The sequence below is a fragment of the Rhododendron vialii genome, chromosome 2a, assembly GCF_030253575.1.
Source record: "Rhododendron vialii isolate Sample 1 chromosome 2a, ASM3025357v1".
NCBI lineage: Eukaryota > Viridiplantae > Streptophyta > Magnoliopsida > Ericales > Ericaceae > Rhododendron > Rhododendron vialii.
This window is the reverse complement of record NC_080558.1, coordinates 17,267,185-17,402,012: the sequence shown is the minus strand read 5'-3', so window position 1 is coordinate 17,402,012 and position 134,828 is coordinate 17,267,185. Positions and strand designations below refer to the sequence as shown.

The window sequence follows — 134,828 nt, the reverse complement described above, 5'->3', positions numbered from 1 at the left end:
AAATGGTGTTGATACATGTTATCATCGAATTCGCCATCTAGCTTGATTCATCGTATCCATGTATATCATCTCATTACATATAGATTTAGTAGAGATTTTTCTACTGGGCTAGTATAACTCAACAAAATCCTTCTTTTTAGGTTCGAATGCCGGTCAATAGCGTGTCTGCATCAAGTGTTGAGATGTGAAGACTTTTTGAAAGTTAACTACATTTTAGTTACTCATTCATCTTTGTAGTTAACATTCTTTTGATAAAGATGGGTTTGTAACTATGTATTCGAGAATTTCCTTTTGATTAAATAGTTTATAAGTTATCAACTTGTTCGTATTCGTACTTAAGCTTATTTTGTGGCTGGTGTGCCAATGTTGTAATTTATGAAACTTGGGGACTCGATTTGTAAATTAAACAGGTGAGAATTTCTTTTGGGTATTATTTATCCTATGTGAGAATCTTTCTTTGAATTGGTTTATTTATTTATGTTAAAAATCGAGAGCGTGACAACCTATCAGGCTCTCATTCTCACACATTCAAGTAACCATTTCACATTCTGTTTTTTCATTTCTTTTTGTAAGTTAATTCTCATTTTTCATGTCTCGTAAACATGCATCATTTCCTCGCGTTCACATTATTCTTTCAAAGCTTGCTAAAATCATGCAGATAAAATAAATCCTAATTTTCATGCTTTCTATATCACCAAATCTAAGATTACATCAGCATGTAGTATAAGAACAACATTCCTAACACGCTATTTGTAACACATGCACTTGGCATCTTACCACTAAATTTTTGTCACGTAACAACAGTTGGATTCCAATTTTTCATTTACTAAATTCTAAGTCATGTTTTTCTTACTAAAAAAAATAGTAATAATAATAAATAGCAGTGAACCAAAGTTTTAGTAAAATTCCTTCGCTCCAACCATGATACCATTTCCAAGGGCCCAGCTAACCATTATGTTTTTTTTTTTTTTTTACTTACAGTTAACGTAGCCCAATTTCAGTTAATCATAAAACTCTTTTTTCTTTTATCGATAAATACTTTTTAAAATTAAGCAAACACATAACACTATTATATTTAGGGGAGTAGATAAGAGATTTCTACCGTTCTTCTTGGTGGTAGGGTGGCTACGGAGTATGTTGGATGAAAATGCGGGCGGAGTAACACAAGGTTTTCAAAGGTGTTTTTGAGGCACGCCTGGGGCGTCGGTGCGAGGCGAGGAGCAGGCAAAATGCCCTAAGGCGTTAAAATTTGGGCTATGTACCAAGTAGGCGTACGCCTAATTTTTTGAGGCCCACAGAGGCGTACGTCTTGAGCGCCTCGACTAAAAAGGCGTATGCCTTAGGGGTAAAAGTTTCGTAATCTAATTTCTGTAATTTTTCTTAATTAAAATTTCATCGAACCCTATAAATACTTGGCAAGAAAGGAGGGGTTTATAACTTCTGTGCAATACAAAGCAGCCGACATCAGACGATTCAGACCTAAGGTTTCTAGGTTCTTCATTCTTCCTCAATCTTCAGCGGCAGCCTTCAGGTCTCTCTCTCTCTCTCTCTCTCTCTCTCTCTCTCTCTCTCTCTCGGCTATGCTGTTGTAGTCGATATCTTCTACCTTCTACCATACGGTGATCTTTTTGCTAAATAACAGTTGCCTCTTATATTCATGGCAATGTGAGCTCTTTGAGGAACATTAGGAAGTCTAATGTGAATAGGTTGCTCTGCCTGAATTGAAACTTTTCAAGCAGGGTCTTTGTAAACTCTTAATACCTGTTTGTTTGTTTTTTCCTCTTTCTAGCTCTGATTAGGTAAGTGGTTGGCCTTGTGCTGTGTTGCCTTTTCTTGGGAATGCCCCTTAGTTTTGTTGGAGTGGGGTATGCCCCTGATTTGTGTAATGTGGATTTCTAATAAAATTTTACCTTCCTCAAAAAAAAAAAAAACCACACTAGGCATAACCTATAATTACCACATGATGGTGTGTAATATTGTCACAACAATGATGTATAATACTTTTAAAATGGACGATTATTGCCAAAATCTATTATACCACGTCCCCCAAACAATGGGGACACTTTAGAATCTTGCATCGTAACATCTTCACGAGTCCAACTCTTTTGTTGAGATCTATCTACAAATTGGCAGTGAAAGTTGTTTAAGCAAAGACCAAAAAGAAAGGCACATTATCTCTACTTGTATACTAAGATCATTATTCACACTCAAGAACAAGAAAGAGGGACTTTATCTCTTGGGTCATTACTGTCAAATCAATATAATCGTATACAAGTCAGCAGAGAGTCCATTACAACTTAATTTTTCATTACAAGAAAATGGGTTTATAGAGACGAAAATATCCAAAACTACAAATTTCATTGCTAAGGTCATTGGCGACGAAAAACTTCGCTGAAAGTTTCACGCAAAAGATCCTAGTGAAAGAAAAAGAAAATCGTCACCAAACTTTCCTTTTTGCGAAAAAAAATTCCTCGCTTATTTTGCTAATTGTCACCATTTTTTACGCTACAATTAATTAAGCATTATCAGAGAAAATCTCATACTCACGATCGAGGCAAAACCCAACCACCACAGCACAACACACTTCAAGTACATGTATCAAAAGTTTAATATATATACCTTTTGTAATTCTTTTTCCCAAAAAAAGTACATCGGCCTTTTGTTTTGTTCTTTTATAAGAGTCTTATTAACTTTCCGTTTCCCCCTCCCCCAAAAAAAGAAGCATATGATGCAAATTAGATTGTTTATTCTTTTACAATTCTGTTTCCAAACTTTCCTACCTATTCTGGGTCAGGCAACTAGGTAAAGTTTGTTTCCATATTTGAAGCTCCCCCAACAATTGTAATGAAATTCCATGTGGATTTTTTGATTTGTTATTCGCATTCTTGTTTTTGCTTTCAAACCATACGATTGTACCAAGACCTAGAGTGTTATATTTTTTTTGTCAATCGGTAGAAATATTATTAATCACTTCAATGTTTGAACATCATCAAAGGAGGCCTCACTACAAGCCCAGATCGAAATATTACCTTGCCAAGTCATAGGAGTCTCAATAGACAGGGCAAATAATAACTAGTACATAAGACACCCTTTTTCAAAAAAACGAGAACAAATTGACTTGTTAAAAGTTGATTGCTGTATCTCTATTGTTCTTTTCTTTTCATTTTGTTTGGCGAGTACATGCAAGACTTGGTATAGGGGATCCTAGTGTATACCCCATTGGATTATATCTTGTTCATCGGTGTAGGTTGGCTTGACCCTCTTGTCCATGAATGTGTGGAAAGAAATCTTTGAATTTTCTCATTGTTGTCCAAGTCCTCGGTCTATGGAGATCATTGTAGAAATTACGTGTGGTCTTTAGGCTTTGCAAATACTAAGTTAAAGCTAATAACACTCTCAATGGTCCACGAAATTGGCGACGGAAAAATGGCAAAAAATAGTGACGAAATTACTTTTTCGTTGCCAATGTTCAGTATTTGCGACGAAATTTTTTTCATTGCCAATTTTGGAGTTGAAATTACTTTTTTGTCGCCAATGTTTAATATTTGCGATGAAATTTTTTTGTTTCCAATTTTGGAGACGAAATTACTTTTTCGTTGCCAACATGTACTACTTTGACCACAAAAAAAAAAAATTTATCACCAAAATACTTTTTCATCGCGAATGTGTACTATTTGCGACAAAAACCAATTTCATTGGCGATGAAATTTCATTTTCATCGTCAATGTGTACTATTTGCGACGAAAATCAATTTCATCACTATTAATTTTTCGTTGCCTCTTACTTGATTTCTTGTAGTATTTGTTAGTCACAAGATTAGGAAAATATTGACGTACAAAACGATGGCAAAAACAAATATTGCCTTTTGCTCATGCCTCCCCCTTATTAGGCCTTGTTCCGCTAAGGTTTTTATTTGTTAAATACTTATTTTTCTCTTTACGTGACACATTAGCCTCTCACAATACATCACCTTTAATTTAAAAAATAAGTATCTTTATTTTTGGTAGTGGAACACACTCTAACTACTTCGGGCCTGCAGCTGCCTCACACTTATATACTCAATAATGGGGTGTGCTTTATTTATTTTTATTTATTTTTACAACATGTAAGATATATATTGATGTAAGCCTAAAGATACCTACAAATTATAATAATTGAATACACAAGCATCACGCATTACGCACATTCCATTGAAGGCCTATATCTTCCTATGGCTTTCTCAAAGGGGAATTGGTGCTGGCCAAAGGCAAAAATCAACAGATTACCCAGACAAACGGATGTCCAAACCCAACACGAAAAATTTATACGTAGTGCCTGCTAATTGAATCACACTAGTTTAAACATGATTCTTATGATTAGCCCCACTAATAAATTAAAACATAATTAAACATTTGGAAACAGAACTCCCTCTAATATGTTTCTAGATTTTTGCTTGACCACATCCTTAAAATAAAGGTACTAAAACCTAAGTTGTTGGCCATGCAGTCAAGGCTAAGAACTCAGGAGTTGCTCTCTCTTATGCCTAAGGTTCGGAATTTATAGTTGCCATCAATGCTAATGAGACAAGTTCAATTCATACAAAACGATGCTTTGGTTTAATTGGGCCTTGGGCTACTACTTCTGCATGGCAGGACCGGTCCCCCAAAAATTACTTGAGGTGTGCACAAGCTAACCTTGATATTATGCATCGTTAGGAAAAAAAAAAGCAACTAAAACCAACTGTCTAAAGCTTTTGAATTGCCTAAGTTTTTGTATGTCATTTGAGTACTTACAAAGAATTGACACTAAATAATACAAACATTTATTGACCCTTCCCATGATCCAGAAAACCCACGAAATAAAAGGACTCAAGCATAATATACAAAATTCACTCTTTAAGTTTAAAGCAAGGTATTTGTCAAATCCCTTACAAATTTCCTATCGACCAGACAGAACTGTAAAAGTCATCTCGTTTGAAGTAGTAATTTGATTTCTGGATGATGGAGGCGCCGCCTCATTGCTGCTCCTCTGCGTATAGAAACCCGGTTCCTTCGGTTGGGGTAGCGTTGCGCTCTCACTATCCAACGCCAAGAGCACAGAGCACATTGTCGGCCTGTCTTCGGGGTGTTGCTGGACACACAAGAGACCAACTTGTATGCATTTTAATGCTTCCGGTATTGGAAAATCATCAATCTGTTCGTTTAGTAGCTCCAAGGCTTTTCCTTCAATCCATAGTTTCCACACCTGAAAGAGTGCATAAAACGTGCATTAAGGGCTAGCACGAGATGGATGTTCTGAAGGTACTATGATCCTCTCATGTGATCCCTCGTCGATAAGGAGAAATGGAAACCCATGGTCTAGTTTCGAGGATTGGAGCCTCTTTAATTTTTTAATTTGCATGAATTCAAAAGAAATCGATCAGCTTATATATCAAAACAGAGTCGTGATGGGCCCAATTTTCCTCATGCGAGGAGGAACACATGACAGACATTCTGAAGCGGATGATATCAATCTTATTTAGGAAATTACATGTCCGAGAAGGGTAAGACCGTGGTCATGATGATAGAACTCTCTGATCCTTTTTCCGCTCACTATTTCCAAAACTAGCACTCCAAAACTATAGACATCTGATTTCATTGAAAAGAGCCCGTCCATTACATACTCGGGAGACATATAACCACTGCATGGCCATGTCGAACAATTTAGAACATCAAGAAGATCGAACATGTATTGGTACCGATTTAGCAAGTCAGGAAGATTGAACTTATATAGACAGGTAGTCAGGTACTCGGAAGAATTCTTAATTCTTTTGAGTACTTACTAAGTTCCAACCACCGTTTCTGTTTTTTCTAGTTGTTGATCTCCTCTGAAAGCTCTAGCAATGCCAAAGTCTGCAATTTTTGGATTCATCTCATTGTCAAGTAGCACATTGCTTGCTTTGAGATCCCTATAAACAATTCTAAGTCTTGAATCTCGATGAAGATAAAGAAGGCCACGAGCAATCCCCACAATAATATCGAACCGCCTACTCCATGTGAGAGAGTTACTTCTACTATCTGGGAAGTTCAGATCAGATCAACTTAGGGTCTTACTCAATTGTACTAGTTTTGCAACATGAAGTGCTATTATGAAAAGAGAGAACAATTCTCAGAACTTCAATTAAGCTATAAGAATGATTGAGAGGTCAAACCAAAAATAAATGAGTTCAAGCTTCCACTAGGCATGTACTCGTAAATCAACATCCTCTCTTCTCCTTCAATACAACATCCCAAAAGCTTAACAAGATTCTGGTGTTGAAGTTTGGCGATCAAGATAACCTCATTTTTAAATTCACGAAGCCCTTGATTGGATTTCTTTGAGTTCCTCTTGATTGCTATCAGTTGTCCAGTTGATAGCTGACCCTACAGTTTCTCAAACAACATCTTTTCAGATTGTCATGTTTAAGATTTGAGTTTAGTTTCTTTTGGATTTACATACAAAATAACAAGGTATTATATGTTCTCCATGAATGTATGAGTATGTGCAACGGAAATTACCTTGAAAACAGGTCCAAACCCACCTTCTCCAATCTTATTTGAAAGGGAGAAGTTGCTTGTAGCTTCAGCAATTGTGACTACATTGAAAAAAGGTAAACCCAGTGTTTCCATCACCTTTGGATGGAAGAATATCTGTCAATGAACCTGTTGACCATAACAAAACGGCAATATTAGGAAATAATCATCAAATAAAGTTTATTCGGCCCTTTCAAGAGTTTCAAGCTCTTAGGCTCCAACTTTGGAAACGAGTTCAAAAATAAATTTCAACCTATTTCCAATAGATTATGAAACACATCCTACATACCGACACGACTCGTGCTGGCAACCTGTTTGTCGGATGGATAAGATTTTGGGTTGATAAGGAGGAAGAAGGATGGATAAGAGATGAATATGTTATATGGGAGAATAGTTAAGAATGGAGGATTCGTTTATACTTGGTTTCAGGGCCGGCCTTGAGGTAAAGCCGGAGGTGCGACCGCTTTAAACCTCCAAAATTAAACAAAACTATGGTCCCGTTTTCCATACAAGACATTTATATATTAAAAATATAACTTATAGCGTTTTTTTATATTATGTTGGGTTCTAGCATCGGTGGTTGGTGCGTCTTGCTTAAATCAAGATGTACTTGGTTCGACCATAAGGATCGTCTTCTGCAAATTAATTTTTATAATTTTTTTTGTTGGATCTATGTGTAGACAATACATAACTTTTGTATATCTTGTATTATAAATCTTTTGCACACCATAAAGGTTTTAATAAGTTTTTTATGTTCTTTCGTTTGTTTTAATTTAATTTAATTTTAATTTATTTTATTTTAACTTTTCATATCAAATTCACAAATGAAACACTTTGGACTATATAAAACCAAATAATTTTTTTTCACTTAACAAACTTTAATAAAAAAAGTTTCAGATGAACAATTCGCTTATTCTCAAAAATAATATTATTACAATTAATAACATGATTAATTAGTTAGAGCAAATACAGTTTATGAGCGGTATGTCGTTACATTTGATTCATTTATTATTCTGATGGTATAAATATTTTAAAAGTTTATCTTGGTTAAATTACGAAACTTCATTTTACCTAATATTAGCCACCTATATTAAACTTTTGTTTAAAAAACCTATAAGGCCTCATTTTATAATTTGCTTCAGGCCTCCAAAATACCAAGGCCGGTCCTGCTTGGGTTGAGTAGTTCTTCCGTTGATATGGATGGATAAGAGTACGTGGATAAAACTGGATAATGTGAAAACCCTCATCAAAACATTGGATTGAAAATACAAAAAAGGTTTGAGGGGTAATAAATTTTTTCATCTAGCCGGATAAGCTAATCCTGGGTTGGAGTGTGGTAACCTAAGACCCTTGGAGGGGGGGTAAGCTCTCCCCCCTCTCTTCTCCCTCTCCCTCTCCCACTAACAAGCCCCTTCTTCATTCTCCCACTCCTCCCTCATCCCCCCAGCAAACAGGCTGTTATTTGTTTAAGGATGCATGTGGTAGGGTCTGTGTGTGTGGGAGTTGAGACTTGAGACTTGAGAGGAGCAAGTAAGAAGTGAATGATGGGGGGCCAAGCCAGAGCTAGAATTCGGTAGGTTAATGTGGGGGTTGAGATGTATGGTGCTTATTTGTTTTTGTCTTGTATAAATCTGCAGACCTGTTTCACACACACACACACCCCACCCCCACCCCCCCCCCCTTCTTTCTTTCTTTCTTTCTTTCCTCAGTTTGGTTCTCTCTCTTTTTTTTCTCTTTTTTTCTTTTTTTTTTTTTCAGTTTGAATTATTTTTTCCTTTTTAATTTTCAATTATTTTCTTTATTTGTTTCTTTTCCCATTTATATCCCTTCTTTTTTTTTGATTAACTGAAATTCTATTTTCAATTAAAATTGACTTTATACTTAATAAATTTATATTATTTTAATTAGTTAATTAATTTGTCTTAACAATGAATTCTGGTTGGTGGTAATTCCGGTGTATAATCGCGACTATTTATGGGAGATGCTCTCCCCACTACGAACATCATTCTCAAATAACCAACTATCTGAAATTGAAAAGTTGTAGTCATCCATTGTTCCGCCCCGAATTTTTCACTGTGGCGTTCCTAAAAAATTTTGTGTACACAGTCTGTGAGGAAAGCCTAAGTAACCATGCTACTGATCAAACTATTATTTCTTACATTTAAAAAATTTGTTCTTTCTTTCTTACACAATAGGTTCAAGTCTAATTCTAGGTTTTGTAAAGTAATGGAGAGAAGAAAAAAAAGTATTTCAATTGATCATGTTTATCCAACTATTTTTTCCCCTTTTTTTTTGTCCTTTATAGATTAAAAAATATAGTTACAAAAATAAGTATTCCGATTTTCAATCCGTTTGAATCGGTGCAAAGTTGTTATTTTTCTAATCATTTCATTCTGAATGGTCATAATAAATTTTTGGCTCCAAGACCTTTCAATGGACACCCTAAGAGAGTCTTGAAACTAAATAATGAGTCTTAGAGTGTTTGTTGAAAGGCCTTAAACCAAAAAATTCATTATGACCATTTAAAATAAAATAATAAAAAAACGATCTTTACTCTGATTTAACTGAATTGAAAATTAAAGCACTTAATTCTTGAATTATATTTTTAAATATACAAAAGGCGTATTTATAGAAATTAAAAAAATAAGATATAAGTAATTAAATAAAGAAATAAATTAAAAAGTAAGGGACCCGGGGGCTCTGCTGCCCCCATGGCACAGTAGCCCCTACGAAGCCCCAAAAACTTTGTCGTTTTAGTTAAAAAAAATCAAAACCAGCCATTTGCAATCCTATGGAGTAGAAATGTGATTATGAGAGCCCTAGAGACAAAATTTGATTATGTCTCTTTAGAATAATATAATTAAAATAATAAGATCTTCACATTCATTCAAATAGATTAAAAATTAAAGCACTTAATTTTTTAACCATATTTTTGAATATATAAACAGTCTCAAAAAATTAAGTGCTCAAATTTTCACTCCATTTGAATCAGTGCAAAAATCTTGTCAATATAATCAGAATAATAAGATATTTGCACTGATTTAAACGGAGTGAAAATTTGAGCACTTAATTTTTTGCAACCGTTTATATGTTAAAAATATGATTAAAAAATTAAATGCCTCAATTTTTAATCTATTTGAACGGGTGTGCAGATATTTTTATTTTGATCATATTATTCTAAAGAGATATAATTAAACTTTGTCTTTAAGGCTCTTATAATTACGTTTCTGCTCCATATGATTGCAAATTGATGGTTTTTATTTTTTAAACTAAAACGGGCAACGTTTTATGGGGTTGGGGTTGGGGTTGGGGTTGGGCGGGGGGGGGGGGGGGGGAGCGGGGGTTTGTAATCCGGGGGGTAATTTGGGAAAAGTGTGAAAAAAAAAGTGCTGGGGGAGGGGGGAGGGCGGGAAATAGCAATTTACATAAATCTGTGTGTGTTGATGTGGAAAAGTGTGGGAGTTAATATAGGGCGCTGCTATTCGCAGTTCTTTATTTTTTCTCATAGTCCACTATATTTCGGTAAATGGTTATTGAAAATCTTACATAATATTTCGGTAAATAGCTGTTGAAAATAAGATTATATTTCGGTAATTACATGTCGAAAATATGTTCAACTTTCGGTAAACAACTGCCGAACTTATATTTTTGGTAAATAGCTGTTGAAAAAAATATTATATTTTGGTAATTGGATGCTGAAAATATATATCAATTTTGGTAACTAACTGTTGAGCATAATTGAAAATTTTTAACGAGTTATGAGAGAAAATAAAGGGCTGCGAATAGCAGCGCCCTTAATATAATATTGGACAGAGAGAGATACAGAGGTGTGAGAGAAGTGTGTGTGTGTGTGTGTGTGAGAGAGAGAGAGAGAGAGAGAGAGAGAGAGAGAATATATATATATATATATATATATATATATATATATATATATATATATATATATATATATATATATATATACGGGACGGTTTAAGGGACACCCAAAAAAATACCTAAAAAAACACCTAAAATCTCAATCTCATATTTTTCGATCAAATTTTTATGATCCGAACCGTTCAATGTATGCAAAATGTGATTTTAAGGGTGCCCACGAGAAATTAGCAAAAAAAACTAACCGAGAAAGGCTTGATTTGAGCAGTTTTTATTTAAACCGTTTGATAAAAAGCTGTTCGAAACTGTTCGGATCAAGCCCTTTCCGGTCATTTTTTTTGCTGATTTCTCGCGGGTACCCATAAAATCACGTTCTGATCACATTGAGCGGCTCGGATCATCAAAATTTGATCGGAAACTATGAGGTGTTTTTTTTATGTGTTTTTTTGGGTGTCTCCGGAACCGCCCCGATATATATATAGGAATTTTCAAATGAAGGATCCCTCATTTTGTTCAAATGAGGGACTTTCATTTTTCGATCAAATTTTAAAAATCCGAACCGTTCAATGTGTGTAGAACGTAATTTTAAGGGTCCCCGCGAAAAATCAGCAAAAAAAATGACAAGGAAGGGCGTCATTCGAGCAGTTTTTTTTTGAACCGTTCAATGAAAACTGCTCGAATGAAGCCCTTTCCGGTCATTTTTTTTACTGATTTCTCATGGGGGTGAATCAACTTGAATCTTGCTAAAAAAAATGATAATTGTCGAACCGCAAATCACAGCTGGGTGTAAAAATCCTCCTGCCTTCGCTTCCAGGAATGTAGCTCGGAATATCAGCCAAAATTGTCTCAAGGCAATTGCTACAATCCTGTTCAGATAAATCAGGCGTGCACTGCATAAGTCCATATACAGTTAGGAAGTCCAGACCGGTCTCAATTCCCGTTGCAAACTTTTTACGTGTCCCCCCGGAAGCCGCTTCACTAGTGAGTCTCTCAAACAAGGTGCTCAAAGCTTGATTGTATTGAGTCACGTTCGGAGCTTGACGGGCGCTTCCGAAACACTCTACGGGATCAATTGATGCCGTGCCATTAATGGACTCATTTGAGTATCGTACCATACATACGTCATACCATCCGACGGCCATCTTGCTGTTAGGACAAACTTGTGTGATATAACTAGTGGAGTTATTGATACAACCACGACAAGTGTCGAGGTCAACATCTCCTCTGCAAAGCACAATTGCGCCGCTAACTCTGTCAGGATTTTCGCCCAAGGAAGAATTGTAAAACCCGTAGCTATCGGTGTTCGAGGAAAGAGAGGATAGGAGGGTGTTGAGGTTTGTCTGATATATATAAACTGTTCGTTGTGTAGTTACGGAATCTCGCAAAACAGTTGACGTACAGGAAATCAGGCTGGGAAATGCTGAGACCAACAACGTTTATGAGAATATGAGAGAGGAAGACGAGGTTTCTCCATGAAACCATTTTAGTTAAGTTTTGAAAAGGTTTATGAAGAAGTGTTGAATGACAAGGAAGCCATATGGACAGATTGTCACAATAAAGAAAACCTAAGAAATAAAAAAGATGCTTAGAATCAAATTATGTAGTATAAGATTACGATTAATGGAATTAGATTAGGAAGCATTCAAAGTAAAAACTGGCCGTCGGAGGAAAAATGAATCTCAACACCTATGGTCTATAGTTTCTAAAATTCAATAATAGTGGTGGGTGTTTTCTGCAACTTTAAATTAATATGCAACAAAAGCTAATTTATAACTTCTTACCAAAAATGAAATCCTGCATCATTGTTTGTCGACATTTTTAATCCAAAATGTCCGGCCTTTTCAAATTTTGCAAAAATAAATGAAAACCCATACCACCAAAGCATGTTATTTTAGTGGATTCATTTCCACGTGATAGGGGACCCTCCCGCGGGTCGGCTGCCGCACCTCGACAAGTCCTCTGTCACAAGTCATTTGATGACGCGCGATTGTTATAAATCCTCTAACATATTTGAAATTTTGCCAATGTTCTAAAACTCACTAGGTGATAGTCGGGCGGCCAGCCATCTTCCACCTTCCAGGCCAAGTACTCAGCGAGTAGCCATTACTCGGTTTTTTTTAATGTTCTCTAAATGATATCTATAATCCATAATGAGAAGATCAAAGTTTAACGTTCAACGTTCAAACCAAATGAAACCAAGTACGAAATTACTAGTCAATTACAAAGTTCAACGATCAACTAAATGAAATCCATTACAAAATAATAACTAGTCAATACAAGTTCAACGTTCAAACTAAATGACACCAAGTATGAAATTAATAGTCATTTACTCCTCTTCTTCTTCTCCATATTCCTCCAAACTTAGTCTCCATCAGACTCAAACTCAAAATCGTCATCTACCTCATAAAACTAACCTAAAATTACACTAAAGCTCCCTAAAAGTTTTGTCCGGATCAACCAGCAATCCATATTTTTCAGGATAGCAAATGGGGAAGCGCCGCGTCATAAAATCTCCTGGCTGTTGTACTTTTGTTCTCTCCAAGCAACAAATGATATGGGTTGCCGGTTCATCCAGACAACTTTTTCTCAAGAACTAATGCTTTTTTTCGGGACTTGTGGACAGTGAGAGAAAGAATGGAAAATAATTAAGAAAGAAAATGTGAGAAAAGAAAGGAGAAAATTTTACTATTCAAGGCCCACAGTAACTGCCAAACTGGATTTAAGGCAGAGACTTCTCTTTGCCCACGGTAAGGCAGAGAAAATTTTACTATTCAAAGGCCACAGTAACTGCCATTTTCTCTTTTCTCCCTCAAACCAAACAGGGAATAGAAAAAACTTAAACTTTCTCTTTGTTTCCCTTCGTTCTCCCAAAAGATCCTGCAATTTCTTTCTCTACAAAGCCCACAGTAACTGCCAAACTGGATTTAAGGCAGAGACTTCTCAAGCCTTTGCCCCTTCACATTAGTGCAGTACCAGTCAATCACATCCTCCAGATTAGAAGGCATACCCTGAACCATATTCTTTCTTACAAAGTGCTGCCACACAACAGAAGAATACAAGCAATTCAATTTGCATTCGCACTCGAAATAATATATTATATCTTATAATATTTTCCTACATAAACAAGAAACTTTATGACGCACTATTTGGATAAAAGCAAATACGAATTTACAGAGCTGAAATTTATGACACCTGAAACCAAGATACAAAACTGCAATATACTGCATAGATTTACGTCATTATGCTTACAAAGCATAATATATGTACATGTTTGATATATAAAAAGATTCACTATCTTTCTACAATTCTACTCACCTTTCCTAGCCTTTGGTGCAATTCAAGAATTGTCACATAAAAACAGCTAGGTTGGCATACCTGTTCATCCATTAGAATGAGCTTCCACATGTTGCCGGATCCTTGCGAGGTAGAATACGGTTCCACAACTATTATCATGAATATAAAAAGGAATGTGTACTAGCATTACCACTTCGTTCATTTTTTAAAATATCATCCACAGATGCAAAATTGGGCAGAGTTCAATCCTCATGCACACACCCATTTCTATGATGAAGTTTTTTTTCATAAAATTCTTATGCCAACCACTTTCACCCCTCAGAAATAATGCAGGATATCCTAATGGGTCATAGCAACCATAATAGTGTTTTTTTGACCGGAAAGAAAACGCAAGTTATATTGATATAAATCAAATACAAATTGCGCGGCCCATAGGCATCAAACAACAAATACAGCAAAACAAGAACAAAAAACAAAAACAACAAGAACAAAAAAACAAAAAGAAAAGGCCGTTCAGCTCTAATGTTGGACCCAACACTCCACTCGTGGAGGTGGGTGGAGGATCACCATTGGATCTAATCCCGCCATTGGATCTGCACAGGGTCTGCAACTTGACGCCTTTATCATCGCCGCTGGAGAGCCCAAGAACATCGTCTCCCAGATCGATTCAAGAGCCAGCACCCAGATCTAGAACTCCAGATTTGGGTCTCCGTGTCCAAATATAATGGGGAGAGTGGGAGAACTACTGTCCCGAAAGAGAGAGCTTCAACCATCTCACAACCATGGAGGGAGGAGAGGAGGAGGAGGAGGGAAGAAGATGGGAGGGTAAGAGATGGGGGAGTGGCTTGGGGGGAGGGGAACAAGAAGGGGGATGGCGACAGGAGAAAAAGAAAAAAATGGGGAAGAGAGCTTTCTTTCTATTCCTAGAGAGAGAAGCTCTTCAGAACCTCGTCCTCTCTCAATAGTATATTGTTTTCATAATAGTGTTGTTCTCGGTGTCTTCTACCAGAATGTGCATGAATAATAATATCTCGTTCAAATGGCTCATTGGCGTTGTTCCCTTCAATCCAAATGTCGGCAACTTGATCAGCTGATGGAGAATTGTACACTCTCGTCCAATTTTACACTACTTTGGATAAGAATCCTTTCAAAATCCATTGGCCTATTTTCTAGTGTTCATAGAACTTGAGCATATGGATTCTCCAAAAGCACCTCCATAAGTTTTCTAACAAATAGACTAGCTAAGATGTGCGTCTTTTAAAATTTGCAAGAAACATGGATTGTCCATTGAGGGAATAAGAGAAGGGATCGAGGTCATGGTAGATTTGGCCTTGTGCACGGAATGAAACACCTTGTTGTGAGGTTCCCAGCCGCTTATCCATTCTCGCCCCAAATGAAGTAAAATAGAAGATGCTATTATACAATCGGATATTTTTGCATAATTATTTTCCTTCCACACATTGTGACTTGTATAATTTACGTAATGGCTATAGAACGCAAGGAATTGTCAGGACTACTTTTACCACCATAGCAACAAAAATCGGGAGTTTCGTACTAGAACTAGTGCATGCCCGTGCCTGAAGGCACGGCACAATATGTTTCGGTCATACGCTTGGTGATAGGGGAGAGAGCGAGGGAAATGAATGTGTTGGTCCTGTAATGATTTGATCACATTGTTACCCAAGGAAAAGGATGTGCTGGTTCTAACATGATTTGATTTGATCAAACAATACCATTAAAACGAAAAAGGAACAAAATCCACAACAAATAAACTCTCAATTGGAATTATTTTTAAAAAGTGTTAAATTCACTTTGCCGTGTCCCCGGTATTTCCCCAGACATGTCTTCACATGTTGTTATTGTCATGTCGCCTGTCCTCGCAATATCGGACCACAAAGTCTATCCAAAAATTAAGAGAGCTACACAAAGTGGGCATAAAGAATTAATTCACTCTCCACTATTTTCACTCTGTCAAGCATGCATTTTAACAAATACAAAGTGAGTATCTTTGAAAGACAAATAACAAATTATATAGATAAAAAAATTCTCATCCTAAACAACAATTTTTTTCCCCGTAAGACTTCCATCAAAAAAATCCTCATCCTAAATAGCAATTTAGGCCACATTATTTTTTCTGCAAGAAGACCTAAGGATGATGGGAATCGTACCGAAAAAGGAGAACTAAATCGATTTTGTGGATGGCTGATTGGTGGAGGAGATTTGTGGGCGCTGTTTTTTTTTTTTTTCCTGAAGCACCGAGGAGTGGATTCTGCGGAGAGAGAGAGAGAGAGAGAGAGTAACTATGGAGGAAGAGAGAAGAGAAGAGAGGAAACACGATGGAGAAGAGGAGGAGACACGATGGAGAAGAGGAAAACTGCTGGGACAGGTGCGGGAAATAAGTTGGAATCAATGATTCAATCCAACGGTCATAACCTATTGAAATTGAGATCCAATGGTTAGAAGGATGCTCATGTTTATATGAGTAGACAAAAAGCCGCTCTATTTTGAATTCTATTGTAATACAAGTATCCCTCCCTCCATCATTGTCTTAAACATTTCTTCATCTTCCAGATACTAAAAACCTCCTCTTCTTCCAACACAACAAAAGTACCCCTCCCTCCATCGGTCTTAAACATTTCTTCATCTTCCAAATAGTAAAAGTTAGCGTTTAACCCGTTCTATACACGGGTAAAACTAACACATTATAGCATTGTGCCTGTTCAAACCTATTTTTATTAATTGTCCCGTGTATCGAACGGGCACAACGCTAGAACGGGTTAGTTTTGCCAGTGCATAAAACGGGTTAAACGCTAGTTTTTACTATTTGGAAGATGAAGAAATGTTCAAGACTGATGGAGGGAGGGGTACTTTTGTTGTGTTGGAAGAAGAGGAGGTTTTTAGTATTTGGAAGATGAAGAAATGTTTAAGACAATGATGGAGGGAGGGATACTTGTATTACAATAGAATTCAAATGTTTTTGACTTGGTACAAAAATGACTAAACTCACCTCTATTTAATATTTATACTACTATATGGATGATTCTAGTCTGAAGATATTTCTTACAAAATATTTCTACACAGAAAATTCTAGATTTATACATGTGCTCTAACAAATTTAGATATTTTGACAAAGAACTTCTAGTATCTAGAAGCTCGATATTAAGACTCCTCCAAAAATATCATTTATATTTGAGCTTATTTCTTGGGCTCGACTTGGGCTTCCAGAATATTTCAAAAAAATATCAATGTGAATTTTTTTGTGTTGCTAAGTTTCAGTTCACATGACACAATCTTAGATTGTTCTCACTTTATCTTCTTACCCAAGATTGTTCTCACTTCTGCTCCTTGATGGCTGGTGCTTTATTTTTATGGTACTTTCTGCTATTGTATGAAGATAAAAAATAAAAAAAAAAGGGGAGGTCAGAATTAAGTTTCATCATTTGTGGTTTCTTCATTTCTCTCTCTCAAGCTAGAACCAAAATTAACAAAGGGATTTTACACTTTTCCCATCTGCCAGGGGCAGTCGATACGCTAAAGCCACAGCACAATACGCTGATATAAAAAAAAAAAAACACTACACAACACTTTTTTATTACAACTTAAAAAAAATTATCCTTCCCTTCTAGTAATCTTAAAAAACCCAAATGAAAAATTTTATAATTTATTTTTTAAAATTCTCTTCAAATAGACAAATGGTATAAATTGAACTAATTTCTTCTAAGAATAGTTTCACAACAAATAATACCACACTCGTTGAAAAAGTAGGAGCACATACCCAAATGAAATTTGTAATTAACTTATGCACAATCATTTGTTAACAGCTATCACGATCAACCAATACTTATATCACACCCGTATCTCATATAGTTCAACCAACAACTAATCCAAAAAAAAAATGAATAGTTTTAAAACTCTACTTCCTGTAAGTTAATGAATGCTGTTTTTTTTTTACATTGAAAATAATTCTTGCAACAGAATGCCACAACTTGAGTTTTTTCCCCCTGCCACAACTTGAGTTTTTTCCCCCTTCAAATCAAAGGAATGCTACAGGCCTATAACTGAGACAAATTATTAAGCACTACTATTTTCAATCATGCGTCCAAGAAATAGGTGAAACAACTTGTTACCAAAAAACAAAAAATTTAAGTTTATTCTTTTGTATGAGTAAAGTTTTTATAATATTTTTCTATTGTTACCTCAGTTGATGGAAGAAAGAAATTAAATAGGGTTTTCTAACAGATGAGTGAACAATGCACAACATCCCAATAATAGAGTTAAAGATTGACAATAGGGAAAAGAAAACGTTTTGATAATAAAAGGCTCATTGTTAAATAAAGAAAAAAATATATGTTTGTCCCTAGAAATGACAACATTGCCAAAGAAGTAAGGAAAGAGGGAGGGAGGGAGAGGATAAATTTATTAAAGAAGTTGATTGGATGGCTATAACCTATTGAAAATTTGATCTGACGGCTGAAAAGGTACTCTTATTTGTATGTATACATAAAAACCGCTCTGTTTTATAATATAGATTTCTTTGCAGCACAGAAAGAGCAATGTCTACTCCATCAAACTTCAAATTCAGAGTGACAAAGATCTGTAGGCGACAAAAAAAACATAAGTATTGATAATTTATGCAAAATTTGTGAAAAAAAATACTTTTCTATAATAACAATATTTACCTAGCACTGAAAAGTTCGAGTAAACCATTGTCCATTGCGGATCAAAAAAAAAAAAAAAACCATTGTCCATTACTATCTATGCACGTTGTTATGTTTAGGCTAGTAGATTTCTTCTTTTTTATCCTCTTTAGGCTAGTAGATTTCAATGCTCTTTTATCGGACATTTTTATATATGTGTATTATTGGTTCATCTAGACGAGAGAAATTAAAAAATTAAAAAATAATGACCATTGCCCTAATATTATGAAAAATATCCAAGAAAAAGCTCCAAAAATCTCTTTTTTGGATTTTTTCTTGGATTTTTAAAAATTAATTGTGTAAAAGTCTTAATTTTTTTACTTTTCCGATTCTTCTCGTTGAGACAAACCTATAATACATTGAAATCTGGCGCAAACCTAACTAAAGAAAAAAATATATATGAATAAAGAGAACCAAAATATTGTAGTCTACAACTTTTTGGTTAGCAAAAACAAGGGAAGGAAGAGAAAAGGACACGTGTAGAGATCTTAAATATCTTCGAGATGTCGCTTTTGTTGTATATGCCGAGTAAAGGAGGTTCGCAATGACATCTTCAGATGGAGAAGCGACCTAAAGGAGGTTCGCAATGACATCTTCAGATGGAGAAGTGACCTGGTTTCAACAAAATCCAACATTTCTCAAAACGCCACTAAACAAACTGCAGTGTTTGCCGCGCTTCTTGAAATAATGCATGCGGTGGTAACTTTTGCCAGCATTTGTCAGACTCATTACGGTGATTTTGAAACGCCGGGAAAGGGCTTTTCCCTAGTAGTGTGAGAATGGAAATATTCAGTACCGTCAACAGAGAATTTCTCACTAGTCACTGGGTAGATTACCCTCATCGTTAATAACAAAAATACACGGTGATTTTCATGAGATTCCAAATGACAAGCATAGAGTTAACAATACATATCACATTATGGAAGACTGCAATAATCTGGAATTTAAAATTTGTAGTTTACAACATTGACACAAACACGCAGTATGTTGGGACCGGAGGGGCACCACGCGCACAACTCCCACACTGATTTCTGAGGAAAAACTCCATTTATGTATATCTAGATACCCACACAATATATACAAACTCGAAAAAACCTCACCGGGAAGAGCCACAACCGGCTCCCCCTCTCAAGCCTCACATCTCTCAGCTACACCACACTTGTGGAGGAGCTCAGTCAACAACAGGGGCTGCACGCAACACAGTAAACTGGGTATTAGTGTAGTGACAAACAATACGACGACAGGCTCAATTGGTGAAACCAAATAGGTCAAAAGATGGATGTATCGTTTAGAACCAAACAAAAATGAAAGTTATGGAAATTTGAGTGCCCCCACTGGGCTAAGGGTGGCTCCACCAGTGGCCAAAACGACGCTCATTGCCATTATCCTCCACGCCTGAATCATTAGAACTCAAATCCAGCAAACGAAGACACGCTACTTGGGGGCTGCATACATAGAGAGAGCGCATAAATGCATAACGATTAAGAGAGTAAATCAGGAAAAGAAATTTGAGATGACCTTGCAGTTGAGACCCTTCACGGGCCCACTTTGGTAAAAACTTCCATTAGAAATACTTGTCGAGAACATCAATTATACCAAAAGTCATGCCAAACAGGAATCCTAATAAACACATAATAGTTGCAGATTCAAATATAGAGACTCGGAATAAAATTAGAGATGGGTCTCTGCTAATAGGTATAACTCATGATATGTTGTAGATCCAATGTGTATATCCTACTGAAAACATATCGGCAATAACTCAAAAATAAGACCATTATTGAAAAGATCATGTTACCAACTATAAAACCCTACTAAATTTAAGATTTTGGAGGAAAAGTTAGTTTGGAACTAGGGGATTGAGCTTCTGAGAAGTTCAGATATAAATAGCAAATAGATGGTATGCTCTTAGATGTCTATCAGTCTTCACTTCCTCATTTATATTTATGAAGGGACAGAATTAATTAATAAGAAGAGGGCTTCAGCCAAACAGCATCAACGGTGCACTCAATCTAAGGTTTAAATTCTTAAAGCATTCAACTCAAAATCAATTGGCAATGAATGGATAGGCCGTCCAAGCTCATATACTAGTTTTTTAGGAGATAATTAACTGATGTTCCCCCTCACATGCAACCCCCAACTTGCACGTGAAGAGGTTAATAAAGGATCCGGATCATAGGAATCACAACGAAACAAAGTGCAACTATGGCACAAACAACGGGGAAAAGCCACCGAAAACCTAGGTTTGATACCATGTTAAAGCATCCAACTCAAAACCAATTGGCAATGAGTCGAAAGGCCGCCCAGACTCATACTAGTTTTGGAGGAGATAATTAACTGATGTGGGACAATTTTCAATATTAATCTAACAATTCTAACTAGGCAAACATTCGCCGATAAAAATAAAAAAAAAGAATATCAAAAATGTTTAATCCATGACCCAATTAGCATAATGAGGAGAGAAAGCAACAAATAGAACTCACCAAATTTAAAATTCCTCAGAATAGCAGACAGGGCAGCCTGTGGTAATCCAGCTCTATTGGCTTCAAATACAAATAAAGAAAAGTATTACAGAAAACGAAATGAGAGAGAGAGAGAGAGACCACTTAAATATGATGAATAGAAATAGGCAACTAATTGAGTTTTACATATGCCAACTATGACACTCCTTTGGAGAACATTACATCACCAGGCTGCCAGCCAAAAGATATGAAAGCCTATACATATAGATACATACAAAGAAGTGTCCCAGCAGCCCCAGAGTATCGAGACTCGGGAACAAATTTAGCGATGGGTCTCTGCAAATTGATATAACTCTTTATATGTTGATCCGATGTGTATATCCTATTGAAAACTTATCTACAAAAACTCCAAAATGTGACCATTATTGAATAGATCTTAGCAAATATACAACCAAACTAAATTTAGGGTGTTGGAAGATAAGTTAGTGTGGAAATAGAGAAATGAATTTCTGAGAAGTTGAGCTATAAAAAGCAAAAACTGATTGGATTGTATGTGAATGTGAATAGATAGATAGATATGCTTAATGCAACTTTTGGGCAATTAGTTTTGTGAGTCTCTGAAATAGAGATGTTGATTGGAGATGCTCTTAGATATCTATTGGTCTTCACTTCTTCATTTACATTTCCGAAGAGAAAGAATTAATTACTATGTTTCATCCATGACCCTGTAGACATAATTAGGAGAGAAAGCAACAAATAGAACTCACCAGCTATTAAAGCCCTAGCAAGACCATCGAGAGCAGCTTTTGTTAAATCAGGTCTATTGTCTTCGAATGCAAAAAAGAAAGGGATAACCGAAAATGAAATGAGAGAAAATAGACCACTTAAATATGATGAATAGAAATAGGCAGTTCATTTTGGTATGTGACAACTATGACACTCCTTTGGAGAACAATACAAAGGGAGTGGCAGGCTGCCAGCCAAAAGATAAGAAAGCATATACATAGGGATGCATACACAAAAGTGCCCCAGCGGCCCCAGCAGCCCCAAGGCTCCCAACCAGGCCCCCAACCAGGCATCCGCCTACAAAACCTTTTAACCCGTTTTCCCACTCCTGAAAAGTAAAGGAGAGAATGAAAATGATCAAAGGTCATCAAAAAATGCTGAAATATCACAAACTACACCAAGTTATATTTGTGCATATGTTTTACGATGCTGACACCAATTGATTTGCACTCAAGCTCAATTAGATTCAATTTGTATGTTTGATGATAACAATTAAAGAGAAAAGGAAACGAAATGGGAACTACACCAAGTTTAGTCCCTATTAATAGGCCATAGGAGCCTGGGATTTTGTACAATAAGGCTTGTACTAAAATAGCAACTACAATAAATTAATTATCTAAAACAATGGAGTCCACCAAGTTTTTGATCAAAATTAAGTACTTATTTGAGTTTGTGGAACACACCCTGAATAGTTTTCGCTAGCAAGATTGATTATCATTAAGGATGGAGAGTGTGGGGTGGTGTTCACTCTTCTAGATTGGGCCTCTCCTCCTCAGATCTGCTTCGTATATTTTGTGGTTTGGTTGGCTAGCCCTCCTCTCTTCTCCCAGGCACTGCACAAGAAGCCACCTGTTAGTCCCTACCGGCTAAAGGTAGCCGGCAGGCACTCCGATGACTAATTTAGTTTCAACTCAAGGAGAGGAAACACAAACTTAGTATGAGAGAAGACATGCCTACTAGAGTTTATCACTGTAGTATCTATAGGAATGCATTGCCTTAGAGGCCAAGATGCGCGCATGTCATCCTCGTACTGGGTGATGTCACCGACCACCACTAACTTGCTTGGACACTGGCCAGATCATGGAACACCGCTGAGCTAGTTGGCCGACATATTGTTGCGCCACGTGGCAGCACCGGGTTGGCCCCGTGCACCCGTACCAACAACTGATGAATACCTTGCTACAGCCCAGTTGGGGATCGCACCTCGTGGAGGCACCCAATGGTGCCATGTGGCCAGACTATACGTTTACTGTGCACCGAGATTGTCGTTTATTATTCGGCCACGCCAAATGGCAAAACCAGAACGGTGCCATGTGGCCAAACCAACTCGTTCCATACTGCAGCACCTGATATTCTTTGTAGCGCCTGATTGTGATCTGGACCATTGACCCGAAGCAGTTGTTCCCTAATCTGGCGGGGCAGCCCATGATGCCCCCTTCCCATTAAAAGGATGGGCAGTCAATCTGGGGGCCCAATCAGGGGATTGGTCTGTAAATTATATTCCAGCCCACTACAATAGCCCCTCAATCCCTTGGTCCGGTCTGGTTGACGAGGAGCGCAGGATTGACCTGAGTTTGAGCCGGAGGACTATGACATAACATATTGGGAGAGAACTGATCTGTATTACGGAATATTTAGAGTGAATTGTTACAATGCTAACACAAGTTTAAAGAGAGAACCGAGAAATTTATAGCTAAAATAGAAAATTACAAAGAGATATGATTATGATATTATCATGATACGATTCTATGCCTAAAATAGAAGATACGACGAGATCCCTACATATACATTCACACACCCCCTCAAACTCATGATGTGAGTCCAGAGAGCATCAAGAGTTTGCCAAGTAGGAAACAAAACCGAGCAGTGGTGTGCGTTGAAGAAGTCAGCCAACTCAAAACCAAATAGTGCAAAGGAGAGCATCGAAAGTTTGCCAAGGAGGAAACGAAATTGAGCAGTGGTGTGCGTTGAAGAAGTCAGCCAACTCCAAACCAAATAGAGCAAATAGGAGCTAAAACTTTTGTAAACGGTGCTGAAGCGAACCATATAAATCAACTACTGCACTGATTCTCAAATAGCAAGCCAACCAACCAGTGTTGCAAAAACAAACCGAGACTTGAGGAAAGATGCCATATCAAACAAAATAGAGGTCGAGATAACGTCAGAGGGATAAAACGAGATTGTTTGAGAGAGAGAGAGAGAGAGAGAGAGAGAGAGAGAGAGAGAGCGAAACTTAAGGCTGCAAACGAGCCGAGTCGAGCCGAGCTTCACCAAGTTCAAGCTTGGCTCACCTTAATTTTCCTCGGCTCAAACTCGAATTGAGCTAAGATAAGTTGGCTCGCTTGGCTCGCCAAATCTGGAGAAACTCTCGTGAACACGTGAAAAAGAAAGAGAGCTAGACTCTTTCTTTATACTGGTACAGTGGGTGTGAGTTCTCAAGAACTTCCAATGTGGAACTCATTTTTTTCCCCTCACAACAAAAACCATACCTCAGACTTGTCCCACATCGGTAAAAGATGTGCAAGGGTATGCACTCCTCCCCTATAAAAATAAGCAATAGACATACATACGTGTGTGGTTGCCCACGCTAGGTATGGTTGCATAACAAGTGGAAAGTAAAACACAAAGTTGTATATATTCAAAATTTTCAAAATATATATATATTCATATAATATAATGATATATATTTATATATATGTGTGTATGTATATATACCGGCTCGTGAGAGAATAGTAAAGCTCAAACCAATCTAAAAAGATGCAAGGGATTTAGATGGACTAAGAGAACTATCGATTGAGAGGGAAGAGATGTGCAATTTGGGGAGAGAGAGATATGCAATCTGTACTACTTAAGGTTTCGATTGGAGAGAGGAACAGAGATGCTATATAGTTCTGAGAGAGAGAGGAGATGCTGCAATAGAGATCGAGTGAGGGAGATGCTGAGACTGAAACAAAGATCGAAGAGAGAATGAGAAGAACTGAAGAACAATTGATTGAGGTACACGACAGAGATGCAAAATAGGTTTAACAAAGGTTTTGTAAACAGTGAGATGAATAGTACCAATGAACAGGTATTGAGAACAGTTGCGATGAATAGTGCTGTAGATGAGAGAAGACAGAAGAGAGGAGACTGATTACAGATGGGTTGCAGATCTGAGCAGAGATGAGGGCAACAAGTATTAGCGAGTGCAGATGGGAGTCGTTGATGGTAGGAAAATAGAGAGTGTGGTCATCCGTGGTTGCAAAGGGGTTGGGAGAGATCGGCTGATGCAAAGGTGGTTGCAAAACCAGCGATGACCTGGTGCGATTACTTCATACCTGCTACAGACAGAAATTTGAGGGCCCAGCGGAAGGCGGCGAGGCTTAGGCCGCCCGCTGGAGAGCGAATATCCAATAGGCCTAGATCTTATGCTATCATACCACGTGACATAACATATGGGGATAGAACTAATCTGTATTACTGAATATTTAGAGTGAATTGTTACAATGCTAGAAAACCTAGAAATCTATAGCTAAAATAGAAAATTACAAAGACATATGATTACGCTATTATCACGATATGATTCTATACCTAAAATAGAAGATACGAAGAGATCACGATACAAATACATTCACAACCTCGATCCTTCAGTTCGAGAATACATTCATTGTGTGCACAGAAAGCCCCATTTTTTGGCAGTGTGGGTGCCACGTGACGATCATTGGAGGCCTAAGATGAAAAGATGGGACGTTTTGCATACGCCGGTTGAGGCCATACATTCCTTTCGTTACCCCTGTTAGGGGCACGTGAAATCGTTCTATTGGCCTGTCCCTGAATCGGCACTGGCGCTGTTTCATAACGGTGACCCAATGCTCATGTAAGCACCTCTTGGATGTCCTTTTGTGACACGTGGCATTGCGCAACTGGGGTGATTTGAACAGTCAATTCGTTTCCTGCATTTGAGGAAGATCTAGCCCCATTCGAGAATGAAATCTCCTTGAACTTTCCTTTTCTTGGTAAGTTTTCCCTCGTTTGTGTTTTGCTTTAGTTTCAGGCTTGATTTCCACAGGTTTCAACAAGTACAGAAAAACCTCTATGGGTGGCTATTGAGCCGTCCCGTTTGGATTTTTCTCCCCGTCCTGCCTGATCTTTGGTTTGCCACCCCATTGGTGGTTGTTATCAGATCCGAGTTGCTCGCGCAAACCTCGTCAAACATAGACTTCATATACGTTTGGCAGAAGAGATGGTTAGATTGACCAACAAATACTGGAGGCTTTTGGATACTAAGGCAAAGATGGCGGCCTACAGGAGTTATTAAGGTGTTTGGCGGGAACTTCTAGATGAGGGGGCCAGGCCGGATTGAAACACGCGAGACAGCAACTACATCTCTGTCATGGCGATTGTCGAGGGAGGGGTTTGGTTCCCCTTGAACCCTTTTTTCGGCCTTGTGATGCACATCCTTGGTATCACAACCGCGCAGGTGTCGGGGAACTTCTTCCGCATAGTGAACGGCATCGCTGAGCTTATCTGTCGGCACAACTGTCCAGGATTTTTTCCACTGCTACACTGTCAGCAACACTAGGTCATCTGAAGATACAACCTCTCTACCCAGTATAGGCAAGAGGATCCGGAGGGTGGGCTGACTCCGTCGATCATTTGATTATCAATCTTCCCGAAAAGGACAAGTATATGGATGGGATGTTCATTGTGCTCGGGGAGTATGACTTCGATATGTATGGCTACAATCATCTTGAACATCTGATAGTCAGGGCGTAGGGCGGCGTTGGCAAGTTCGATTCTATTTCTCTGTATCAAATCTTTTCTTGTTCGTTTTTCATCTAATGCTCGACCCAATTTTGCTCTTTTGGCAGCTGTATTGAGGAACGCTCCTTTTTAGCTTGGCTACATCCTTACGATGATCAATAGCCACTCTCGGTCAACTCGATCAGCACATTCCACGACCGAGGGAACGGTAGAGACTTTGATGGATCAACCAGGGGGCGTCATTCGGGAGGAGAGGAGTGGTCCAATGCCCTATCCTTCTCATGACTCTCAGCATGAGGAGGGGTCTGGACCGGCAGGGAGGTTAGAGGATGAGGTTGCAAGCGGCAAAGAGAAGGGGGTGATGAAGGTGATGGGTTGAGTTCTGCTTGATCTTGGCCACCTTGTGGACTCTGACGATGACGATGAGGAGATCCCTAGAATGCCCCCAGTGGAAGATGCAATTCTTGAGGTCTTGTAGGGTATAAAAAGGAAGCAGGGGCAAAAAGGGGAGGTTGGCGATGGATCCAATGGCCCTGCGAGGAGATGAAGGTGGCTGCAGGAGGAGGATTGGAGAAGGGGTCCGCAGGAGTTAAGACAAGCTGTGAGGGTTCTGCCACGCAACGAACCCCTACCAAGACGATCGTGGTTGGGTAGATTGGCAAGCCCTGGGAGGAGGACTTTGTTTTTGACAGTTCGAAGCGAGTAACAACTGGGTTGAGTGTGGCCACTGGTGGAGCTAGGATTTTCGATAAATGGGGTCAAAATTTTGAACTATGTATGATTCACTTTTTCTAGTTGCTAATTGAGAGAAACAATTAGATTAACAAGTTAATAAAAATATATATATATATATATATGGGACGGTTCGAGGGACACCCAAAAAAACACCTAAAAAAACACCCCAAATCTCAATCTCATAGTTCCCGATCAAATTTTTATGATCCGAACCGTTCAATGTGTGCAGAATGTGATTTTAAGGGTGCCCGCGAGAAATTAGCAAAAAAAATGACCGGGAAAGACTTGATTTGAGCAGTTTTTATTTGAACCGTTCAATAAAAAACTGTTTGAAATTGTTCAGATCAAGCCCTTCCCGGTCTTTTTTTTTTCCGATTTGCCACGGTTATCCTTAAAATCACGTTCTGATCACATTGAGCGGCTTGGATCATAAAAATTTAATCGGGAACTATGAGGTATTTTTTTAGGTGTTTTTTTTTGTCCCTGGAACCGCCCCGATATATATATATATATATAAAACAAAATGTAGCTTTGATTCATAATTGACCTCAACAATTTTTCATACTTTGAAAATGATCGATGATAGCCTCGTTTGTAATGGTTTCAAAAATATCTTTTTCTATATACACAACCAAAATATCTTTGTACGTCTGTGTGGTTGTAGCTAGATTATGCATTTTAGTGCATTTTTAATGATTCAATGTAGATTTCAATTTGTATAAGAGGTTAAATGGATAGAATGTGTTATTGGTTATCTTAATAATGGATAAAATGTGAAGGAAAGCAGAAAGACCCTTCTCTCTATAAACTTTTCCCCTCCCCCTCCTCTCTAAACACACCACCAAGGGTTCTTAGTTGAGGGGCAATGCCCCGCCAACCGACCCACCCCCGCCAACCCCACCCCACCCCCGCCAACCCCACCCCACCCCACCCCACCCAATTCTCCTCCTCTTCTCTCCTCTTCTCTCCTCCCATCTCTATCCCTATTTCTCCTCCTCTCCTTTCCTCCCCTTCTTCCGCATTCTCTTCTTTCTTTCTTTCTGCCTTCTCTTTTTTTCGTTTTCTGATCTGCTTTCGAGGGTGTTTGGAGGCATTGGTTGAGGTGGATCAAGCTGTCGTCGATTATGGGGTCTGAAGCGGCAGTTTCTCTAAAGCTGTTCATGGGGTTCTGAGCGCAGGGTTCTACAGTTTTGTAAGGTTTTCTCTGTCCATGACATTTTTGTCTCCTCTTTTTTCCCCCCCCCCCCCCCCCCCCGCTTTTCTGTGCTCTTCCCTCTCCATCATTTTCTCAATCACCATCCCTTTCTTGACCTCGTTTCCCTCTCCATTTTGTTGATTCACCGTCGATTTTCTCCTAGGTTGACCAGTTTCCAGCCTAACGGCATGGTGGATTTGGCGGTTGTTGGCAACAAGGTTGGGGTGGCCTCCCGCCGAGTTCCCACTATTGGGTGTCTTAGTTCTTGCTTAACGGCATGGTTGAGCTTACGCGGCAAGTTTTGGTTGTTTCGCGTCACCGTCCATCACTCCAATGGGGTTGGCTAGTGGTGGCTTTATGGTGTATGGAGGTGACGGCTCGATGGTGTTCATGGGGGTTGGCTATTTGTCTGAAAGTGTTGTTCAGTGGCCGTTGGTGGCAGTGTTAGAAATTCGGCAAAAGAGTAGGGATAGGTTTTGGGTTTTCTTGGGTTGGACTTGGCCCACTTCGTTAGGTTAGGCCTTTTAGGTGTTTAGGGCTTGACCCTTCAGGTGTTTTGGGGCTTTGTTCCCATCAAGTGTATTTTCAAACCTTTGGTTGGAATCCCATCCTCTCTCCCCCCTACTTGATGTATCCTATCAACTTTCTTAATAAAATATTACTTTTGTCGATCAAAAAAAATAATGGATAAAATGTGACAAAATAAGTCAATGACAAGTGTCTAGCTAGATGTCCTAGCTTTGTTTTAGTTGTTTTCTTTATTGCAAGGCTTTGTCCTAGTTGTGTAGGCTTAGCTGATGCCTTCTTTGCTTCTTTGTACTGTTTCAAGGGTATACCCTGGTGAGTTGTTCCCCCTTTTTGGTTTCTAATAAAATCTTACTTAACAAAAAAAAGTAATGTGTACCATTGAGATTTATAGTTGTTGTTGATGATTTTAGCAAATTCACAACCATTACACCCGATTCCTGTAACATAACGTCGATGTATATATACTACCGAAACCGTTACACCACACAACCGTTACCGTTGCGCGTCACAAAACCGTTATTTAAACCTTGGTCAACAATGCATTGATCCCATCCAATATTCAAGTAAACCTTTTAAAAAGATAGGTTACTCTACTTTTGACACACTGTGTGACACAGTGAAGAGTTTAGCGACCTATTCTTGGTTTTAATGTCTCCCACTACCATCATCAGAAGTTACAACTTATCGCCAGGCAATTTTAAAAGCTATGAGTCAGGAATACTCAACTGGAGTAGCAACTGAAGGTTTTTTGTCCAAATGAACTTGAAGAGTATGCAAAATTATCTCACGCTGTAGCTTCTCCTGCACTTCGAATGTGTTGCAGTTGGCTTGTTCAACAATGACATCTGAAAAGAAAGTGAGCATAAGAAGGTGCACCATCTGGGATTTTGAGCCCTGATTCTGGATTTTTGTTTAAATCACAAAAGTAGCTCCTAATTGCTGGTTTTAGATTATGAACTTTTGATGACCATTCTATTCTTTACGTTTAATTATTTACCAACCTATCCAACACTTATTCCACTACCTTGTATAAATATCCTTATCAACTATTAAAAAGAAATCCTATTGGCTAATGTACTGGAGCTGCACTCATGGACTAATTTTTTACGGAGTATTTTTTATTTGATAATGCACTGATGCAAAAAATAAAAAATAAAAAAAATTTGGTTATCATACTAAAGCTAAGAGTCTGTGATATTTGATTGAATGTTGATAAAGAAAATGGTATTATAACAACTGGTCAATTCAAACATTCAATACTCTAATTATTTCTTTTCAATAGTTTCAAAGAAAATAATGTTGCATAGGTTTATACATGGAGTCATAGTAGCAAGGGCATTATGGTCATTCCAAACACTTCACAGATGAATAAACTATTTTTTACACTTCTACAGTTTTACAGATTTTTTTTTATGAAACACTTTTACAGATTCTGATTGTGTGTTTCTACTAATTCCCTTGCTTGGACCACAACTCAAAAAAATTTCTAACTCAAAAAACACTCATTACCCCTACTTTCAATCATTACTCTCATTTCTCTCCCCACTCTCCAATCAGTATTCTCATTTCTCTCTCCACTCATTACCCATATCTCCAATCATTACCCTATTTCTCTCTCCACTCATTACCCTAAAAACCAAACTCAAAAATTCTCAAAAACCCATCCAAACACAGCATGACTCTAGAGTCAATCTACAATCCAGAACCTATAATTCACTAAAATAATTTGTGCCAAACACCTACTAAGACCTATAAATAGAATGGTTTTGACTTTCTGTTTCACAACCACTATTGGCATCATAACATTTGTTAATTTACCTGCACATCTATCATCAAAAGACTTCATGCAAGCCTGTTGGCATTCATTAGCAGCCACTGTAAAATCTTTCCCATTGTTTAAAGCATTATCAAATGCTTTCTTGAATTCCTTGAGAGTTCTTGACCCTATATTTGCTAAAATGAATTGGAAGGCCGATTGAACAAGCTGCAAAATCAGGAGAATGCATACAGATAAAAAATGAGGATATATCATATAACATCAACCATACATATACAATAATATATAACACCAGTGACCTGGTAGAATCAAGAGTCACCAGAGATGAGAAACTCAAATGATAAAAGTCCTCTCCCACTGTGAGCTTAATAGGGGAGGATGTCTTCGATAAAATGACAATACAAAAATGTGGTGTAAGTAGGGCATGTCACATGCACCATGGGACCAAAAGCAGCATCTAGTTAGCCTTCTTAACATGCAATCTCTCTTATTCATGCTATTGTGCAAGTTCTAGGTGTCATGTTACTAGATGCTAAGTAACTCAAAATGGGCGACCGTTAAAATTAACGCCTTGTTATTTCCAATCAGACCTATGTTTGTAGTTGGGCTAAGTTAGTTGGTTTTGTTGTTGGGCTAAGTTAGGTGGTTTTGCTGTTGGGCCCAAATGTTAAAAGTTAAAGCCCAAGTTCCTATTTTGTTTAAGACTAGATTTAGCCCTGTGTTAGAAAGTGAATGAGATACAGAGAGCATCTCCTTTCCCCTGTTTTTTCTTGCAGATAAAATGACTGCTTTGAGTAGTTCATTTTTTTTCCATTCTCTTGCTTCACTTCCACTAAAATCAACAATAGTTTTAGGGAAAAGCCAACAGCGACGCCGGTCACGCCACCATGTTTCGTACTTTGTTCCACACAGCAACTCGGGAAATGATTCTCTTTTGATCCTAAGACTGCTTATACATGGTTTGCTAAGTGAATTGAAACTTAGCTGGCTTTTACCAGCAATGTTAGACTCGGATACCAATACTTGAAAGCTCAATAAGGCAATTCATTGATCTCAGTTTTGTGTACCCTTTGATTGGATATTGAGCACAGATTATAAGTTCCTAATATCGTTTAGCTGTCATTGTTATGAATGTGATACTTCCATCGCCTGTAGCACAATAAATGGTACAAAAATCGAAAATTTTAAACAGCCATCAGGAGGCCTTACTGGCATCAATTTCTCTTCCAAGTGCTTTCTCTTTTCAGACCTAACACCTTCATCAAAATATGCAGTCTCCACATCGTACCTGCAAAAAGGAATGCATTCAGCAATGGAATCACATAGAAGAAAAATTAAAAGTGGTAAAATTAAAACGAATAGTTCTAAGGTTCTGTAGATTCTAAGAATACTAAGAATATAGATCACAAAGAAGACATAACTCTCCAATTTCATAAGACTACAGAATTCTGGATATGCCTTTAGATGTATCATGAGATTTGTAAATTAGGATAGAGTTTCCTAATCAGAACAAGAGACAGAAACAGGAATATTTAAGGAAAATTGGTAGAAGATAAAAATATTCAAATAGTTCCATTTGAGTTAGCTTGGATATTGTAAATTACATTCATGTCAAAATAAACTACCCCAAAGTAAGCAAATTTTCTAAACACAATTCCAGCAAAAATAAATATATGCCGTCGGATAATGGTGTTTTACATAAGAGTGTTTGATGTTATCATATCCATGATAACATAAAAAAAGAAGTTATAAAATAGGTGCTTCACTCCATTTGTCATTAAAGCATGAAAAATTACACAATTATATGATTAGCGTCCGAGGGAAAGTATCTGGACACGCATAGCACAGGACTCACACCTTTGTCACAATGTCGAGCATCCTTGTTTTGTTTTAACAAAACATGTAACACAGAACTGACAGATCACCATGCAGGAATGCAAACAAGGACAAATGAGGTCTAGATTTCGTAAGCTCTCCAAACTTTTAGAGTTGTGATAAAAGCTGACGTAACATGAACACCAATCACAATTCTGCTGCTGAGACACTGGAAGTGATTACTGAATGAGAGGTTAGGTACTTACTCGTGCAAACAAGATTTGATAATTGAACTATACTTCTTCCCAAACCCTGGCGTTGGATTGGTTTGTGCACGCTCTTCTAATTGGCGCCTCTCCTATAATATTTTGGATCCAGCTTGGTAATTACAATTGGGGACCATTAAAAGGGTATCTCTACAAACACAGCTCAAAAGCAAAAGTTGATACCTCATTTGCAACAAAGGCCTTAAGCTTTTTGTCAACAATTTCCCCACAGCGTATAGTAGCAACCATAACCTACACGATAAAACAGTACATGACATCAACCTCTAAAGGTATACAAAGAGTAGTACCCGTTCAACAGACTTTCAGATATTACCATGTGCTTAGGAAGGTCAAGCGTCCTGTCATCCTTAATAGTTTTCCAGATCTCTTGGGCACTAAGAGAAAAGTCTGAACCACGAATTGTGTCCCGCCTATCTCCAGCTAGCCCACCAGGTGCTATGGAATGAATGAATCGCTGCCTTAAATTATACACCTTCAACATACAAAACAGCAACTTATATTCCACAGTTCGTTCCACCAACTAAAACAACAGGTAAGAAAAAACATATTGCCCTAGGTGCTATGAACATACATAAAAGTAGGTGTAATTTAAGACAGTACAGCATTTTACACGTGTACCTGCTCTTTAAATGGCTCTTCCCTCTCCAAATAATTAGGAAGGCCAACAACTTCAACCTGGAAATAAAATTAGTAATCAGACATGAATTCATGTACATGCCAAATCATCCATTATGAACTCTGCATGGACAAGCTTAAGCTAATCTTGAGAGGAACTGTGACATCTTACATTAAAAAAGGTACTCAAGGGAGTTCTGTTGTGACCTTCTGGCTTAGGGATGGAGTCCCATATCTGCAACAAACAAATAATTTGAGAGCCAACCACATAAAGATTTAAAAGGAAAACCAAGTACATCACCTTCTGAATATCTTTCCTCAAACAAAGTTCTAAGACTTCCAAGGGTGTCTACACACACAAATTAGAAAAACACAAAGGGGAAGAAAGGTTAAGCCCTATTCAGATCCAATTAAACTAAACAAATGTTAGATCAATTAAGAGAACAGCAAACACTAACTAAAACAATTTTCAAAGTTGAGGTTCAAGATAAATGACAAGACAAAACATACCCGTACAAAATCACGTATTACAAACATCAAAGTTGTTTTACGTGGACTAAACAATCGCAATACGCCCTGTACAAATACCATCATAACGTTATACAAATATTGCGGGGTGCATGTAATTCAAAGTAACTGCCTCTAGAAAGGAGATGCATGAGAGATACCTCTAATACATTTTTCCAAAGCGGCTTACTTGCACCATTCTCAAGACCGATACATGTTTGAAACCTAAATAACAAAAAAAAGGTAATCAATGGTATAAATTGTAGGTGTCAATATGAATTATATAATGCATCTTGGTAGATTTCCGTAAATCAAACTTACATATTTATCAGCACTACATGGGAAACAGCAAGTGCAAAAAGGCCACTTCGCTTTTCAAATGCAGTATCATCCTAAAAAAGGAAATAAAAGGAAAAGAAACAAAATGGATGAAGACCAATTAGGGAAAAAAATCTGTTTCTAGTTAGTTTCAACAAAATCAAAATCAATGCTAACAAGTTGTTGCATTCTCTGAATGAAATCCATATGCAACATTGTCAATCCAAGTCAACGATTATGCTCAAATGAGCTTCTTAAAACATGAATCCATATCACGTCATGTCATCTTTTTATGATTGCTTCAATAGCAACAATCTTTTCTTAAAACATGAATCCATATCACGTCATGCCTTCTTTTTATGATTGCTCCAATAGCAACAATCTTTTATACCCCTGAATGTTTATAGACAAAACACCCAACCCAATTGAATTCATCGAAATCGACGACTTAGCTTTTGAACCAAATTCTCAATCGAGATGCTGAAGATATTATTTAGTCTATGTGAGAGAGGAACTCTATATTCAATCCATGTACACAAATTGAACAACCGACAAAGCGACTACTCGCGCAACTCAAAGTGCCATGACCTTCAACAAAATAGAAACAAATAGCAATGAAACAAGCATTGCATTTGTGTTAATAACGGTAAATGAACTTGTAACAGTCGTAAGTATAAATAATACATTGTTTTAACTTTTACGTATATGACATATGCAAGCATCTGCATGAGAAGTCCAACAAACAAGCAACGTATAATGGTAAATGGTTAATAGGAAACCAAAGAGGGCGATACAAATCATCAGTTCATTTAATTATCAGCTCTAAGTTCCATAAATGCACCTCTCCTCGTTCTCCTCCATCACTACCCTCCACATCCATTACAAGAGTGCAGGGCTCAATGCCAGCACATCTTGCCAGCCAAATACCTTGAGTTGTTTTAGACCTGGACCAAGAAAAGGGATCTCATTACCTTATGATGACTGCTCAAAAACAAATGTGTCTCTATATCAAAGCTTAACAAAAACATGCCTTTGATTAAGTCCATCCATCTCCTTAAACTTGGTCCCAAACAGATGATTTAATAGAGTGCTCTTCCCTGTGGGGTAATAGATGTAATCATCAGGGACGAACCAACCAGGATTTCATATACGAGGGGGCCGACAACATGAACAAGAAGATTTTGAAATTTCAAGGTTCAAGAATATCAAACATTTAAATGACCAAATAATACCCAATACAAAACATGATATCTAGGAACAAACCATAAACAACTAAAAGGTGAAAAAATAAAAGTTTCTCCATGCGTTATACCAAGCATGTATCAAAATGGGATTCCTTAGATCATGAAAGTCATCTATGATTGAGAAGGAACTAATTTTTGCAGCAATTTCCTTCTCAATGAATATAACTAAAGTATTTGTGAAAACTCATTCTCCATTTTTCTGCGAAGCCTGATTTTGACAATATTCATAGCTGGAAATGCCATTTATGAGCCAACATTCTTTATTTGATTGGAGCCCACAATGTATTGTTTAAATATTTAAACAAACAAAAACTTAGATAATTATATAAATTTCAAACTGTAGGGAGGCCTGGCTCCCATAAGGACACCCTTGGTTCCGTCTTAGGTAATCATCAGCATTAGAAAAGTAAACCATATCTAACCCAACATAAATAAAAAGCAACGTATTTCATAAACAAAAATGCTGGAGCAACAAAGAAACAAACACGCTGCCCTTCTTTAGGAGCGTAGGGATCGTGGAAGAGTAAATTAACCATTTTTTTTATAATTCAGCTGTCCGGACCAGCTTAAGCGCACCTCGACTAATCCTAAGGGCTCACTACTGACTTACGGGGGGAGCCCAATTAAAGTCGGAGCAAAGCTCCTTAAAGACTGGCCCCAAAAGAGTTGATTAGGGAGAGTAAATCAATCTTGAACATGTCTGTAATTCTGCACATAAGTTAATTCATTTTGCCCTACATGAGACGACATGGTAGGCCTGGATTTACCTAAAGACATCTTCAAGATTATAGTGATAGCAACACTATTACGATAGTGAGAACTACCATCATCTTGCTTAGGAGAGCACCAATATTTTTAAACTGCACATAATGAACAAAGAGGACTTATTTACCAAAAAAAAAAATATTACTAGTAAAAGTCAAAATGCATGACCAGAGAAACACCCATTTAATAGCAACACTATTACGATAGTGAGAACTATCATCATCTTGCTTAGGAGAGCACCAATATTTTTAAACTGCACATAATGAACAAAGAGGACTTATTTACCAAAAAAAAATATTACTAGTAAAAGTCAAAATGCATGAACAGAGAAACACCCATTTAATAACTGAAGGAGAGTAGTTGATCATACCACTACTTTGTGGCCCCATGATGGAGACTACAGCATAGTTAAGCCCACATGCAGCCAGATTCACCTTCTGCAGAAACTTGTCAAATTCGACACCATTCAATGTGCCATCTTGTTCAATGAGGTGAGTCTCAGAACATTCATTGCCTTTTTCTGAAAAAAATATACCCGTGAATCAAAAAGAAACCATAAAATCACAGATCCTGAAATTTCAGATTCAGGATCCAGATCGCATACAATGCTAAGTCTTCTTTAACCATTATCTTAGAGAGATAGCACTTAAATGCACCAGCATGTCTCTGTTGCCATTGTTTCTGCAGTTGCCGAAGGAAGCGGCAGCAGGAATGGCAACGGGGTGGGGAGGGGCAGGTTTCGATGTACCCTGACCCGCCCCTAAAATTCCCAAACTCCGAAACCCGACCAGGCAATGAAAATTTCCCCCATTCCTGTCCTTGTCGGGTAACAGGTTTACCCGCCCCGTTCTTTTTTTCTCAATTCTCAATCAGAAGAATGCAACAATTCCTGGGAGAAAAAAAAATCTTGCAACAAGTTCAATCCCAAATTTTCTCAGCATAATAACAAACAACTAAACAAGTTCATCCATTTGCCAGAAAAAAAAAGAAACAAAAAAACAAGTCCGTCCATAAGCAAGTAGCTACTCCAAAGTATTTGAGCATAATAACAAACAACAACTCAAGTACTATTATATAAAGCTGATCCCAAAGTCTTTCACTCTTTCTTCCCTCTTTTTTCTTTTTACAAACTACTAGTGCATGCACGGCTCGAAATCGGTATTCAACAAATTATCCAGTTTTGTACCTCTAACCTCTTGAAGGCCAAGGCACCATTTGTAGAATTCCAACTACACAAAAAACATTAGCTCAAGTATATCCACCGATTAACTTGAATCCGCACAAAAACAAACAGTTGTATTGCCCGTGCCTGAAGGCACTTATCACCAGCCATTTAAATTCACAATATGTTGACCACGCTACCAACTACAGATCAGAACTGGCAAAACCCAATTGTTATCACAAAATTCACTTTATGAGCTTAAAAATAAATCAAGCTTCAAAATGTAAGAATACAAAACCAATAACTAAACTTTGATAATATAACATCTAGCTTTTCTTCATCAAGTTTAGTAAAATCAAGAGGAAAAGGCAAAATATAGTGCAATGTAATTTCATTTGAATATAAAATGTAATTTCACTTATGCTGAATCTCATTGATAACAAAGTTGTTACTGGTTCGCCAATGCAACCTATAAAAAACAGATGTCATCCAAAGACAAAATTCATAATGTCATCCATGATAAAGAGATCTCTTCAAATTAGCAAGTCCGAAATAAAAGACATGAAAGTATAACCAACCAAGGTTACAACACATAAATCCAATAGTATTGGATTCCATCAAGTTGAAATGTACCCTTAAAGAATGAGTGATTATAGTCCAACCCATAACCTATATAACCACCAATCGTAATTGAAAAAAGAATGACTCGTCTATATCGGTTTCACTATATCAGACTACAAAATGCTCATGGTGATATGGGAGGGAAGCAAATGAGTTTATGAGCAGCAATTTTTTCTAAATGTGTCCTTACCGGTTACCCTTTGCATTTTATAAATGCTTTGACATGAGGATAGTTCCAAGAATCCTCCCCGAAAATCCCTGAAGCCACTATTAAACCAAAATAATTTTGCGCAGCTAAATCACTTAAGCCACTATTAAATATTAAACATCTCAAAACTTTAAAACCAGTAAAAATCCATTGGTCTTGGCAGATCCAACCCTATTGTTTCTAATACCACACTTCTATTCTAAGAGTCCCAATAAACCACAAAAGATGAGTTCAAATCAAAACTGTGAAATGTAATTAATGAAGATGGGTACGATAAGGTCACCAAGAGGTTCGTTTTCTATTCTTGCTCAAGATTTTGTAAACACGGAAAGGTAAGAGAGTAATTCCACTTACCACCTCCACTACTTTGCTACATAAACTTAACACATGCGAACCACTTAAACAAAACAATAACTCAAGATCAGTCACACCTCGAAAAAAACTTAAAGTTACGAGAATGCAACAAACTACATCACGTACAATTTTCCGAAGTTGATTTTAGAAAAGATTAATGCTAGGGACAAAGAAAACTTGCCCCGAAAAGCGCAACTAGTGGTTGAGATTCACTTTGATGTGTGGGACCCAATCATTAAAATGAATCTCAACCACGAATTGATTTTTTCTGGATACTTTCAGGGTAAGTTTTCTTTGTACCTAGCATTACTCTTTAGAAAAGGACCAAACTAAAACCATACCTATCTTGGACATGCATATTCAATCGCCCCGCAAGTGAAAAAGGTGTAAAGAAAATTATATTTAACTTACCCCTATGAATAGATACTATTTAGGCAGTGATTTTTGGACTACAAAGTAATCTCAGAGATCCTCTAGCGTATTTGGGATATTGATCATATCTAACAAGAGAAATACTTATTTACGAGCAACTGCAAACAGCTTGTTTGCAATAGCAACCAATCATGACCGTCCAAAAGTGTTCTGGACGGCCTAGATTTGAACTCTTCCCCGGAAAACTCTCATTAAAATCTGGACGGCGGAGATTGAGTGTTGTAAACAGAGTTTACAGCTGCTCTGTAAATGAGTATTTCTCATTTAACAAATCCGTAAACCCACGCCTATCTTTATCTGGTACTCCTACTACTTTTCTCAATATCCTAGTACGGGAGAAACCCCTCTCCATTATTCGAGGTCCAACGCCATCCCACCCGTCCACCACCGCCATTCCTCCCGTCGCGCATCACGTCGGCCATGCACCGTCCATTCCGCCCATCACGTACTCCATCCTGCCGCCCGCTGCTGCTCATCCCGTCCCATTCGATCCGTGCCCAATCCCCCTCGTTCATCCCACTCGCCGTCCTCCCCAATCTCAAATTGCTGATGCAGGAAGGACGGCCGTCGAACAGATCTGCATGTTGTCGTGCCAAAACGGCTGTAAAACCCAATTCCCAATCACTATGCTTCTCCCTTAATTCCATCTAACGTTTCAAAATCACCAAACAAAGAATACAATCATACAAACACAGGTTCCATTCCATACATAAATGAGAAGCGAAATAAAATCGATCTATTAGCAGAAAGAGATGTACCAGGAAGAGCTCGAGGCTGAGATTGAGTAGTACCTTGAGTATGAAGACCGTAGGAGTCCCTTCCGCTGCCATGCCCACCGCTTCGATTTACTTCAACTGCCTCCCCCCTCGTGGGACCCACGCCTCGACCACCATTCTGCTGCTGTCGCCGCGGCTTCCACTCCACAACCCACGCCTCTCCTCCTCCTCCTCCTCTGCCAAACCCATCACTTCCGTCAACTTCAACGGGCTCCACGTTCAGGGGACGCACACCACGACCCATCTGAACACCAGTCTGCTGCTGTTGTGGCATGTACGACCCACCAACCTGACCCATCTGGCCACCACTCTGTTGTTGTGGCCTGTAGGACCCACCGTTCTGACGCAACCGACCACGGGACCTATTGGCCAATCTGGCCCAGTGCCGCCCGCCGAACTGGGTCTGACCACCCGAACCCGCTCCTCTTCCGCCGCCGCAGCTGTAGCCGTTGCGGCCACGGCCTCGTTCGGAATTTCCGGTTCCACGGTGGTGGTGGTGGTGGTGGTTGTCCATTTTCGGAAATCTGATCAAAGACGACTTGCTTCTCTCTGTCTCTCTCTCTCTCTCTCTCTCTCTCTCTCTCTCAGTGGTATACACTAGTGATGGTAGGAATCTCAGTGAATGGACGAAGTGGACGGAATTCGAAAAGTTCGGGGTGGAATGACGAAAATGGGCTTTCCGTGGGGGCTAAGCATTGAACAAAATGAACAGTTAAAGGTGGGAGGAATCTGGTGGGACCTAGAATGACCGATCGCAACTAGGAAAGTGGGACCAATCAAAGAAAAAGGGAAAGGAGAGCGGTAACAACGTCCACATTTGCGGATCAAAAAACGGCCACATTTCTATTAACAAATTAAGCCCTCGTTCGGCTAAATAAGTTAATTGACTTATTTTTTTATTTATTAATTTTTCGTCAATTTTTTTAAAATTATAGTATCGTCATAACAAAAAGAATTTAAAAAGTAAAAAATTTCGATCAAAACCTATTTTTTTAAATAAAGACAAAGATAAGCCAATAAGTCTATTTTTTATCTTTATTCAAAAAAAATTAGATTTCGATCATGATTTTTTACTTTTTAGATTTCTCTCGTTATGACGACGCAATAATCCTCAAAAAAATTGACCATAAACTAAAAAATACGAAAAAAAATTAAATAAAAATAAATAAAAATAAACCAATTGATTTTTTTAGCCGAATGAGACCTAACTTTTAGACTAAAGGTGAGAGCTAAACCCACCAAAAACCCCTTCATCAGCCTCTCTTTTGCTTGCCTTCAAAGTAACATTGCTACAGATGCTCTTTTTCTTCCACGAGGAACTATTCACGGGTTAAACACTAATTTAATGTTTTCATTTTAAACTTTGTTCAAAAATTGAGCTGCCACACCTCCAAAGAAAGGGCCGGCTTGGTACTGGCAAAAAAAGCTTGAATTTTTTTTATTGTTGCCGGGCCCATTACGAGTCCTTTAAAGATAATTCGAACCGCAAATTATTTTTAAAATATTTTTCTATGGATTCCTAAAAAAAATTTAACTCAAACTGATATCAGTAAGGATTGTTTTAGCATTCGTAGAGCACTCTACGAATTTTGAAGTAGTCTTTACCGTTATGGGATTGAACTTTTTTTTTCTAGAACCCATAAAATGCTATTTTATAAGAATGACTTACAGTTTAAATAATCTTTGTTGGACCCGTAATGGATCCCGCAAAAATCATCAATTTGTTGCTTATTTGCTGTGCCCCAAACAAGGCTCTTGGCAAAAAAAAATTAATTAAGAGAAGAGTGAGAGTAAACAATATTTTTACTGAAAGAGTTTTAATATAGAGAGCCTGATGCAATAGACATTTTAAAAATGAGTAGTTAAAGTAATAAAATAGGTTTTTAAGGTGTAATTTGGTCCAAATTTTGAAAAGCATGATGCGGATGCTCTAAATGAAGTTAAAGATGAAGAAGGGATGTAGAGCAACTATCATAAGATCATCTGGCATTATTTAGGGGTCTATACAAGCCGGGTCGAACCAAGTGATAGGTGCGTAAATAAGTTTATTTGTGTTCCCTAACTTTTAAACTTGTTATGTCTATTTAAAGTACTACTTGAGATTTGATACTTGCTAAAAACCTTAGCATAACGGAACCTAAAAAATCAAGTTAAATTACCCAACAAAATCAAAAGCTTTTCTTAAAGAAAGCAAATTGGACAAGTCGTATCAAAAAAAACTGACTATTTGAGCTTTTTCTTGGATATTTTTTGAAATGTTTGTATAAAAGAATTTTACTTTTCTAATTACTTTCGTCGAGACAAACCAATAGTACATAAAAATTTTGCACAAAACTTATAAAATTGAAAAAATTGAATAAAGATAAAACCAAAAAAAAAATGTGATCCACAACTTATTAGTATATAGAAACACCCCAGCTTTTTTTTTTTTTTTTGTATCACACGGTATAATTAGTGAGAGTTAGCGGGGTGTTGATGGAGTCATTACTTCAATATTTGGGTTGTGGGTTCAATTTTTATGCTAATGGACACACCTGGAAAGTTGCTCATTAAGGTAAGAAAACTCTCTTCCTCTCCCTCTTCACGATCTTCTCATGTTATGCTTCCTCATGTGACGTCAAAATTAATTTTTTGACGATTCAAACTGCTCCTTTTGTAAGTTTCTAGTATTTGTTTAAGGTCCATGCAAAAAAACCAAGTTCATCATATATCGATGTCATTTTAACAACTCATATTTGTCACAAGAGATATAAATAGTCAGACTTGGCCGTTTATTTCGCTTCAAGAAAATCATAATTCAACAAAGTTTTTATCATTCTTTGATCAATTTGATTGATCTTTTGGCATAAACGTTAAATATATAAGGCTGCGCTCTCTTGGACATAATTTAAACTTAACTTAAATATTTCAAATTGTCCTTATTTGAAATTTTTTTCACATTTTTTAGTCTTTCGCCAAACTTTTGTGGATTATTGATTCGTCTCAATGAGAGAAATCGGAAAAGTAAATTTTTTTTTTTACTTTTATCCAAGTATTTTGAGAAATAACCACTTTTTATTTAACGCCCCGATTTTTGGGAAAGTTAAAAAAATTTAAAGCAAAGTTTAACATTTATTAAATAGAATATAAAGTCATTACAAGCCAGATTATTTCCAAATTTATGTTACATTTATTTAAATAGATAGAGGAAGGGTACTAGGGTAAATTCTATCCCCGATCTGAAAGTCTATCTGCTTCTGCGCTATCCTGCTCAGCACCAAACTCCTTCAAATTATAAAATTCTCCATGTTAGTCTCTAAATTCTGGCATAAGATGTCAGGGTCACAAAAGTAACACCGTGAGCAATTAAGCCAAATAGTTAACTCCTACCCCTATATCCCATATACTAACAAAAATAGTATATAACAATTTTTCTATTAAAAAAATTTAGCATCACAGAAAATAATCGAAGGTGTCAGTGTCTTTCAGAGTTATCGTAACGTATCGTAAACCATGTTATCATTTTTCAAGTATCAATTCTACTTTCCATTTTACTTTCTCGAGCACTAGTTCCGCTGACCATCTTTCAGGACCTACCGGGCTCCTAGGCTAAATTCAGATTTTGTCACCCAAAAATACTGATTCCATTGACCGTCTCTTTCAGAACCTACTGAGCTCTTAGTTTTTAATCATTTCCCATTTCACAACGCATACACAGTATTAGTTCCGCTAACCATCCTCTCAGGACCTACCGGGTTCCTGGGCCACACATGCACACCCGAGCCATGTTTCGCCGACCATTCTCTTAGGACTTACCGGGCTCTCATGGTCACATATTCAAGTAACCATTTCACATTCTATTTTCTCATTTCTTTTTGTAAGTTAATTCTCGTTTCTCGTGTCTTGTAAACATGCATCATTTCCTCGCGTTCACATTATTCTTTTAAATCTTGCTAAAATCATGCGGATAAAATAAATTCTAATTTCATGCTTTTCTATATCACCAATTCTAAGATTATATCAATATATAGTATAACAACAACATTCCTAACAAGTTATCTGTAACACATGCACTTGGCATCTTACCACTTAATTTTTGTCACGTAAAAACAGTTGGATTCAAATTTTCCATTTACTAAATTCTAAGTCATGTTTTTCTTACTACAAAAAAAAAATAGTAATAATAATAAATAGCAGTGAACCAAAGTTTTAGTAAAATTCCTTTGTTCCAACCATGATACCATTTCCAAGGGCCCAGCTAACCATTATGTTTTTGTTTTTGTTTTTTTACTTACATGCAGTTAACGTAACCCGATTTTCGATAATCATAAAACTCTATTTTCTTTTATCGATCAATACTTTTTAAAATTAAGCAAACACATAGCACTACTTGATGAGCACCCAACATTGTAGATATTTGGTGCTCCTAGTCCTGTTTTATGTCTCTTGTCTTATGTTTTTCTGTCGTTTCTAGTGATTTTGCGCATAAGGTTTTCTGTTGAGCGTTTCAGGCATTACGCAATAAAGGGGCAAGTTTTGATGCGTTGAACAAACCTCAAAGGTATCCTAGTGGCGAGACCCTATGAGTGCAGCCATCGGGCTCTGAGAATGAACAAACAGAAGGCTGGAAAGTGCCAAGGGCCGTCGGGTGCCAAATCGGGGCACGAGGGACTTGATCTGCCAAAAATCATTTCGGTATCCATACGCTTATCAGTGAATCGATACGGTTCCAAAACAGTGGGAATCTCAAGCTTCAGCGTATCGATACGGTTAATTTTGTATCGATACAGGCCCTCTATGGGAAATTCTTGGAATGCAAGGCAAGACAGCTCAGTATCGATACAGTTATATGCTTATCGATACGGGAGACTTATCGACTTACTTTTTGACAATTTTTAACTTTCCATAAATGGCAAGTTTCTACTTTTGGTTGTATTCTGGATATTTTGGAGGAGAGAGAGAATCATTTTGTATAAATAGATACCTCTCTTTACCTGCTTTACCATCTAGTACATTATATCACTTTTAGTCTTTTTAGCTTTAGAACTCAATAAATGGCTTTAAGCTTTTCATGTTAATTTCTTCAAGAACATTAGTAAGTCTTTGTCGTTTATTGTTTTCTTGTTTATTAAAGTTATAGCTACGGACTAGATCCTTTATAATATCAAGTTTATTTTTGATTTCTTCGGTTAAAAGTAATGCCTCGTTTTTATGTTTTGGTCTATGCTTTAGCTATGTGTGAGTAGTTACTTGGTTAAGTCTGGTAATCTTCCTCGAGAACTTAGATGGTTATTTGGTTCTCAAACATTCGGGCTTAAAAGCATTATTTTCGGAATAGGGCTTAACTTGCATTTTTGGTCTAAACAAGGGGTGTTAACTCCTTGGTAAGGTGCTTAGTCAAGCGGTCTGGGCAAGCTCACCGAGGGCTCGTGGCCTCTTATGTGTTCGATTAATTTGTCAAACAAGTTGGTTCGCCTTCGTTTAATCACATCTTTCGATAAACATAGTCGTTAAAGTTAAATCTTCCGGGCTTGAGCACGCGGTCGTGTCTGTCGTTTGAGTTATAATTGAGAACTGGTAATGGCCTTTGTCAAGGGATAGAAGATCCCTAGACTTGCCTCTTTTAGTTTATAAAACTCGTTTCTAGTCTTTTTCTATTATTACTTCCACCGATTAAAGCAAAACCAAGTTGATCGACTTAAACGCCGAAATCCTCCATATAAAACCTACAATCCAAACTAGCTGTATTAGATTCCCTGTGGTATGATCCCGGACTTCCGGATATTATGCTACCGACGATCTAGCCCTACGCTTGGGGTTTTCTCAACCTTATATTTGAAGGCGATGTTTGGTGCTAAGCATTTTTGGCGCCGTTGTCGGGGAATTCTTTATATAGTTTATTTGGAGGATCGACAAACTACTGTAAGTACTCCATTTATTTTTCATTTTGTGTATATTGTACTCCACTTAGCGGATACCTCCAACTGAGCGACCAATTCGACTTGAGGTTTAACGAAGCTAACTTGAGCATCAATTGCCTTTTTACTATTTTTAGTATATAGCCATGGAGGGGGCATAACCCCATGAGACTGTTGCGAGAACGAGGTGGCGGCATAGCCTCTCTAGTCTGCCTAACTAACTTGTGCAGGTTGTATGCTCAACGTCTCCAATCGGCTGCATAGGTCCGTTTCTCCTCCACAGGTTCGTAGTATCATTCAAGCATATTCTCCACCGCACGAGTGATAAGCCCTAAATAGTGTAAATAATGGGGCTTATCTATCCCGTTTTTCTACTCTTGCAAGCGCTTTTTACTTATTTCTATTTGATTTTGCGCGCAAGTTGTGTTTTTGTTGAAAAGTAGGTAATCGGAGCGAAAAGGACGTTTCCAAGGCTCCCAATAATCCCCGAAGTAATCCGGAAGCATTCGAGTACGTGTGGCACATTAGGAATCGCTCCCCGAGTCTCAAACGAAGTGATCAAAGCATGAAAGGAAGGTTCGGGGCTCTCAAAGACCGGAAGAAAGAAGAAAATAGCAAAAAACCAGCCACAGAAACATGGGGTATCAATACCCCCAACACTGGGTATCAATACCAAGAAGCATGCTGTCCAGAGAGGACAGAGGTATCGATACCTCTTTTAGGGGCATCAATACCCGGTGTCTGCGCGCGAACTTTTTAATGGCATTTTTGTAATTATTTTGTAAAGGGGATATATATACCAACTTAAGCCCGATTTCAGGGCATTCAAGACCTGCATTTTCTCTCTCTACCTCCATTAAAGCTTTTGCTCCCACCTCTCTCCTCATTCATGCTTTGAGGAGGGATTTTAGGTACGATCCGTTCAATTTCGAAGCATTTCACCTTCATTAAAGTTGTAAGCAATCTTCTCCTCTTCGAGGATTTTGTGTTTATTTCGCATTTAATCCATGTTTAGTATTTTCCTTATCTTTACCCTTGCTCATTACATGTCTCCTTTCATTATGTGTGAGTAGTGTAGCAAGGCTAGGTTGTGGGATGGTTAGCATCCCGTAACCATGGGTATTTCTTGTTCTTCTTTTGTAAATCTTCATTTTCTAGCTTAAGCATGTATTAGGGTTCATTTTATGTATCAAAACTTAGAGGTGTTAATCTCTTTGATCAAATGTAGGCAATGGTTACACTTTTTGTCACATTTGATGCTTGGAGCTATGTCCCTCCATGTGTTTGTTTAAATGTCTCAAAAGAACCTTAGACATGCTTAGCACCGTTGTAAAAAGAGAAGAATAAGATTACCTTTGTGTTATGGGTGTTGATTATCCCTAAACCTAGCCTTTAGTTTAAATCTCCAGTTAAAAAGCCGTAGTTAGGTTAAGTAGTCATTCACCTAAAATTCTCAATTGGCCGTCTCAACGCCAAAGTTTGGTTGGCGGTCCTAACGCCAAAATTCTCTACGCAAGCTAATCTCTGAACCAAGTTATGGATGCGCTCCCTGTGGATTCGACCCCGGACTTCCGGGTATTATTATGCTTTCAACCGACCTAGCCCTACGCTTGGGGCATTCTTATTGGAACACACTTTAAGGTCGCAAGCAACGAGTTATCACCTCTGTTAAGGCCAATGGCAGATCAACCGGCAGCCCATACTTTGCGTGACTACTTAACTCCGGAAAGAGGTCTGCATGTGTCACTAATAGTCGTTCCAAATTGCACTACCACCACTGCATTTGCTTTCAAGCCAGAATATCATCGGGTTATACCAGAGTTTCGGGGGCGTGAACTTAAGGATCCTTATGCTCACATTTGGGAATTTGAGACCATTGTTAGCACTTTTGTGACAAGGCCAGGCCAGTTAGACCAAGCTCGCCTGAAATTATTCCCTTTCTCACTCAAAGGCAAAGCCAAGCAGTGGTTCCACTCTTTGAAGCCCTGATCTTTGCTCACGTGGGGGGAAGTTCAGGATGTGTTCACCACAAAGTTCTTCCCGGTTAGCCGAACCAAGCTTCTCATGGACCAAATTCAGAATTTTAAGCAGAAAGATGGGGAGGTCTTTTACAAATATATTGGAAACGGTATAAAGATTTACTTGCAGCCGTCCCACACCATAATTTTCCCATGTACCTGCTGATTAATTATTTATATTTAGGTTGTGATCAGGAGTCCAAGCAGCTTCTCGATACTATGGGGAGTGGCGACTTAATGGGAAAGGATCCTGATGCCGCTTGGGAGTTTTTAGATGCTTTGGCGAAAAGGGCTCAGACTTGGCAATACATTGATCCGGGTGAGCAGGCGATGAGAAATCAAGGTCCGGGAGGCTCCAGAAAGTTTTCGGTGAGCGAGCATAATGGCCTCGAGACGAGGTTGGACGAGTTATAGACAAAGTTGGACAAAATGAAGTTGAACACGATCCAAGTGAAAGAGGTGAAGGAGGTTCGACAAGTGGAGGAATAGTGCGTCATTTGTGAGACCGTGGGACACTTTATCGATAATTGCCATACTATTCCCGCCCTTCGACACCATTTCAGTCAACTGCCTACTGAAGAAGTTTGTGCGTTGAATCAATGATGGGATCCATATTCCAATACGAATATGTGCCTACTGAAGAAGTTTGCCATACTATTCCCGCCCTTCCTTGACTTCGCAAGTTCCTCCTCCCCCTCAAAATCAAACTTGGCAACAACCTCAACTTCAAGGCCCTCCACGGTTTCCTGCAATTCAAGGACCTCTAGGATTTATACCATCTAGTCAATTCCAAGAGCAAAATCAGTTTCAGTAACCACCAGCACCACCTCCGTGACGATCTTTGGAGGATACCATGAATGCGTTTTGTCAGATGCAAACGACCACCAATGAGCAGACTACTCAAGCTATGAATGACATAAGGAATCAAATGGGTAAATTGATGACGGCTATTGGTGTGTTACAACAAGAGAGAGGGAAGCTTCCTACTCAACCTTTGGCAAATCCATAGGGTCAACATTTGATTGGTAGCTCTTCGGTGTCTTTCCCCGAGCAAGCCAAGGCCATTATTTCTTTGAGAAGTGGGAAGATGGTGGATAATGCTCAAGTGGAGCCGTCGGTTACGCCACTCTTGCTACCTTTTCCGGTATAGTCAAAGCCGATTACATCAAATGGGGAATCTCCTAAGCCAGTTTCTACGGAAGAGGAGAAAGTGAAGGCAAAAGAGAATGATGTCCCACAAGCCTTCACTGTTCCCGCACCTTACCCCAATCGGCTAAGGACACCGGCCAAGCCAAATCTAAATAACGACATCTATGACGTGCTCAAGTAAGTGACGGTCAGCCTCCCTTTGATCGATGCTATTAAACAAATTCCGTCGTATGCTAAATTTTTGAAGGACTTGTGTACTCATAAATGCAAGCTCCAAGTGCAAAAGAAAGTGTTCTTAACCGAGTAAGTGAGCTTGCTCTTTCAGTCAACCCTTCTGCCCAAGTATAATGATCTGGGGTATCCTACGATCCATCACCATTGGGGGCAAGGTAGTAGAGAAAGCTCTCCTTGACTTGGGTGCAAGTGTTAATCTCTTACCGTTCTCGGTGTACAAACAACTTGGGTTGGGGGAAATGAAGCCAACTCGGGTGACTTTACAATTGCCGGATAGGAGTATTTGAGTTCCTAAGGGGATGGTCAAAGATGTTCTAGTTCAAGTTGACCAATTTGTTTACCCGGTTGACTTCGTGGTTCTAGATACATGTCCAATGCCGGCGGCTCAGGCCTCCGTTCCAATTATTCTCAGACAGCCTTTCTTAGCAACATCTGATGTTGTGATTCATTGCTGGGATGGCCGACTTAACATGAGTTTTGGTAACATGAATATGCAAGTCAACATGTTCCATATCGGAAGTCAAATGGGAGATGATAAGGATGTTTGCGGAGTGAGCATGATCAATTCCCTTGTTCAAGATCATGTCGATGAGTTCATTTGCAAGGATGAGTTGGAATTAGCACTTACTTCCGACGAGGCCGATTTTCTTAATGCCTCCGAGGGAGCGTACTTGTGTTCTTTGCTAGATGAGGAAGAGGCGTATGGTATTAACCCATGGATTCTGAAATTTGAGGAACTACCCCCGTTTGAAAAGTGAGTCGTTCTGTCTTGTGTGGAACCCCCGCCGCTCAAGCTAAAGCCGCTCCTGGATACCCTTAAGTATGCCTATCTTGACGATGGCCAAACATACCCAGTGGTAATCTCCTCCGCTTTAAACAAACTTCAAGAGTTTAAATTGCTAGCGTTGTTGAGGAAGCATTCCAAAGCTATCGAGTGGTCCATAGCCAACATCAAGGGCATCAATGCATCCCTTTGTTCTCACCATATCTACCTTGAAGATGATGTTAAGTCGTCTCGCCAACCTCAACGGCGATTGAACCCGATTATGAAGGACGTCGTGCGAGCTGAGGTGCTCAAGTTATTGGACGTCGGTATCATTTACCCGATAGCGGATTCTAAGTGGGTGAGCCCGATTCAAGTGGTACCTAAGAAGTCCGGGGTGACGGTGGTACGAAATGACAAGGACGAACTCATTCCGACACGTGTTCAAGCCAGTTGGAGGGTGTGTATTGACTACCGGAAGTTGAATGCAAGCACGAGAAAGGACCAATTTCCTCTTCCCTTCATAGATCAAATCTTGGAGAGGGTGGCCAGCCACCAGTTTTATTGTTTCCTCGACGGGTACTCCGGTTACAACCAAATCGACGTGGCTTTGTAGGACCAAGAAAAGACAACGTTCACATGCCCATTCGGGACCTTTGCTTATCCTCGTATGCCATTCAGGCTTTGCAACGCCCCCAGTACCTTCTCAAGGTGTATTATGGGTCTTTTTAGTGATATGGTGGAGAAAATTATGGAAGTATTCATGGACGACTTATCTGTTTTTGGTGATTCTTTTGAGGCTTGTCTCACCCACCTGGGGTTAGTGCTAGCCCGGTGCGAGGAAAAGAACCTAGTGTTAAATTGGGAAAAGTGTCACTTCATGGTGACAGAGGGTATCATGCTCGGCCACATAGTTTCCTCTAAGAGTATCGAGGTGGATTGAGCGGAAATCGACTTAATTGGTAATCTCCCCACTCTAAAGTGCTTGAAGGACATCCATTCTTTCTTAGGGCATGTCGGTTTCTATCGGCGGTTCATTAAAGACTTCAGTGCCATCGCCTGACCTTTATGCCATTTGCTATCCAAAGATGTCCCTTTTGAGTGGACACCGGCTTGTGAGGCCGCGTTCACCAAGCTAAAGTCAAGTCTTACTTCTCCACCTATTGTGCGGTCTCCGGATTGGGATTTGCCCTTCGAGCTTATGTGTGATGCGAGTGACTACATTGTCGGGGCTATTTTGGGCCAACACAAAGGAAAAGAGCTGAATGTTATTTATTATGCGAGCAAGACACTCAATGAGGCCCAAATGAACTATTCGACTACTGAAAAAGAGTTACTTGCCATAGTCTTTGCATTGGACAAGTTTCGGTCTTACTTAGTGGGAGCTCCAATCATCGTTTATACCGATCATTCCGCACTCAAATACATTTTCACTAAACAAGATGCCAAGGCGCAGCTGATCCGGTGGATTCTCCTCTTACAAGAGTTTGACCTTACCATCAAAGATAAGAAGGGCATAGAAAATGTGGTGGCCGACCACTTGTCTAGATTGGAATTTGAAGGCCACACGACACATATCTCTATCGGTGACTTCTTTCCTGATGAACAACTATTTGGCATCTCCACGGCTCCATGGTATGCAGACATTGTGAACTACTTAGTTACCGGTTTGATGCCTGCCTATTGGAATTTGCAAGAGAAGCGTCGGTTTTTGGCAGAGGTGAAACGGTTCTCTTTTGACGACCCGTACCTTTTCAAGTATTGTGCCGACCAACTCGTCCGACGTTGTGTACCCGACTCCGAGCAACAATGCGTGGTCAAGTGTTTGCCATACGGAGGCTTGTGGCGGCCATTTCTCGTTCAAGAAAACCGCCGCCAAGATTTTGCAATGCGGGTTCTACTTGCCACACTTGTACAAGGATACCTTTGCCTATTGCCAGAGTTGTCCTCGTTGTCAACTTTTGGGGTGTGTGACGCAACGCATTGAGATGTCGCTTACTCCTACCTTGATCATTGAAGTTTTCAATTATTGGGGCATCGACTTCATGGGGCCGTCGTCCTTCAGGTACCTCTACATTTTGTTGGCGGTCGACTACGTCTCCAAATGGGTAGAGGTAATTCCTACGCTCATAAACGACCATTCAGCTGTGGTAGAAGTTTTTAGGGACAACATTTTGTCAAGATTTGGGATGCCGATGGCTATAATCAGTGTTCAAAGGTCTCACTTTTGCAACCGGTCCATTGCTGCTCTTATGAGAAAGTACTCCATCGTTCACAAAGTTTCAACAGCTTACCATCCTTAAACAAATGCCCAGGCGGAGTTAGCAAATCAGGAAATCAAGAATATCTTGGAGAAGACGGTTAATCCTACCCGTAAGGATTGGTCAACTCATTTGGTTGATGCCTTGTGGGCTTACCATACTGCGTACAAGACCATTTTGGGCATGTCTTCCTATCAACTCGTCTATGGAAAAGCGTGCCACTTGCCGGTGGAATTTGAGCACAAGGCGTATTGGGCAATCAAGAAGCTAAATTTCAATATGGCTAAAGTCGATGCCCATCGCAAGCTCCAATTGACGAAACTAGAGGAGATGAGGTATGATGCGTAAGACCATTCTAGTGCTTAAAAATCTAAAATCAAAGCAAGGCATGATACAAAAAATTGTGGTTAAAAACTTTGAACCAGGGCAACAAGTATTATTGTATAACTCTCGTTTGCATCTTCACCCCGGTAAATTGCGCTCACGTTGGGTCGGTCCTCATGTTGTCAAAATTGTTTTGCCTTACAGGGTGATAGAGATAGAAAGTATGAGTAATGGTTCCGTTTTTAAGGTGAATGGACAACGGCTTATGCATTTCCTTGGTGGTTTCGAAATTGGAGAGCCTGATGAAGTTTTGGCCGATCTAGTTTACACGGATGGCCCGTCAGTATAGTTTTGTGTTACTTTCATTTGCACGGAAAGCGAAAGCGTAACCGCTAAACTTAACTGTTTGTCGGACCCAGCTCCCAGGTAGGGCGTACCCACCATTGACTTGGGTATATGTAGCTTCGCACGCCGCTACTAAAAAAAGGATCGTATGCCCAGCTCCGGTTAGTAAGGGCAATTTTAATACCAGTGACATAGGGCTTTCATTAGCTTTTCTGATAAGAGTAATTCACGGTGTACCACTCACGTCTTCCAGATTAGCCCCAACGTGGGCGGTATAGATCTTAGGTTTGGCCTTGGTATTCCCGTGTTCCACTACTGCACTTGGCTCTATCTTGTGCCTGCCTCGTTACGATCTTAGATGCCGCTGGACTTAATTGTTTGGCAGAGTCCAGCTGTGACTTGGACGCTCCGAGTTTTGATATTAAATCTTTTTACATTTGTAAATATTGTTTTTCCGTTTTATGCATGTTTATTATGTTTCGGGATTCTCTCATTAGAAGATTTCACCAATGCATCATTGTATCGGGCTTTAATTAGTCCTTCTTTGTAGTAGTTTGTCGTTAATGATCCATGCTTTCTAAATATGTCCCTATCGGGGGTAATTTAGGTCTTTGGGTGAGACTTGGTATTCCCATGCTTTGGCACTAGGCTTTGTCTCATCTCACTTTGTTTCGATCGTAGGAAACGCTGGGCTTAATTGCTTGGCGAGGTCAAGCGGTGAATTTTACTTCGGGCATGATGTAACAAATTTGACAGTCTAGTATAGCCACCTGTGTCTTATCTCACCGGTGAGACTCGGGAAGAAAAGTATGACTCGTAAGATTGTGTGAAAATCTAGAGGTGTTCCTTGATGTTTTTCTTTGTATATATGTTTGTTGACGCCTGGATAACACAAGTCGGACGGTTCTAATGTCATTTGGCTCTTAGTAGGTAGTTTGAGCTTAAGTCTTTTGCAGGGTGTACGTGCTACCACACTAGCCTAGGTGGATTGGATCTAAAGTCGGAGTAAAAGAGGCATTTAGGAGCCCTAAGCATGAGCGCAATTACGTGTCGCGGTTGTTAGTCCAACAAAACTTTGGCCATAATCCTGTGTGACTAGATGTGGTTCCATTGGAAGAGCCGAAGGAGTGGGAAATTCTTGGAATGCAAGGCAAGACAGCTCAGCATCCATACAGTTATATGCTTATTGATACGGGATACTTATCGACTTACTTTTTGACAATTTTTAACTTCCCATAAATGGCAAGTTTCTACTTTTGGTTGTATTCTGGATATTTTGGAGGAGAGAGAGAATCATTTTGTATAAATAGATACCTCTCTTTACCTGCTTTACCATCTAGTACATTATATCACTTTAAGTCTTTCTAGCTTCAGAACTCAATTAATGGCTTTAAGCTTTTCAAGTTAATTTCTTCAAGAACCCTAGTAAGTCTTTGTCGTTTATTGTTTTCTTGTTTATTAAAGTTGTAGCTACGGACTAGATCCTTTATAATATCAAGTTTGCTTTCGATTTCTTCGGTTAAAAGTAATGTCTCGTTTTTATATTTCGGTCTATGCTTTAGTTATGTGTGAGTAGTTACTTGGTTAAGTCTTGGGGTAATCTTTCCCGAGAACTTAGGTGGTTATTTGGTTCTCAAACATTTGGGCTTAAAAGCATTATTTTCGGAATAGGGCTTAACTTTCATTTTTGGTCTAAACAAGGGGTGTTAACTCCTTGGTAAAGTGCTTAGTCAAGCGGTCTTGGCAAGCGGCTCACCGAGGGCTCGTGGCCTCCTATGTGTTTGATTAATTTGTCAAACAAGTTGGTTCGCCTTCGTTTTTCGATAAACATAGTCGTTAAAGTTAAATCTTCCGGGCATGAGCACGCGGTCGTGTCTCTCGTTTGAGTTATAATTGAGAACCGGTAACGGCCATTGTCAAGGGATAGAAAATCTCTAGACTTGCCTCTTTTAGTTTATAAAACTCGTTTCTAGTCTTTTCTATTATTACTACCACCGATTAAAGCAAAATCAAGTTGGCCGTCATAAACGCCGAAATCCTCCATATAAAACCTACAATCCAAACTAGTTATATTAGATTCCTTGTGGTACTGTCACACCCCAAAAATGAGAAGTGACCAGCCATGTACCACAAGGCCAACTCATGGAACACGTAGCCTAGAATAAAATAAGTTATCGAACAACAATGATTTTTTTATTAAATAAATCTCAATCATAAACATGAGGCAAAACCATCCCATGAACGAGCCAATAAAAATTTACCACCAACAAAATAGTAATCCCCTTTTACTCAAAAGCTATACAAAGTGCGGAAGCGATGATTAAAATCTTTATACTAAATGCAACATCCTATGGAGGTCAATAAAAAGAAATCCCTGAGATACCGCCAGAGTTTTTGCCTAACTCCCCAACTTGCCTGAAAGAGAAATTGGATAAAAATCCGTCAGCTGATGAGCTTAGTGAATAGCAAGTATGTATATTAAATAAAGTTGAAAGCGGAGATGAAATTAATTTACTATTTAAACATAATTTGGCATACTAGGTGTCCGGCAAAATAACAAATTAATCAATGAAGTATTTAACCAATAAATATTCTTGGTGGTGATCACAGCATTAACTCCATCAACAATGGGGAACCACAATCAAATAATACCATGGCCAAAATAAATCTCATCAAAATTGGATCCAATATCGAACTTCGAGTCACCAGGGTTGGCTGCCCGTGGTACTTTTCCCTAAGACGATCCGGTAAAAGAAAGCCGTTGAGCATTAGGGTCACCGGCCTAACACGGTCTTGTCCCCAATGGCCAGGGTCACCAACACGAGAAGGAATAATTTCCCTGGACTTCCAAAATAAATGTTCCCATTAATATCCACCAAGTTCTCACCAAAAAGAATATTAACAATTGATCTGAAAAAATTCATCGCATGCCAATTATAGAACAACCTATAAACAGTTTTGAGTCTCTGAATAACATTCATATATAAATTTCTGAAGGAAATACTTTTAAGGGACACAGGGAATCTTTCGAAAATATGTAACATACTTAACTACTCACCTGGATCCAAAAGGTAATCTAACCGAACGACGCGAAAGGAAGTTAACCTGAACAAAAGAATATTACGAAATAATTAACCAATATGGATACTACGCTGGCCTTAAAACTAGCTACGGAACAATGTATCAGTGAACTACCCAATCTCCAATTTAGGTTTCTAATGCTTAGTACCCAACCGAAACTATAAAACCCAACTTCTAAACCTTATTTTATTCTAACTCCAAACCATGATCTGTTCTTCACTTACCCAATATGTTCCTGCCAATAAAACCAAAACATGTTCCTCTTTCTAATATAATATACTAGTCATGCATTAAGCCAAGATTGCACACCCATCTGCCGAGATTAATCATGCATAATCAACAACACCCATGCACGCACCTCACACCGCACCACGTCGCACACACAAACCACACGGCACATACATCTTTCAAACCCATCGTAGCCTCACAAAAGGACAACCTCCAAACCCAATAATTTAACTCGAAACTTGTGTGCGGCAGTGCCCAATCCATGGGCCTATTGCTTTGTGAAATGGTAGATCAAAAGAATGAGAGAGATGAAGTGAAATATTACCTCAAAGACTCCAAAGATAATTTCCTTTGTACTACGGCTGTTCCTCTTCTCGAAAGTCGGAAGCTTCTTAAAACCAACCCTAATGAACTAGTGAAATAATATGCCCAAGTTAAAGTCTATCAAACTACTCGCTAATTACCCACGTTCTCCCCTAAATAATAGGTAACCACTTAATAAAAGTATCTAAATACGGTACAACACTAAATACTAAAACTATTTAGACTTTTACCCCAAAACTTATAATAATACTGACAACAGTTTTACCATGTGGAGAGAGAAATATCAATTAGGATCCAAACAATAAAATTCTTTTTTTTATTACAGAAATATAATTATTAGGAATAAGAAAAGATGGGTTGTAACAGGTACGATCCCGGACTTCCGGATATTATGCTACCGACGATCTAGCCCTACGCTTAGGGTTTTCTCAACCTTATATTTGAAGGCGAGGTTTGGTGCTAAGCACTACTATATTTAGGGGAGTAGATAAGAGGTTTTTACCGTTCTTCTTGGTGGAAGGGCAGCTACAGAGTATGTCAGGTGAAAATGCGGGCGGAGTAACGTCATTTCGGCTCGACCGAAGAATGTAAAGAAAGTAGTTTTTTTTTTCTTTCCCTCTTTTCTTTCTTTCTTTCTCTCTTTTGTTTCTTGCTGCCGTGTGTGTGCTTGTGAATGTGGAAAGAATGTGAAAGGGGATATGCCTATTTATACTAATGAAGGAATAATCTAGATCATATCTAGAAAATCCAAATCACATATTATATAATCCTATATAATCTAAAAATATCTTGCAAAATCTATATAATATCTAATGAAATCCAATCTTAATATATCTTATAAAATCTAGGGATATCTAGTACCCTTCCTTCCGGATTATTCTTTGGCCCTTACGTCTTTCCGTCTCGCGAGGGCTCGTGCCTCACTCCCGAGCCGTGATGCTATTAACAGGTTGGAGCGATATTTGTAGAGTTTAATAAAAATTGCCACCTAGACAGAAAAATACCATAATCTTTAATAAACCCTGAGTCACAATCGACATACTCCTTAAATCCTAAAGATAAGCGGTGTAACGCCCGATTTTCGGAAACGTTATTAAATTATTATTTTTATTGATTTAATAAATATTTAAATAAATTTAGGTAAATTAATCTCCAAAATAGAGTTTAGAAAATTCAAATTAACGATAAACATAATTTGAGTAAAAAATAAATAAAAATAAAAATAATCATTTACGATTACATTTCTTGAAATCTGAAAATTCAGTACTAAAAACAAATCAGAGCTTCTAAGGGTACGGGTACAGAAGTCTAATAACTTTATTTAACAAAAAGGATAGACCAGAACACTAATTCTGATACAAGTTCCAAGTTTCCTCTTGCTCAGTCTCAACAACCGAGTTTTCTTCTTGAAAATGCTGATCACCTCCTGTCTTCTGAATACTTGGCATGAAACGCTAGGCCAAACGGTACTAAAATGTGTTTTGACATTTAGTAGATAAATCTTACCCATTAACCCTTACACTACAAAGTAATCGCATTTATAATAAATGATGTCAGAATTGATTAGCACAAAACTTGTTTCATTATCTCATAATCAACTTAAGTAAATTCCAGAATCTTAATTTCTATAATCATTCCAACACCGTAGTATTCACCACGTTCCAAACTCAGAATTTCACTGGACATACTTTACAGCTCCTGCTAGGCAACCCTCAACATGCATCCCGAGGTCCTAGTAGGCTACTCTCACAATTCTAGATCCATCAGGTTGCCCTTAAGGTCCTGCTAGGCTACCCTCAATATCTAAGGTCCTGTCAGGCTACCCCTGAGGTCCTGCTAAGCCCATAACCTTTCATCTATTTCCTTTTTCCAGTAACCAGTACAATGTCTACATAAGGTCTCTAAGTCCACAACTCATCCAATGTCCCTAATGTCCTTTCATGTTCTCAGTTCAATCGACAAAACAATCATTTCAAATGACGAGCAAACAGATCATAATATCACCATATACACAGGATAACTGAATCACCATACACCCATCTCCAATGAGCTTAAGTCCAAACCAACCTTTTCACATTCTCTAATATGTTTTCACATCAGAATAATTGCATACGAATCAATGAAGCATTAACAACCACTACAAGAAAAAGTGGTTTTGCCAATGCTTTTTTTAGCGGCGTTTTAAAAAACGCCGGCATAGATGACTTTTGAAAAACGTCACCAAAAAGGCTATTTTTACTCATGAATCAATCCCGACGTTTTCAAAAAATGCCACCAAAGATCTTTGTTGGCGTTTTTAAATGCCTGAAACCTAAGCCGACATTGGCATCCCTGGCGTTTGCAAAAACGCCACTAAAACTTTTCCCGGCTTTTTTCGGGTCTTTCCTGACGTTTTTCCAATGCCGGCATAGGCAATTTTTTTTTGTAGTCCCTATTGTCCTTGTGACTTTTGAGTTTTATTTTGATTTCACACATAAGTTCATTTCAGTAACTTTTCATAGTTTGTGGCTTTAGAGTTATTTCGTAAACCATGTAATAGTTAAGTAACCTTGTTAAGTTGGAATCCCATGTGTAATTGATCTACTAGTTGGGGTAATTTCTATGAACTCGTAAAACTTAAGTTGAGATTCATAATGTTAATAAAATAGAATTTGTTAGACAGTAACACAAAATAGATAACCAAGGTATCACTTAAAACTTTACCCCTTTAATTATCAAAACTTATTCTTCTTTTACTAATTTTCCTTCCAACAGTTACTTATTCTTTTTGGCTATATATTCTCATAAATTTCTAAGTAGCAATACCTATACTCAAACATACTACACTTCATATTTTAAAATGTCATATTCTCCTTTAAGAATTCTTTTTGGCTAACCACACATTCTAATGCATGTAGTATTATAATTAACCAAAAAGTCCAAGATTTTCTAATCAACTAATAACAGTGAAATACACTCCAACAGTAGTGGATCAGTAACGGGTCAGAGTGATTTAAACTAACTCCTAGGTTCGTTTATATACTCTAACATAAATGACAGTTGAAGTATTAAACAAGTTAGTATAGTGTTCAAGGATAATTTGAACAAAGCCATATTATAACATGTTCTAGCATACCTACAGTGACAAAACAAAAATCTAGGTTTCTGACCCGGATCGAGTTTGCGGATAAGATATATATAGGGGTTACATACGCTTGGTCTAGAGGTGGCGTCCGTAGGAACATGGTTATGGACGAGAGATACAAACTGATTTGAACATGTTTTTACTAGTTTCACATTTTTCTCCTATTGGGCTTTCTAAAAGCAACTAAATCAAGTCTGGAGGGTCGAGATGCATCTAAAATTTTGCTTAAGTCGAAATAAGCAATATTCCCAATAGATGCATTCTTCGAGGTCGTGTTGCCGCGGTGGTAGTGTTTGGAAAAGATCCTGTAAAATACAAATATAAAACTACGAAAAAAAAGCTTTTGACGTGTTAGTGGAACAAAAATAAAGCATAAAATAATTCTCATGAGAGTAGTGATTCACCTTTTATAATAATCTACTTAATATTTAACAAAAAGTAGATCTGAAACATATGTTATATATTAAATAGTTTCAAATATATAACAAAAATGATATTTGGTGCAGTGGTCGGAGCAGGTGCACGCGAGGGTCTAGGTGAGCGAAACATCTCGAGTTCGAAACTTGGCAATATCACAAAATGTTACTCCTATGCTATACCAGCACTTGCAAACGCCGAAAATAAAAGCACTGGTAAACATAAATCTATACCAACACCCACAAAAAGCGTTGGCATAGACCTATAGTAGCGCGTCTGCGCCAGCGCTTTGCCCAAGCGTTGGTATAGACCAAAAAGGCTATAGCATCATTTTTGTGAACCTTTACCAACGCTTTTGAGCGCTGGCGTATCCTAATTTTCTTGTAGTTATATTAACCATTTCTGAACGGAACGTGGGGTATGCAGTGTACTGCGACGCATCCAATGATAGATTAAGTGCGGTACTTATGCAAAATGGAAAGATAGTCGCTTACGGATTCTGACAATAGAGACCACAGGAAAGGGACTATCCAACTCATGATATGGAGTTGGCAGCAGTAGTGTTCGCCCTAAAATCTTTGCGACATTATTTATACGGAGAACAATTCGATGAAAGGCAAACAAGGTCGTTGATACGCTAAGTCACAAGAATCGAGGACAAGTGGCTAGTTTAAGCTACCAGAGAATGGGAGATGATGGAAAGCCATAAGTGGATTCAAGCTGTAGCTAACCGCAGAAGATATCAACTATTAACTAGAAAAGCAGTAGCCGGATAGACAATCCATGTTGATAAAAGCCTTTACTTTTAGGAAAGAATTCTTGGTACCAAACATCGGTGGGCAGGTGAAATTTTCCAGATTTGCGTGGGAAATGGGAACGGTTGCACTGCTGCTGCTGCGTGTGGAAGTCTGGAAGGCGAAAGGTATGGAGTAGTTTTTTCTTTTTATACCTAGGGCTCTGGCTCATACATGTGTGTATATATATTTTCGGGTCGGGTCCGACGGGTTGTCTGGGTCCTGGCCCGAAAACCGAATTTTTTCATATACTGACCCGTACCCGACAGATCTACTTGTTTGAAACTGCCCGAAACCCTTCGGGTCAGGTCGAGCCCGCGGGTAGACAAGTATTTTGCGCAGGCCTACCGGATAGAGTGCTCCTTGATTTCCAAACACCCAAATAAATGTTGTGATCTCAAGATTAATTCTGATCTTGCAAGTGGATACCCAAGTAAATGATCAGCCGTGATACCCTTACCGCATGGTTTTAGCGCGCATTTGTACCACATGGCTAGTGGGGCCTACTCTAGGTCTTACAAAAATACAGAAAAATATTCATAATTTTTAAATAATATTTTATGAGCTCTGTAAAAAATCAGCTCCAACTGATATCTATGAGTATTTTTTCTGGATTTGTAGAAGTAAAACTGCTCAATTATTCAGTTTCGTCCCTACGAAAAAAAAAAAAAAACTATCCGTTGGAGCTGATTTTTTATAGAGCCCCATAAAAATATTATTTTAAAATTTATAAATATTTTTCTATATTTTTGTGGGATCCGGAGTGAACCCCAATAGCCATGCGGTCCAAATGCGCAATAAAACCATGCGGTAAGGCTAGACTTTTTGTTTCAAGATCAGATTTGATCTTGCAAGTTGATACCCAATTAAATGTTATGTCATGTACCATTGACAAGATAAAAAGCCGAAGATAACAGCCTCCCCACACAGAACACATGCACGTGACTTTTAAAAGTCTAGCACCAATAACGTAAAGAAATTTAGTATTAAAATAATAAAATATCCAACACATTATACTATGAAATTAGCTACTTTTACAATAGTACTTTTTGCAAGTAGAGCAGAGTGCAGTCAGCCTTCCTTATATACTTTCATGCACTTGAGCAAGGTTCGATATTCCTCTCCCCCAATTCCCGTAGAACAGTGTAGATTAGGATTAACGAATGAAAAAAAAAAAATACCTCAGCTGATGCTTTCCTTTTCGCCCATAAGGTTTTCTTGACCATCAAACAACGCTAGTAGTGGAGGGACTCCCACTCCAGATGACGTTTGATTACAGACAGAGGGTCTGAACAGTGCTAGATCTAGTAGGTTGATTACGGAGAGTGTCAGAGTGTGTCCGAATAGGCGAATAATGTTAGGATTTTTATTCACAAATATTATTTATCACAAGAATAATTCGAGCACATAATATATGGAAATACAAAAAGTTAGAAATAAGACAATATGAAAATATTAAGAGTAAGAAAAATGTTGCCTGTGAGATTGAGAGTCGTGTAGTCATTGTCTTAAAGCTAATATTCCTCCTCTCGTGAAGGTTTAACCGGAGTGTACTAGCCCCAAGATTAAACCCAAGCGCTCACAAGCATTCTTCATTCGATGTTCACGACCACTAAGAGGTTTGAACGAGTCACGAATCGAGTTGCCCAATCAACAAAGAAAATATAGAAAATAAAATGTGAACTTTCACACAAACATATTTGTATCTCTCTTTTTGTACATCTCTATGAACATGTGTTTTTGTCTTTTCTTTTCTTTCTTTTTTTTTCTTTCTATTCCCTTGTATGAGATACACATATATATATAGGAGTAATAGCCATTAATATAGAGATAATGATAGAGCATAAATACTCTTTATTTTGTAACCGATATTTCAATACTACATTAATATTGTAACGGTAAAACACTAAAGGTGAGAAGTTAATACTAATATTTATTTTTATTAAAAATATTCCAACAAATAATTCATCTGGTAGGTCTTAGCTGCGTTTTTTTGGACTTAACTTAAATTTAAAATTTTTATCGTTATTTGAATTTTTTTCGCATTTGTTAGTTTTGTGCCAAACTTTTGTGAGTTATTGATTCGTCTCGACGAGAGAAATCGGAAAAATAAAATTTTGGCACTTATACCCAAGTATTTTGAGAAATAACCACTTTTTAGAGCAATAATGTCATTTTTGCGCTAAAATGTAACAACCCTAAATTTTTATAATAAAATTAAATGTTTTAATTGCAATTCTTTCATTTAGATGTTAATTTAGTATTCTTTTAATAAATGATTCGATTTTTTTATGAAATTATTTAAAAATACTAAAACCCTATTGAGTAAATATGTAAATCTATATAGATATGTATATGTACATGCAAACCCTAACCTAGATTTTTTGTACAAATCCTAGCAAGTGAAGAGAGATTGATATCCAAATATAATCATAGTGTATAAATATATATAAGGAGAGAGTCATAGATGTAACACCTCAACTTTTATAAACAAATAAGACGCTAAAAAGAATTAGAAAAATAAATAAATAAGGAACTAACTTTTAGTAGGCCGCTTGTAATGACCCAGATTTTCTCCCTATTTTCTTTTTTTAAATAAAAATTTGTGATGTTAAATTTTGAATTCAATAATGAATTAGATTGAATAATTAAAATACTTTATTAGGTGTATAATTGATATTACTTACTAAATCATATTCAATATATATTATACTTTAGATATACAAGGATCCATATTCATCCCTTATCATCTCTAACCGAAATTCTATCAAAACAAATCCTCCACTTCCTTCACACGCTCCATCACTCCCACCCTTATCCTCCCCTACTCCCACCTCTCTATCTTACTCCCCTACAAAAAAATCAAAGCCTCCCCCCATTCCCATATTTTTCCCACAAAGAACAAGTGTTTGTGTGCGAGAGAGAGGTCATCACCATTATCCTCCACTATCTTCTTCTTCATTTTTGTTTTCTATTTTGCCGAGAGAGAGATAGAGAGAGAGGTTGCTGGAGGAAGAGGAAAAAGAAGAAAGAAAAAGAAGGAAGGAGAAGGAGAAAGAAAAAGAAGGAAGGAAAAGTGAAAGAAGAAGAAGCAGGACACCATTTCTGCCCACCTCCACCACTTTCAAAATCACCATTTTCATCTGTCCTAGCTAGAACTCCAAGGATTAAGGTAGATTTTTCTTTACCCCTTGACTTAATCAACAAGGACAACGTAATGAACAGACTAGATCATAGTGCATGATTGTGTCGAGGCATTAAAGTATTAGATGCATCCTAACCCCACTAGTGTCTTTATTTTTTAATCTGAACCGTCTATCTTTTACATATTACGAAGTTCATCATTCCTACCAAGAATGAAGCTAATCGTGTATCACTACACACTTGGTCGGACAGAAAAACCCATTTTGTTAATAAAATTGTGTCTCGATAAAGAAACTTTCTAAACCCGATCGAGACATTTTTTACGAGAACGATATAATCAACAAGTAAAACAAAATCAACAGTCTGGATCGTCATAATTGTGTCGCAGTCGAATGGCTACCGTATGTTCAAATATAGCACAAGACTTAGTTTGTTAACATTTACATTGAACATATAGATTAAAAAGTCATTACCGACTCAATTTTTATAGTGGTCGATCTGAACCATTTTTTTTTTTTTTTTTGACATGAGTCAATCTGAACCATTAGGATTTCACATCTCACTGATTCCATTGTTGTTGCCGAAATCGGAGATCATCGAATATTGAGATGTGCTAAATAATCATACCGAAAATTATTAGCAAATTTTATAACATATAATATAGTTAAAAATTGTTTGATTAATGGTTATTTTATTTGGATCTATTCCAGCGCTTTTCTTGGGCCGCTGGAAAATGGAGGGCATATTCCAGCGCTTTTTATGGGCGCTCTGGTAAATGGGAGGCCTATTCCAGCGTTTTTGATTGGGCGTTGGCAAATGGTAGCTCAATTCTAGCGCTTTTGCTTTGGGCGCTGGGAAATTCCCATTCGAGTAGCGGTTAGAAAAAACGCTGTTATAAACCTCCTATTGTAGCGCTTTTTGCAAGCACTGGTAGAAAAAGCGCCGGTGTTGACCAAATTTCTTATAGTGATAGGGGTGCTGGTTAAGGCATGACCATAAACTCGTAATGTCTGTAAGGTGTGCGAAACGCCGTCTTAGGTATATCTCTATCTCTTATTGCAATTGGTGATACTCGGATCGTAGCAAGTTGACCCTCTCAATTTGGTCCAACAAGTCTTCTATTCTTGGAGAAGGGTAACGGTTTTTTATTGTGACTCGATTGAGTTGGCAGTAGTCGATACAAAGTCGAAGCATTCCTTCTTTCCTTTTAACGAAAAGGGCAGGAGCTCTCCATGGTGAAGTATTGGGTCGAATAATACCCTTTTTCTAAAAGTTTCTGCAGCTATGTTTTCAACTCTTGTAGCTCTGCTGAAACCATCTAATACGGAGCCATGGAAATGGGGCATATCGGGCTGTAGCTTGATGGTGAAATCCATTTCTCTTGGTGGCAGCAATCTTGACAATTTCTCAAAGAACACGTCTTCATATTCGCAGATAATGTGAGGAAGCTATACCTTAACTCCGTACATTTTGTTTTCTAACTTGATACTTGTTAACCATCTAGAGAGTTTATCATGTCACCTTGCCTTGTGCACATTGGATGTAGAAAGGTCCTGTCTACCCTCCTTGAGTGAGGCCTCTCTTGCAGAAAATGACTTTTGCTTCTCTTATTTCTTTCGATGATAGTGCGATGGGCTAATAGTCAACCCTTGACATCAAAGTCAATTCTTCTTGTGACCTAGGAAACATAAGCTAAACGTAGGCCAAGACTCGTTCCACTATGATCTATCCATCGAGGGGCGTTTGGAGCTCGAGGTTGGAGTTGGCACGACCTCGGAATAATCGTAAGCAACATTGTCGTTGGAATAATCGTACGCGTTTTATCCTTTCTGGTGGGGTCGATAAAATGATGACATTGTTGACCCTTTGTGTCAATCTTGTAACAACTGCTCCGTGAGGTTAGGTTCAAGGTTTTAAGGGTTTCTAAATATCTGGTTCTCCAAAGGGAGTGAGTGTAATAACGTTCTTTCGCTGATCCTTCTCTATTTGATCTATTTTTGACCATTATCTAACTAGAGAAAGGGAATTCTTCTATGATAGGTGCTCTTCCTCTATTGTCGAGATTTGTCTATTTTTGTCTTCTTCATATCGGGATTCTTCATCTCGTTTGATAAGCCAACAAATTATAAAAGGAACGGTTCCTCTATCGCTTCCTTCTGATCGGAGTCAACGTTGATTTCATAACTTCTCGAAGTCTGAGTCGCAACAGGTAAATAAATATTTATATGATATACTTAGGTAGGATAGAAGTAATAGATACGGTAAACGTTTAGCTATTCGAATACACACTCTCAGAATGTGGTCTACCCAATCTAACCAAGGCCGAGTGTTGAACCTATGCTTTGATACCATTTTGTAACGCCCTGATTTTTTTGGGAGCAATATAAAATAGTTTCTTAAAAAAATCTTGCTGTATAAATATAATTTATCCAAAATAAAGGTTTAATCATTACAAACCCAAGATAGATTTACTGAATCAAAATACATTAACTTCAGAGCCAACTCTAGGCTTGATACGGATTCTAAGCATATTCGATCTCCACTCTTGATTTTCCTCCTGTCTCAAAACCGCTCCTCCATTGAATCCTGCACCCTCTGGCAAATTGATCGCCGAAGCAACCGATTTACCAGGATACAGACGTATCCGTGAGTGATAAATCACCCAGTAGAATAATCCAACCCAACTACCCCTCTTATTTTACAGTTAACAAGCAACAGGATAATAATAACGTGAAGAAGTAAAACAAGGATTTTTCACGTAAATTGGTTTATTACTATCCATTAACCTATCGTGTGGTCTAAGATCTCATTCGCGAGATCTTTCCTCCCCAACAGCTAGCCATGTCCCGTCCCATGAGATCACTTCCTTTTGCTGTTGCAGATGCACCTAAGTTATGTACCGAGTGTGCATCCCAATAACTACAACAAAGGATAAGCTTGTCATGCCGTTACATAACTAGGGTTCGCCTATCTTATTCACTACTTCACAATCATCACTGGACTCCCGCCAACATCAATTCATCACTGGGCATACTTTGCCAGTCAATTCAAATCATCACTGGACTACTCGGCAGTTTCAATTCATCACTTTGCTTACTTTGCCAGTTTCAAATCATACCATCCAACTCATCACATCTCAAAATCTCACCTGCAGGCAATCTAAAAATAAAACTTTCCAATTCATCCATTACCTAGTATCGTCTAGGTGAACTCTAATCGCATACCACCCCATGTCTCTAGGGTCCAATCTAGCATTCAAATCAAATATCGGTGCAATATACAATTAAATCAAATAATAACTAAAATAAATAACAAGCAATGCAATCACACAACCTTTTAATGAATGGGCCATTACCCTTAGTATGTCTTGTATGGCCGCGATGTCAATAATAAAGTAAGACCTTTTATAAAAAAAATATTTCTAGGCTCTCATCAATTATTTTTAAGAAATTAGATTGATAAAACACTAATTAAATATATTAATTAGGTAAAATATTAGAATAATTATCATGACCTTGATAAGAGTCCTAAAAGTCCTATACAACATGTTCGAGTGCCAAAAGTTGGGTTCGGAGGGTCGTAGGATTTTTTTTTTTTAAAAGAAATTAATGAAGGTTGTCGAAAGTAAAATAAATAGATAATAAATAATATGATAAATAAAATATATTGAGGTTAGCAACGTTTCATCTTTGGAACGTAAAACATCTAAAAAAAAATTGCTCAGGCATTAATAAAGTGGTTTATAAGGTCACAATTATTTTTCGATTGAAAACTTGGTAAAATAAATAATAAATAGGTAATTAAATAGAAAAGAACTTATATTAACAAGATATCATCTTTGAGATACAAGGAGTCTAGGAAAAATAGTTTGAGTGTTAAAAACACTGTTCGGAAGGTCACAAAGATTTTTCGTTTGTAAACTTTGAACGAAAATAAGTAAAAACTTAATAAATAGATATCAAAATAAAAAAAATATGATATTAACAAGATATGATCTTTGAGGTATGAGAAGTCTAGGAAAAATGGTTCGGGTGTCAAAAACGTTGTTCGGAAGGTCGCAAAATGGTTTCGAACGATTTTTAATAAAATCGAACCAAGTTCGCGGTGGGGGCTCCAGCCGCAATGTCTAATTGAGTCAAACCTTGCGGTCCGACAGAAAATGACTAGACCTTGCGGTCCGAAGGTTGCGGCCGCAAGGTTGTGAGCAAAATCGTTTTTTTTTGTTGTTTCGCGATGGTTTTGATGCATGGGTCCATTTGGGGCATAGGGTTAAGCTTAAAAACACTTAAATATACTTAGCGGAGAGTTGGATAGGATTATATGAGTAATACCTCGAATTGGATTGGATTGATTCAAAAACGAATTTGGAGTTTTGGAGAAGATGACTTTGGAATTTGGCTACGAGGGACCTTGGGGCCGAATTGAACACTGTTTGGTGATGCTTGGGATTGTGGGAAGTTATTGAAACAGTTGAATTGGATTTCGGTTGAGTCTAGGTACAAAATCCACTTTTCTCTCTCTAAAACTCCATAGCTTGAAGCTTGGTTTTCTTTTGTTTTTCTCTTCCTTTCTGGTCGGTAGAGTGTGGAAAATATCGTGGTGTGCTCGTGGGTCAATAGGGTGGGGTATTTATAGCTGAATTTTGATGGAGTAGGATAGGATCGAATTTAATAGAGTTGGGTTCATGGAACTTGGTATGGATGAATTGGAACTGTTTTTGGGGCTAGAGAGGATGTAAGGAATGGGTATGAATGAATTGAATTTCGGATTTTGCTTGGTGATGAAGAATTTTCGATTTTGGGCAATGGGGGATGAATTTGGTTTTTCTTGGAGGGTAAGGAAGAGAGAGAGTTAAGGCTGGAGAGAGAGAGAGCTGTGGGAGGGAGAGAGAGAGGTTGTAGGAGAGAGTGAGGTGAGGGAGAGAGAATGCATGAATGCTGCGTAGGAAAAAAAAAGTGCATGCATGTAGGAGGAAAAAAAAATAATGCATGTATGTAGGAAATAAATAAATAAATGCATTAAAAAAATATAAATAACATTAAGAAAATACTGGCATTTTTTCTTGGAGGGTAAGGAAGAGAGAGAGAGTTAAGGCTGGAGAGAGAGATAGAGTTAAGGCTGGAGAGAGAGAGAGAGAGAGAGAGCTGTGGGAGGGAGAGAGAGAGAGGTTGAAGGAGAGAGTGAGGTGAGGGAGAGAGAATGCATGAATGCTGCGTAGGAAAAAAAAAGTGCATGCATGTAGGAGGAAAAAAAAATAATGCATGTATGTAGGAAATAAATAAATAAATGCATTAAAAAAATATTAATAGCAATAAGAAAATACTCCTAATAATATTTTAAAAAATTGGATCAAAAATTCGGGTCGTTACATAATTTGAATGGGGGATTTGTATGACCACTCAAAGGATAGAAAAGTGAATAGGGAATGGCAAGCCAATTTTTCTATTTCATGTTAAGGCTTTACATTAAATAAAATACATGTTCCGCATGTGTTAATTTTTGAAGGGCGCCGCTATTCGCAGCCCTTTATTTTCTCCCATAACCCGTTAAAAATTTTCAATTATACTCGACAGTTAGTTACCGAAATTGAGATATATTTTCAGCATCCAATTACCGAAATATAATATTTTTTTCAACAGCTATTTACCGAAAATGTATGTTCGGTAGTTATTTACCAAAAGTTGAACATATTTTCAACATGTAGTTACCGAAATATAATCTTTTTTTCAACAGCTATTTACTGAAATGTTATTTATAATTTTCAACAACCATTTACCGAAATGTAGTGGGTTATGAGAGAAAATAAAGGGTTGCGAATAGCAGCGCCCTTTTTGAAATATGGCATCCCATTATTTAACTCTCAAAAGTTACTTTTAGGAAAAATTTCTTTTATATCCCTTTGATTTTGACCAAAAATTCATTTTGGTCCTTCACCTTTCAATTTAGGCATAAAAATACTTGGAGTTTCCAATTTTTTCAATGTCATTCTTTAGAAGGAATCCGTTTATTTGAGTCGTGCTATAGGGATAGACGGCCGAGCCGGGCCGTCTACAGCCACCGGACGGCCGATCTAGCCGTCCAAAAATTCGAAAAAAAAACAACAACGAGGGGGCTAACGCGGGAATCAACGGCATCCGATGTGTGTAGGGTGCTTGATCAAACACCCTATTTTTCGTGTATAAATGTATATATCCCTAAAGGATGACATTGATAAAAATTGGAAACTCAAAGTATTTTTATGCCGAAATTGAAAGGTGATGGACCAAAATGAATTTTTGGTCAAAGTCGAATGGATATAAGAGGAATTTTCTCTTACTTTTATTTAGAATTAGCCATGGGAATAAAAATAAAGAAGTTTCTCGCAAGTGTCTTTTTTTCGGCAAATGAACAAGTAAACTTTAGTTTTTCTGCAAAATTCTTTTGTCAAATGAACGCTCACAGGAAAATAGATTTTTTTTTCCCTTTACTTCATTTTTTCTGAGAATAACTTTTTTGCACAATATTCCTGACAACTGAACGGAGTCTAAGGGATAATTTTAAAAATACTCTCTCGAGTTTGCATGAAAAATCAATTTCACCCTTTTAGTGCTAATTATGTCGACAATTTTAATTGTACAATTTACACTTCATTTCAATTTGATCCCTTTCACTTACGGTGTGATAGGAATAGATGGAATTCATGGGGTAGATTGGTATTTCTCCTTCCATAGGGACAAGATTGGTCGGCCCCCAACAAGTGAAAGGTTAGATTAGTCCCCCAGATATTAATTAGTCAATGTTAATGCATGGAGAAACGCACCACGTTAACTTGTCAAGAGAAAAAGGAAAATTGGAAGGTCTTTGACCAACCATACTTGTTAGTCCCAACCCGATAAAGAAGGGGTACCCGTTTTTCCTTAAAAAAAATGATTTAGATTGCTTTTCAATACAATTCTTTTCGAATTCAATAAAATTTCATCCACCGATTTATTTTTTCCAAAAGTCGAATAACAAAAAGAAGGGGATTCATTTGCTCGAATTTAGAAGAGATGAGAGAGGCAGTAAGGTCATTATGGCCTAGGAAACTGATTTTACAAAACAAATATTCCAAACCCGAATTGCATAACAAAAATCGTACAATGGATACACAAACTGAATAATGTTTACCAATCATGATCAGGTAAAATATTCTGGGCATCGCTTCTCCCTGTAACTGGCCAGGATCGAACCGTCCCGGCCCACCCCGACCTCACAATTGGCGTGCATCTTGTGGCGCCGGCTATACCACGTGGAAATCTTAAATCGGATGGTGGACGTTACATCAAACCGAAAAACCACCGCCCCTTTTCCAAGATCGGCCTGAAATTGCATCCAACGCTGGTTGTTCACGGTCAATGTGGCCCCGTTGATCAGTACGCCGTAGAGCACCGTAGTATTTTTCGGCCCCTGAGTAAATGGAAACAACAAGGTTGCCCCACCAATGTTTTGGCCCTGATAGTACAGGGCCACCAGCATCACATCATAGTAGAATCCAACGTTCTGGTTCGGGTTACGGGCCGTGACATTGAAGATTACTTGAGCATTTCCGAACCCGCTTGGTTGGGACAGGCCCGGGATCGAAAAGTCATGGACGTGGAACCTGGGCCGGTGCGGGCGTAAACTTAGCCACAGAATGAAGGTAATTATGGCCACAATGAGTAGCAGTGTAAGAAATATGGCACATACTAGCTTGGAGATCCTAGTGGTGAGGCTATCTTGAACCCGGTGGAAGTAGTAACGGGCCGTATGGTGCCGCTCGAATCGCTGCCGGCCATTGGTGTTGTTTTGGATGGGAATATGATCGTCGGAGTGCATTTTTTCCGGCGAGCAATTGGAGAAATTTTGGGGATTGAAATAAATTAACAGAGCCACATAGTTTGGGGAGGTGTTTATTATATGGTGTGGAGAGAAGAAAAGGAGGTAAGAGGAATATTTTTGAGCCTTTTTACGTAGGGAAAGAAAGGAATAAGCTTTGGTCTGCCCTAGAGTACATGGAAAGCATATATACCAATTACCAATTCTAGCACAGATATGTGATCATATAAACGACTCTCCCCAGTTATTCGCAAGGATAATTTGCAGGGAACATACAAGAAAAAATGTGTTTGTGCCCATTCTGAGTTTCACAAAAATCTAGAAAAATATCCATAAATTTTTAAATATTATTTTATGCGGCCCTATAAAAAAATCAACTTCAACGGACATTGGTAAGTATTACTTTTGGATTCGTAAAAGCGAACTGAGTAGTTTCGCCCTACGAATCCAAAAGTAATATTTACCGATGTCCTTTGGAGGTGATTTTTTACAGGGGCTCATAAAATAATATTCAAAATTTTATGGATATTTTTAAAGATTTTTGTGGGACCTGAAATGAGCTCAAACGCGTTTTTTCTTGTGTGGTTCTGTGCAAATCTTCCTTGCGATTAGAAATTCCATTGTTTTGTATTGGTTATATTTTGCATGTTTATTTATAGTATGTGATATGTGATTTCTATGTTTAGTGTATAATTGGTTATCTAGGTATTGATGTTCTCATTTTCCAACACATATGCCCCAATGTCGAAAAACAATCGTCCATATATAAGATAGATTTACTGGCCGATCACGGTTTATAACTAATCTCGGATTTGGGTTGTACCAACCTTCGTAAGCACTCTAAAAAAACCATGATCTAAACACAAACGGAATAACATAAGATCTTATTTTCACTTAAAACAAAGTACTTGTACAATTTTTCCACTCAGCGTCGAAATCAAAACTCAAAAAACACTCGCAAACCTTGGATCTAAACTAAAATACAGATGCAAGAAACCAAAACATAAGAATAGAACAAAACAAAACCAAAAAAAAAAAAGCCTTGGGGCCACTTGAAGATTTGTGCACAAGCTGGCTTGGATTCGGTTATCAAATAAACAACAAGAAGAACACTTGCGTAAACAAAGCTATTACTTTATTTTCACCAACAAAACTATTACTTGGTCTCTTCAAGTGAATCACTAGTTAACCACAGAGCATACTTTCCTTACTTCACCAGTGTCCCCAGTCAGAACTCCAATCCTGCCCATATTGACCATAGACACACCGAAGTCTTCGAAAAAAGTAGAACCATGGGTACTTGCTTGTAATTCAACGTAAGTTTTGGTCTCACTGTCATCAAGTAGAGCTGCATCTGATTGGAAGAGGCCCCTCCTTTTTTCGACATCTACGAAATAGTCCCCATCAAATGTTAAGAAGCTACCTGGGTCCATTTCAACAATTGAGTTTTGGTCCCCTGGCTCACAAGCCAGCTCCAGCCTTGCTATGTAGTGGGGATCCAGTGTGGGGTCAGTGTCACCCTTTCCAGTGAAATTGTAGAGACGATTGTTGAAGGAGGAACAATGAGAAATCCCAATTGTGTGACCACCTACATAGAGAAAATTGAATTCATAAATACTCCTCCTTTCGATAAAATAAAAAAACGGTTAATCGCACTTAGGTCCCCTCAAATGCGTTCGAAATCCCACTTTGCACTCGGTTTTGATTGCAACAGTAGACGTATCACATTAGGCTAGCAGAGTTTACTTTCTAAGCCCCATACAAGAGATCTTTAAGATTATATATGTCGTTTTGAGAAGTGTCCCATCAAAACGGAGATTCATACTCAGACAAGTGACATGGATATGTAAAATTCAAATCTAGGAGTATAAAGTACAAAAAGGATATCATATTGGCAGAATATTAATTATCAATGGCGGAGCTGTGTTGGGACTGACGAGGCATTGGTACCCCCAAACTTTGTGTCCTTTTTATTAGACAATTATATGTATACAAATATCTATGATATATTAGTAAACTCGTATCTACGGATTAAGGTCATTTTAGTTTAGTCTTTGATTTAAGCAATTTTACCTTTCTTTTGGTATTTCATAACTTTCTCATGATGCGTTATCAATTGTAAGAATATGGTGTTCCAATTAGTCGAACGAATGGATCTAATAACCCAATTACATCAAATGCATTATATAAGGTAGAAAAGCATATATAACAATAGAGCGTGCAATTTTGGTGAATTTTGTTTCTTCTCTGAGTTTGCCCTTCCAAATCGAAAGAGTACTTTCGCGAGAACTTGACCAAAGGTACGAGGGATTTACGTGCAACTACAGAAAATTTGGCTGCCAAAGCCAGATTTCTAGGGTAGAACACGGGTGTTAAGTGCAACTAACCCCAAGAAATGTTTTTTTGTCAAAGTCTGCACAAATGTCGCGCGTGTTGGCCCTGACATCCAGCTATCAAAAAAACAAAAAAAAAAATGCACAAATGTTCTATACTATACCTGATAACACAACCAAGTCTTTCACGCTTAGACCCTTTTCAAGAAATCCTGCTTTAAGCCTGCTTATGTTTGCTGTAGGCGGGATTAGATTGTTCAAGGCCTCGGTAATATTCGAAACTCTCCCATCTCTTCGCCCGGTTTCAACTTGGTAGAATGGCCCCATAGTCTGAAAAATCACACAACCTTTTTAGTTTTAATAGTCCATGCATGGAAAACTATTTCATCGAGTCATCGTGATATATAAAAGACGCGATGAATTTACCGCGACTGTTGCGTCCCTAGCTACAAGGGCCAAGATATCAGCGCATGAAACGGTTCCGGGACACTCTTCCTCTACCGCGGACTTGACCTTGTCGATTATCTGGAACCCTCTAAGAGTCTGATTTGGGACTGCATCTTTTTCAGCTTCATGGGTCGGAGAATTTAGGAGTACCGATGCCTCGCATCCCTGCATAGATGATACTCGACGAATTGGAGAAATTAGGTAAACTGTTCTTACCAAAAACATTTACACAAAACGAGTCATCTCCAATCCCTTCAAATGGATTGGAGATAATTGCGGCCCGGAAATATTTTACATGATCCTTCAATAATCGAGACCGTTCATTTTGCTTAGTTCGTTGAGAATCAAACGTGTACAGAAAATTAAGTTTATTGGACATCATTTGATGTGATTTTGGAACACATTTATCTTCCAAAAAATAAGATTGCAACATTGGAGCAAAACCGATTTCTACTATTTTGCAATATAAATGTGTTACAAAATCATATCAAACGTTAATCGATCAAATTGATTTTGGCATGCTTGATGCTCTTGATGAGTTCAAACATGAAGTTTGTTCGAAAAGAATTTTTTGGGGCCGAAATTGGGGGAGATTTTCTCCCCAATCCATTTGAAAGGATTGGAGAGGAGCTGGGACTCACACAAAACACCACCAGAATGATGTGTAAATAACATCATGTAAATTTCATAAAGGAGGTGGTTCCGGGAATACATATTTTGACACACACAAAAATTTGGAGCCCCATGCTAATAATCGGAGCTGTTCAATTTGTTTAAAACATGTTTTTAAGAGTTCTCATTACAAAATCAACTCATTCGGATATTGATAAAGATTTGATCGATCCATTTAGTATTTGTCCCTGAATTTGACCGGATAACAACTAAATGAATCCATCAAGTCCTTACTGACATCCGAATGAGATGATTTTTCACGGAAAACTATTAAAAACATGTACTTTTAAATAAATTGAAAGATTCCGATCATTTGCGTGAGCCTTTAAAATGGGTTTCACACAAGATGTGTCAAAATATGTGTCCCTGGAATTTCCGCTTAAATAAAAATTATCTTGTGGGTAAATTCTTTTTTTTTTTTTGAGTGAAAGACTCGCATTAAGCCACAATCATTATACACTTTTAACTTTTCTGTTTGTAGAGCATTTCTCTATAAGTTTTTGTATTGAAGTGACAATGTGACATTCATGGCATGAAGAAGGTAGGAAACAGTATCGATTGAAGGGTAGAGGAGGGGGCGACCAGCTATAGTTATAACCGAGATCTCATGAGGGATTACCATACCACACCCGCAATGGGTTCCATGAGAGATTGATCACTTATAGGGTTTTACGGCCCCTCAAAGGGCTAATGAGTCACAACTGGACCAACCAGCCGGCGTCTTCCGAATGATTGGAAACCTATAACACTATGAACTCAAATTATGCGGGAACTTAATTAAAATGGAGGATACTCACCCTAACAAAACAATCATGGAAGTGAAGCCTCAGCAGAGGGCCAGAAAGGCTTGGTACAACTGAGAGGACTTGATCAACTGTTTTCTTGACAATGGCCTCGGCATAAGGGCATGTTTTCTCATAGAACCCTATTTTCAGACCCTCCGGCTGTCCGTTCGCAAGATTGAAAACAAAAGCAAGAAAGATCGCTTTAACTACGAGAAGAAATGAAGTCATGTCGAATTTTTTTCGTGTTGTATTAGAAGAGAAAACTTGTGAACTTGTGCTTTGGTACGTTGCAATGGAATGCTTAGGATCGTATAATCTTGTTTTATAGTGGAAATAAATTTGAAGCTGTTATGGTGAGGATGTCATTACTTGGTTTTTTTATTCTTTTTTATTAATGGATTGTGAGGCCCAGTTGGCCGGTTACTTGCTATAGGAGTATTTGTTTGAACTGACCATATAAAACCTGTATAATGAGGAATGCATGAATATTATTTATCTGAGAACAAATTAAGGTTCGGTTTAGGCTGTCTTAACTTATTGTTTTTTTAGTTGGTTTATTTTCATTATTGTTGGGGTTTTTTTTTTTTAGTTTTTGAGGACCTTTCGAGTTCATTTTGATGAGAGGAGAAAGAAAAGTAAAAACAAATAGACCCGAAAAATACTAGTTTAGAAAAAGCAAATGTCTAAGAAAATGTCTGTCTTTTTTGTTAATTTTTTAATCTCTGATTATGATTTTATTATAGATTTCTCTCGGCAATATTTAGCCTAATAAAAATCTTGATGCAAACTATTCTACATCTCTACAATTCGTAGTATTCCTCTATTCGGGTGCACTCGCAGCCGCATAATTTGGTCTCAAAATTCACGCTTGCATGTATATCGATATTTTCGCCATATTGGGCAACTACTGATCGATCCATGAAAATATGAGTTGGGAGAATTTTGAAAACAGAGAATTCTGACTCATTTCGTGACTAATATCAAAATGATTCATAAGTCATATATATGGTTATTAGTGCATGATATATAATTAAATATCCAAGCCATGCATAACAAACAAATAAAAAACCTCAATGGCGGAAGTTATCCTAGTACTAGTATCCGTTGACCTATTTGTTTTTCAAATCCCCAAATCATTAGCATGTAAATTCCTCTTGTTTTTTTAATAATGAAAATTAAGTTGACTACGTACAAAGTTTAACAAAGAGAAAGCAACATTCATACCTCAGATGCGTTCTTTTCAAAGTAAGTAATTAAGTTGTTAATTAAGCTAAGTAAGTAATTAAGTTGGTCAGCTAAATACATTTTCAAAGCACTATGGTTTAGGTGGACACGAACGCACGTGTTGCCTGTTGGTAATCAGGGTATGCTTCCTGCCTTCATCCAAGATCTCAGGTTCAAAGTCCTCTTACGCAGTTAGGCATTATCAATTCTTTGGGCCAGTATACACGATCTATATATGTCCCGGTTTTAGTCGAACCAAACCCCACCAGTGAACGGTGAGGTTAGTTTCCAAATGATTAGTCGAGATGTACGTAAGTTGAGCCATACACATGATTTATAGTATATAATAACCATAAGTAACAAACACGAAATGGGGTTTAGGTGAAGGCTTTGAGTATATGAAAATGCACAGCATGATCATCATTGTCATCATTCGTACTTGTCCCCCTTTTTTTCTAATATCTTTCTCGATCCATTGATTAACTAAAAACAGAGTCTAATAAATTTTTGTTTTACAAGTTCAAGTCCGCAACAAGATGGATTAAGTTGCTAAAATATACTTAGCGTGAATGATGAAAGATTCTTGTTATGGTGGCCGGGGTGTGTTTTGGTACTACTATAATACTATATGCAAAATGAAGAAAAGAATTGTAAGTGCTGTAACTGCTCGATCGATAACTTCATGGCATGTGTGGTCGTTAATTCATGTGTCCTCCCTTCATAAAAAAGAACCCCAAGGTTAGAGCACAATTTGTCTTGACGGGCGTCTTATGAAATTTCTGGAACCATAACATAAGATACAGCGGACACAAAAACACAAATTGAAGATATTACATAACTTACTATAAATCCCTTGTCCCTTCGAGGACATCCGATAAAAATGAAATGGTGCTATAAACTCAACTATAAGACATTTCAAAATTGCCCCTGTGAGAAAAATGATTCGTGACAGCTTTTTCGCAACTTTGAAGTAAAACTCAATTGGGTCCCGACATATATTTAGGATGAGTTTAAAAGGTAAAAATGTGTTCACTGTTGCTAGGAAATTCCGTTAGTGCAATTACTTGGTCAAAACTAAAGTCTACCCCCACCGCTCTGTTCTACTGTCTCCACCGCTCTCAATTTCACTGTCTTAAAAGGTGTTTTGGATGATCCGAATTTTATAAAAACTCTTCCAAGAAAGACCCTGGGAGAGTCTATTAAAATCCGGACCATTAAGCATTGCGGTGTGGGGATCAGTAAAATAGAGCGGTGAGGATAGCCCAGCTAGCTGTATGATGTTTAGCTCCTAGTTAGACCAGCTACTTGAACTTGGGGAACATGATCCTCCGAACCCAAGCTAGGGCTACCCAAGTTAATCTGAAGTATGGAGGACCCGCTACCCAAGTTATGTGAAGGACAGAGGACTTTAGCCCAAGTTGAATTAAGCACGCGCGGCCGCTTGCTCAATTGGCCTGGCTGCAGGGTCCAGTGATTTGATTGGGCTTGGGCCTTGCCCTTGTGGTGGGTCAAGTTAATCCTTTTTGGGCCGCATTTATTTAAAATTAAGGGAAAATAACGGCTAAGGAAGTATTTTGATAATTAATATCCGCCAGGGATATTTTCAGTATTTACAAATATTCTTAGCATGTTTTTAGGGGATATTAATTATTAAAACACGTCATGGGCCGTCATTTTCCCCTTTAATTAACCATCATGTCATATTTGTTCAAATTATTACTCAAAAGATTCCTATGTTACCTAACAGTCATGTCTAATGATATTCGCATCCCACGCTTGTTTGGTTGTTACTTGTTTCGAAGAGTTTCCGGTCTCACTACGAATTCGATTTCCCTCGTCTATTTTGATATATGAATAGTATTTCCATAAATCAAAGTGTTGAAACTCTATACAAATACTTCATGTTCCATTCAGTGGCGACGACACAATCAAGGTTGCAGGTCCGGCGACCCTATGAAATTTTTTTTTATATACTAATACCATATTGAAATTCTCTAAAAATTAGTAATAGATTGCCCCCATATTTACGGCGACATCACACAATATAATTTTTCCTTCATAGTCGATACAAAACCAAAGGGGACACCGTACAAAATGAAAAGCAAAACGTATTCACCACCTCTGTTATCTTTGAGTCTTCTATTCGACCGATCACCGATGAATAATTTTATACGCTTTGCCCTTTGAAATTTGTATGTACTCAAGCTTGATATGGGTTGTTTGATTTTTTGGCAAAGTCTATATAGGATATGGGTTGTTTGATTTTTTGGGAAAATAATTATATAGACTTTGAAGCTATTGACATAGAGATTATCATGCAACGATTTCAAAATATGAAATCGCGTCGAATGCAATTGCAGAAGCTCGTGTAGCTTCTTCTTCTTTTTTTGTCGAGAACTTATAAGAAAGATTATTAGTATATGCATTTTGATATCTTTTGTGTACAAGTTGAAACGCTTCTCGAGCTTTAAATGTGATTTTTGTTGGAAGTAGGTTATTAATTGCCATTATTATGTTATATTTTTCCGGTCTTACAATTGGCAAAAGTATTGACGTTTATAGATGACCCCATGCTCCAGAATTCCATTATCGAGTTCTTATCATGATTTTCTGCGAGAGACAAATAGAAGTCGGCTCGTTGTGCACGTTCAATGTCGCGCTTCTTCTGCATGTGCTGATCTTTGCATTCTGAGAGACAAATTTGCAACAATTGCAGGCACAATGGGTGTGTGGATCTCCTATCTTAAAGAGAGACATGGTTTCTAACGTTGGCCTCGATTGGGTTCTGGTATCTATTGGATTGTACTTCTGTCAATAATGTTCTGCAAATACCCCCAGTGGGAGTGCGTGTGTGGAATATATATATTTTTTTTATAGTACTTTAGTACTATTTGGTGACTATTACCAGAAACAAATTAAAAGGAACACTCTAAAAGACATGAATTTGATAATGCGTTCCGTTATCATATTAAAATTAGTATGTGATGGACATAATTTGTGGCTTAAAATACAGTAAACGATTTTGATTATCAAAATGTGCTCGAAAAGGGCTCAATGTTATTTGGAGTAGTACAAACTGCAAACTGAAGGATCCAGCCACTTTTTTTAAGGAACTGTAGAGAGAGGATCTATTTCCTTGTTGAATTTCTCAAACGCATTGTGATACTATTAGGCTCCGTTTGTTTTGAGGTAAAATATTTTTTCAGAAAACAACAAAATAGTGTAGAGAGATCTGAAATTATTGAAATTGAACGTGGGTCAAGATTGACGATCGAGGAAACTGAACAGTGAGAATTGCAGTAGAAGGCAGTGAGTTCATTTCGGAAAATAACTTACTGAAGATTTAAGGGTAAGTCATTTTCATCCAATTGATGAAAAATGTCTTACATATAAAATCTCATTTTTTACACAATCAAACTCCAAAAAATAGATAAAATATTTTACGTCTAAACAAACGAAATTTTAATGGTAGACTTTGTCCTTCTGAGCACCACCAACCAAAGTCTCTATCCTCTTCTGATGTACTCCATTGGGTTGTGATGCACGTGTATGCTTTGCACTTCACCATTTTCTGGCAATTCCCAAGGATAGAAAGAGAAGAAAAAAAATTAAAGGTGAAAGTAGACGGATACCCCTCAATTATCACTCTTTGCCACCGAGATTATTGGAATTGAACATGAGTCAGGACTGACGATCGAGGAAACTAAGCAGTGAGAATTGTATTAGAAGGCAACGAGTTCATTTCAGAAAATAACTCACGGAAGATTTAAGGGTAAGTAATTTTCATCCAATTGATGGAAAATGTCTTACATATAAAACCTCATTTTCATGCAATCAAACACCGAAAAATAGATAAAACATTTTATTAAAAAATATTTTATGTCCAAACAAACATAGCCTTAATTACATACTTTGTCCTTGTGAGCACCACCAACCAAAGTCTATTCTCTTCTGATGTACTCCATTGGGTTGTGATGCACATGTATGCTTTCACCATTTTCTGGCAATTCCCAAGGATAGAAAGAGAAGAAGAAAATTAAAGGTGAAAGTACACGGAGACCCCTCAATTATCACGTTTTGCCATCGAGACCCCCTAACATTTAACGTAGTTAGCGAATTCTTCGTTTCCAGTATGAGAGGGGAAAAAGGAGGGTGAATATTACCCTCTCTCCTGATTGGTGAAAATTGCGTGGGTTTCACCACAAACTTACTCATTATTACCAAAAAGTGCATTAAATTCCGTGGACCCTACACAATTTCCGCCAATCAATGGAAGGGTAATATTCACCATCTTCAAAGGATGGTGAATAAAATTATCTACATTGGTGATTTTAAATGTTAGAAGGTCTCGATGAAAAAGAATAATAATTGAGAAAGTCTCTGTGTACGTTCACTAAAACTATATTGACCTCTTCGTCGTGCGTGTTTCTTCGAGACCGAGTAAAAGTCCACACGGTACAAATGCACCTTACCTAGCCCAAGTTCCTTTTCAAGGGCAGCTTGCTTGCAACCATTCCTTTGTTACTTTTCCTTTATACCGTATCAAAGTAATGACCACGTTTGCAAAATTTCCTTCCTTATATTCCCTTTCAAGATGTTAGCGTCTTGACCGTTTGATGAATGGGAACAGAAGAAAAAAGAAGAAGATGGTTTCATGCAAATTTAAGTATGTATTTATTATGTTATTTATCGAACTTAGTTTCTTTTTCAAACAAAATAAATTATATGTATTTTTTCTGTGGAATTGGACCGAGAGTGGTGATAAATTTTTAATATGTGGACTGTGAGAGTGTTTCTGTGCAATCTTTTTTTTTAGGATCTGGGGGTGGCATGTGTCACTCCTGACTCTCTCCACTGGCTGTCTCAGCCACTAAGCCGCAACCGGAAACACCTTTGTCTAAAATGGTCTATTGACTCTGTTTGATCTGGATTTCGAAGGAGGTTTTTGGGCTAATAAATAAAAAGAGAACTTATTGGAGACGGTGCACAGAGAAAAAAGATTAGTCTAGAGAACCAAAGCAAACACAGTCCTTGATGTGTGGTACGTGTCCAATCATGGGGCTTAAGTAGCAAGATAGCATTAGATAAGCCCAACACAAAGAAAGAGAGGACCCAAAACATGCGTATACTCTTCCTTTTTTCAACTTTGGAGTGATTATGCGGATCAAAAAAAAAAAAAACTTTGGAGTGATTATCTCATATGGAATTTCAAAAAAGAAAAAGAAAAAGAAAAACTCATATGCTTAATTTGACGATAATCAAAACTAACACGGAAAATTGAGAGCTAGAACTGGTGGGCCTTCCCCACTAACCACCTTCTTTGACTTGAGAGTTGCGCGGGCTGAATGAAACATTTTGATTTGGACGGCTTCGGTTTTCAGTTTTATTCTCGTTGTTGTTCCCGTAAACAATTTTTGTGAACACTTTTACCAAATTTCTATCCTAATTAACCGAACAATTACTTTGTCAAAATAATTTCTCAAAAATGTTTTTCTATATCGGTCAACGAAACGATATTTATCACTAGTGTTTCAAAAAATTGATTCAAAAATAGAAACCAAATTCCGTCTGAAGGAAAAAAAGAAATTGTCAAAAGATTAAAGATAACGGACAAAACTCACAGAAAGGGTTCAATCATTATACCCTAAATATTGCACAGTTTCATTTCACTTTTTATCACTAAATGGTGAAATATATCTGACTGATGGCCAATCATGAAATTTATAGATAAATCTCCTATGATATAAATCATAAATAATACTCCCTCCGTCCCTAAATAAGTGTCCGGCGCGCAAAACTAGGCTTTACAAAACATGCATATTTTTCATTAAAAAAATTAAATTTTTTTCACAATATAATAGAACTCATTGCTAACTATTGATTTGTGAAAAAAATTTAATTTTTTTAACGACACAAATGCTTTTTTTTGAAGGCCTAGTTTTGCGCGCCGGACACTTATTTAGGGACGGAGGGAGTATTTATTATACACATCTGTTCACACAATCTCACATTATTGTGCGGAGTCTGCAGATACTTACATGATTGTGCAATCTTGCACGCACATTGATCATCGATGCGACACGAGTGTTGTGTGTAAGTAGTGTGTATAAGTAGCACAACCATTGAAATCATATACTATACAGGATTTGAACCACGAAAATAGATGTTCAAATAACTGATAAAAACTGAAGACTTTTTTTCACATGAGAACATGTGTGGTAAATGGAATCATGACTCAAAAATTAATGGAAGCCCAAACTAGTTGAAACAACCAAGCGTGGAGAAAAGATAGCCAGGCTTAGTTTATCAGAATTTACTACTTCTGTGTCTCCTCTTCTGGAAAGTGATGATATATTGTTTTCCAACCCCTTTAAAATTCACCCACATTTTCAATAAATATAAGACTATCAATAAAGTAAGTCAGACTTCAGAGTTCGGATCCGGAGCCCCTGCAGCTAGGGCTGCAAACGAACAGAGCCGCTCGCAGCTCGACTCGTTAGTGATTTGTTCAAGCTCGGCTCAGAAGTTAAACGAACGAGTTCGAGCCGATTTTTTCAGCTCATTTTGTAAACGAGCCGAGCTCGAGCTAGGATAAGCTCGGCTCGAGTCGGCTCGCGAGCGGGGGTATATATACTTAAGTTTAGGATTTTTATTGTTATTTCATAATTTGTTCTTTCCATTTTTACTTTCTAGTCAACCAAGGGAAGCGAGAGCACACGCACACCAGTACACCCCCGCTCCATAGAAAAATGAAAGATATATACCTTCACAATTAAAATATTTTTGGTTGTATTAGGCCTATGCGAGGATATATATACATTTTTCGTTGGTTCGTTAAGGCTCGTGAACAAGCTTGAGCTCGAGTCAAGCCAAGGCCTGCTCGGCTCGAGCTCGACTCGTTAAGTTTTCACTGAGCTCGAGCTCGTGTTCGTTAAAAACTTAATAAACAAGCTTGAACACCGTAAAGCTCGGCTCGGCTCGTTTGCAGCCCTACCTGCAGCGAAGGAAATGCACTGCAAAGGCCCAATGGTTGTGTAACGTTCTTAAGGAACGTGAGGTATATGGTTGGACTACTATATAAGATTGGCCCTCGTAGTAATCTAATAAATACTAACATACTAATATTCTATTGTCTGACAGAAAAAATAAAATAGTAACAAATAAAGTATGAAAATGTCAGAATACACGTACGTATTGGTACAATTTTACAAATACATGTACAATTTCCGCAGATGCCGAAAAGATTGTGCCCAAAATACAGTTGACTGAAGATCGGCACCAACATTACAAAAATAAGTTTTCATAGAAAAGACACCATGGTTTTATAATTTCAAGTATAAAAATGTATCATGTTATCAATGTGTAATTTTTAATTCAACAAATGAACCTAGATGAACGACTCGCATCATACATTCATACCCATAGGCTCCGGTCCCCGTATGGCACCCAACTACAATAGATAACACCACTCTGAAGTGATATAAACACCAGCTAAACCCTTGATTTTGATACATAAAATACACCATACATGATTTGATAAAATTCTCTCTCTCTCTCTCTCTCTCTCTCTCTCTCTCTCTCTCTCAAAGTTTCACACCTTTTCTCACTTACCAACTTTGATCCCTATTAGTATAAGCAAAACCTCTAATGCCCACTTCCTTGAATCTTTATAGTTAGGCCTGTCAATGGGCCGGATCCGATCCGGATCCGACAGATCCGGATCCGGATCCGAATCCGATAAGACACAATCCGATCCGGATCCGATAAGACTCAAATCCGATAGTGAGAATCCGGATCCGAATCCGAAAAATCCGGATCCGATCCGAAAATCCGAATCCGATCCGGAAACTTTTTTTACTTCAAAAATTTTAGCCAAAAAAAAATATTTTTTTCAAAAAAATACAATTTTTTTTTCAAAAAAAAATTATTTTCAGAAAAAAAAAATTAAAAAAATTAAAATAAAAAATAAAAATAAAAATACAACTTCTTAAACATTTTTTTTTTCAAAATAAAAATTTTACTATTTTTTTTTAAAAAATTAAAATTTAAAAAAAAAAAAAGTTCGGATTCGGATTGATAACGGATTTAATCCGATCCGATCCGGATCCGTATTGAATTACCGGATCCGGATTATCGGATTATCGGATCGATGTTATCGGATTCGGATCCGGATCCGGATCGGATTTTTTGGATCGGATCCGGATCGAATCCGGTCCATTGACAGGCCTATTTATAGTGTTTACACAAACAAATTCGTTACCATTAGTCCGTGAAAATTTATTTTATCTACGCATGTGGATATATTGATTACCAGGTGGTGGTGGAGAACCACATACTGTAAAGTATACTTATTTTCGTAAGTACTTATTGTGCTCTAACCGAAGTTTCTGTTCCAGAGCCACATATAAGTACTTATTTTCAAATAAATACTTATTTACAATTTTTAAGCCTAAAATAATGAGCTTATTAAAAATACGGAGTAATTTTTTTTGCATTGTTTAAAAAATCTCATTGAGATATTTCAAACAAAATTTATACTACGTATTTTTATTTCAATAAGTTCATTATTTTGAAATTTGAAAATTATAAATAAATACTTATTTTTTAAAAAGTTTTCTAAAACGGAAAGACGACTCCGTCTCGATGTGCTATTTTCCAAAGACGTACTATCATTCACGAGAGCTGGTTTGAATTTTGTTTTTGTGTGGGAACGTCAACGGATCAGGTGGCTGATAGTGATTGCCCAGTTCGGTACGCAACTACCGTGTGACGAGAGATGCTACAACCACACCTAATATTACACACCCAAATACACACACTCTTACAAAACACAAGGGATCCTTGTGTTTTGTGAAAAGATGTGTATTTGGGTGTGTAAAGTTGAGTGTGGTCGTAGAATATTGATAAACAAACTTCCCTCCAATTCCCACCTCCCCTGCATATCTCTCTCTCTCTCTCCTTGGCTTGGAAAGTGAGAGAGCATGGCGGAAAATCCAAAGTGGGTACGCGTCCTTTTTGGCTCTTCGATTATTTCTTTAATAACCCTGTTTGCAGATAACACCACTCTGAAGTGATATAAACAGAGGCGGCTCCAAGATTTTCTTTCCGCAGCGACAGAACATAAAGATAATTTTTGTGTACAAAGGTCGATATAAGATGGACACAGTTATTGCGACTGAAAATCTATTGGGCCTACTTTTATTTTGTTTAGCTGAGCGATATTATCTGCGTACTCACAAATTTAAATGAATTTTCAATAACTTTGGTTATGAATGATCAATGCCGACGATACAAAATAAATAAATAAATTCAGGACAAAAAAATTTGAAAAAACTTCAGTGCATTTTTTGAATCAAGAATCCTAAATATATGGTGGGGCCGCCCTTTCGTGTTTTGTGACACTGAAACTAAAGTCATTTAGGGGATCATTTGTTTTCCATGGATATTTTTAATCTTTTGTTAAACAAATATCTTTTCTTATTCGTCACGACTCTTGGACGGAGGAGCGGAAAACACGTATGGATCAGAACGAATTTCTTTAGATAAAACTTTTTTAATTAATGTTTGTTAATTTTCCCACTAAGCTAATGGGGATAAACCAAAAGAGTATTTTAAGAATTAGCGCCACGGAAATATATACGTGAGCGGGTATTCAGACACATGTATGTTCGGAATTATTTGATGCGCTTGGTTGCCACACGATGCATATGGAACACATATATTGAATGACTCCGGATGCACTGTGTTCCTATGTGTCGGGTCCGTGGCATGTTTGATATTCTAATCAACCCGGCTATGTGCACAGATTGTGCACAGATCGCGTTATAGGGCCCATTCTGAATCTCACATAAATGATCCAAGTCGATCATTATATTTAAAATATGTTTGGATTGAGTACTTATAGTTATCCGATGGAGCTGATTTTTCACAGAGGCACTCGAAAACATAATTTAAATGTAATGAATGACTCAGATTGTCTGTGTGAGCCCCATATCGCGATCTTTGCATAGCCTTTTCATACCATATAATGTGTTCTCCTAAACTTATACAAGAAATTAAGTTGGTTTTGTTCTTATTTGAAATTTTATCTCATTTGTTAGTTTTGCACCAAATTTTTGTGGATTATTACGGAAACAGAAAAACTAAAAAAAAATTACTTTTACCAAGTATTTTGAGAAGGGAGCTGATAATGCCAAAATTCCTTTTGTTCATGTCAAAACTCAAGTTTTAACTTTCATTGCATGACTTTAATTGCCCTCCACTACATCCACTTACTTTACCAAAATTCCCATCGAAATTCCAACATGATTATTTTATCGTTCTTTTTTGATGAAATGCAAAAACGAGGTAAATCCAAGGTTTCTAACTTAACGTATTTAGTAAAATGCAAAAAGCCACAGCTTTAATTAAGGGATTGATATAAGATCTCAGGTTTTGTTCAGTCTTTTGTCTCCATTTTTTTATGCAAAAACCAAGTGCTCTTTTTCCTTGCAAGGATGGCTCTCAATGTAATTTTTCTTCTTCATAATAATGTAGATTTGATGAGTAATAGTCATGGAGGTTGAGCAAACAATTGAAGTCATCTGTCATTGTATCGGATAGAAAATTTCTCGTTGATGAATTTATTATTCTTTTGTCGTCTTTTTGATACTCTATTTCATCACTTTTTTTTAAAAAAAAAAAAAATCAGGTATCAATGAGTAAAGTGTTTACTTCTAAGTGATATGCGTAATGAAGTTTTTGTGCGATGACTAGAGCATTATCATTTGTTAATCGCAACTTTAAGCTTTTTAGAATTGATTTTTAATTTTGGATGATGTAATATTTGTACCGAAGGATATATGTTTGTTAGATAGATTATTAGATGGGTTGCTTTTGCTTGTCTGTTTTGTTTTGCAAGTTGTGTCAATCATTGTTTGATTGTTGGATTGTTTTCGTTTGGATTATAATTTTGCTTGAAAACAACGAACTCTTGCTTTGCACTTATGGGAGATTTCAAGGGGCATTATGATAAAGCAAGTGGTACAGTAGAGGGCAACTAAGTCATGAATGCTAAAACTTGAGTTTTAGCAAAAACAAAAAATGTTTTGACATTATCAATTTCCTTTAGAGAAATAACCATTTTTTAACAAAATAAGTCAACTTAAATTAAAAAGCGGTTATTTTCCAAAAATACTTGGATGAAAGTAATTTTTTTTTACTTTTCCGATTCCTTTTGTAAAGATGAATCAATAATCCACAAAATTTGGACGCAAAACTCACAAATGCAAGAAAAATTCAAATAAGGACAAAACCACTTAATTTTTTTTTAAGGTTAGGAGGAGGTCATAGGGCCGACACAAAAAGTTCAAACAAAAAAAAAATCCAAATAAGAACTGTTCCATTGAGCTTTTGATTATTAAAGCTTCATCTAACACAATCTTCTCTGAGTTTCTCTCTCTCTCTCTCTCTCTCTCTCTCTCTCTCTCTCTCACACACACACACACACAAATTCTTTCTGCCAGGAGAATATGGGCTCTGGTCTTCTGAGGTCTTCTTCCAAACCTTGTGAACTGGACAAAATGGGTACCCAGAAAATATCTGTTTCCGATCAAACAAACAGATTACAGCGCACCAATTTCGATTCCGATAGCTTCGTAGTGGACGTTGAGCGCTTATCTCTTCTCGCCGATAAGGATACTACAACCGCAAATTCAGGATTAACGGTGAGGATTTCCCTTTTTCTTTGCTTTTGTTCTGTTTCTTCAAGCAGGCTCTGTTTTGTTAATTTTTTTTATTGGGTCCGTTTTGTTGATTTTAAGCAACTCTACTCTGTTTCGGTTCAAATTCATCTGGATTTCTTTACCATTTCCTGCTGCAAAATAGTTTTTTTTTTTTTTTTTTGGGGTCAAAATGATAGAATCACGATTACGATAGAAGCAAAAACATCAGATACGGCATCCATCCCTCTTGCAGGAGGACAGAAGCCACGACAGAGGGTTCCATTTTGTTGATTTTAGATGCCCCTTAATTATGTGGCATCCAAAATCAAGGGCGGCTTCACTGGTAGATGAGGAGCGAACCCCTGCGTTTAAAAAAAAATGAACTAAATATTTTTATTCTTTCATTTATAAATTGATTTTTTGTTATTATTGTCGGGACTGGATTATTCGTGCATAGTCAAACCAGTAAAAAAGTGTACATAAATTTGTGAATAAGTAGATATTTTAACTTAACAAAACTAAATAAATCAGGTCAATTCATAAGCAAATAAATATTTTTTTCCATTTTATATAGCGTTTTGTACTACACAAAATTCTTAACTGAAACTATTTTTTTTTTTTCCTGGTTTGTTTTCAGTTATGCCTACATCAATTAGTACTCTGTTTTGTTTAGTATTTTTAGGTACCTGTACCTTGGCTCTGTTTTGGTTCTATCTCTTAGTTTTTTTTCCTTGTTCGAGAAAAGTTAATTACCCATGAAAATATTATCAATTAATGAGAGACGACAGATAACACGTCATTTCGTTCTATCTATTAGATTTTTGCACTCTGTTGTTTTACAAATATACTTCAAAATTTGTCTTCTAGTATGTACTGAAAATTGTGATTTGTGTAATTTTTAATGTTAGAATACCAATTATGCTGATAAAAAAAAATTACGGAGTGGCATTTATAAAATCGTGGAATGCAAAAATCATTTCCCTATCACTTATTACTCTCTTTAGTCTTTTCTTTATAGACACTACTTGTCCAATGAGTAGTACTTATTACTAAACAGAATCCAAACCTTCAAAAAGGGAGAAGAAAAAAAAAAGGAAGGGAAGGAAAACATCAATTACCAAATGAAAAATAATCATTTTCAATAAAGTCTTCCTTTTGGAGAAATACCCTCCCTCCCCCACTTTTGCCTAAATATTTGAAGTTGAACTTTGTGTTGACTTCATCCACGTTACATTGGCGATCGAACGATTAATAAGTAGAAATTTTGCAGAAAGAACATCCAAAATAAGAGTAATACTTTAGTAACATATTTTAAAATCACGAGGCGCAGTATTTTGTTAGATATGAAAGGGCCTGATGTGACATATCATTTTATGTTGAGCTATTGTAATGTAATTAAATTGCAGAAAAGTCTATCAAGAAAGGTGTCACAACATAAGAGCGTCGAGAAGATGATTAATCCAAGCACCGGCAATGATGGCAATGAAAAGGACGCTGGTGTTGTCGCTTCTATATCTTCCCCAAGAGGTGAACAATGGTTACTCTATTATGTGTCGTGATTTTCACTAGTTCCCTCTCACTAATTAAGTACAATCCTCAAAAGAAATTAACAACAGCAACCCCCAACCAATCTTGCTTTACAAATAACTTAACTTACGGTATCTATTTCTCCCATGAGTAGTCTATGATTGGGCTTTTGATTTCATCAAGTGACATGCCGATTGTTAAATTATTTTACGGTACGATTACTGAATGGCCTTATTCAAAACCCTAGCTTGAATCCGTCACTGCTTAGCGTACTCGTTACCAACACCTATTAAATAAGGAGTGTCACCAAATTAGGTATAGATTTCGCGCGAAAATATGTGTTACATAAATATTTGTACAAGACCTACATTACAAGCTTTTAGGTCATCAAATCTCAACCAGCAAATTTCAAAGCCATCCAGTTAGGTGGATGTGCTAAAGATAAAGGACCGTTTCAAGTATGAGATTGATGTGGGTGACTCAACAATAAAATTGATGCAATCTGACAATTCCTACCAACCACTTTTCTTTCACATATGTGTTAGCCCCACACATTTAATCGTTGGATGAGCCCCACACATATGTAAGAGAGGAGTGGTCGGAGAGTGACCGGTAGACATGTTCGTAGCATTATTGTAATTCAGACTATGGTTATGCCGAATAATGTGTCAAAGGTAGGTGAAGAGATGAATCTATTTGTACGAACCTCTACCAACCTAGCTATATATATATTTATGTAGTACAGTAACTCTTGTCTTGAAACCTGGCCAGCTTCATCACCGTTTATGAGTTAATCAATTCGCGGGGTTGTTAAAAAGTAGTTTATCAAGTAGTCTATTTGGATGTGATCGATTGACATGAGTGAGTTATAATTAAAGCATTAGGTAGTAGATACTTCATATTCCTTAATTTGTATTGAATCTCAATGGTCAGGACTTAAGTTACATAATTTGCATGTGCGTAAATGCGTTTTTGAATCTCAATTAAATAATTATAATTCGCAAGACCGAGCTAGAATTGAAAGCGTGATCGCAGTACAAGGGTTGAAAGCATACAATATTTTGAAGAATTATGTGACTAGATCAGGAGGAGTTGTTCAGACAAGTTATGGCTAGAACTATATGGGAAAAAAAGGAAAAAAAAATTACTACACAGTCTTTTTTCCATTGCTTAACGCATGCTGAGTCATGACTACCCTTTTTTTGTTTTTTGTTTTTTGTTTTTTTTACTACCCCAAATTTCATCAGGGGCTAGGAACCACACATTCTACGAGTTCAAAAATAAATAAATTTTCGGCCTGTGATTCTGCTATTTTTATGTAGTGTATTGAGCAAAGCAATCATGATTATGAACTCTGCAAATTCAGTAGTTAGTGTAACAGTTGTGAATGGTAAAGTAGCAATGTCAAATGTTAGTTTCCGATGCCTCATAAGCTGTGTCGGTATGTTTGTCACAACTCCTGCCCAAAAAAATAACTTTTAAACCTGACTAAAAACCATTTATGGGAAGCATGCATTAATTTGCACACAAGAAATGCAGGCAATGGAAATGAATTCATAAGTCTGTAATCTAACATTGTAGTAATAAAAATGCATTTTAATTTTTTGCTTTAGCCGGGGATAGCTTCACGCCTGAAAAGCCCATGGTGGTCACGGTGGCGACTACCAAAGATCAACCTATGAGCTCAGGCGTCCATCATCAGATCACTATTGTGACCGGAAACGTTGGGACCCGCAATGCCGGAGAGAGGAGATCATGGAGGGATGGCAAGAGATTCAGTTTCAGACGATCTTCTCCGGCCTCTTGGGCTGTTGACCCTAGGAGGATCCTTCTCTTCTTTGCCACCTTGTAAGTTCACCACCACTCTAGCTTGATCATATTCTCTGATTGCATGTTTTGCTTTGGCAGAAGAGTGGTAGAAAGTGCTGAAAACGAAAAGATACAAAAAAAAAAAAAAAAAATGGTTAGAGAAAGAAAATGGTTTTTGGACAGAAATCCAAAATGACACGACAATAGGAACCCTGGATATGTTATCGAGTCATAATGGTGAGTGTGTAGTTTATTTAAAATGAAAATCATAAACAAGAATTGAACCGAACCATTACTAAAAGCGACCGACTTTACTAAAAACTTGCCGTTCCGTCGGTCGGTTCGGTTTATCGGTTAAAATTTTGATCCCTATCAAAGACACACCATGTCAAATTGTCTAGAATTTTTGTGCAACATTTATATATGTATATTTGTTTAAGTAAAACTTTCTTAAAACCTACCTAACCACCTAAACATGGCCCCTGTTTTTTGCAAAAAAAAATTAAAAATGTAAAGGACAATTTCCTATAAATACTGTTATGAATAATTAATTCCAAAATTACCCACCTATTCTCTAATCAAATTAGTTTACTTTAAAAGGGTAATGTCAATTCAGGCAAACACAAAAATAGTTAAGTGAATTTCATAGTATTCCAAATATAGACTGAAACATTTTTCTACACGTTCGAGCGTGCATTAATTTTTTTATTTTTTTTGGTTTCACTTCTAATTTTAGTCAGAAAAATAATTTTCGACCAAATGAAATTTCAAAAAAGAGAGAGGGAGATTTTGAGCTCATTAATTTGTTATTTCTGCCAGGTCAAGCATGGGGACTATACTTCTGATTTACTTCACACTTTCCATGGGCAGACAAAGTGGGGTTGACAGTGATGCTCTGAACTAGTAATGGTGACAACCAATGTTGGCTCTGAAAATAAGAGAAAAGATCAGAAACATAGATGATTCTTTCTTGCAGCCTTGAACAGAACAAAAGAAAGAAACATGAACGGGAATTATAACTTCGTGTTTCTGGTTTCTTACAAAGAAGATTGCGACCGCTTGATGGAGCTAGGAAGCACAAGAAGATGGCGGAAAAATTGGAACAAAGACGATGGTGGAATAATGAGAGCAAACTTGGGCGAAATTTCATTTTCGCTCCTTTGGAGATACTCAAATACGATATGAAATCGGCTCGGTAGTGTATAGTAGTACTTATCTTATTTGCTTGGAGATGTACAGAGACATGGGCATTGATAGGGATTTTTCATTTTCGTATTAGGTCTCATCATATGATATCATTGACGGAGTTCATTCAAACGAGTCATTTGGAGCGTACTGATTTAACTGCATAGGCAGAGAGGCGTATAAGGGCCGGGAGGTCCGGTGTTGCAACTTAGCTCCCTCCCGAATCTAAATCCTGACTCTGCCACTGTCCAACAGTTTGATGTTGTACAATGTACATATAGCGTTGCTTATCTATGAATGGAAGACATCACAACAGAGTGTGACTATGCATTTCTAGTTGTGGGTTTGCTTTCTCTCATTGTTTATCTATTCCTACTTGTGTGAAAGAATAATACGTTTGAGGTGAAACTATGAAACTGCCGTAAAAGACAGCATTTTTCCTTTCTATTTGCTCTCTTCTCTTCTTCCTTTTACTTCCCAATTCCCACCACACCTCTAATTCAGTTTGCTCTTTCAGCAATCAAATACTAACAACTTCCATATCTCATCTCTGTTTGTTTCTTTGGTGAGATCACTAGGCATGGAAAGAGCACAAAACTGAGACCTATAATAATATTTTTGTTTAGATAGATACCTCTAGATGTTCGATGAGGATAATTTTTTGTTGAATAAACATCTCGAACAAGTCTTATAAAATGACCGGTTCAGATCATCCAACTTTGAGGTCAGTCCATAGCGGTGTAGAAATTCTGTAAATGGCACCTATTACTCACAATCTTAAATAAACATTTAATATAATCAAATACAATTACATAACACTAGGCTCAAACATTAATCATTATGCAAAGTCTTCTTATCCACATGAAGATAAAGAAGAAACATCAAATTAGTTTTACACTGTGCTTGGAACTTAAGGAAACTGAGAAAAAAGAAAATGGGAGAGAAATTGTCATGCCCTCGATTTTTCAACAAAATAATGAATAATTTTCCATAAAGAAATTCTCACAAAGGTACATACGATGTTTGTCACGCCCCGCCCCGGAACGATACCCAAAGTGGGCCCGAACCGACACGGCCACGTGGCAATCCACACAAAAGACAAACAACTATACGACAACTAAATAAGAAATAGAGTAATACCCCAGCGGAAGAGTTAACATTAAGAATAAACAAGGTGTCTACGATAATTACAAACTCGAAGTCAAAGAGTACTTGACAACATTAGTCACAAATGAGTTTAGCAAAAGTACGAGTTTGACCCAATACAGCCAATTCGACCAAAAATACCGACACTCGATACTAATACAAGTGTCCCCAAAACGTCGACCGGCAGTGGACCAACTCTACGGCCACCTGTGACCTGGCAATCCAAAAAGGAAAATCAGAGTGTGTGAGATATAGAATACATTCAATAAAATACCACACAACCCGAAAGAATATCTCACTTGAATGTAATTCACATAAACTCAACACAGGTATTCAATTATATAACCACATGTATAAACATCACACACGCAATGGCACGTCTGCCACATTCCCATGTAACCAAGGCATTGTGTCCCGCACACCACATTCCCATTCACCGTTAATTAGACGGCATGGCCCACGATATGGTGTGACTCACTCCACAACCCTTTAGCGGTTACAATCAATACCCAATAAACATATATCATTAGCTAAATCTCAAATAGCATGATATACAATCACCACCTTGTACATCTCATTGAACATTAGCATATCAAACACACTCACCTTCGTATCGACCAAAGTATGCCAACTAAGATTTTGGCACCTCCTGAAAGACCGGCTCTTTACCTAGCCACAAGTTAACTCATATTAGATACGAATTCCACGAATACTCGGCACAAAGTTACAAAGCTAACAAAAAGCTAAACGATGACTATCGAATACAAATATGTCCATGTCAACACCTAAAAGTGTCTTGAAACGAGCATAAAGTTCAAATATAAGGTGGTGTTCCAACTAAAGGAAAAGAAGGTTTTGGAAAAAAGAAGGTAATTTCAAGTCCAAAAATTATGTGTTTACATAAATAGTTTTTCTATCAATATGGATCTTGTTTGATAGATTTCATTGAGATCTTTTATACGGTGCAAAAAAAATCAAAAAATTATTTTTTATTTTCATTATATTTGAGTTTGAAAATTGACGAAAAAGAACTTTTAAAAAAAGAACCTTAGTTGGAACACCCCCTAAAATAACTCTTGAAATCGGTTTGAAAACTTATGACCAATTCGTCTTATCTTAACCATAACTTCTTATTGGCCTTGAGTTAGCTCTTGAGACCACCACCAATGGAAAGTACACTTTCGGTACACGAATTTTGATATATAATTTGCCCAAAACGGAATCCGAATGAAAAAGATATGATCGTACGAAATTCCACAACAATTGCTGAAAAGTTACCCGAGAGGTACGGGTACCACAAAACTCAGTACAGGTACCCACCCAAAATCGACCCAAATGTTTCAGCACTGATCCGTCGGTACAGGTACCACCAAAAAGTGGTACGGGTACCAACTGGATTTTTCAGCGAAAATCCAGCACGATTTCCTTCCGATTTCCAACCTTTTTCTCTACTCAAACCACATCTAAAACTCCTCAAACTACACCAAATCATGCTTTAACTCATATATATCAAAGAGCTACTTAAGAAACTCAAACCCCATGAATCAAAGAAGCTTAAAACATAAAAACACAAGAGATTCAAGAGGTATTTTTCTCATACCCAACTTAACTTGCATCATCTAATTAAGGCATGAACCCAACTATTTAAGCATGAAATTAGACTTACCCAAACATGAAATCCAACAATTAAAATATGAAATTACCTAGATGATTAACAACCTAGACAACCAAGAACCTTCAAGCTCTCCTCTCTTCTTTTCCTTCTTCTTCTTCTTCCTCTCCCCAAAATATCCCCCAGGATATTTGATAAAGGCTATGGAAAAATTATTGTATGCAATTGAAACATGAACTTACTTATGCTCCACCCATGAATCACATACAAGCCCCTCGAACTTCCGTCATAAACAAATCAACCCCAAAAACATATAATTCAATTAAAAGATGAATTAAATACTCTAATATCCGGGACGGGTATTACAACTCTCCCCCCCTTAGAAAATTTCGTCCCGAAATTGAATTACCTGTCTGAAACAAATGCGGATAGTTTTGTTTCATTGACTCCTCGCCCTCCCACGTAGCCTCCTCAACCTTGTGATTCCGCCACAATACTTTCACATAGGGTATCACCTTAGAACGTAGAACTTGCTCCTTTCGATCAAGAATCTCAACCGGTGTCTCCTCATAGGACAAGTCCTCACAAAGTTCCAACGGTTCCGAACCCAGAATAAGTGATGGATCTCCCACAAATTTCTGAAGCATGGAGACATGAAACACATCGTGTAACCGAGCCAACTCAACCGGTAATGCCAAACGATAAGCTGTAACGCCAACTCTGTCAACAATTTCATAAGGACCAATATATCTCGGTGCCAATTTCCCTTTCTTTTGAAAACGAATAACCCTTTTCCAAGGTGAAACACGAATAAATACAAAGTCACCAACCGCAAACTCTAACTCACGTCTCCGTTTATCCGCATAACTCTTTTGACGGCTCTGTGCAATTTTCAAACGTTCTCTAATCAATCTAACACCATCTGCTGTTTGTTGTATTAACTCTGGACCCAGTGTTTCCTGCTCGGCACCCTCAGTTGTTTGTTTTATTAATTCTAACTGTCATTCTAACATACTCCTTTCACCTACATCCTCCCAACAAATTGGTGTCCTGCATCTCCTGCCATACAAGGCCTCATACGGTGGCATGCCAATACTACTCCGGTAGCTATCATTATAAGCGAATTCCGCCAACGACAATTTCTCTTCCCAACCGCCACCGAAATCCAGAACACTCGCTCTTAGCATATCCTCTAAAATCTGTATAGTCCGCTCCGACTGACCATCTGTTTGTGGATGAAATGCAGTACTAAATTTCAAAGAAGTTCCCATAGCATGTTGTAGGCTAAACCAAAATCTAGAAGTAAATTTAGGATCTCTATCACTAACAATAGATATAGGTGCCCCATGCAATCTGACAATCTCGTCAACATATAACTTAGCATACTTATCCGTGGTGTACGTAGTCTTAACCGGTAAGAAGTGAGCCGACTTTGTCAACCGATCAACAATAACTCAAATTGAGTCATATCCCCCTTTTGAACGTGGCAAACCTGTCACAAAATCCATCGTCACATGATCCCATTTCCACTCCGGTATTGGAAGAGTCTGCAACAAACCCGCTGGTCTCTGATGTTCTGCCTTCACTCGTTGACAAGTTTCACAACCAGCCACATACTCCGCAATCTCTATTTTCATACCGCTCCACCAGAAATATTCTTTCAAATCACGATACAATTTAGTGCTTCCCGAATGCATAGCATATGCAGAACAATGAGCTTCATCTAAAATTTCCTTCTTTAAAACTATGTCATTGGCAAACACATTCTCTTACCAAACATGATCATACCATCATCCCGAATACTGAACTCAGGCATTTTCCCCTTCATTACATGCCGTCTAAACTCTTGCGAATCAGGATCTTGCCACTGCCCATCTCTGATCCGATCTATAAACAAAGGTCGAACGCTGAAACGAGCTAACAAAGCCCCATTAACCCCCAATGAGAACTCTACCCCCATTTGTTTCAACTCAGTAAAAACTGAAACTCTCGAACACTGTATACATGCCAATCTTCCCGCTGTCTTTCGACTCAAAGCATCGGCAACCACATTCGCCTTACCTGGGTGATAGTGTATAGAACAATCGTAGTCCTTTATCAATTCCATCCATCGTCGCTGCCTCAAATTCAAGTCCTTCTGCGTGAATAAATATTTTAAACTCTGATGATCACTGAAAATTTCACACGATACTCCATACAAATAATGCCTCCAAATTTTGAGAGCAAAAACCACGGCCGCTAACTCCAAATCATGCGTAGGATAATTTTGTTCATGAACTTTCAACTGTCTCGACGCATAAGCTATAACTTTACCCCGCTGCATCAAAACACAACCCAATCCCTGCAATGAAGCGTCAGTGTAAACCACCAAATCCTCCGTACCAATCGGAATTGTCAAAACTGGAGCCGATACTAACCGTTTCTTCAACTCAAGAAAACTGCCCTCACACTCTTTAGACCATACAAATTTCACATCCTTCCTAGTCAATTTCGTCATCGGTAAAGCAATAGCGGAAAAGCCCTGAATAAACTTCCGATAATATCCCGCCAAGCCAAGAAAACTTCGAATCTTTGAAACACTTTTGGGACTCTCCCAATTAACCATCGCTTCTATCTTCTTAGGGTCTACACAAACTCCATCAGCAGAAATCACGTGCCCCAAGAATTCCACACTGTCCAACTAGAACGTACACTTGCTAAGCTTCCCAAATAAATGATTGTTACGTAAGACCTGTAGCACGATACGTAGATGATCCTCATGTTCCTCCTTGGTGTGAGAATAAACAAGAATATCATCGATAAACACGATAACAAAAGTATCCAAGAACGGCCGAAATACCCGATTCATCAAATCCATGAAAACTGCTGGAGCATTGGTCAAACCGAATGACCAAAAACTCATAATGACCATACCTGGTACGGAAAGCTGTCCTCGATACATCACTGTCCCTTACTTTAATCTGATGATAACCTAATCTCAAATCAATTTTGGAGAATACCGTAGCCCCGTGCAACTGATCAAACAAATCATCTGTCCTCGGCAATGGATATTGATTCCGAATCGTCACTTTATTCAACTGTCGATAATCGATACACATACGCATGGAACCATCCTTCTTCTTAACAAATAAGACCGGTGCACCCCACCGGGATATACTAGGCTGAATGAATCCCCGATCCAGTAATTCTTTTAGCTGCACTTTCAACTCAAGCAACTCTGCCGGCGCCATACGATACGGAGTAATAGATATCGGATTAGTACCCGGCAACAACTCGATAGTGAACTCAACTTCACGATCCGGCACAATACCCGGCAACTCATCTGGAAATACATCCGCGAACTCATTAATAATTGGTATTTCCTCTAATTTCAGTGCTTCCCTTTTGGTGTCGACCACATAAGCAATGTACCCTTCATAACCTTTACTCAATAAAGATTTGGCTTTAAGAGCCGAAACACGACAAGTAGAACTCACTACTAAATCACCACAGAACTTCACCTCAACGCTATCCGGTAATTGAAATATAACTTCCTCATTAAAGCAATCCATAACGGCATGATACTCCGATAAGAAATCCATACCCAAGATCACATCAAAGTCAGTCATATATAGCGGCAACAAATCTACAAATAACCTCCTTCCCCCAACCACCAACCCACAACTCGCGTAACACACATTAATAACTACTACCTCACCCACTGGTGTAGAAATAGCTAAAGCAACATTTAAAAGTTTAGCAGGCTTGTCTAAATGTTTAATGAAAGCATTAGACACAAAAGAATGCGTAGATCCAGGGTCTAGCAACACACGCGCATAAATACCAGAAATAACCAAAGTACCTGTCACTACCCCCGGTGAAGCCTATGCCCCTTGACGTGTGATCGCAAACACCCTACCCGTTGCCGTAGAACCACTAGCTCCTCCACCTCTACCTCCTTGAGCACTTCCCATCGAAGATGCCGCTGGCGCTTGTACCCAAGGACATTGAGCCGCCATGTGCCCCACCTCACCACAAGTAAAGCACTTGAAACCCTTTGTTGTATTCAGACAATCCCTCATCAAATGATCTGTTGATCCACAATTAAAACATCGACGAGTTATTGTTGTAGCACCACTCATTGTCTGCCTATTAGTCTCTTGTCCCGACTTCCCTTTCCACCACCCCGTGGAACCCCCTTGTGATTTTCCAAAATCTTGAGTTTTGGTAACTTGAGTTTTCTGACCGCCACCCTTGTTATTACCGCCTCCGGATTTACCAAATGCTGCACCTTCCGTCTTATTTTTCTTGTATGACTCCCGGCTTTCGTTGTAGTCCTGAATATCCTTTCCAACCATCCTGGCCATTTCCACTAACCGAGCATATTCCTCTTGCTCGTAGATAGTCAACCTTGTAGCTAGCTTCGGTAAAAGTCCTTTTCGGAACCGCTGACATCTTTTTTCTTCCGTGCTCACCAAGTCTGGAGCATATTTTGACAATTTTGCAAACCTTGCTTCATACTCTGGAACAGTCATACTACCTTGCCTCAATTCAATAAATGCCGCTTCTTGGTCCAATTTCCAACTCTTCGGAAAGTAGTGATCATTGAACCCTTTAACAAAACGCTCCCACGTCACCACTCGCGGTACCGCCGGTATAACTCCTGGCAGAGGGGCAGTCCACTGCCTTTCAAACGACTCCCACCAATCTCGAGCTTCACCTTTCAAGCTAAAAGTTGCCAATGTCAGCTTTTGTGCGTCTATCACCCCCATAGCATTTAACACCCGCTCCACAGCCTTAAGCCATTCCTCAGCATCATTTGGGTCAATTGCCCCCTCAAACTCCATGGTAAATAGCTTTTTGAACCTTTCAAGTAACCCAGTGCCCGTTCCACGAGTCATTGCCTCTGTAGTTTGCCATTGCATAAGAGCTGCTTGTTGTTCTACGAGTAAGGCCACAGCTGCAAGAAGTCTATCGGTAGCCCCAACAACCGGTTGCTGTACAGGAACTTCTGGTTGCTGAACCTCATCACCACTAGACGCAGCATCCTCGGCATGAACTGTATGCTCCGAAGCCATTTCCCAATATCTGTTTCAATCACTTTAACAACCAATAGCAAACACAATATTAGATATATAACTCACCCGTTAGCAAACACTCCCTCCATTCGACAACCACATTACTCCTATGGTCCACTACCGAACCCCAAACGACTCTCCACACAGAGACTAGAACGTACTAGCTCTGATACCAAGCTGTCACGCCCCGCCCCGGAACGACACCCAAAGTGGGCCCGAACCGACACGGCCACGTGGCAATCCACACAAAAGACAAACAACTATACGACAACTAAATAAGAAATGAGTACTGCTATGGGTACCGACGGTACCCATAGGGAAAATGCACCGACGGCCACCGGACGGCCGTCTCCGGTCACCGGACGGCCGATCCGAGCCGTCCAAAAATTTAAAAAAATAAAACCGAGGGGCCTTACGCGAGAATCAATGGCATCCGAGGTGTGTAGGGTACTTGATCCGAGCATCCATTTTTTGTGTATATTTGTATATACGTGTATATACACGAAAAAGGGGTACTCGGATCAAGTACCCTACACACCTCGGATGTCATTGATTCTCGCGTAGGGCCCCTCGGTTTTATTTTTTAAAATTTTTGGACGGCTCGGATCGGCCGTCCGGTGACCGGAGACGGCCGTCCGGTGGCCGTCGGTGCATTTTCCCTATGGGTACCGTCGGTACCAATAGGATTTCTGATAAGAAATAGAGTAATACCCCAGCGGAAGACTTAACATTAATAATAAACAAGGTGTCTACGATAATTACAAACTCGAAGTCAAAGAGTACTTGACAACATTAGTCACAAATGAGTTTAGCAAAAGTACGAGTTTGACCCAATACAACCAATTCGACCAAAAATACCGACACTCGATACTAATACAAGTGTCCCGAAAACGTCGACCGGCAGTGGACCAACTCTACGGCCACCTGTGACCTGGCAATCCAAAAAGGAAAACCAGAGTGTGTGAGATATAGAATACATTCAATAAAATACCACACAACCCGAAAGAATATCTCACTTGAATGTAATTCACATAAACTCAACACAGGTATTCAATTATATAACCACATGTATAAACATCACACACGCAATGGCAGTCTGCCACATTCCCATGTAACCAAGGCATTGTGTCCCGCACACCACATTCCCATTCACCGTTAATTAGACGGCATGGCCCACGATATGGTGTGACTCACTCCACAACCCTTTAGCGGTTACAATCAATACCCAATAAACATATATCATTAGCTAAATCTCAAATAGCATGATATACAATCACCACCTTGTACATCTCATTGAACATTAGCATATCAAACACACTCACCTTCGTATCGACCAAAGTATGCCAACTAAGATTTTAACACCTCCTGAAAGACCGGCTCTTTACCTAGCCACAAGTTAACTCATATTAGATACGAATTCCACGAATACTCGGCACAAAATTACAAAGCTAACAAGAAGCTAAACGATGACTATCGAATACAAATATGTCCATGTCAACACCTAGAAGTGTCTTGAAACGAGCATAAAGTTCAAATATAAAATAACTCTTGAAATCGGTTTGAAAACTTATGACCAATTCGTCTTATCTTAACCATAACTTCTAATTGGCCTTGAGTTAGCTCTTGAGACCACCACCAATGGAAAGTACACTTTCGGTACACGAATTTTGATATACAATTTGCCCAAAACGGAGTCCGGATGAAAAAGATATGATCGTACGAAGTTCCACAACAATTGCTGAAAAGTTACCCGAGAGGTACGGGTACTACAAAACTCAGTACAGGTACCCACCCAAAATCGACCCAAATGTTTTAGCACTGATCCGTCGGTACAGGTACCACCAAAAAGTGGTAAGGGTACCAACTGGGTTTTTCAGCGAAAATCCAGCACGATTTCCTTCCGATTCCCAACCTTTTTCTCTACTCAAACCACATCTAAAACTCCTCAAACTACACCAAATCATGCTTTAACTCTTGTATATCAAAGAGCTACTTAAGAAACTCAAACCCCATGAATCAAAGAAGCTTAAAACATAAAAACACAAGAGATTCAAGAGGTATTCTTCTCATACCCAACTTAACTTGCATCATCTAATTAAGGCATGAACCCAACTATTTAAGCATGAAATTAGACTTACCCAAACATGAAATCCAACAATTAAAATATGAAATTACCTAGGTGATTAACAACTTAGACAACCAATAACCTTCAAGCTCTCCTCTCTTCTTTTCATTCTTCTTCTTCTTCCTCTTCTCTCTCTCTCTCTCTCTCTCTCTACGTTGGAAGCAAGATGAGAATAGGGGAGAAATATCTCCCAAAATATCCCCCAGGATATTTGATAAAGGCTATGGGAAAATTATTGTATGCAATTGAAACATGAACTTACTTATGCTCCACCCATGAATCACATACAAGCCCCTCGAACTTCCGTCATAAACAAATCAACCCCAAAAACATATAATTCAATTAAAAGATGAATTAAATACTCTAATATCCGGGACGGGTATTACAGTGTTCCCCAAAAGAGATTTTCAGTTCATGTTTGCTTCACGTGGTTCCAAATATTCCAAAATATTACATCGTTGGCACACTGGCCCAAAATAATACCAATATTTACTAATAGAGTTTGGAATTTACAACGGTTCTTCAGAAGCGAAAAAAAAGTACTTAAGATTACAATCACATCTTTCAAAAAAAATTTACAAAGATGAACAAGTAACTCCTTTGGTTAGCTTTCAAAAGTAATGTCCACAATCCAAGCACTCCAGACATACAAGCTATTATCTTGAGATAGTACCTGAAAATGATGTAAGGTTTAAGCTACACTAGCCCAGCAGAAAAGTTTACGCAAACTCTATATACAAATGAAATGAGAGATGCCGAGGAAACACAGACTTTCAGATAACAGAGAAGCATAGATAAGACACAAGCACTGTATCAGAATTTAAGAACTTAAACAAACACTTCACTCTTGCCAATCAACCTATTATTGTCTTTTGAATTCTTTTTCACTCAAATCCTGATCTGCTTACATCCACCATAAGCGGTTTACAATCCAACAGCTTAGCATCCCATATGTTCCCCATGAATCTTAGATAGGCACACTAGAAACTTTTCACCCACGTCACATTGTGTGATAGACCTAGGGACATTCTGGGCATTAGGACTCCGTATACCTAGTCTACATTCCGGTGATCATGACCCCGTACATTCATTTTTCATTCCGGGTTCTCGGGACCCCGTATATCCGATTGATGTTGCGGGTACTTGGGACCCCATATATCCAACTCATATTGCGGGAATGCAGGACCCCGTATATCCGATTCATACATTTGATTTCCAATTTCAAGTTCAGATGATATCAACTTTTACCCTACATGTTTCTCATTTGAGTGAATGGCTACCCTTTATGTCATTCGTGTTAATAATTTGTCACCACGCTTCAATCAAGTATTGGAGAGCTCACGATTATTATCTTGGTCTATATTTATTCATAATCTGTCATTAATTCCCCTTAAGCAATCTACTAACCTCTCACTTCAAGTTAAACCCATGCCCCACGCATCAACTGCTCACCGCGGTCTTCGATTCATTTTAGGCGGTAATGTATCACATTGTATCTGTAGTCCGTTTACAAAAATATGAGGAATTCAGAAAACATACCTATCAATATTCGTTGAAGTTAATTTTTTACAAAATTTCGTAAAATATTAGTTTAAAATTTATAATTATTTTTTGGAGCTCGGAGCGAGCTCCGCTGCTAGTCGTAAAAGTCTCTCCAGTCGCCACACCCCAGGGTGTGTAGAAAGAAATTCTCGGGGTGTACGTAGCACTAGCACCACCCAAGCTGTCCACGCAGAGAAATCTAATGTACGACTAGTCGATCAGCGCAGCGGCGAAAAAAACACCGCAGTACCGTGACGATGGCGCGAGCACCGGCGGCGATCCGGTGGTCCGCAGTCGCATCTGCTCTCGTGCTTCTCCTCCTCATCCAACCGTCAACCTCCATCTACTGTGACGAAGACGATTGCTACGATCTCCTAGGGTACACCTCTCTCTCTCTCTCTCTCTCTCTCTCCAATTCTACTGTTCAGCTCATTACTGATTCAATCCTCTTTGGCTTTTCTAGGGTTTCTCAAAGTGCCAACTCTTCGGAGATCAAGAAAGCCTACTACAAGCTCTCTTTGAAACAGTAAGCTTCTGCATAATTATAAATACACTCCAATTTGATATCAATATGTATGTAATGTTCGTTGTCCAATGATTTGTGGGCAGTCACCCGGATAAGAACCCCGATCCGGAATCAAAAAAGTTGTTCGTGAAAATTGCAAATGCGTACGAGGTAATTTTACTATGTGACCTATATTCTAGAATGGCTACTTTCATTTGCATTCCTACTGGTGATCAAATTCGGTCGCTTTTTTTTTCCCTCCTATCGTTCATCGACTCTGTTCGCATTTGTCATGGACTTTCAACAGAATGTTATACGTTCCACGTTGGATCGTTTACCCGTCAAGAAATTGGGAAAATTATTTGTGAACAAATTAGAGATGTGGGTGCTTCATATTTAAGAAAGTTAGACATTCCTATACTTTCCTTTCCAGGCAACTGGACTGGGCCTTAGAGCTTGTCTTGCATGGTTAGTTATAGCTCCAAAACTAATATATGAGCTAGGTGACCTCTGTGCTGATTGCCGATTCATTTTCAGTTGAATGCATAACACGGTATCAGGGCTGAGGTTTGGGAGCTTTTGGGTAAGAGTTTTTGTTGTTATAGTGACTGATCCCTCATAGTTGTGCTGAAAGTGTACCTCATTTTATTTTAATCACTTATTGCCTGTGAACTAGTATACGAGCGTCAGTGGCCTCTCCACCCTCTCCCACTTGGTTTTGAGTTGAAGGGTTTTTGCCCTAATACAAATGATTCAATCTCTAACCAACTTTCCTTGAATTTGTTTGGACCGACAAGGTTTGCGTTTTGTATCATGTGGATAAACTTTGGCTTATCTTTTCCTCGTTTTTTGTGGAGATTCAAGCAGAGGTTTTTTAAGCCAATTCAATGCAATTGCTTATTCTTAAAGTAGTTCCTCTATAAGTTTTGGTTTTGCCCAGTCATTAATACTACTAACTTGATTATTTCTTGGCCTAGCTTCGGTCTGTGAGATGGGTTTTTTTCATATAGGCTAAGCTCATGTTTCTCATATTGACTGGATTTTTACATCGGGTGTTACTCTTTAGAAGAGTGCTTGCTACAAAAAGAAAAATGAAGTACATCTTTTTGGGGTTTTTTTTTTTTGGGTAAGTTAAAATTTTATTAACAAAACCAAACAGATACAAGACCACAGGGGTATACCCCTGAAAACCCAAGAAAATACACACCCAAACAAAACGACCTCACCAAACCCAGAAAATATGCCTCCATACAGGACCTAGCCTGGACAACCACACTCGACAGCAACAAGCCTCAACAAGAGAGGGTACTACACACACCTACTACTAGAATAGAGAAACAAAGCTACCAACGAGTTGCACAGTTGGTGAACAAAGCTCTTTTGGGGTTTTTTTACTTGTGCAGTTGCATTTGAAATGGTAGCCTTATTACTCAATGATGTTGTACTCCCTCCCTCCCATTGTGATTGTCCCCTACTAAAAGACATGCAATTTTTAGATCAAAAAAAAATAAAGCACTTCCATTCATAGTATTTTGAATTTTTTCGCACCAAATTAAAGAACTAATGAAGATCTTTAATCTGGTGCGAAAAAATTCAAAATATTATGAATGGAAGTGCTTTATTTTTTGGACTGAAAATTGTACTTTTAGTAGGGGACTATCACTTTTGGGATGGAGGGAGTCTTTTGAAACAAGTTGGTGCCTGCTGTTATTGTTGGAATGTTTGTATATCTAGCCAAAATAAGTATGACTCTGCTATGTAGATTCGAGCTTAAAATAGTAAGCAACTTGCTCATTACTTGCAGATTTTGAAAGATGAAGCCACAAGAGGGCAGTATGATTATGCAATTGCACATCCAGAGGAAGTAAGTAGACTGTTTCATTAGCCCTTTGCAGTTCATCTTTTGCATACATATTTAACTCAAAAGTTACAGAAGTGTTCCCTATCAGCTGCTTTAATTAAGTACAGATGCCCTATATCTGTAGTTTTCATGGCCCAGAATCACTTCAAATCCTCGAGGGCTCATTACTTGCTTTCTAATACCATTCACCTCTTTCTCAAACTGTGAAGTTCTAGATCGTTTGGGTGTCGATGTTCTAGTATCAAATAATTGAAGTTTTCTCTGGAAACCTCTACTGTTACTTCGCAGTTATTGGCGACAGTATGAAAATTTTCATCTTGTCCGCCATCTTATTATACCTTTTTTTCCCTTTTTATAATTAAATCTTTGTTTTTTTTTTTTGATAGGCAAGTGTAACATTTTATTAAGGGAAAGGGGAAGGGGAATCCAACCAAAAGTTGGAATACATCCAGATGGGAACAAAGCCCATAACACCCAAAGGCCTAAAAGCCCAGATTTTACAATGAAACCCAAAAAACACCCCAAAAGGGACAAAGCCCTAGAAACAAAGAGGCCAAAAGCCCAGATAATTAAATCTTTGTTACCAACTGGAAAACAAAAAATAGTTTGAAATTTCGTCCCTAGATTAGGTTGCTTACTAGTACTGTAGTACAGCAAAATTTTATGTCGTACACAAATTTATTCAGTTTTCTCTGATAATGTTGAGGAAAACTTTATCTTTGGTTTACCGACATGACTTCTTTCATTGATGCATGGTTTAGTACACCAACAAACAGAGTCCACCATTAGGATCTGATTGGAAGCCTGAAACGGACAACTTTTACGAACCATGAAGCTATTTCTTTGTCAAATTTAACTGTCCGAGAACTAAGACTGATTTTTCTGCTTCCACGCATATGAAGTTTTGCTTCGTTTAGATCTCTACATCCACAGAAACAGAATGGCTACAATATACAAGCTTCAGTTTTGGGGGCTGTTATCAATCTTAATTTTGACATGTGTTTCGTTGCACCCCAAAGGTTGGAAGTGGTATACATAGCATAACTACTCGTTCAGACCCCAGGACAAAATTCCCAGTTAACTGGATGTTCTCTTCCTATAATAGCACCCTTGATGTCGCGAGAAGTTGACGACTATCACAAAAATCTGATCACTTTCATATTGACATATTATCTTGCACTAGGATCGAGCAACAAATGTTTTGTACAGTACTCTACAATTCATCTCAATAATTCATGTTGTACATATTACACTACACTAATTATGCTTGTTGATCTCGATAATTGTTTTGCTCATCGCAATAGCCTGATACTGAAGTGTCAAGTGTTCCTTGTGCTAGGTGTTTTTCAATACAGCTCGCTACTACCATGCATACTATGGTCACAAAACAGTGAGAACTTCTTCCATATCTCGCCTAATGTTCTTTTTGCAGCAAATTGTTTCCAACAGCAGAATTACAGCACTTCTCAATGCTGTTTTGTACATTATATTTTATTTATAACTCCTTGTACTTTCTCTTTCTAGGACACTCGTGCTGTCCTTGTGGGTCTTCTTTTGGTGCTATCAGCATTTCAGTACCTAAATCAATGGACAAGGTACAATCAGGTAACTGGAGATGTCAAATGTAACTTCAACATGTGAAGTGTGAAATCTTCTTGCAAGGTTATCAGATTGTGTGTGAATGTGTGTGTACAGAAATTTTTTTTGAACAGATTCTGAGATTCTAGCTTATAAAAGAAGTTATTTTTTTAGTCTAAAGTGTGATTTTACTAGTAGGGTTATGAGTGCTTTTGGGACTAGATTTTGGTTTCTAAGTAATTTGAAAGCTGAATTTTGTTTTTTTGAAGTAAATCCGACCAGTTTTTGTTGACGATTAAGCAGCTATAGTGGTAAAGTTCATCCACTTCTACTAGAATTTTGAATGTATTATCTAAAGCAGAATCTGAAGTTTGAATCTAAACTTTGTTTCCACAGCTATCACAAGCACCCCTAGGGACTAGAGGACTAATATTGGCATGCTAGTGTGGCCTGGAAAAAATTCAACTCAGCTGACTGTTCTGATCACTTCATTATTTTCTAATTTTTTTTATTTCTAGTGGTGCTGTAAATTTGGCAATCCGTGAAACTTGCTATTTCGGTTATATGCTTAAAGCTATTTTCTTCAACTATGAAAGATCAGCACATTACTCGTGAAACATATACTATACCTGATATCCATGCTAGATGGCATTTTAGCCTTAATAATATCTCATATTGTGCATTCCTCAGTCTTTACTACCGGGAAATAGGTACAACAGTGTTAATTGTATTCCAAAACGCAGGGATTGGTCTAGTCTGTTGGATAATTCATCCACATTGAACAAGGAAAAGTGAAAGTCGGTTTTGTTTCTGTTGAATTACTTATTGAAAGAAAAATCACATAGAAAGTTTGATTTAGTCTCCACCTGTGCTTATACTGTCTTCATTTGGCATGGCGTATGGATTCATCCATGCTGACACATATGTATGCACATGTGAGGTTTGAAGTCGTCAACCCACCGCCTTCCTGTTTTCTCTCAACTTTGTGTTTGTTTACCATCGTTGCAGGCTTTAGACATGGTCAGAAAGTCTCCTGCTTACAAAAATCGACTACGTGCACTGGAACTTGAACGCAGTGGAGGGATGATAAGCAAGAAAAAGAATCAAAAGCACATGGACAAGTATGAATTTTCTTCTCTTTTGACAATTGCATGATGTTTTCTTTTCTTTTTTTGGTTCAACACATGTGGACAAGTGGTGACATGGGATCCTATTGGACTTACTGCAGGCTCTTTTTTCCCCTGATTTTGTGCTAGGTTAATCAAACTTGCTCTATAACTCATTACTGTGGTTAATATTTAGGTGAACTATGTTGCCATGACAGGAACATGGAGGAAGACCTCAGCAAGGAACTTGACTTGCAAATAAAGGGAGCTGAGAAGCCATCTATTTGGCAACTTCTTGGTGTCCGCTTCATACTCCTACCTTACACTATTGGCAAGGTTAGAAAAACGTCAGCTCAAAACCAGCAAAACTAGTAATTTTTTTTTTCCTGATATTATTCAAATAGATCGTGAAATTTCCAATTTGATCAGTTTTCTGTTTTCCAGCTCTTTCTATGGCAGGTGTGTTGGCTCTGGAGATACCAAGTTAAACGATCTCCATATTCTTGGGAAGATGCTTCCTACCTCACTCGAAGATCTCTGGGGATCCATCTTGATTCATGGAGATCCTTAGGTACATATAATCGCAACTGACAACACGGATTTGAAGATTATTTAAGGTTTTGCAAGGGAGCCATTTGCTTGTCCTTTTAACTAACTACCTTCAGCTAAAGGATAATGAGAGGGAATGCAAGACAATATTCTTAGGTACAAGAATGCAAAAACAAAGTAATAAAAAAGCATAACACAGAACACTGGTTTTACAGTTGTTCCACTGATGATGAAGAGAAATAAATGAGAGATATCGAGTTACAGTTACAAGTCCGTAGAAAATACCAGAAGCATCCTGATGTAGTGATGTAATAGTACACATAGACTCCCTACAACCAAAAGTTGGATCCACAATAGGCATGGCTCCACACTCCTAACAGGGTTGTTTCCTTATGACCACCTATCTCTTAACTTCGTGCTCTATGTGGACTGGGGTCCGGGGGGACTGGTGTTGAGCGTGGGCTCAATGTACCATTCACAAGTGTACATTTTGAACTAAAGAGCGTGTTCTTATTTAACCCATAAAAACTGTTGCATTGAACACATGAATGCCTATATTTCTGGAATCCACCGAGCTTATTATCACTTTCTTTTTCTTTTTCATATATTTTCTCATTTTCCGTTTCTTTCTTCATTACCCTTCAGATTTTCTGTTTCATTATCATCATAATCACCGCAATTCGAGATGAATCTGTGGTGACTTGAAGAAACACGTGTCTAGGCCCTCTTGAGTAGCTCCTAGCTTGTATGGACTACTAGAATCACATCCAAGTACTAGAGTTGCATTCCAAAAGTGGATGTTACTGTTGAAAGAGCAAGGAGAAGGTATGCAACAACATAGACCAGATTATAACAATAACACTAACTTCCATGGATTCATCGTCTAAAAAAGTTGAGTTTTGAGTCTCATCTCCTGCATGAATATCACTTGTTGCACCGATAGAGTTTGGCATTCATAATTCTTCATAGTTTTGCTGAATGAGTACTTCTGTGGTTTTATTAGATGAATCGACACAAGAAGATCTTATTCAGAAACGTTTGTGGGAGAAATCGAACTTGGAGAGCTACCTAGCAGAGATGCGTAAAGAATCAAAGCGCAGAAGATAATTCCTTGCCCGAGTGTCTTTTGGCCTGAAATTTGACGGCAGAGTTTTTTCTATACGGATTCTATACCCGGAATCATGCTTCTACAGCTGAAGGCTGGGGGGCATGGCTAATACTTGATACTGGAGAGGGAGGAGATAAATTACTTTCCATCCCTCTATAAGTTGGAGTCCATAACATAGATGTAGAACTTGAAATAGATGTTTAGAGATCAATCTCGTTTGGATCAGGTACCCTGTCTTCATAGTCTTATATCCTCATTGGATTTGTTATTGACTAATAAAATTGGAATGTCATGGGAGCTGGGTTCTTTTGATTTCGGCGCTTACTGCTCCCTGAATATGCTTGGAACTTATTGTATGGTAAACACATAGCAGTACCACTTTTTGCGGATTTTACTTGATGAGAGAAGAATGAAAGGGAAACTGTAATTGTACACATATATTCATTTCATAAGGATAGGCAATTATGTGATCCTATCATGTTATACTGATGTATGGTTAATCTGATTTTTTACGTGAATGATTATTGTGGCAAGTCTTGTAACATGTGTGACGGTGGGAATCAAATGACATTACCACCCAGAGATGGGCCGACTGGGCTACAAAACACTGGTGTTCTGCATCGGTCAGCACAACATGCACCCAAATCCTGACTGGGGAGAGACTTTCTGTTTTTAGGGGCCTAAAATTATCAGATTTTATCACCAATTTTGGACACCTGCAAGGATGAGTAGAGCAGTACAATCGCAAGGGCGTGGTTCGTCTTGTTGATGAAAACCCTAAACATTTATGCTGTCTTTGTTTTTTTGAAAGACGTAGACATGTTCATAATTACCTAAATTTGAATAGTGCACAAGATCTATGGCAATTTATTACCAAACCTATTCGGAAATAGAATTCGTTTTTTCAACTTGTAGTGGAGTAAATGCATAAAAATACAGTGGGTAATTCGAAGAATCGAAACTGTTAGCAGTGAGCTTGTTGGTTTATCCAATCAAAAATAAAAATAGAAAGATAGAATGTTGGTTGCAATGAGCATCTCCAATAGCCTCAACAAAAATTTAAGCAAACTGGGTAGAAAAAGACCAATTCTTTCCTTTAGCTAGCTCCTAAATTTTTGTACTACCTAACAATCTATTCTTTTTAGGCTATTCAAACCCCATTTACAGAATCAGGGGATAAAAAAACCCTTTACTTCTATTTTTTGGGTAATTAACCCCATTTACATTGTTATATACATGTAAACACAACATATATGTATACAGTACAAACTCAAATCAACTCACGGCCACCACAAATCCACCATCTCCGGCACTGTGCGTATACCCCTCTCTCTCTATTCATAACCGGCGTCGTCGAGTTCGTTTCTGCCATCGTCGATTTTGATTTCGATTTCGGAATCCGTCGTCGTCGATTGGGAACAAGTCTCCTTAGTTGTCGACCTGGACCCGTGAAAGGAGAGAGAGAGAGAGAGAGAGAGAGAGAGAGAGAGAGAGAGAGAGAGACCTGCGCGCAGCAAGCCAAGCGAGGCTGGAAAACCTCACCCCACCGAGTGAGAGAGAGAGAGAGACCTGCGCGCAGCAAGCCAAGCGAGGCTGGAAAACCTCGCCCCACCGAGTGAGGGCTCTGTAGCTCCCAAGCAACTAGGCGAGGTTTGGAGCGAGCCTTCTGGTTCTGTGATTTTACCATTTTCTCGCCATTTTGGTCAAGATTTGAGCTGGAGCGAGTCTCGTGGAGATGCTCTAAAGAAAGGAGGTTGCAAGAAAGGATTCGGCTCTTTTTCTGTCCATGTTTTTTTTAATGGAGGGAACGATTCTGATCGTGACCTTGCAAACTTTTATTGATAAATTTCGAATTTGCTCATAAATTTTTACCGACAAAGTTATTAAATACATTCAAACTATTGATTACAATAAATGAACGGTAAATGAATGATTACGATTAAACATCGACCGGAGAGATCCGGATCCTGCAATAAAATAAAGAAGGTAAAGTTATACCATTTGAAGGTGATTTTTAACAAAGTTTCAATACTTCTAAAAAAACCTTGCACTGTATCATTCTCGGAGGGGAAAAAAAAACACAATTGCACGTAAACCAGAACAAGACCGGCCGCATACTCGAGCGGCGCGAAGCCCCCGAAGACTCTCTCTCTCTCTCTCTCTCTCTCTCTCTCTCTCTCTCAACTCTGAACATCACGGAGCTTTCTCAGTGCCCTACTTCTCTCTACCATCTCTATATACCAAATCAAAACCAGAAAAAACTCTCCATTCTGTTTCTACGGTTTCCTCAAACCTCACCTCGTTCGCTCTCCTCCCTTCACCACTTCTTCGCACCTCTCTCTCCATTTCCCCTGGTTCATTCAATCAGCAATTCCTCAATGGCCGATTCTCCTCCTCAGGTAATTCTATAATAAATGCGTTTGTTTTAGCACTTCTTTGTTTCTTATCTTATCATAGTAGTTGTTGCTTATTATTTTTATTTTTATTTTTTTGTTTTGTCAACTCATGGGAAGATTGGGTTCTTGCTCCCTCTGAACGACAAATTCGAAGAAGATACTTCGAAACCTCAATTACCGATTTTCCAAGGCCCTAACTTTGTCGGTCGCAGTTGTATTCCGGCCGCCGACAAGAGACTCAGCCGCAAGCATCTCACAGTAACCGCCTCCGGCGACGGCTCTGCCGATGTCCTTGTGGTATACGTTCCCTTGCTTCCTATATGTATTGCTGTGTGTGGATATATTAGGGCAAATTTGACATTAATCTCTCTCTGTTTACTCCATGTGAGTTTTTTTTGTGTTGTGTTTGTAAGTAATGAAGTTATTGATAAGAAATAAAGGGGATGCCACCATGTACAAAAGCAAGCAATGAACGAAAGGCCGACAACACGAAAGAAGATACTACTCAATCAACATAGCGTCATAGCCTATACCCTGCTGTAAATGGCAAAAATATCGAACATGTCGAGAACTTGATCAAGGGAATAATTGCTCTCCCTCTATTCCCGACTGAACAAATTAGAAAGGAAAAGGCTCTTGATTTTGGGCAACAACATCTCGTCCCCTCAAAATATCTGTGTTTCCTCTCTTGCCAAATAAGCCAGATTAAGCACAAAGTAATCAACCTCCAAAGCTTCCGTCTTCTTTCTCCATGTGTGGTTTACCCATTGAATAATTGAACTGTGAGGATATTCGGAATGTACATTGACTGTTGAGATTAGGCATTTAATTTCTGGCAGTAGATTGTCCATAAAGCTTAAGAGTGTTTGTGCTTGTTAGAAAACAAATGGAAGAAAGTGTGGGGTAGAGCTAGCACAGTTATTGTAAGAGGCCTATGAAGCACGGGTACTCCAAACATGTTGCTGTTTGAGTACCAGAAACGGCTCCGGTACGGAAAATACATACCCAGTAAGGAAAAAACTTGTTGGGTGCGTTTTGGTATCCGGGTATGGTGCTGTTACTGGACGGGTACAGCTCCGGTACCCCTGTTCTCTCTCTCTCTCTCTCTCTCTCTCTCTCTCTCTCTCGATTTCTAAATGTACTAGATGCTTAATTGTTAATGTTAATAACTATTGTTTTTCTCCCAATCTTATTTCATATTTTTTATTTGGCTTTATTATACTTTCTTATTTGCAAAAGAACAAATCTGAAGTACCCACCAAAAAAAAAAAGAGAAAAAAAGTTTAGTATAGAAAGTATAAGTTTAATCAGTGGACATTGTACGCCCATGAATAATAAGGCCATGTAGTTTAAAGCATGATAGAAATGCAAAAAATTAAATAAAAATGTTGGCGTAGCCTAGTCGTGGACGTTGTTTGTCCATGAATAATAAGGCCATGTTTTTCTATAGCATGCTAGAAATGCAAACAATTATATAAAATATTGCCGTACCCTAGTTGTACCTGTACCCTACATTTTTGTGTTTTTGTCATATTCTGTACCTGTACCCTTGCTTCATTGTGTGAGGTCAACCAAATGCTATATGTGGAGGCACAAAATGTTCGACATGACCATCATGAGCTGTCCCGGAGAAAGCTAGATGTTGTTATTGTTAATACCTTCTTCTTGCTTTTTTCTGCACCTACTCCATAAGCAGAGATCCTGATATTTTTGGAAGTAACCACATTAGCATCGTCCAAGTTAACAGCACGTATGAAACATATAAATGCGCAAAAGGGGTTGTGTGCATATTTCCCAATATCAGTGGGTAAAACGCACATAAATTAAACTCAGGTGGTAATGTCAATTTTGCCTCCAAACAAATGACAAAAGATCTCCTTTGTTTGCAGTTTGCAAACAGATGTTACATATATACCAGGTCTTTTAGTCTTTTTACGGTAAAAGGTGAAGATGGTGCGCTTCAGTTCACAAATCGCTCAGTAATGGTGAAGATGGTGCACTTCTGTTCACAAACCGCTAAGTGACAAAATGTTTTTTTCAAATGTAAACAATGCATGGAATAAACCACAAGGGATAAAGTGAATACCCTATGTATTAGTTGCTGCAAATGAAGATTTATCCATTGATCCTTATTGTAGGATGGAGCAAACCCAATTGTTGTTCGGTCCCATGCCCAAAGGAAGAAAATTTTGTCTCGAGAAAGAGGGAGAATTAACCATGGTGATATTATTGAGTTGATACCTGGCCATTATTTTTTCAAGTATGTAACCTTGGCCACTGAGAAGAAATCATCTTCACCCAACAAGGAGAAGAGGACTCTAAAGGAACGTAGTGAGCTTTGTGAAGATGAGGTGCAATGTGTGAAGAGGAAGAGGCAAGTGTCTGACGATGAAGCTCTAGCAAGGAATTTGCAGGTACAGTCTTCCAACTTCATTTCAGTAGATTAAAAAATAAATCATGTGGAAAAAACGTAAAAGAAACCAAAAGAAACTTCGGAAAAAAGAATTGGGATAGAGCGTTCATTTCATAGGTTCGATCTGCAATCAAGAGAGTATAGCATTTACCTAAGTGATTAGTATGAACAGTATGCTACATGGACTTAGATAAGGTTGTTGAATTCTGGTGTGAATCCAGGGATCCAACCTATCAAACCCCTAATGGAAGGTACGCAGACTCCGGCAAATTGGGGTCTTTTTCTTTTGTCTATTCTTGGGATATTATTTTTATCTATATAACGTAGGAATTATGTGTTATGAGCATTAAACTCATGTTTTTGCAGTAATTCAATGTATGAAAATGTGTGTGTGCGCGCGGGCACGCGTGCATGCATGTGTCTGAGTGTATATACTAGTATGATTCAATGACAATGTTAGTTACTCATTTCATAATGACTTTGAAGTTGACTTAATCACTTTGTGAGTTGTCGGAATGTGTACGTGATACCATTAGGGTCCATATTATTGCCGAAGCGAATGCCTACATTGCATTGGTGGGTAAAAGAGGAATCAAACAATCACTGAATAAAACATTTCCCACAAAAGTAGACATGGGTTAGTAACTTATATAACAAGCTTCCAGTGAGAAGTATCTGTTAGGTACCTCACGCCCTTATCTAGACAGCCATTGTTCTGTGCGGATACTTAGTTTAGTTTGAAGATTTTCGTTAACACATTTCAAAAAGTTATTTTGTTCAATTTTTCTCCTGATTTGGTCACAGTTTTTATCTTTCTGTTTCATGGCAGTCTGAGCTGTATGATGATAACCTAGCCCAAGGCAACTCTTCAGAAGGCATCCGTCACTTTAATGTTGCTAATGAGAACTTAGCTTCTACTTTCCGACTTCTGCGAGTGAAAGGACTTCCGACTTGGGCCAATACCTCTTCTGTATCTATTGGAGATATTATTCAGGTAATAGTTCATCATTTAGCAGAATTGAAGCACTAATTTGCAGGCATTATCAAAACTAGTTATCAGAATGTCTCTCCTAAAAATGCATGTTATTGGGGTCATTCCCTTAATGCCATCTTTCTAATATAATTACTTATCAAAAAATTAAAAAAAAATTACTTGAAGCTGGAGAGGGATGTACACCAACACGTGGGGTTTTATTACTATCGCTTGCGGAGGACTATTTGTTTATGCAAATTATTGAAATGGATTTCTTGAACTAGTGATGGATAAATTCTCCACTGTAAGACAAAAATATGTATGTTCGATTCAACAAAATGAGAGCTAATATTTTGAAGTATTTCGTGAAAGTTTTTGATTTAAGTCCCTGTATGTAACTTGTGACCTGGGGCTGGGGATTTATTGGCTTGTGGGAAACTATCCAATGTAGAGTTGTATGGTATTATTCTTTTTTCCCTGAAAGATCAATACTATTGTCAGTCTCCGATTAATGTGCGAACTTCAAAACGGAATCCTGCTGATAGTTTTTTGCTTCTTTATTTGGCAGGGGAATCCGCTCATAGCTGTCCTTTCAAATTACATGGTTGACATAGATTGGTTGATTTCTGGTGAGTGTAAATATGAGCATACATCAAAATTAACTTTTTGAGAATTTAATCTTTCAGATTGTACAAGTTGAATACTGTCTTAGCTTGTTAAACAAAACAATTCAGTGTATGTGTTTCATTTTGGATGGCCATACAGATAAGTGGTATCAAGCATAATTTGCAGTCTACAAGCATGCATTCCCAATCAGCTAAACTATTTTCAACATTCCATTCTCCTAGGGCTTGTGTAGGGGTACAGCTTGTGTCCTCTTGATGTGTGCATATCACTTGTTTTGACTATGTTTGGTCTTGTCATTGCTTTCGACCCTGATGCTTTTATTGATAATATATTGCATTCGCTGTACCTTTAAAGTTGCATCTATGGTTTTGAAATTTTCTTAAGTAGGCTCTTGAATTATATTTATAGATGCATAAAGTTTAGTGTGCGTTCAGACAAGGCTGTGTGAATAGGTTTTGCGGATTCTTTAACTTACCACGGATATCTTGGCAACTTTAAACTGTTATTTCTACTCTTACATTTCTTGATGTGTTTTTTATACTAATAGCTGCCTTATTCCTCCAATTGAGTAGGACATGAGGCTTAGTTTGGTTTCATAACATGCATTATCCGGAGGTAACCAACAAGATAATAGGTGTAGTCCTTTTGTCACCCCTTTCAGCAGTGGGAATTTTCTTGCTAGCATTGTCCATGTGACCTTCTCACCCTGCCCTTGTTATACTGAGATATCTTTTTGTTCCTTTGTGGTACAGCATGTCCAATACTTAAAAAGGTCCCTCATGTGCTGGTCATTCATGGAGAGAGTGATGGAACACTGGTGCATATGGAGGTCTGTCTGATGCTAAGTTATTTTAAACTCAATTTATGCACTCTAAGGCTCTAGTTAGGTAGGTGAACTTTAACTTCGTCAGCTGTTTCTAGAGAAACAAGCCAGCAAATTGGATTCTGCATAAACCACCCTTGCCAATTTCATATGGAACCCACCATTCAAAAGCCATGCTTCTTGTTTATCCTCAAGGAGTGAGAGTTATTGTGCATACAGCAAACTTGATCTATGTCGACTGGAACAACAAAAGCCAAGGTCTGTGGATGCAAGATTTCCCGTGGAAGGATCAAAATAGTTCTAGCAGTGGATGTGGATTTGAGAGTGACCTGATTGATTATCTATCTACATTGAAGGTATTACAATGCACGACATGTAGTTTAAATGCTAAAGTTTGTTAATATGGAGAATTTTTTTCATGTCTCTACTGCCTTTTTCCCTTGTAAGTTGGAATTTGGCATGATCAATGCCGCTCGTTATTTCACTTTCTTTTCGGTTTATCTGTTTAACATTGATGCGATCATTCTACATAGTATTTGCATGATTTGGTATATTACTGCAATTTTTAATGTTTATTCTGCTGGCCTCTTTAGAATTTTGGTCCCTGGCATATGATTGTGTTCTTTAATGTATTCTCATACTCTTCTTTTGTTTACCTTCTGCCTTTGTTGCTGTCTACGGATTTAGGTCTCTATGACAGGCTCCAGATTCTTGTTCTTTAAATTGAATTATATGTTTCTTTCAATCCTAGTTATTCCAACTCTAATGTCTTAACTCTAAGTTATATGTCCAAGTTAGTAAAGCTTTATTCTCGGGATTATCTCCACGGTTTTGGATTCCATAATCCGCATTTGCGCCCCCCCGCGTTATCTCCACGGTTTTGGATTCCATAATCCGCATTTGCACCCCCGCTTTATCTCTCCACCCAATGGTGAATAGATAATATGAAACTTGGATTCGAGTTTGAGAGCAGCCAATTTATCCTATGCATGCACTCTACAGTTTACACCTCGCAGAACCCTCAAATTCGACAACATGCGATAGGAATTCCTATTGAGTTCCCACTTCTCAAATCAGTTTTAGGAACAAGATCCAAGAACATGGAGTACCTCAAATGCTGGTTGATATCATCTTTCCTATGCTTAAATGTGCCAACCTATTGCGATGCTCCCAAGAGACTGAAGTCCGTGTGGAACTAAAATCAGAAGAGCCTCTGAATAGAGTTAAGAGCCTCTGAATAGAACTCTGATCTCTGTTTCCCTTCCCCAGAACTCTCTCTGCACGCATGCATGTATTTGTGTGTAAACATTCAGATTGATGTTATCGTCCTTCTTTATTGCATTGAATACCTGCCCATTTTGTAGTGATCTTATTATAGAGTGAATCAGACTGTATGATTACCTGTGAGACCATGGATCAAGTGATCTTGCATAACATTAGTATACTTGCTTATATATATGGATATGTTTTTGGTTGACCATTTTGGTCGAATTCAGCAGAATTTATTGACGTTCTCTTTGAATGTGTACAGTTGCCTGAATTTACTGCTAATCTACCAGCTCTTGGCAACTTCAATATCAATTCATCCTTTTTCAAGAAGTTCGACTACAGTAGTGCAATGGTACTTTTTAGTTCCTTGCTTATTTGGAGTTTTTGTTTCGTCATTTGTTTCTTTTGGGGACAATAGTGTTACTAAGTACATTCACCATACACTACAAGCCATTCGCTTGTCTTGCCATTGCCTTCAGGATAATGGTGGGATCTAGCTCGCGTTTGTTAGTGATTGCGTTTGATACTACTCAGTACTAGCTATGGATAATGCATATGAGGTTTCTAAAATGACGAAAAGAACTCACCACAACATATGGACACAAAAGTTGGTTGAATCTATCCTTTTCTACACAAGTTATGGTTCTTACATCTGCAGTTGCCCTAATCAATGTTGCATGTTTGCTGTTTATGTTTGAATTTGCTCTTACAGCATAAAAATCTGAAAGCATCATCTCTTCCTTCACGATATAAAGCTTAACTGTAATTCATGTGTCCACCTTGAGTAACTAAATCCATATGGTGTTCTGTACACGTGTAAAATATTGGCTGATGTGTAATGCCTTCTTGGCCTTGTTTGGTTTGTTGTCAGAAGCCTGACACTGCAGACAACTCATGTGAGACCTAACTTGCTACTCAATTGTGCTTGATCCTGTCAATAAAATGCGTGCAGTGATCCATCTTGGTATTGGCTTATGCTCATGACATTTCTTGGCATTTTGGGCACTATAGGAAGAGAAAGTTTTCCGTTAATGTTAGCCAATCTTAAATTCTTAATGCACTGAGAATTCTGGTAATTCGAATGTAAATGAGTGCTTTGTCCTTTTCAGACACATGCATTTCTATTATAGTAGCTCTGTTATTGCTTACTGACTGGCTTTGCGAACAACAGTGCATGCTGGTGGATCAGGAATAGTACTTTGTGCACAACTTTGGTCCTTGCTCTGTTTTGTCTTTGGTATCTGTTTTGCTGATTAGTATTATTCCTTTAGATCTTACTTGTTCAGTATTTCTGATAACCCATTATATAAATGTTGGAGTCCAAAGTGTAAGTGAAGTGTCTTAAGGTTGATTTTCAGTATTGTGACTGCTTTACACTAGAATTGCATGATGAATTATAAGTCTGTTATTTACGTAATTTCCAGGTGAGGTTAATTGCATCTGTTCCTGGATATCATAAGGGTCCTAATTTGAAAAAGTGGGGACATATGAAGTTGCGTACCATTCTCCAGGACTGTATCTTCGACAAAAAGTTTCACAAGTCTCCTCTTGTTTATCAGGTAGTGCCTGTTCTTTGTTGATTGATAAGGAAATTGGTATCTCTTGTCTCTGGATTTTGCATGGCACATGTATCCTACAAAACATCTTCATTTTTGTCAGAATGGATGGAAGGTAAGAGGAGGAGATGCGTGGGGATGATAAAAATAGCAATCTCCTTCATTTATCAACTATAAGATGCACCAATGTAGATAGATTAGTTGTAGTCTAGGCCACAATATCGCAATTAAATAAAGAAATAGGTTCGTGTCCACTCTCATAGCAAGAAAATATACTTCTCTCTTCATCTTTTATTTGCTTGAGATCTCTTCTTCCATGATCTTTAAATCCTGTTGTGGGGTCATAGTCTTTCAATTGGGTCATATATTTGTTGTTGATAAGTAGATACTTGTGAACTGCAACGAATGATATGTGAAATGGGTAACCCCACTGAAATGTTTTAGTGCATTGTTCCTTCATCCCTGGCACCATTAGTTTGGTGGGACGCATATGATAATATAATGGAGGGTAGCAAGTGGGATCTATCAATGGTTGGAAGCAGTTAAAAAGTATTTTTCCTTTGGGATATCAATTGATTCTATTAGATAAATGAAAGTCGGTAGTCGGTAGTGTTAAAGCATCCAACTCAAAACCAATTGGCAATAAGTGGAGAGGCCGCCCAGGCTCATATACTAGTTTTGGAGGTTATAATTAACCAATGTGGGACAAGCTCTAACAAGTATCTTGCTCCACTTCAAGGTTTTTGTCTCATTAATGCTTCTGTCTCTGTATTTTGTTGCAGTTCTCTTCTCTTGGTTCTTTGGATGAGAAGTGGATGTCTGAGCTAGCATCCTCAATGTCGTCGGGAGTCTCAACAGATAAAGTCCCTCTGGGTTTAGGGGAGCCCCTAATAATATGGCCTACAGTTGAAGATGTCAGATGTTCACTAGAGGTAGTCTCCCCTAATGATGTGGTCATTATATGTTCTCCAAACTCTCGCAGAACAATTTCATGTTATCAAAGTCTTTTAGGTCTTGACTTCAAATTTTCTCTCAACCTCCGTTGCTAGGAAGGAGAAATATTCAGTTTTTTCTTGGCCTCCTTTAGGATATTTTGTTGAAACCACTATTTTCCCTATTTAATTTCTTGTGCATGTTAGTACCTGGGCCTTTGATTGTTTGAATCTTCAAGGCAACTCCCCCTTGGTTGGTTTTTAGCCATTATGCCAGCAGGTCATGGAGAAATGTTATTTAGTTCTGTATTCTATTTGTGTTTCATTCCACTGGGTAACTTTGTTATTCTCCAGGGTTATGCTGCTGGAAATGCCATTCCAAGCCCCCTAAAAAATGTGGAGAAAGACTTCTTAAAAAAGTATTGGGCAAAGTGGAAGGCAAGCCATACTGGACGCTGGTAATTTATTTCCGTCGTAGTTCTACTTTCGATTGATGGAGAAAAATAGGAAGTTCTGTGGGCATGTACATTATATGACTTCGATTTTTTTCCTCTTGCTTGTCAATACCAGCTAAGTAGTACCCCCCCATGTTTTGTGCTCCTTGTTAACAGGGTTTTTTAAAAATATCTTTTTTGTATTTTATCAGCTGTAATATCTGACATCTTCTGCACGACATCAGTTTCACATTGTGACCATGTGTTTTAATCACATTTGTTTATATGCTCGGATCTAGTCTGATTAGAGATCGCTATGGTTTGACAATATATGCTTGATCTCTAAAATATATACTAAAAAAAAAAACACAACTTTGACGCCACTTGCAAAGGCGATAGGAAAATTGAGAGCATCATATATTAAGAGTTAAGAGTCGAGTTAAGGATTTAAGTGCAATTGCTGTCTTTAAAGAGAATACAAGAAACGTTGTTAGATCTTTCTGCTATGTAGTCCAACTTCTTTGGGTTAAACATTGTGAGACAGCATTCTTTCTATTTTCCATTGTTAGCATTGTCGGCTTATGGCTACTATTTGGGCACTAATACATAGTACACTTGAACGTTACAGCCGTGCAATGCCTCATATAAAGACATTCACACGTTATCAAGGTCAAGACATCGCGTAAGAGCCCATTTCATGCTGCTTCTTTCTTGTTGAAGGATTTAGTAATTTTTCCACTAATTATCAGGTGGGCATCATTCTTGAGTATTTTGTCATGGAGACTGTTCTTCACTTGCTTCGTGCCAGGTGGTTCTTGCTAACTTCATCAAATCTAAGCAAAGCTGCATGGGGAGCTCTCCAGAAAAACAACTCTCAGTTGATGATCCGGTCCTATGAGGTATTATTGTATGCTTCCGTGTAGGGGGGGGGGGGGGGGGGGGGGGGGGGGGGGGGCGGGGTTAAGCCAAATTCAAGTGAACACGTCAAGTATCTCTTTGCCCTATTCGATTGCTGCTTTAGAAACAGTTTTTCAGGAGTACTATGAGAAACGTGTTTTTTTATTGTTTTCAAAAACATGGCATGTTTTCATGTCCTATGTACTTTTTAATGAAAATGGTTTTGTGGAATTTAGAAACATATTTTTGTTGTTTTCTTGAAAATGGGTTCTTTTTCTAAAAATGTTAAAAACATGTTTCACAATCTGTCAAACAAACTAGTTTCTTCACAAATGTCTCAGGAAACTTGTTCTAAAGCAACAAAACCGAGTCTATATCCACAGTTTGTTGTGATTTGATGATTATGGTCTTCTGGCCACAGTTTATCCCTATCATGAAGATGAAATGATTCTTCTTTTGATGCATCTTATGGAATCTTTTCAGCTTGGAGTGCTCTTTATGCCGTCTTTGATCAAACCTGGTTGTGAATTTTCGTGTACAGATAATGTGAATTCATCGCAGGTAACCGGTACATTTCGCTCCTAGATGTACACTTATTGCCTTATTGTTTGTATTTTCTGTTTGCAAAGTTTTTGCATTTTCCTGTGAATTTCAGGATAAAGATGACAAAACGTCAGGAAGTTCTGACGCAAAGAGAACAAAGTTTGTAACCCTAGCTTGGCATGGAAGTAAGAACACAGACAACTCATCTGAAGTAATTCCGTTGCCTGTGCCTTACGAACTTCCTCCAAAACCGTACTCCTCTGAAGGTTAGCTTTGCTTCCCAGTTGAACACCACTTTTTGTCAAATTTCTTTTATAATTCTCTCTCTTATCCAGATGTCCCGTGGTCGTGGGAACGGAGATATCACAAGAAGGATGTCTATGGGCAAATTTGGCCAAGACATGTTCAACTGTACACTTCCCAAGATTCCTAACCTCAGGAATGTAAGTTTTTTTTCTTTTCAGTGATTTGGGCTAGGCATTTGAGGTAACATTATTGAAGATTAGTTTGTTTCAGTTGTTTTAATAGGCATGATTACTCCTCTGCAAAATTGCAATCTTTTATGTTCCGTTTTTTTCCCTAAAGCGTTGGAGCAATGACTGGTCTCAGGAAGTGAGAGTGTGACACTACAAAGTTGCAGGATTTGATTATGAGTATTGAGAAGTCACGGAATTTAGGCCAAAAGACCATATGAAAGTAGATTGTTTTTTTCTCATTCCCGAGGAAGTGCATTGCTTACCTCTATCGTTACACAGATTTTCTTCTTCTTTTTTCTGAGAGTGAAACATCTCATATATTGAATAAAACAAAGTGCAAAGCGTGCACCTGCAAACGACACTATGGGTCTGGAAATATAGAAAAATAACATAAACCCAAAAAAAGTCTAAATGTTGCTCTTAGCCCTTCTGGTTGGCAATCTGGTTGGCACTCCGGGTCTTGCAGCCCCTTAAAGCTTTGTCATTTTGCAGCCAAAGGGGCAGTTCCTCTTCGTTTGCGCGCTCTCTCAGAATCTTCTAGACTTCTATTATCATAAGCAGATTGGGTGATGAATGAACTATGCAATTACATGTCTCTCAACAAGTCCATTTGCTTGTATAATACTAATCCAAGCCCAGTGGGCAACTCAATTATGACAGGAACTCTTATAAATGAGTTTATTTTCCAAAGAAAATGGCAGTGAAAATATGTCCAAAAAGCAGTGATAAATTTGATATAATTGTATTGAAACTTATAAATGGATAACAAAAATTAGCTGGAGTAGTTTGATAATTTTTACCTGTAAACTGCATTTTGGACAAATAAGATGGAGTAGCTTCTTGATACTTTTCACTTGTAAACGGCATTTTGGACAAATAAGATGGAGTAGCTGTTTGATACTTTTTACGTTTTTAGTGAATTTTTTTTACCTTCGGTTATAATTTTATATTTTTTAATTCGTCTCGTCAAAACGAACGATTAATCCAAAAATTATAAGGAAAAATAAAAAAAATAAAAAATATCTAAATAAATTTCAGATTATTATAAATTGACAAAAATGCACTTACTTAGGTCAAACGAGGCGGTGGACCCAAAGTTAGCGAAAGAAACGGTCTACCTCCCAAGTCCCAAAACCCTTCTCCAAGCAAAATACATCTTCCTCGTTATTTTAGGGATTCCAACCCAAAAATTTCCATTACTTTTCCTAATCCTTCCGTGTTAAGTCAATGCAATACGGCTCACATTACCACGTGTCGCAGCCTCATTCGCCCCATCGTTACGCACTCCGTCACGGGCTCTTCCTTTTCCGTGCCAAACTCGGCGTCCCCCATCTATAAATACTCCCCCATCCCCCCTTCTTCTCTTCGCATTGCAATCCAGCAAATCTCTCTCTCTCTCTCTCTCTCCCCCCCACCACAAAAATACCATCTCGGATTATTTCTCTCTCTTCCCCAACCCAAAAGGTATCAAATCCCTATCCTCTCTCTCATCTCCTCTTAAACTTGCAGCAATTCATGTAAACAGATTTCTGTTTCATCACATGATACATGGTAGATTTTATACGCGAGATCTATAAATTCAACGGTTTTAGTTGTCGGATTTGTGTCCGTAGCATTTTTATACATCTACTCTGTGCTTGGAAAACTTGAGAAGATGTGGGAGTTAAATTTTTTACTTGTTTTTAAATTTTAATAATTTATGGGTTTGAAGATTGGGATCTTACTACCATGTGGATCTTCCTGTATTATATGATGTTCTGTCGTGTGGTTTTTTGAGGTATGAATGAATTTCTCATGATTTGTGCTTTGGTTAACTACAGATGCAGATCTTCGTGAAAACCCTAACCGGAAAAACCATCACCCTCGAGGTGGAAAGCTCCGACACCATCGACAACGTTAAGGCCAAGATCCAAGACAAGGAAGGGATCCCCCCAGACCAGCAGCGTCTGATCTTCGCCGGGAAACAGCTCGAGGACGGTCGGACCCTGGCCGACTACAACATCCAGAAGGAGTCCACCCTCCACCTCGTCCTCCGCCTCCGCGGCGGCATGCAGATCTTTGTCAAAACCCTCACTGGGAAGACGATCACCCTCGAGGTTGAAAGCTCGGACACGATCGACAACGTCAAGGCCAAGATCCAAGACAAGGAAGGGATCCCCCCAGACCAGCAGCGCCTGATCTTCGCTGGGAAGCAGCTCGAGGACGGCCGGACCCTGGCTGACTACAACATCCAGAAGGAGTCCACCCTCCACCTCGTCCTCCGCCTCCGCGGCGGCATGCAGATTTTTGTCAAAACCCTCACCGGGAAGACGATCACCCTCGAGGTCGAAAGCTCGGACACGATCGACAACGTCAAGGCCAAGATCCAGGACAAGGAGGGGATCCCGCCGGACCAGCAGAGGCTGATCTTCGCTGGGAAGCAGCTTGAGGACGGCCGGACCCTGGCCGACTACAATATCCAGAAAGAGTCCACCCTCCACCTTGTTCTGCGCCTCCGCGGTGGCATGCAGATATTCGTGAAGACGCTCACAGGGAAGACCATTACGCTCGAGGTTGAGTCCTCGGACACGATCGACAATGTGAAGGCCAAAATTCAGGACAAGGAGGGGATCCCGCCGGACCAGCAGAGGCTGATCTTCGCCGGAAAGCAGTTGGAGGACGGGCGGACTTTGGCGGATTACAATATCCAGAAGGAGTCGACGCTTCACCTGGTGCTGAGGCTGCGTGGTGGTTGTTTTTGAAGTATTGTGCGTGGTGGTGGTGGTGGTGGTGGGGTGATTATGTATGTGGTTTTTTTATTTTTAAAGAATTGTGTGTTTTGGAAGTCTTAATGATGATGTGGGTTGGGCCTTGAAAAGGGCGTTTATGATTATGATAATAAACTTTGGTTTGATTTGGGTTTGTTTAAGAAGTTCTTGTGAAGTTTCTGGTTTGTTTTGTGTTTGAGATGGGGATTATGGTTTCCTCCTTCAAGGGGTTCTAAGAGCATCTCCAATCCACCTCTATTTCTTTAAAATAGAGGATGGATGTGACACATTGAGGGGAGATTTTATAATTTATTCTCTTTTTTCTTCACTTTTTGTAATTTTTGGGAGAATTTTTGAGGGACCTACCGTCCTTTTTAGAGTTTGGTCCTCTAAAAGTAAATTTGGTCCTCTAAAAATAGAGGATCAAAAGTAAATTTGGAGTACAAAATTCCTCCAAAACTCTAAAAAGGACGATGGGTCCCTCAAAGATTCTCCCAAAAAGTACAAAAAGTGAAGAAAAAATGAAATAAATTACAAAATCTCCCCTCAATGTGTTACATCCATCCTCTATTTTGGATAGATTGGAGATGCTCTAATATGGTAGGAGTATTTCTTTAGCCCAGGAACAACCAATTTTTGATCTTCTAAAAAGCCTTAAAAGGCTACAAAGCCCCATCGGCTTGAGTTTCTCTCTCGTCACCGGACAAAACTAAGTCTACCACCTCGACAGGAATACTATGTCCTTTGCTGTCCTCTCTTACTAAGGGGTTCACATCCATGGATGATTATGCTTTGTTTTTTTTGTAACTTAAAAATTTTTTTTTAAAAAATTCTCTTTAGATATTCCTTACTTTCAACATTTCTCTTTTTATTTCTCTATTTATTATTCTTACTATTTTTTTTTAAAAAAATTCAAATTTCAATGCAAACAAAGCATAAATCTTCCATTTTTTGTTTAGAAAAGAATTTAGTCAACCATTTTGTCAAAAATCAAAATTTAAACTGACAATGAAAACAAAGTACGTACTAATTACAAAAAAAAAAAAAAAACTCCGCTAGCTCTTTAGTCAAACTAGTCGCTATGTAGTCCTAAGCAAAAATTAGAGGTGACAAATTGAACCCAAACGCATTAATCAATCCAAATTCATCCACTAAAAAATAATCTCAACCTAGTCCATTTATTAGTTGGATGAACTTAAATAATCCAATAAGTCATCAACATAACCCACTAAGAGCCTGTTCCATAACATCTTCTTAAAAAATAAATATTTATTTCACATTTTCAAACTCAAAAATAATGTAAACGAAAAATAAATTTTTAATTTTTTTTTACACTGTATTAAAGATCTCATTGAGATATCTTAAACAAGATTCATATTGCATATTTTTAGATTTCAATAAGTTCATTATTTTTGAGCTTGAAATTGCCTTATTAAAAAATAAATACTTATTCGGCTTTCTGAAATGGGGCCTAAAGAACATAGGAAAAATACGATCCAAATTGAAATTAGCCCCTTTGGATCTCATTCTTCCTCCACTGAGGTCGTCAATGTAACGACCCTGAATTTTGGTCTATAAAAATTTCGTTAAAAATTTGAATTTTATTTAAATTACTTATTTTCTCTTGAGTGTTATATGATTTCTTGTTAATATTCGTCGTAGTTAGATTTTGGTCCTTGGTTAAACTCTCGACTAGAAAAACCTACGTGACCAATTTAGTTAGTTTCCAACCGACTACTTGGAGGAACCAAGCAACCAACTTACCTAGTTACTAGATGAACCTTTTGAACCTTTTGAAACCTTTATCTTTATCCATTGGTCCATAATGGTTAGGGTAATTTTTGTCCATTGGACAATAAACTTTTTTTTCAAAAAGTACATGTAGTTTTTTCAAAATTTTATTTTAATAAAAAGTACTTGTACTCCTTTTGTCCAATGGTTATTAACCGCAAGGGAAATTATTATCCATTGGGTAATAACCGCTAGAGAAGTTAGTGACCATTGGATAATAGAGACTTTTGACCAAATAAAGTACCGATGTGACAAGGGAACCTTCCAATAAAGTTGATTTGACTTGTACTTTATTATTATTTAAATGGGGAGAATCCTAGCCTTTTTATTTAATTGGGGTACCTATATTTAATATAGGGCTTTTGTCACATGCTTAAAAGTACTCCTTGATTATTTTACTATAAAAGTTTCCTTGTAGCTATTGTCCATTGGATAATAAAAGTTAGGGGATTTATTATCCATTGGGTAATAGAGTTATTCTTTCACCAAGTACATGGGCTTATTAAACTAGTCATTTTTTCCTTATTTCCCATGTGATGAAGTACCCATATTTTGTTATTAAAGTACTTATTAGCCTTAGTAGCCTTTAAAGCCTAAGATTTTCCAAAGTACTCCTTTATTATTTTGTATTGGGGTTTTGTACCCAATTGGATTTCTTTATTGGGTATTTGATTTTAGAAATCTTGTACTTTGTACCTTTCTTATTCTTTCTTGCATTTATATATATATATATATATATATATATATATATATATATATGTGTGTGTGTGTGTGTGTGTGTGTGTGTGTGTGTGTGTAAGTGTACTAGGGAGAGAGAGAGAGAGATTGCCGAGAGAGAGAGAGGAGAGAGAGACCCGAGAGAGAGAGAGAGAGAGGAGGAAGGAGAAAGGAAGATGGGTTGTACCTTGACTTGACTTTCTTACATCTTTCAAGCCCATGGGAGAATCTTTCCCCTAACCAAACTTAACTCCCCATTTGTACCTCCATGCTTTGTTTAAAACCAAATCTTGTACCCCTTGTCTCCTATCCTTCCAACAAATCTCTCATAGTCCAATCCAAGGACTAAACTAGCCTTGCAAGCTACCATATTAGGCCTAAGTCTTTTTATGCCTAAATGACAACCTATGATGGACCATTATGACACAATCCTAGCCTTTATTAGCCTTAGACCTTGACTACAAGCTAAACCTAGGTTATGACTACCTAAAAAGCCTAAGATCTTAGTTGATTACATAGCCTTACACCTAGGATTTGGCCTAAGATTGGAGAAAGGGCTATGACTTGGTTGAAAGGTTGATTTGATGACTTAATGGAGCAAAATCCATGGGAGATATAGAGAGAGAGAGGGCCGGCCATAGAGAGAGGGGGAGAGCCAAGATTTTTGCCTATAAATAGCACCCCATGTTTATCATTCAACTCACACCTTCACCTAGCAACTTCTCTTTCTAGAAAAATTTGTGTTCTTTCTTGTTCTTTCTTTAGTTCTTCTTTGTTCTTGAGTAGTTCTTGAGTTCTTCAAGAAACTCATCCTAGGCCGCCACTAGACCGCCACTTGACCACCCCCTCGATCCAAAAGTAGTAGTAGTATTAGTCAAGTAGAAGTTTCGAGAGAAACCTTTCTCTTTCGAAGCTACGGGGAGCATTCCGTAGGAAGTTACTCCGCCCGACCACCGACGTACTTTCCGACCGCCGACTTACCTTCCGTAGCCGACTACCGCCTAGAAGGACTGTAAGGAAATCCTTACTTACTCCCTATTTTATTTACTTACTCAAGTATAAAGTAGGTTATCTTTATTTACGTACTTATCGTTTGATTAGAAGTATTCGTATTTTGATCTTTAGGATAGTTATGAGTATGCGTATATGAATTGCTTGTATTACTTGTGGTGTGATTAAGCATAAGTGATTTCACTCCAAAGACGTCCGTACATGTGGCGTTGTGCTTTGAATAAGCATAAGTGATACACTCCAAAGGCGTCCGTATATGTGGCGTTATGCTATAAGTAGTAATTGAGCGTGATAAGTAGTATAGAATTGGATGATCTCGATAGAATGTTTCATGCTTACCGCGAAGTCTTTGCATGTAACGAGACACGAGAATCGAGAAAGTAGAAATATGACACCTAGGGTGTGAGTAATGAAAGGAAATGTTTTTCGAGGACGGAAATATTTTGAAACAACATAATGACCGATTTCGGGTGGCATTATGTGAGTTGTGTGTGTGCGTGTGTAAAAGACGTGCTTTGAAAAGGTTTTGAATTTTCGAAAATCGCAATGTGGCTGGACGTGGTAGCCCATTGTGTGGTGTGTGTTGAAAAACCCAATGAGAACCCGGAGCGGCGGAATCATTGTGGGGATATTCGGGAACCCGGAGCGGCGGAACCGAGGTTTTTAGATTTCGAAAACCCCCAATTGGGAACCCGGAGCGGCGGAACCATTGTGGGAGACTCGGGAACCCGGAGCGGCGGAACCGAGGGTTTTGAATTGTGTGCGTGCCAATGGGAACCCGGCGCGGCGGAACCATTGTGAGGATACTTGGGAACCCGGCGCGGCGGAACCAAGGTTGGGTGTGTAGCTTGGTTATCCGCGGTACGGAGCCAATGCAAATGATTTTGAAAGTGTGTGGCTTGGTTATCCGCGGTACGGAGCCAATGCTAATGATTTTAAAAAGGTTGGGTGTGTAGCTTGGTTATCCGCGGTACGGAGCCAATGCAAATGTTTTGTGTTAAACAAATGTCTTTCGAAAGGTTGTTTTGTAAAATGAAAATGTTGACACGGTCTACGATGAATCGCGTAGGAGAAACTCTGAAATCTTGGACACCAACGATAGTTGATTAACGAATGTGGATGTGTCATTGATTAACTGTGTATATACTTATCATGTGGAAATCGATGTGTTATTTCCTGTTGTTTGTAAGTATGGGTTAGCGGGTATGGGATTACTCTGCTGAGCTTTGTAGCTCACGGTGTTGCCTTTTTGGTGACCCTGACATATTATATCGGTGGTGACGCTGGTATAATGTGTCAGATTTTGTAGATAATCAGGGTTAGCAGATCACTGCTTCTCGTCGCAACCTAACCTCTTAGAAATAGGTTTGCACCCCAAGCGTAGGGCTAGGTCGTTGATAGCATATAAACCGGAAGACCGGATCGTTCCCACAGAGAAATCTTCTTTAGCGAATTTGGAATAGAAGTTGCTTAAAGATTGCGGCGTTCAAGCGGCCAACTTTAGAGTTTTGATTCGATTGATGAAATTAAACTTGGAAATAAACTAGGTTAAGATGGTCGAGTCAAAGGGATTGATTTACCCACGACTTAGCCATCAAACGGTTCCTTCATCTAACTCATGAGTGAACCGAAACCGTCCGGATTCCACTAGAAGAATTAAAAGCTGAAGACTACTTATAACTTAATTCAAAGCTCTAATTCAAATTGAACTCATTTAACGCAAGTGAGAGACGAAAAAAGATCGTTCGCACGCATAGGATTATCAAGCACGTAGCACAAGGCGATAGACTTCATTGATCAAAGAAGCCACCAATCCCCATGATCAAAGCTAGAAATCATGGGTTTAATTCATTCAAAACCTTGAGATTAAGCTAAAGTTAAGAGAAACCATTTGATGGACTAATCCATAGGGTGAACCTCACCCCATGACCGAACCGATTATCTACTCACTCATAATAAAAAGACTAGAAAGCATGCTAAGAAAGGTAAACATGATTAACCGATAGAATTGAAAACAAACTTGATTTATATAGAGATCTCACTAGTGGCTACAACATTAACAAACGAGAATTAATCATCCAACCACTACTTACTTGAGTTGTTGAGGAATTGAATGCAAGAACTTGGGAGAAATAACTATGGAGCTCTTAAGAAAATAAAAGACTTAAAGTGTAAAAGAGTACATAATGGCCAATAATGGCTTACAAAGCTATTTAAAGGCCACACAAATCAGCCATACAATGGACCAAAAGGTCCCTAAAATATCCCAAAAACATACTAGAAGTAGAAACTTTCTATTAATAGAAAGTTGAAATGTTCAGCACAAAAAGCTGCTGGCCGAAGGGCATTGGTACCAATACCTAAAAAATGAGGTATTGGTACCAATCCAACTGTCTTCTAATTCGGCATGATGGTACCAATACCTAAAAAATGAGGTATTGGTACCTCTGTGTGAAAACAGCAGAACAGGGTCAGCTTGGGCCATCATGCCTTGTCGTGCCCCGACGGCCTTCCAATGCTTCATTACATGATCAACGAGACTTGGCGGAGGTATGCCATGTGGCCTTGGTCCCACGGATGTCCTCGGAACCATCACTGATGCGTTTGCCTCATTTGATACACTTTGGCTCACTCCTCGCCAACCTTGACCTCCGGCCAATCTCCGAGGCTTCTTGTGGCACCGTTAGGCTCCGGTGACAATGACCATATGCCGCCGGGCACTTGAACTCTTGGTGACATACCGGAACGTCCCTTGGCATACAAAATCGCCTTATTAGCACGTTTTTCCTGAAATACACACAAAAATACCTTACGTGCATTATGGGATAAAAACGATTACTTAAACATATAAAAGCTACAAATTAGAGGATTAAAGCCCCAAGATTATACAATCTTGGGTGCTAATCACACCCCCCAACTTGAACTTTGCTAGTCCCTAGCAAACATAATATAAAACTTAACAAACTTAAAACTTAACAATCCTTCCGATAACACAACTAAGGAACATGCGCATACCGTATCCAAACTAGCAAGAGTTCAAAAATCACAGTTCATCCATACCACAACTCGCAGCTAGATACAAAACGAATAACTAAGTACAAAGCATGTCCCAAGCAAGTAACAAAAGGCTTGTATTTACATCCAAAGAGAGGATACGCCAATATTGCAAACACACGCACCCACTAGCAGCCATATCCCACAAAAAGTGCTCGAAAAGTAGGCGATAGTGAACAAAAATGCTATGCCTCATATGTGGAGAGCACTTTGATTAGAAGCGATAAATAAGCAACTAACAACTATATTAATGAAAGGTAACATGCCACAAACTAACTATGCTAAACATCAAATATTGAATCAACAAGGAATCAAGGCGTACTAAGGATCAACGGAGGACTTCATTAGCATATAATGACCTTGGTTAACAAAGAACGGTTAGCAAAATGGGTGGCGGCCATATCTAGCTTGGTTATCTACCCTTAACCGCCACCGATACCAAAAATTTCCAAGTCAAAGGCTACACGCCGGCCTTACAAAAACTTGCATATCTTTCTAGATAAAGTTCAACTAAAACAAAGACAATAAAAAGATAAGATAAGAGGTGGGATGTCAACCACCGTACACCCCGACCAAGTAGAGAGATTTTCTAACTCTAGAACCACCGACACTAGTCCTCATCCTCACCACTGTCAACAC

The 134,828-nt window shown here is 38.2% G+C and overlaps 7 protein-coding genes and 1 pseudogene across 9 annotated transcripts; 4 read left to right on the top strand and 4 right to left on the bottom strand.

Moving 5' to 3' along the window:
- Nucleotides 1-4,729: 4,729 nt before the first annotated feature.
- Nucleotides 4,730-11,934, bottom strand: LOC131317230 (cysteine-rich receptor-like protein kinase 10; annotated as a pseudogene).
- A 7,354-nt stretch (nt 11,935-19,288) lies between these two features.
- On the bottom strand, nt 19,289-88,725 carry LOC131311275 (protein ROOT HAIR DEFECTIVE 3 homolog 1-like). Its single transcript, XM_058338647.1, has 21 exons — nt 88,607-88,725; nt 39,704-40,296; nt 36,539-36,688; nt 35,190-35,256; nt 35,001-35,103; nt 34,163-34,233; nt 34,003-34,066; nt 33,845-33,910; nt 33,636-33,683; nt 33,507-33,569; nt 33,338-33,394; nt 33,033-33,191; nt 32,882-32,950; nt 32,699-32,790; nt 31,827-31,905; nt 30,659-30,824; nt 29,567-29,685; nt 21,871-21,967; nt 21,621-21,680; nt 20,875-20,934; nt 19,289-19,839 (listed from the first exon to the last, which is right to left on the bottom strand). The coding sequence occupies exons 2-21, from the start codon at nt 40,233-40,235 to the stop codon at nt 19,829-19,831; spliced, it is 2,133 nt and encodes a 710-aa protein (XP_058194630.1). The 5' UTR covers nt 40,236-40,296; nt 88,607-88,725; the 3' UTR covers nt 19,289-19,828.
- Nucleotides 70,825-71,717, bottom strand: LOC131311417 (NDR1/HIN1-like protein 26). The gene has a single exon (XM_058338881.1). It carries the CDS (start codon nt 71,655-71,657, stop codon nt 70,980-70,982), a length of 678 nt encoding a protein of 225 aa, XP_058194864.1. The 5' UTR covers nt 71,658-71,717; the 3' UTR covers nt 70,825-70,979.
- LOC131311379 (peroxidase 27-like) lies at nt 72,516-76,182 on the bottom strand. The gene is made up of 4 exons (XM_058338821.1): nt 75,907-76,182; nt 74,417-74,602; nt 74,155-74,320; nt 72,516-73,245 (listed from the first exon to the last, which is right to left on the bottom strand). Exons 1-4 carry the CDS (start codon nt 76,120-76,122, stop codon nt 72,839-72,841), a joined length of 975 nt encoding a protein of 324 aa, XP_058194804.1. The 5' UTR covers nt 76,123-76,182; the 3' UTR covers nt 72,516-72,838.
- Nucleotides 88,629-93,449, top strand: LOC131311425 (uncharacterized). Its single transcript, XM_058338890.1, has 4 exons — nt 88,629-88,823; nt 90,227-90,347; nt 91,961-92,195; nt 92,976-93,449. The coding sequence occupies exons 1-4, from the start codon at nt 88,629-88,631 to the stop codon at nt 93,058-93,060; spliced, it is 636 nt and encodes a 211-aa protein (XP_058194873.1). The 3' UTR covers nt 93,061-93,449.
- Nucleotides 93,450-104,933: 11,484 nt separating this feature from the next.
- Nucleotides 104,934-112,018, top strand: LOC131311396 (chaperone protein dnaJ 50). The gene is made up of 10 exons (XM_058338844.1): nt 104,934-105,202; nt 105,287-105,349; nt 105,433-105,499; nt 107,133-107,192; nt 108,529-108,579; nt 108,714-108,794; nt 109,776-109,888; nt 110,092-110,209; nt 110,318-110,444; nt 111,426-112,018. The coding sequence occupies exons 1-10, from the start codon at nt 105,081-105,083 to the stop codon at nt 111,527-111,529; spliced, it is 906 nt and encodes a 301-aa protein (XP_058194827.1). The 5' UTR covers nt 104,934-105,080; the 3' UTR covers nt 111,530-112,018.
- A 1,564-nt stretch (nt 112,019-113,582) lies between these two features.
- On the top strand, nt 113,583-125,077 carry LOC131311301 (tyrosyl-DNA phosphodiesterase 1). Of its 3 annotated transcripts, XM_058338696.1 has the most exons (16): nt 113,583-113,929; nt 114,044-114,223; nt 116,065-116,340; nt 117,169-117,333; nt 117,881-117,941; nt 118,692-118,768; nt 118,861-119,118; nt 120,294-120,383; nt 121,456-121,590; nt 122,370-122,519; nt 122,874-122,977; nt 123,582-123,635; nt 123,762-123,852; nt 124,334-124,411; nt 124,506-124,659; nt 124,729-125,077. In XM_058338696.1, the coding sequence occupies exons 1-16, from the start codon at nt 113,909-113,911 to the stop codon at nt 124,824-124,826; spliced, it is 1,992 nt and encodes a 663-aa protein (XP_058194679.1). In that variant the 5' UTR covers nt 113,583-113,908; the 3' UTR covers nt 124,827-125,077. The 3 variants fall into 3 exon arrangements, with proteins under 3 accessions (XP_058194679.1, XP_058194686.1, XP_058194696.1); XM_058338703.1 differs by lacking the exon at nt 123,582-123,635 and having other exon boundaries at nt 113,605-113,929; XM_058338713.1 differs by lacking the exons at nt 124,506-124,659; nt 124,729-125,077 and having other exon boundaries at nt 113,607-113,929; nt 124,272-124,411.
- Nucleotides 125,078-126,205: 1,128 nt separating this feature from the next.
- LOC131311388 (polyubiquitin 3) lies at nt 126,206-127,777 on the top strand. The gene is made up of 2 exons (XM_058338833.1): nt 126,206-126,331; nt 126,689-127,777. The coding sequence occupies exon 2, from the start codon at nt 126,690-126,692 to the stop codon at nt 127,608-127,610; it is 921 nt and encodes a 306-aa protein (XP_058194816.1). The 5' UTR covers nt 126,206-126,331; nt 126,689; the 3' UTR covers nt 127,611-127,777.
- The last annotated feature ends 7,051 nt before the right edge of the window (nt 127,778-134,828 follow it).

Excerpts from the sequence above, each read along its gene's own strand:
- LOC131311275 (XM_058338647.1), bottom strand. The coding sequence starts at position 40,235 with ATGGACAACCACCACCACCACCACCACCGTGGAACCGGAAATTCCGAA. Across the intron at positions 35,104-35,189 it reads ATGGATGGACTTAATCAAAG|GTCTAAAACAACTCAAGGTA; the intron begins GCATGTTTTTGT and ends TTCTTGGTCCAG. Across the intron at positions 29,686-30,658 it reads TTTTGATGATAGATGTGCAG|ATGTCATTGTTGAACAAGCC; the intron begins GTAAATTAACAA and ends CTTTCTTTTCAG.
- LOC131311417 (XM_058338881.1), bottom strand. The coding sequence starts at position 71,657 with ATGCACTCCGACGATCATATTCCCATCCAAAACAACACCAATGGCCGG.
- LOC131311379 (XM_058338821.1), bottom strand. The coding sequence starts at position 76,122 with ATGACTTCATTTCTTCTCGTAGTTAAAGCGATCTTTCTTGCTTTTGTT. Across the intron at positions 74,603-75,906 it reads TCCATGATTGTTTTGTTAGG|GGATGCGAGGCATCGGTACT; the intron begins GTGAGTATCCTC and ends TCATCTATGCAG. Across the intron at positions 73,246-74,154 it reads AGACTTGGTTGTGTTATCAG|GTGGTCACACAATTGGGATT; the intron begins GTATAGTATAGA and ends TTCTCTATGTAG.
- LOC131311425 (XM_058338890.1), top strand. The coding sequence starts at position 88,629 with ATGGGCTCTGGTCTTCTGAGGTCTTCTTCCAAACCTTGTGAACTGGAC. Across the intron at positions 88,824-90,226 it reads CCGCAAATTCAGGATTAACG|AAAAGTCTATCAAGAAAGGT; the intron begins GTGAGGATTTCC and ends ATTAAATTGCAG. Across the intron at positions 92,196-92,975 it reads CTTCTCTTCTTTGCCACCTT|GTCAAGCATGGGGACTATAC; the intron begins GTAAGTTCACCA and ends TATTTCTGCCAG.
- LOC131311396 (XM_058338844.1), top strand. The coding sequence starts at position 105,081 with ATGGCGCGAGCACCGGCGGCGATCCGGTGGTCCGCAGTCGCATCTGCT. Across the intron at positions 105,350-105,432 it reads TACAAGCTCTCTTTGAAACA|TCACCCGGATAAGAACCCCG; the intron begins GTAAGCTTCTGC and ends ATTTGTGGGCAG. Across the intron at positions 105,500-107,132 it reads AAATTGCAAATGCGTACGAG|ATTTTGAAAGATGAAGCCAC; the intron begins GTAATTTTACTA and ends CATTACTTGCAG.
- LOC131311301 (XM_058338696.1), top strand. The coding sequence starts at position 113,909 with ATGGCCGATTCTCCTCCTCAG. Across the intron at positions 117,334-117,880 it reads CTATTGGAGATATTATTCAG|GGGAATCCGCTCATAGCTGT; the intron begins GTAATAGTTCAT and ends TTTATTTGGCAG. Across the intron at positions 122,978-123,581 it reads GCAAGCCATACTGGACGCTG|CCGTGCAATGCCTCATATAA; the intron begins GTAATTTATTTC and ends TGAACGTTACAG.
- LOC131311388 (XM_058338833.1), top strand. The coding sequence starts at position 126,690 with ATGCAGATCTTCGTGAAAACCCTAACCGGAAAAACCATCACCCTCGAG.